The sequence below is a fragment of the Eleutherodactylus coqui genome, chromosome 7, assembly GCF_035609145.1.
Source record: "Eleutherodactylus coqui strain aEleCoq1 chromosome 7, aEleCoq1.hap1, whole genome shotgun sequence".
In the NCBI taxonomy this organism is placed as follows: Eukaryota; Metazoa; Chordata; class Amphibia; order Anura; family Eleutherodactylidae; genus Eleutherodactylus; species Eleutherodactylus coqui.
Window position 1 is genome coordinate 154217429 of NC_089843.1, and position 144179 is coordinate 154361607.

General features: G+C 43.3%; 1 protein-coding gene across 1 annotated transcript; it reads right to left on the bottom strand.

The window, feature by feature from the left end:
• Positions 1–28583: 28583 nt before the first annotated feature.
• ENPEP (glutamyl aminopeptidase) lies at positions 28584–78909 on the bottom strand. Its single transcript, XM_066573829.1, has 20 exons — positions 78182–78909; positions 68531–68672; positions 65664–65795; positions 64856–64976; positions 61305–61459; positions 60071–60184; positions 57763–57897; positions 56417–56482; positions 54431–54496; positions 51548–51699; positions 50019–50098; positions 45936–46075; positions 44094–44149; positions 41598–41748; positions 38507–38580; positions 38319–38423; positions 37102–37272; positions 35703–35846; positions 35537–35618; positions 28584–30146 (listed from the first exon to the last, which is right to left on the bottom strand). Exons 1-20 carry the CDS (start codon positions 78865–78867, stop codon positions 30003–30005), a joined length of 2916 nt encoding a protein of 971 aa, XP_066429926.1. The 5' UTR covers positions 78868–78909; the 3' UTR covers positions 28584–30002.
• Positions 78910–144179: the final 65270 nt, after the last annotated feature.

A 144179-nucleotide genomic window follows, 5' to 3' on the forward strand; every position in this document is an offset into this window, starting at 1 on the left:
TAGCTAAGTGCCGGCTGAATATGCACATTAATTGTAATGGATGAGAAACGAAGTACTGATAGGATTGGAATGATCCAAACCACCAAACTATAATATACTTGGACAACCCTCTTCTGAGAATATCAGGGATTGTTCTACCTCCTTGCTAATATTTCCCAGGGACCTTGGGTTATAGCGATAGACAGTGCTAAAGTAGCAGCCACATCCTTGATCCTGTTCACTAAGGCAAACATGTATATGGGGGAGCAATTGCACAGATGCAAGGCACTAATGAATAGCCACTCACACACCCTCATTATATTAGGGTGACAGCTGCTTAATGCTATTCTTGCACAACAAGAGGGCATATACAGGGTGTCAGGCCTGTTAGTACGTGTAGTGCACCATGCAGGCTTACAACCTATTAATGACACTGTATCTTAATCTAGCGGGTTGCCCTGCGCCTTACAGGTGAACCACACTGGCAGCCTGGGCTCCCCGAGCATTCAAGGCCGCACTGCATGTTACTGATAAATACGAGGTATTGGTTAATATTCTGGCCAAAATACACAAGCTCACAACCCACGTCAAGGGTCCTCGTTTCCTTGTTAGTCCCTATACTAACATCAATCAAAATCACAGAAAAAGGAAAAATAAACAGAAAAAAGAAAGAAAATCATAGAAACTGGCCATATACTTACTGATCTACCGATACAGGATGGCAGGTAAAAAGACCACATTCCAAACATGTTACTCTATGTGGGGAGACATAAAACAGTTGCATTCCAAGATCACTAAAGTTCGCAGTTATACAACAAATAGCGGAAATACAATTGCAAACAGGAATACTAATAGAACATAACAGGCTATCTCCAGTAATCCCACTTATGTGAATGGAGTGGTAATTGTACATATCCGCTCTTTTCTCACTGTGGACACGTTAAAAACGCTTATTGTTGCCCTCATTTACTCTCAGCTCGATTATTGCAACTCGTTGCTGATCGGCCTCCCCTGCACCAGACTCTACCCTCTCCAATCCATCCTAAATGCGGCAGCCAGGCTCATCTTCCTGTCCAGCCGCTACTCGGACGCCTCTGCCCTGCGCCGGTCACTGCACTGGCTGCCCGTTAAATACAGAATTAAATTTAAACTCGCTACCTTCATCCACAAAGCCCTCCACAGCACAGCGCCCCCCCCCATATTGCCTCTCTCATCTCAATCCATCACCCAGCCCGGGCTCTTCACTCTGCTAACGAAACCTAACTTAGCGCCCCTTTAATTTGAACTTCTCACTCCTGCCTCCAAGACTTCTCCAGAGCAGCACCGGTCCTCTGGAACGCACTACAAAAGGCTACCCGGGCAATCCAGGACTTGCAATCCAGGACTTGCAGAACTTCAGACGTGCTCTAAAAATGCACCTCTTCAGGCAGGCATATCGCATTCCCTAAACAAACCCCTCTGTACTCCGCCTGATAACATGCTCCCTGACCTACTGACTGCAATCCCTGCTAGCCATCATAAACCACTCCTGCAGTCATACTGCTTCTGCCGTCACACGGCTAAATGTTTGACCATTGTCTATGTGTATAACATCGCTCACTCTTCCACTTCGCCATACCATGCACATCTCCAGCCCCTTTACCTTCTGTATCCCCCCATTACCTGTAGTATGTAAGCTCGTTGGAGCAGGACCCTCACCCCAATTGTTTCCATCAACTGATTACTATGTAACTGTGGTTCTGTAATGTTTCTATAGTCTTTCTGTATCCCCCTGTCTATGTAAGCGCTGCGGAATATGTTGGCGCTATACAAATAAAGATTATTATTATTATAACACTGCGAAAAATAATGTGAGCCTGTTACTTACGACGCCATCTACATGGCATACCCCTTACAAGACAGCAGCATTACACATGGCATATGATGGTGGGGACCCGATTACAGATTTTACATTGGGACCTGGGACTTTGACGTTAGGGCAAGGACTGACAAGCAAGGACTGACAGAGAGTAAATCTGTTGTCACTCAGCAAGGCTCCCAAGCTTCACCAAATCCAACATTTCAAGATCCAAAATGGACAGGTTCACTGTATCACCTTTGTGGCATTCTAGCATTTTTACAATAGGTACGAGGTGATCCAGTGTAAGGGTTCAAATTTTAAAAATATCCAATTTACATGCAGGAAAAGAATGCACGGTGCTGTGGCACATTGGAGAAGATCTGTTAAGTAAGGCTGCCTTCACATCTGCCGTGGGTTTTCCATTTTTATGCACTGTTCAGGTAGCAGGAAAGGGAAAACGGGTCCGTTTTATGACGGAATCAGAAAGTGCTGAACAGGCCCCATTGACTATAATGGGGTCCGTTCAGTTTCCACTCAGCTGTCCAGCATTTTACTGGAAGAAAGTGTTGCATGCAGAATTATTCCTTTTGGTATTTTGTGCCGGATCTGTGATGGAACCTCCAAACCGAACTTCCAGCGCAGATGTGAAAGTGGCCTAAAATGTTTTACAATTTTGTCTCAGATTGCATGACATACACTGCATTTATTATGTCTTATAGACACTTTTACACCTACCATAAACATAAAAATGGCATAAATATACTGTACACTAGCCATGAGATGCAAGAAAAAGAGAAAAGCGTCTAACATGCCTATTGAGTGATGCCAAATATATTAGGTCACATTTGCCGATTTCATAAATTTGGTGCAATTTTCACAAACTGGCATATTCAATGAATCCTACAACTGCATTAGTAATTTCTATATATGTTGTATTTGTGGTGGTTTTCCCTCTTTTGGCCTGAAGAAAAATTTACACGCAATACCATAAGCGAGGTTTTTACTGCGTTGTAACTATACGATATATGGTAGATTCAGTTACCTTTCAAACTAAAGGAAAAAAAGTTGAACTCTGGCCCCTATTTCATCAGACAGGGCTTAGCTTAAGGTGACATTTTTATCTTCAAACTATATATTTTTGTCTACTCACCACACTGAGACGTGTACTAAACAATTCCAAGGCCAGTCACTCTCAATGAATATATCAATTAGACAGGAGCTTTTTGGCACAATGAGGATCTTTACTCAGCTGGAAGTCTGGATGCTGTAACTGATATAAATACTTCAGACATCTTTTTCTTACACACAAATGGTATTCAAATTATCATGACCGACTCATCCATCATACGAACGCACTATTTTTAACCAATATTTATAGCATTAGCATTTGTACCATTATGTGCCGCAAAAGTAGAAGGGCCATAATCCCATCCACATCTCAAATCCATTTTTTGCAGCTGGTATGTCTATAGATGAATAGCGATTCAGGCAGTAGAACCCAATGTTTTATCACAGATTATAGGTAAAAGGAAAAAACAAAGGCCTGTTCATAACAAGGTCTTCTAGCAATCACTTGTACTAATATATTAGAGAAAACATATGTTAAAGGGATTATGTTGGAAAGTGGACCTATGATGTTTCCACCTTTGGGAGTTGCAGCATACAGAGGATGCGCCTGTTTCCAGATGGCCCTAGAGTTTGAAATGCCATTTGCATTTGTTTTAACCATTAATATTAAAGAGGATTTGTCAGCGCTATGGACATGCTGGGTTTAGTAAATACTTACATTCCCCTTGAATTAACAATTCTGGAGCTTCTTCTTGCATTGTGCCGTTCCTCTGTTATTCCTCCTAGAAATTTATGAGTAAATTGACAGCTGAGTGTTACTATTCCCCTTGTTAGAGGGGTCCATCCCTACATAGTCAGCACTGATTGGACAATGTAAGTATATGTAGGCATATACCCAGAGGCGTAACTTGAATCTCCTGGGCCCCAATGCAAAACCTGTAACGGGGCCCCCAACTATAATGTTTTATTCATTGTACTAGGCTCCCTATATGGATAAGAAAGGCCTTATGGGCCCCATAAGGCTCCTTGGCCCCGGTGCAACCGCATCCCCTGCATCCTCTATAGTTACGCCCCTGGATATACCGCTAACTGGTAACACCCTGCTGTCAATTTATTAATGAATCTCAATGCAGAGTTCTAAGAAATTATATTATTTCTGGGGGACACAAGTATTTACTACAAGAGATAAGTCAGAAGAGCTGACTGATCCTCTTTAAAAGGGTTTTCTGAGGATTTACTATTGATGACCTATCCTAAGGATAGGTCATCAATAATTGATTGGCAGGTGTCCGCCACTCAGGATCCCCGCTGAGCATCGGACTGCTAGCAGTGCACACTAGGGTTAGAGCTGGATGGGTAATAGATGGCTTTGCCTCCACTGAAATCAATGGGAGCAATGCCTTCTATTATACTTCCGATCCCAATGAGGAACCAGAAGTGTAACAGAAGGCATTGCTCCTTTATTACACTTCCAGCTCCCACCCCAAGGTAGTCTTCAGGCTTGGCTGTGCTGACAGTGGCCCAAGGATCAGCTGATCAGTGGGATCCCGAGTGGCATACTCCTGCTGATCAACTATTGATAATCTATCTTGGGGCTATGTAATCCATAGTAAATGTTCAGAAAAACCCTTTAAGCGTGCCAGTTCTGTATACTTCTGCTAAGGCCTTTTTTTGTAACTAGTTTTCAACTCATTGGGCTCTACATTTCAGGACTTTAAAGCAACTCTCCAGTCCTGGACAATCAAATATTACCATGCTGCTTCAAAATTAGGGTTATTTAGTTTAGAAAAAAGACGGCTGAGGGGGCGACCTAATAACTATGTATAAATATATCAGGGCACAATACAGAGATCTCTCCAATCATCTGCTTATGCCCAGGACTGTGACTTTAACAAGGGGGTGCCCTCTATATCTAGAGCAGTGTTTCTCAACTCCAGTCCTCAGGACGCCCAACAGGTCATGTTTTCAGGATGTCCTATAGTAAGATGACCTGTAGCAATGTCTGAGGCACCGACAATAATTACATAATCTATGCAATACTGAGAAAATCCTGAAGACCTGACTAGAGATGAATGAGCATACTCGCTAAGGGCAATTACTCGATAGAGCATTGCCCTTAGTGAGTACCTGCACGCTCGGAAGAAAAGATTCCGCTGCCTGCGGCGGGGGAGAGCGGGGAGGAACGGAGGGGAGATCTCTCTCTCCCTCTCTCCCCCCTGCTCATTGCCGCAACTTACCTCTCACCCACGCCGGCAGCCGAACATCCGAGCGGGCAGGTACTCGCTAAGGACAATGCTCGATCAAGCAATTGTCCTTAGCGAGTATGCTCACTCATCTCTGTTCCCGGCACCGGTGCACTCCCAACCCCGCTGTAACTGTCGTCCCCAGGTGCATTCCCAACCATGCTGCCAGCACCACTGCCGATAGCACACCACTGTCACGTCCCCCCCCACCTGCCGCCACTGCTGCTGCTTGTGCTGCGCTGTTTTTGAATGCTGCCGCTATAACCGCTGTGATGGATGTCCAGCTCATAGCTCTGTTTCCCTGCTGGGTCTAAGGCACTGTCGTCAGCTGCAGTGCATTCCCCTCCCACCGATGTCTTCTGGTGCTGGTCGTGAAGGTAGCCAACTGGCAGCTGTGGGCGTTCCCATGTTCCCACCCATAGTTCCGTTGGAGACAAGATGCACCAGTACTCTCTGCCCGAGGACATGGTGATGGTGAACTCAATAAAAGAGTTTAAGAGGGGCCTGGACGCCTTTCTGGAGTGATACATTATTACATGTTATAATCCCTAATTACTTTAAAAGAGTCGGTGATCCGGGAATTATACCAATTGCCAGATTGGAGTCAGGAAGCAATTTTTTCCTTAAATGGGCAATGTTAAGGTCTATAAGGACTAGCACCCTCTAGCAGGCGGGGCTGGTATTTATGTGCACAGACCCCAGGTGATTGGCTGGCTGCAGCAATTCCACAATCAGCCAGCCAGATCAGCCCCACCTGCAGAGATGTAATCCTGGAAGTACATAGTACTACAAGTCCCAGTAGCACAAACTATCAAGACGTGACAAGGAGTAGTCAACTGACCTTTAATCGATGCAATACACCATAAGCTTTCAAAGCAAAGTCAAATCAAAGTGAGCCAACATGGAAGGTCAAAAAATTTATTATTATTTGAGCATAAAGAATAAAAAAAAGTAGACCAGCAACAAAACAGCAAAAATAGAATATTCAGAAATTCATAAATCCAGGAAAAAAACGTTTTTTTGAGGCTTTTCAGAGGAGATAGTCTTTAGGCTACATTCACAGAACAAAAATCTCTTGAGTTTTGTGCGTTGCGAGAAGCACAAAACTTGTGCGATTATGAACTCCATTCCTTTGAATGGACTTATTCACATGGATGTTTTTCTCCCTCACAGCGGTGCTGCAATTGAAAAAAAAACACAGCGCGCTCTGTCTTTGGACGTTCCCTCGGAATGCCCCGCCCATTGTTTTCAACAGGACGTTTAAAGACATCGTATGGCAATCGCATGCCGTGCGATGTGATGTTTCCCATTGAAGTCAATGGGAAACAATTGCAATCCTCTGAGGCCTGTAAAACACGTGTCTGAGGATCGCAATTTCACAGAAGTGATGCGAGGCGTTTTTGAATGAAAAAAAACCCCGCCTCCCTCTGTGGGTAAAACGCACGTTGGCAAGCGTGATATTGGGAAAAGTTCCTCAGCCCGATAATGCGCTTACCTGTGTGAATGCAGCCTTAGGGCCAGGTCACACGAGCATATGCATAAAACACTGCTGTGTGAGCCGGTGGTGAGTAGGGATATTGCTGCGTAGGGCAGCGGTTTTGCACTGTGCATGACAGCGTTTCTCACGCACGCTGTCCTGCGCAGTCTGACTTGTTTCTTTTTTTATTTTCCGCTCTGTCGCTTGTGTAAAAACGCTGCGCAATGTAATTGCATATGTACAGCATTTACTGTGTGCCCATAGAGAACAATTGGGCTCTATTGTGAATAATATGTGGTAAAATAGAAAATGCCGTGTTCTTATTTAAGCGTGTATTACACGCAACAAAAAAACCCTAGTGTGAGTAGGTCAATGAAAATCAATGTACTTCCATTTACTCCAGTCACCCCATATTACGGACGTGTACAAAGCAGAAAATGAAAAATGGATTACTCTCCATTGTAATCCGTCTCACTACAACGCAAGAAAAAAACAGCCATTTTTGTAACTGGAAGCAAAAGTGCAGCAGTCTAAAAATCGCAGCAGTTCCAGCGTGAAAAACAGAATGAGATGGAAAATAGTGAAACAGATGGATACTGAAGGTCTTCTGTTTTAATACATTTCTATGGGCTGCAAAATTGAAGTTTCCTTAATGGCGCCCACCCACTAGCGATATGTTTTCTTGCAATGCAAGAGCAAGTGAAAACGCATGATTATAAAACCAAGGATTTTCAATGGTTTCATGCTCATTTGCGATTTTTCACTCAAGCCTCGCAATGCAGAGAAAAATCTGCGATATCGCTCATTCTTTTAAATGGGGCCAGCCGCAGCAGCATCATCCCCATTGAAAACATAGGGAGTACATCGCAGACTTCTGCCACAGCTGTGACAACTATGGCAGGGGATTCCTTCATCCCTGTGGGAAGTCCTCTGCCACAGCTGTCACAGAAGTCCGTGATGCTATCTTATTGCTTTCAATGAGGCCGGCACTGCTCCAGCCCCATTGAAAGCAATGGGTTGCAGGCAACCCCTGCAGCAACAATTTTCGGAGAAAGGTTTGAAATATAAGCCCTTCTCTTAAAATCAGCCCTAGCTGTAAAAAAAAGTAAAAAATAAATAAATTTGACTCACCTAGAAGAGCAGTCCGGCTCTTCTCTCTGGCCCTGGCAGTTGTCTTCTGTCTTCTGAATTGAAAAATCCCCACCCCCAGAAGACAGATGGTCTCATTGGCTGAGCGCTCAGCCAATCACAGGCAGCGCTCAGCCATTGAATAACAGCTGAGCCCTGCCTGTGTTTGGTCACTGCGCTCAGCCAATCACAGGCAGCACTCAGCCATTCGTTGAATTATGCCACCCAAATCGTGACCGAAAATCGCAGAGCGGGCGCCCTCAGTGAAAGTATTATTATTCAAATCATGGAATGAAACCTAGTGCTTATTCCAATGATGCGTGAATTTAGAATTACATAAATTAAAATCGATATAATCAAAATCCAAAGCGACATTTTGGTATTGTAGTTTCTAAGTTGATTAAGCGGCCGTAGGATTTTTCCACAAAACAGCCGCTTCACATCCAAACCCATGTGGCTGATTGTAACAGTTTTGCAGATGAAATAGCTGATTTAAGGGAAAAATCACACGGCCACTAAATTTAAACATCGCACTGGCTGCACATCGCTGTGGGTTTGGGCTGCACTGTGGATGTGTCATCGCTGCTCTACATGACCTCACTGTAATAAATGATAGTAAAGTGACTTCAGTGATTTGGGTTGGGAGGGGTATCATCTCTCCTTAGGCTGGCTGCACCCAACCGGATCAGATTCCACATGCGGGAGCCCGTAGTGGTATCCGACCCTGTGCCCGACCGGTGTCCGTGCGTACCTGTCATTAGGTCTTCTCTTCTGTACTGTGGATGGTCCACACGGCGAGTAGTCGGATATGCACAGTACAGATTCTTTTTTAAACCTCTGCTTTTCCCGCATCATCGCCTAGGAATGTAAGCTGCCCACTCAAAAATAGAGCATGCTGCAACTTTTCCTCCGAGAGCGTAAAATTGAAATTGATTTCTGCTGATGTGCAGGAAAAAGGGCTTTTCCATAGCATGTTATGGAAGGTATGCTCCTCTGGGAAATATATGCAAATAAGGAAGATAGAATAATATCTCTACAGCGCCACCTATTGGATGCAGCATTCAGTGATGTATCAGGGCATAGATGTTTTTTTATATGCAGTCCATGTATTACCATAATACGCAATGAACACATCTCACACCAGAGGGCGCTCACTAAATGTTTATGAGAAAACAATCCAATGCGTCTATTTTCCTGCACAGCGTGCCATAAGGTTAGCATTCTAAGAAGTTTATTGCAAAGAAGAGAGATAAACTGATAATAGCAGATATATGTGAACATTAGCCCAATGACTCACAAAAAGACAGTGGAAGAAATAGGAAACAGCACCTTAATGTTCAATTCACATTTTCAGCTCTGAATAGCAGTCAGGTTAAGAAATAGTAAAATTTCTCCTATACTGTATGCCCGTGACACATAATATATGCTATAGGCCTGTAGAATCTCTCATATGTTATACAGAGACACACAAAGGCTTTTTTTGATGTAGGATGTGTCTATAGTTTCGGACTCGGTCGGGGAGCGTTGCAAAAACATGAAAGTTTTACAATTAAAATAATTTGTAGCCAATACATCCAACGAAAGTGTTAAATATCTCATTGTAAACAGGAAGGACCAATGTACCTAGCAACAAGAGTCTGAGCTTGGCATGACGCTACTGGGGGTTGCAATAACGCCGCCATCTTGAGGTACTAAAATCACTATGCAAAGCAGCTACAACTTTGTGTGACGCTGGCATGCTATCACGTCGTCTTAGGTATTCCTTTGATTTATCTCAGTGAGTGATACAAGTATAAAAAAGCAAATCGTGAACATTTGAGAAAATCGTGGTGCGAAAACTTTACTTCGAAAAAATGTCACTACATATGGCTAATAAATGGCTTAAAATGATTGAAAGCACATTCAAGAGGAGAGAGCTGCTTGTGAGAATTACAAAAGGTCTAAAATCACTAATGCCGAACATCAAAAAACTTAACGGGAGTGTCTCAAAGTTAAGGCAGCCGAGCGTCAAAAACTGAGTTCTGCGCTACTGTAGCCCCAGCTGAGTACATCTAGTGCCCCAGGGGTGTGGCGGAGTTGGAAAATGATTTGGAACTCATGGATGTAGTTAGTAATCACCCTGGTGATGATGAAGAGGCTCCGGTGCAGTTATCACGAACATACAAGAGAAGCAGCAATTACAGTAGGATTTGCGACTTTGTTTGGAAGACGTGTAAATTTGTTTAGAATTAAAAAATGAAATGTCAAACCTAGACTGACCAGATAATTTATTACTACAATCCCTATCACGTGGTTCGTATTCTACGCCCCTAAAAACTTGTGGCTATGAGCCCAACACAGCCCTATATTTTCAGCTGAGCTTCCTAGCCTTTCTAATACACTAATTTTAGAAGAATGATAATGTATGGTGATATTATATTTAAAAAAAAAAAAAATCACACATGTGGTATTGCTGCATTCATAATCACCCCCCTAAAAAGTTAGTACATTATTTGACCTGCAGAGTGCACGTCATGAAAAAAAATATAAAAACCATGGCAAAAATAGCTAATTTTGCCTATTTTGTCTTCTAAAAACGAAAGACAAAATGGTCAAAATGTGGCATTGATCAACAGATGGTACTATTAAAAAGAATGACTCATCCCACACAAAAAACCCAAAAACTTTTACAGCACCATTGACATAAAAAGAAAAATGTTTGGGGTCTTTGAATGCAGCGATTTAAAAAAAAAAAAAATATATATATAGTTTTAAAAAAAAGCTATATCAGTTTGGTATTAAATAATCGTACTAGCCGGCTCTTATATTATTTATACTGCACGGGGAATGATGTAAAAAATAAAAAACAAGGGGACTTGCCTCTAGAAAAACTGGAATATGTTCAATATGAAATTGGATAAATGAAAACTAGGATTCATCCCGCAGAAAACAAATGCACATAGAGTTTCATTGATGGAAAAATGCCATGGCTCCTGGAATACAGCAGCACCAAAGCGACTCTAGGCATTTATCCTACCGTTAATTATGAGGCATGCTGACAGCATACACATGGAGGTTGTCCGCTGGACCCCTGTTGGGACAGAAAGCGGAAAGTATAAAGGTGACTCCCCTCCACCAGTACACCAGTGTGTACCAAATGACTACATTGACCCAGTTCTTCACTCAAGGAATACTTATTTATTGTACATAACCATACAGAATAACATGCTACTTCACGTGAAAACTTCAGAAAGGAAACAGGGAAGGAAAGCCTGTACGCTGTCAGGATGACTCAAGAAAGGAAATCAACGGTAGGATAAATTCCCATATTACCCTCGTCATCCTGACAGCATACACATGGAGGAATGCCAACCTAACCACGGGCTTTAGAGAGGGACCTGAGCCAGTAAGTCCTTACGACCTAAGGCCATATCCCTGTTGGCTTCTAAATCCAGCCGATAATGTTTCGTAAAGGTATGGGTACTGGACCAAGTGGTAGTCTTGCAGATGTGGTCTGTTGTTGCCTGAGCTCTCTCCCTCCCTCTCAGGAACAAGGAACTGCCCTCATGGAATGGGCTTTTAGACCCCCTGGGAGGGAGGCCCCCTGGAACTCATAGGCCTCCTGGATGGCCCATCTGACCCATCTTGCAATGGAGTCCTTAGTAGCATCCCCTCCTTTGGCCAGTCCCTGAAATTGAACAAAAAGATTGTTAGCTTTCCTAAAGGGTTTAGTAGCATCCAGATATGCTAAAACTGCTCTTCTGATGTCTAGACTATGGAATCTTTGCTCTTTAATATTTCAAGGATCTTGACAAAAGGAGGGGAGGACTATAGATTGTTCTCAATGGAAATTTGTGAGGACTTCGTGTTGAAAGAAGGGGTCAGATTTAAACACTATTTTGTCAGGAAAAATAAACATGTAGGGTGTTTAAATAGAAAGAGACTGGATCTCCCCTACTTGTCTGGTAGATGTAATCGCTACCAGAAAGGCCACCTTATAGGAGAGGGTACTAATGGGAAGAACCTCCAAAGGTTTAAAGGGGGCCTCGTAGAGCAACTATAAGACTAAATTAAGGTCCCAAGGGGGGGCTGTATCTCTAACAAAGGGATGAGGCCTGACTACCCCTTTTAGGTATTTCTTTATTAACCTGTGGTCACCCAGGGGAAAATCATAAAATGCCCTCAAGGTGGCCACCTAGACTTTGAGAGTGCTAAGGCTTGGCCCTTTATCTAAGCCATCCTGTAAAAAGTCCAAGATCTGACGAATATCTGTCTGGTGGAGATCCTGGATACTACGACCATGCCACCTTGAGAATGTATCCCAAACCCTGGCATATATTTTCCTTGTTGACATCTTGTTGACATCTTTAAACTCTCACAGAGGGTTGATACAACTCTACCCGTCAGACGCTTGTCCAGAAGCTTTACCGTCTCAGCATCCAGGCCACCAGCTTGAATCTCTGACATACTAGAGGACCTTGCTGTAAAAGGTGCGCTCTCAAGGGTAAATGGATTGGGTCTGGGACAGAGAGGGCGGAAAGAAGTTGAAACCAGGGCCTCTTGGGCCAGAAGGGGGTAATCAGTATCACGGTGCCTCGAGACTTCTGGGTTTTCCTTAGTACCATATGAATTAAAGGTATGGGAGGGAAACCATATTATAGCTCCCAGTTCCAAATCTTAGAGCCCTTCACAGAAAAGACTTATATTAAAATATTAAACTTTATTAAATATCTCTTAAAAAACATTCACACAACGGGCACAGTAGCCACAGTAACGGATAACGTGTGATTGATCCTAAACTGGGCTAGAACAAATATGACATACCACACATGTTCCAGAATTATCGGCCAATAAGATAGTGTGTCAACGATGAACATCTTAGATAAATCTCTGGTATGTCAAGACCAGGTACTGTCGCATGGCATGTGGTATGGGCTCATTAATAGTGTATAATAACCCATGTGCTCTGATAAATACACCATTCAGAAGCTCAGAATGGTGTGTTTATCAGAGCACATAGGCTATTATAGCCCTCCAGGCGCAAGGCCCATGGATTAGATGTCACTTCTTCCCATTGGGAGGCAAACCTGGAAAATCTACCCCCTACTTCCTGAACTTGGGCCCCCAATGGCCCCGCAGGGAGAAGCTCACCCTTTTCTCCCTTAGGATAGGACCAACATCCAGATTTTTCTTTTCCCCTATATCCTTGGGAAGCAGGGTAGAATGGGAGGTAAGCTGGAGGGTGAGACAGGGGTGTATCTCTAAACGGCCTCTCTTCCAGCTCTTGTCAGATGCTTTCTCCAATAAGGAATCCAGGGATATGGTGGCCTTGAAAGGGCAGTGCATGGAGCCTGTATTAGATGGACTATCTCGGGACCACACCTTACCCAGATGACTCTTCTAGAGGTATTGAAAAGGCGCCACACAGCAGGCTCCAAACCTAATGGACTCCATTGAGGTATCCGCTAGAAACCCCGTCGCCTGCTGGAGAAGGGTCAAACAGCTGGCAATGTCTTCTCTGGAGGCCTTCTGGGAGATTAGAGTCTGGAGCTGATCCAACCAGATCAAGGTGGACCTTGTGACAGATGTTGCTGCAATGTTGAATTTAATTGTGAGGGCAGAGACCTCCCATGCTTTTTTCATCTAGTGGATCCTGCAGATGAGACACGTCCTCAAATGGCAAGGCCATTTTCCTAGACACCCTGGCAACCGCCGGGTCCACCTTAGGGGTAATCTCGAGTTATCTTCAGGAGAAAATAGCAAGCAGTCTCTGAACTCTTTAGGCAGAGGGAATTTATGCTCAGCATGACTCCATTTCGACAGGATCAACTGCTTTAGGATTTTATTTTATTCACGGGAAACATGAGGCCTACACTGAGGCTGTAGACCCCAGAACATAATATCCAGGAAAGAATGCTGCTGTGGAACCTCCTCCTCCACCTGCACGGTGCTGCATACTGCGCCCAGCAGTTGTTCCATATCAGAGACCGAGAATAAGTACTTTTTTCCCCCAAACTGATAAAGGCATTATTGCCGACGGAGAATCCTCAAGGAGACCTTCCTCCAAATCCGAGTCTTTCTTGATTACCCGTCTCGCCCTCTTAGCTGCTGGCTGAAGAGGGAAGCTAAATAAGGAGGCTTCTATTTCCTCCCAAATAACGGAAGGTATGTCCGACATGACAGAGGTGCCTTCATCCCGAATGACTTTAGCTGTGCAATCTGCGCAGAGCGACTTGGTGTAGGAATCTTCAGGTCATCTCAGGCAATTTTCTAACACGGTTTTTCACTTCCTTACTCTTCTGCGTATCCCTGTCCTGCAAGAAATGGAAATAGGCAGAGTCCCATTTAAATCAATGCATACCACGCTTGGATTTCTCACCAGGTCAGGGGTTACTCACGAGTAGGACGCTCTCACAGTCCTCTCTGGTCGACATCTTGTTGTCCTGAGCTACATTTTGCTGAGAGGGGATTCTGCTATTTAAAAATTTCAAATTTTGCGCTGATTCCTTGCTTCCCTGGGACGTAGCCCCACCCCACGTGATGCCTGACGTCATGCTGCCCGCGTCAGACCCCGGGGACACACTTACTAGCTCCAGGATGGCTCCTTCCTACCAGATATTGTGCCACTCTGCCGCTGACATCAGAGGCCCAACCGCCACTCTGGCGGGGAGATTCCGGACCTACTGCAGAATATACAGGTGCGCCTGCTGCTGCCTCCCTCGTCCCGGCAGGTGAGAGTCCCACACAGAGAGTCTCACCTGCACAGTCCCTGCCAGCCCAAAAGGAGAGGAGACCCCCCCCCCCCCCCTGGGTGGACGGGGTGCAACTTGCAAGGAGGTCCTTATCATCCAGCATACACATGGAGGCTTTATCCGCTAGGACTGTCCTATAGAGACAGGAAGACACTGGTGAACTGGTGGAGGGGAGTTACCTTTATACTTTCCGCTTCCTGTCCCAACAGGGGTCCAGTGGACAACCTCCATATGTATGCTGTCAGAATGATGAGGGAAAAAGTGTTTCCCCCCAATCCCCCTAAAAAATAAATAAATAAAAGTTATACAATACATTATATGTACACAAAAATGATGCCATTAGAAAATACGAGTTGTCCTGCAAAAAACAAGCCCTCATGTGGCTATGTCAATGGAAAAATTAAAAAGTTATGGCTTCTGGAATGTGACGATGAAAAAAAAAGCAGAAATATTAGTTGGTCATTAAGGTGCAAACAGGTGTCGCCACTAAGGGGTTAATAACATTTATTTTCTTCATTCATTAATTATGGACATTTATTTATGGGCTTTTTCTGACCTGTACGGCCATATTTATCGCCCTATGTTCCTTTAAACTACAGTTACAGGAGTGTGAATCTTGCATAAGTTTTGTGCATTGCTAGATGCACAAAACTTGGAGGAATATAATCTTCATTCTTTTGAATGGGGTCATACACATGAGCGATGCTGCGAAATAAAACCTCACTGCATGTCCTATTTTTTTCATGTCCCTCAGAACACATCGCCCATTGCGTTCAATGCGGCAGTCAAACACATCACATGCCATGCGATGTGCTTGTGGGTGCGATATGATGTTCCCCATTGACATCAATGGAAAACACTTGCCGATCCCCCGACAGCCGTGAAACAAGCGCATGAGGATAGGAATTTCAGAGAAGTGATGGGAGTTATTTTTGTACAAAAACGCCTCGCATCCATGGGTAAAACGCACATTAAAAAGCGCGGTACAGGGACGGCTTTCTCAGCCCTGCACAAGGGATTGCACAAATCTCGCGCATTTTTCTCAACTGTGTGAAAACGACCTTAGGGTGACATTTTTTAGGTTTTTTGAGAAATACAACTCTTCTTTAAAACACAAGAAGTCATAGAGCTATGTCTACAGAATAGTTATGGCTTTCTGAATGCGATGACACAAAAATAATAAAAATCTACCAAAATGCTCTTCGTTAATAAGGGGGACATTAAGGCACACAAAATGTGTGTAGTGTTATCCGTATGTCCACTAGGTGGCAGCATAGAACTAAATACTGTACTGACGTTTGGCAGAAGTTTTTAGTGTTGAATGCAATGAATTCTTAATAATCTAAAAGTTTCCCTGGAACAGACTTTATAACCAATTACTAGGACGCAGGTTTAGGAATAATTGTCCAATATAATAATCATTTTATAATAAATCTAATGTTTTACCATACATTCACTACCGACATCTGAAATAAGGCATGCCTCAGTAGCAGAGCCATCTATAGATACAAAGGCGCAGATTTCTAAATCCTGTATAATAGTCAGGGTATACTTAGATTGGGCAGTCTAAAAATATGTTATATCTAATTTATTAAAGTGTCTCCTCAGGATAATAAATTTGGCCCATCCTGAGACATTTGTATCTAATAGAGATGAGCGAGCACCAAAATGCTCGGGTGCTCGTTACTCGGAACGAACTTTTTGCGATGCTCGAGGGTTCGTTTCGAATAACGAACCCCATTGAAGTCAATGGGCGACCCGAGCATTTTTGTATTTCGCCGATGCTCGCTAAGGTTTCCTTGTGTGAAAATCTGGGCAATTCAAGAAAGTGATGGGAACGACACAGCAATGGACAGGGCAGGCGAGGGGCTACATGTTGGGCTGCATCTCAAGTTCACAGGTCCCACTATTAAGCCACAATAGCGGCAAGAGTGGGCCCCCCCCTCCCAAAAACGTTTACTTCTGAAAAGCCCTCATTAGCAATGCATACCTTTGCTAAGCACCACACTACCTCCAACAAAGCACAATCACTGCCTGCATGACACTCCACTGCCACTTCTCCTGGGTTACATGCTGCCCAACCGCCCCCCCTCCCCCCCACAGCGCACACCAAAGTGTCCCTGCGCAGCCTTCAGCTGCCCTCATGCCACGCCACACTCATGTCTATTTAGAAGTGCGTCTGCCATGAGGAGGAACCGCAGGCACACACTGCAGAGGGTTGGCACGGCTAGGCAGCGACCCTCTTTAAAAGGGGCGGGGCGATAGCCCACAATGCTGTACAGAAGCAATGAGAAATAGAATCCTGTGCCACCGCCATCAGGAGCTGCACACGTGGGCATAGCAATGGGGAACCTATGTGCCACACACTATTCATTCTGTCAAGGTGTCTGCATGCCCCAGTCAGACCGCGGTTTTTAATTCATAGACACAGGCAGGTACAACTCCCTATTGTGAAGTCCCTGTGGACCCACAGCATGGGTGGCTCCCTGGAACCCACCGGCGGTACATAGAAATATCCCATTGCATTGCCCATCACAGCTGAGGTAGTAATGTCATGTTTAATGCAGGTGGGCTTCGGCCCACACTGCATGCCCCAGTCAGACTGGGGTTCTTTACAAGTGGAAACAGATGCATTTATAATTCCCTGTGGACCCACAGCATGGGTGGGTGCCAGGAAGCCACCAGCGGTACATAGAAATATCCCATTGCATTGCCCAACACAGCTGAGGTAGTAATGTCGTGCTTAATGCAGGTGGGCTTCGGCCCACACTGCATGCCCCAGTCTGACTGGGGTTCTTTACAAGTGGACAGATGTAGGTTAAACTCCGTGTGCACCTACAGCATGGGTGGCTCCCTGGAACCCACCGGCGGTACATAAAAATATCCCATTGCAGTGCCCATCACAGCTGAGGTAGTAATGTCATGTTTAATGCAGGTGGGCTTCAGCCCACACTGCATGCCCCAGTCAGACTGGGGTTCTTTACAAGTGGAAACAGATGCATTTATAATTCCCTGTGTGGACCCACAGCATGGGTGGGTGCCAGGAAGCCACCGGCGGTACATAGAAATATCCCATTGCATTGCCCAACACAGCTGAGGTATTAATGTCGTGCTTAATACAGGTGGGCTTCGGCCCACACTGCATGCCCCAGTCAGACTGGGGTTCTTTACAAGTGGACAGATGTAGGTTAAACTCCGTGTGCACCTACAGCATGGGTGGCTCCCTGGAACCCACCGGCGGTACATAAAAATATCCCATTGCATTGCCCAACACAGCGGATGTAACATCAGCTGTAATGCAGGTGGGCTAAAAATTCATTTGATTACACTGTAGGCGAGGGCCCACAAAAATTGCTGTATCAACAGTACTAATGTACATCCCAAAAACTGGCCATGGCCAACCAAGAGGGCAGGTGAAACCCATTAATCGCTTTGGTTAATGTGGCTTAAAGGGGTTGTCCCGCGGCAGCAAGTGGGTCTATACACTTCTGTATGGCCATAATAATGCACTTTGTAATATACATTGTGCATTAATTATGAGCCATACAGAAGTTATAAAAAGTTTTTTACTTACCTGCTCCGTTGCTAGCGTCCTCGTCTCCATGGTTGCCGACTAATTTTCGCCCTCCGATGGCCAAATTAGCCGCGCTTGCGCAGTCCGGGTCTTCTGCAGTCTTCTATGGAGCCGCTCGTGCCAGAGAGCGGCTCCGTGTAGCTCCGCCCCGTCACGTGCCGATTCCAGCCAATCAGGAGGCTGGAATCGGCAATGGACCGCACAGAAGAGCTGCGGTCCACGGAGACAGAGGATCCCGGCGGCCATCTTCAGCGGTAAGTATTGAAGTCACCGGAGCGCGGGGATTAAGGTAAGCGCTCCGGTAAACTTTCTTTACTTCCCTGCATCGGGGTTGTCTCGCGCCGAACGGGGGGGGGGGGGTTGAAAAAAAAAAAAACCCGTTTCGGCGCGGGACAACCCCTTTAAGTGGTAACTAGGCCTGGAGGCAGCCCAGTTTAACGAAAAATTGGTTCAAGTTAAAGTTTCAACGCTTTTAAGAGCATTGAAACATATAAAAATTGTTTAGAAAAACTATATGAGTGAGCCTTGTGGCCCTAAGAAAAATTGCCCGTTCAGCGTGATTACGTGAGGTTTCAGGAGGAGGAGCAGGAGGAGGAATATTAGACACAGATTGATGAAGCAGAAATGTCCCCGTTTTGGATGGTGAGAGAGAACGTAGCTTCCATCCGCGGGTGCAGCCTACGTATTGCTTACGTATCGCTGCTGTCCGCTGGTGGAGAAGAGAAGTCTGGGGAAATCCAGGCTTTGTTCATCTTGATGAGTGTAAGCCTGTCGGCACTGTCGGTTGACAGGCGGGTACGCTTATCCGTGATGATTCCCCCAGCCACACTAAACACACTCTCTGACAAGACGCTAGCCGCAGGACAAGCAAGCACCTCCAGGGCATACAGCGCGAGTTCAGGCCACGTGTCCAGCTTCGACACCCAGTAGTTGTAGGGGGCAGAGGCGTCACGGAGGACGGTCGTGCGATCGGCTACGTACTCCCTCACCATCCTTTTACAGTGCTCCCGCCGACTCAGCCTTGACTGGGGAGCGGTGACACAGTCTTGCTGGGGAGCCATAATGCTGGCAAAGGCCTTGGAGAATGTTCCCCTGCCTGCGCTGTACATGCTGCCTGATCTCTGCGCCTCCCCTGCTACCTGGCCCTCGGAACTGCGCCTTCTGCCACTAGCGCTGTCGGATGGGAAGTTTACCATCAGTTTGTCCACCAGCGCCCTGTGGTATAGCATCACTCTCGAACCCCTTTCCTCTTCGGGAATCAGAGTGGAAAAGTTCTCCTTATACCGTGGGTCGAGCAATGTGTACACCCAGTAATCTGTAGTGGCCAGAATGCGTGTAACGCGAGGGTCACGAGAAAGGCATCCTAACATGAAGTCAGCCATGTGTGCCAGAGTACCTGTACGCAACACATGGCTGTCCTCACTAGGAAGATCACTTTCAGGATCCTCCTCCTCCTCCTCTTCCTCCTCCTCAGGCCATACACGCTGAAAGGATGACAGCCCAGCAGCATCTGTACCCTCAGCAGTGGGCCAAGCTGTCTCTTCCCCCTCCTCCTCATCCTCCTCATGCTCCTACTCCTCCTGCTCAACGCGCTGAGATATAGACAGGCGGATGCTCTGACTATCCAGCGACATACTGTCTTCCCCCGGCTCTGTTTCCGAGCGCAAAGCGTCTGCCTTTATGCTTTGCAGGGAACTTCTCAAGATGCATAGCAGAGGAATGGTGACGCTAATGATTGCAGCATCGCCGCTCACCACCTGGGTAGACTCCTCAAATGTTCCAAGGACCTGACAGATGGCTGCCAACCAGGGCCACTCTTCTGTAAATAATTGAGGAGGCTGACTCCCACTGCGCCGCGCAAGTTGGAGTTGGTATTCCACTATAGCTCTACGCTGCTCATAGAGTCTGGCCAACATGTGGAGCGTAGAGTTCCACTGTGTGGGCACGTCGCACAGCAGTCGGTGCACTGGCAGATTAAACCTATGTTGCAGTGTCCGCAGGGTGGCAGCGTGCGTGTGGGATTTGCGGAAATGTGCGCAGAGCTGGCGCACCTTTCCGAGCAGGTATGACAAGTGGGGGTAGCTTTTCAGAAAGCGCTGAACCACCAAATTAAAGACATGGGCCAGGCATGGCACGTGCGTGAGGCTGCCGAGCTGCAGAGTCGCCACCAGCTTACGGCCGTTGTCACACACGACCATGCCCGGTTGGAGGCTCAGCGGCGCAAGCCAGCGGTCGGTCTGCTCTGTCAGACCCTGCAGCAGTTCGTGGGCCGTGTGACTCTTCTCTCCTAAGCTGAGTAGTTTCAGCACGGCCTGCTGACGCTTGCCCACCGCTGTGCTGCCACGCCGCGTGACACCGACTGCTGGCGATGTACTGCTGACACATCTTGATTGCGAGACAGAGGTTGCGTTGGAGGAGGAGGAGGAGGAAGGTGCTTTAGTGGAGGAAGCATACACCGCCGCAGATACCACCACCGAGCTGTGGCCCGCAATTCTGGGGGTAGGTAGGACGTGAGCGGTCCCAGGCTCTGACTCTGCCCAGCCTCCACTAAATTCACCCAATGTGCCGTCAGGGAGATATAGTGGCACTGCCCGCCTGTGCTTGTCCACGTGTCCGTTGTTAAGTGGACCTTGGCAGTAACCGCGTTGGTGAGGGCGCGTACAATGTTGCGGGAGACGTGGTCGTGCAGGGCTGGGATGGCACATCGGGAAAAGTAGTGGCGACTGGGAACCGAGTAGCGCGGGGCAGCCGCCGCCATCATGCTTTTGAAAGCCTCCGTTTCCACAAGCCTATACGGCAGCATCTGTAGGCTGATCAATTTTGCAATGTGCACGTTTAACGCTTGAGCGTGCGGGTGCATGGCGTCGTACTTGCGCTTGCGCTCAAACTGTGGCACTAGCGACGTCTGGACGCTGCGCTGAGAGCCATTGCTGGATGGGGCCGAGGACAGCGGAGGTGATGGTGTGGGTGCAGGCCAGGAGACGGTAGTGCCTGTGTCCTCAGAGGGGGGTTGGATCTCAGTGGCAGGTTGGGGCACAGGGGGAGAGGCAGTGGTGCAAACCGGAGGCGGTGAACGGGCATCGTCCCACCTTGTGGGGTGCTTGGCCATCATATGCCTGCGCATGCTGTTGGTGGTGCCTCCCCAGCTGATCTTGGCGCGACAAAGGTTGCACACCACTGTTCGTCGGTCGTCAGGCGTCTCTGTGAAAAACTGCCACACCGTAGAGCACCTTGACCTGTGCAGGGTGGCATGGCGCGAGGGGGCGCTTTGGGAAACAGTTGGTGGATTATTCGGTCTGGCCCTGCCTCTACCCCTGGCCACCGCACTGGCTCGGCCTGTGCCCACACCCTCACTTGGCCCTCCGCGTCCTCGGCCGCGTCCACATCCTCTAGGCCTACCCCTACCCCTCAGCATGGTGTATTACCAGTGATTTGATTTCCCAGGCTGGAAAGAAATTGGCGCAAGGCTGCACTCAACCGTAGCTGGTTGCGTCTGATTTTTGTACGTTCTCCACGCAGCACAGACGTACACGGAGACCTTAGGACTGACACAGGCAGGCCAAATATAAGTAATTGAATTCGCTTTTTTGCAAAGGGAGGGCCCCACTGCGGATATTCAATGAACAATACGTTTAATAACTGTGGTGTGGCCCTGAAAAAGTGTCACACAACTTTAGTGTAGCAGAGTTATTAACTCTGGCAGAGCAGGTATTTGCCAGTCAGGAAAGACAATGGCGCAAGCCTGCACTCAACCGTAGCTGGTTTGCGTCTGATTTTTGTACGTTGTCCACGCAGCACACACGTACACGGAGACCTTAGGACTGACACAGGCAGGCCAAATACAATTTCTTTTCCTTTTTTGCAAAGGGAAGGACCCACTGCGTATATTCAATGAACAATAACTTTTAGAACTGTAGTGTGGCCCTGAAAAAGTGACACACAACTTTAGTGTAGCAGAGTTATTAACTCTAGCAGAGCAGGTATTTGCCAGTCAGGAAAGACAATGGCGCAAGCCTGCAGTAAACCGTAGCTGGTTGCGTCTGATTTTTGTACGTTCTCCACGCTGCACACACGTACACGGAGACCTTAGGACTGACACAGGCAGGCCAAATATAATTTCTTTTCCTTTTTTGCAAAGGGAAGGACCCACTGCGTATATTCAATGAACAATAACTGTGTTGTGGCCCTGCCTACACAATTCTGTCCCTGTAGTATCAATGGAGGGTGCAATGCTCTGCACAGACGATTTTTAGAAAAAAAAAAATATGCAACACTGCTAACAGCAGCCAGCACAGTACTGCACACGCTTAAATTTGGCCCTAGAAAGGACCGTTGAGGTTCTTGAAGGCTACACTCACTCCTAACACTCTCCCTGCCTATGCACCACTTCTGTCCCTAATACCGGGTGCAATGCTCTGCACTGCCGATTTTGAGAAAAAAAAAAAAAAACACTGCTAGCAGCAGCCTGCACACAGGTAGATGTGGCCCTAAGAAGGACCTTTGGGGTTCTTGAAGCCTACACTGACTCCTAACGCTCTCCCTACAGCAGCACCAGCACGATAGTACTTTCCCTCAGCTAACTCACAAGGCATGTGTGGCGAGCCGCGGGAGGGGCCGACTTTTATACTCGGGTGACATCTGATCGCCCCAGCCACTCACAGCAGGGGGGTGGTGTAGGGCTTGAACGTCACAGGGGGAAGTTGTAATGCCTTCCCTGTCTTTCAATTGGCCAGAAAAGCGCGCTAACGTCTCAGAGAGGAAACTGAAAGTAACCGGAACACCGAGTGGTGCTCGTTAAGAGTAACGAGCATCCCGAACACCCTAATATTCGCACGAATATCAAGCTCGGACGAGTACGTTCGCTCATCTCTAGTATCTAACTTTATGTCACATATTGGTTAGCTTAATTTGCTTCAAAATTTAGCAGTAATTCTCGGGCACAATTTTAGTGCATGTTGTCTTATTTAAGCCATGCAATTTTCCACTTAGCTAGGCCCTCTTGTCGGGGGGGGGGGGGGGGGGGGGTAATTTGTTTCATAGGTAGGTCTAAAACTTGGAACAGTGTATCCAATATAATGTTATTTCCCTGCTCAGTTTCTTATGAAGACATCTTGCATTTTCTTACTACAAATTTATTTGTAACACTGATAAATGTAAGGTTCTGCACATGGGAAGGAAATACATGTCACCATTACACACTAAATGGGAAACTACTGGGGAACACTGACCTGGAAAAGGACTAGAGAGTTTTAGTCAACTGTACAATGTCAGGCAGCTGCTGCCAAGGCAAGTAGGGTCATGGGGTGCAACAAAAGAGGTCATGGGGCAGATAATGAGAACATTGTTCCTCCTCTCTACAAGTCACTGGTCAGACCACACATGGAATATTGTGGACAGTTTTGGGCAGCGGTACTCAAGAAGGACATATCAGAGCTTGAGTGGGTTTAACCCCTTAGTGACGGAGCTTTTTTGCTTTTTTCCATTTTTGTTTTTTTCTACTCCCTTTTAAAAAATCGTAGCTCCTTAATTTATCCATTGACGTCGCTGTATGTGGGCTTGTTTTTTGCGGGATGAGTTGTATTTTTCAATGGCACTATTTATTGTACCATATAATTTACTGAAAAACTTTTTAAAAATTCTTAGCGGAGAGAAATGGAAAAAAAACGACATTCCAGCATCTTTCGGTGCGTCCTGTTTCTACAGCACACAAATTGCAACAAAAACGACCTGATATTTTTATTCTATGAGTCAGTACGATTGCTACGATACCAAACTTGTATAGTATTTTTTTTGCTGTAGTACTTTTATTTTTTTTTTAAAGATATTTAATTTTTTTCAATTATTTTCTGCGGTCATTTTGTGCGCGCAATACCTTTTTTACTTTTTCGTCAACGTAGTTGGGCAAGGGCTCATTTTTTGCGGGATGTCCTGAAGTTTCCGATAGTATCAATTTGGAATACATACGACTTTTTGTTCGCTTTTTATTGCGTTTTTTCTGGGAGACAAGGTAACTAAAAAAGTGTATTTCTGGCGTTCTTTATTTTTTTTTTCAGACGACGTTCACCATGCGGGAAAAATAATGCACTACTTTGATAGATCGTACTTTTACGGACGCGGCGATATCAAATACATATTTTTATTATTGAGTTTGATTTTTTAATAATGTATATGGCAAAAGGGGAGTGATTTAAACTTTTATAACTTTTTTTTTTTTAACAATTAAAAAAACTTTATTGATTATTTTTTTTACATTACTTCGATGTCCCCCTGGGGGACTTTAACATGCGATGCTTTGATCGCTCCTGCAGTATCACGTAATGCTATAGCATTACGTCATACTGCTTTTTTACAGGCAGTCTTTCAAGTCACCCTGTGTGGATGGCTTGATAGGCAGTCTGCTAAGGCAGCCCTGGGGCCATTCATGACACCTGCACGGCTCCCCCGATCTCACCGCGGGGGGGGCCGTGCGGGGGATTTAAATGCCGCTGTCAGAATTGACAGCGGCATTTAAAGGGTTAATAGCCGCGATCAGCCGAACGGCTGAGCGCAGCTATTGCCCACGGGTGTCAGCTGTAATAAACAGCTGATGCCCGCGCTGTATGGAGGGAGATAGCGGCGCTACCTCCCTCCATACACGTCCTGCAACAGCAGGACGTAGTTTTACGATAGGGCCGTCACTAAGGGGTTAAAGGTGGGCAACTAAAGTAATAAATGGAATGGGCGGACTACAATACTCAGAGAGGTTATCAATATTGGTGTTATTTAGTTTAGAAAAAAGATGGCTGATGGGTGACCGAATAACTATGTATAAATATATCAGGGGACAATACAGAGATCTCTGCCGTCATCTGTTTATACCCAGGAATGTAACAAGGTGGCGCTCTAATAACTATGTATAAATATATCAGGGGACAATACAGAGATCTCTGCCGTCATCTGTTTATACCCAGGAATGTAACAAGGTGGCGCTCTAATAACTATGTATAAATATATCAGGGGACAATACAGAGATCTCTGCCATCATTTATTTATATCCAATACTGTGACTGTAACAAGGGGCGCCCTCTATGTCTAAAGGAAAGAAGGTTTCTACACCAACATAGAAGGGGGTTCTTTACTGTAAGAGCAGTGAGACTGTGGAACTCTCTGCCTGAGGATGTGGTGATGGTGAACTCCATAAAAGAGTTTAAGAGGGGCCTGGATGCCTTTCTTGAGCGACACAACATTATGTGTTATCATTAATAACTTCAGAAGGGTCGGTGATCTGAGAATTATTCCGATTGCCAGATTGGAGTCAGGAAGGAATTTTTTCCCTTGAATGGAGAATATTTACTTCTACCTCATTGTTTTTTTTTTTTTTTTTCCTTTTTCTGGATCAACATTGAGGGGTAATAGGCTGAAATGGATGGATATAGGTCTTTTTTCAGCCTTACATACTATGTTACTATGTTATTCAACAAATCCTTCGCTGCATTTGTTGTGAATGACTAAAGAGGATGTGGGAAATTTTATTATGGGTTTAGCCAAGCTTGAAACAAACATGTATCAAGTAAATGTGTTCTGACTTATTGTGACCATTGTTATTACTAAGATTTGGGAAAATGATGTAATCCCAAGCTTCCAGTAAGTTTTTGAGTTCTTTCAATTTATAAATCAACATATGTGAAAAGTCTGAAAAACAGACCCTGTGTAGGAAAGCCCAAAGAAATAATAAACCCCCCTACACTATGCAATGTTAGTGTATGAGTGCAGAGTGCAAGAAGGCCACTTACATAGAGAGGATTTGTGCATCATTGAGCCTAAAAAACAAGGTTGTAGGTCTTGTGGAAGATCATCTGCATAAGGGCTCCTTCACACTTGCAATCGCGAAATTGGAGCAAGAAAATCGTGCAAAATCGCATATGTGCTCATACGAAGGTTGAGCGTTAGCAATGTTTCTTCCTGAGAGAAGTTGTGCATCGCTGCCTCTTGTGGTTTACTCGCACGATAGACAATAAGAGTTTCTAATGTTAGAAACGCATTGCATCGTATGAACATCACATGCGATAAAACAGAGGCTCCATAGGGAAACATGGGCAATAAAAAAAGCAAAACGCAGAAAGATAGGGCAGGCAGTGATTTTCAAATCTTGCAACATCACAGGACAGAAAACATCACAAATGGGAATGAAACCAGTGAAAAGCATGTTTTTCTGATGAAAACTGAAAACCCCAACAAAATATATCATAGAAGAGGGATTACCATCACTGGCATGACTATAGGGGATGCGGTTGCACCCAGGCCCAGGAACCTTAAGGGAACCATAAGGCCTTTCTTCACCATATAGGGAGCCCAGTACTATGAATAAAGCATTATAGTTGGGGTCCCTGTTACATGTTTTGCATTGGGGCCCAGGAGCTTCAAGTTACGCCTATGCGTTAAGGGGTTAAGAGAAGTTGGGGGTCCCCAAGATAAACTTTTGCACCCGGGCCCATGAGCCTTTAGCTACGCCACTGATTACCACTCAACTTCAAGTTCAGTATGAATACATTCATGGCACCTGCCCAAATATAGATGTGCTTCACATATGTAAGTACATGTTTATTTATTATGGATATCAGTGGCCGACAGATACAAATTATACGGATCTGTTTTCACAGCATATGTCTGGACTTCTCTGAAGACAAAAGGAGACAGAATAGAACTCTCAATTTCCCTTTTTGAAGAATCCATCAAATAGTATACTGGTAGACAGTTGCTTCCCTTTTCTGAAATACTCTATGTATTTATTACATCTGATATTGGGCAAAAATATGTTATGAACTTAGCCTTGTGATAAGAAAAATGCATTAAAACCAGCCACACATGGGAGAATGGTCACCCAAAATGTATGATTCTGGCCATTTAGTGGCTGCACAAATAATGTAAATGATCAAACGATTGTTCGTAATGGCCAGTGACAGACAATATTCTGATGTGTGACAAGATGTGATCTGGTATATTGGAAAATTTCGTCTGACCATAGCTGAAGTGTATGGGACGATCAGCCGAATCTGGCTAATCAAGCCATTTTGTGCAAGCCTTTAAATTAAAGAAATAAGGCGTACTCACTTGACCCAACTCCGCCTGCCGCTCCCAATGCTCCGGCGGCCAATCAAAGTTTTATATGTATGGACTGCTTAATAAGACCTGGATGATTGTTTCAAAACTGTCAGACTCGCTGTGATAGTCAAGCAAGAGGCAACCCAATGCAATGACAGATTGTTCTACTACCGGAGCACAGTAGCATTTCAACGGCACTGCAAGATCTGGAAATGTAACTACGACGGACGCAAGTTGGGATAGCATGAAAAAATAGATGTGTGGCACTTGGTTTTCAAACATTACATATTTCTCAACTTTTTGGATGACCTAAGAGGGAAACATGTTTCCCCGTGTGATAGATTGGTATGCCTGAATAGTCTTAAATTTACACACTGTCATAAAACTCATCTGGATATAGGATTTTTAAAGGTCAAAATAGTATCAGATCTTGAAATAATATACAGAGTGGTGTCTGATATGCAGTTAGGAACAATACAGATCCGATCCTTTCTATGGCAATATTTAGTTAGAAAATAGAGATTTAAAGAGTAGCTACATTTTCAGATAACATTTGCTGTCATAGAGACATGTCAAAAGTAATGATCAGTGGGGTCCTGCTGCTGAGACCCTGTTGATCACTGAAATGAAGGGGCTGCAGCTCCTCCTCAGCTGTCCTCACTGATTTTCACCTCCTTCTGCAGGCTCCTATGGGGTGCTAAGGCAGCACGACCTGAAGGTTGCAGGTTCAATCCCCACTTGATTCAGGTAGCCGGCCCAAGGTTGACTCAGCCTTCCATCCTTCCGAGGTCGGTAATGAGTACCCAGTAAAAATTACCTGAAAGCGCTGTGGAATAAGTTGGCATTATACAAACAACAACTCCCTTCTGGAGCTGAAGATGACCCACATTAATTAATTAGTAAGGTCTATTACGCATTCTGTTGGCAAAGTGGGACAATGGGACACAAAGCTGAAGACTTGTAAGGTAAGCTTTATACTAATTGTCATAAAATGTAATACATTAAAGGTAAATGATTGTTAGACATTCTAGAACATAAGAAAATTATCGTCATCTACAGACTGTGAAGGTGTGAAATATAGTTACAGTAAAAAAACAAATCTGCAAATCAAAAAGAATATATTTCATGTACAAAAAGTGCTTCAAATCGAAACTATGAGTCACACGCTAATAAATTGTACAATAAATGAATTAAGAATTAGTTCTTGTCTGCAAATGATCCCATTTAAAGATGAAGAAATCTGTATTTCCAAACTACTTAGATAACAATATTGTAAAAGTTTCAATCTAAATAGTTCATTGCTTAAAAGGGAATACCAAGTTATAAACTTTTAAAATCCTCACTCGACTATTTTCTAAAGTGTCTAGAAAATGGCATGGAAACATTTTTTTTAAAGGTATCAAAAATTTTGAGCAATCTCACTCCAGTAGCTTGGTGGCAAAAAAAAGAATAAGAACATCTCTAGAGGAATTAAAGATGCAACAAATTTATTAACATTTTGTGAAATTACAAAAAAATTTGGCACATTTTGCACTGGAGACCATAAAAGAGCATGCTAGAAAAGTGACATCAAAATTTTGTCTGATGCTAAACTACCCCCCTTATGGTCTATACAGAGGTGCAAAGTGAAACTGCATCTTATCATTCCTTATGGAGTAACATTTATTTACAAGCCACGTACACCAGAAAGGATTCATATGCAAGGATTTTGAACGGGAAAACTCACATTTCAATTACTTAAAGTTTTCTTCTAATGTTGGACGCCTCAAGACATTAGATGAGAGCCAAAAATAGGGTCTGGTGTTCTTCTAGGAGCAGTGCCTCTTATGGGTGAGCTGTATTGGGCATTACAGCTCAGTAACATTCACATAAAAAGGGCAAATCTGGCATATCGGACAATAGGGCATACCTGACATATCCCATGGACACCAGGGGGGCCTGTTACTAGAAAAAAACAGACCCTATTTTTTTACAAATCTCATATATCCCCTTTTTTTAAAAGATATTTGATGTTTGATCATTCATTACCCAATTATGTATCTTCTTTATTATTATTATATGCGTCATTTATAATGATAATTGAAGGTCACCGCTCCCCATGTCAAAGCAATGTGTAACAGGGATAGCACAACACAGAGTTCTTAGCAAAGATGTTTCAGAATTGTTCCTTCTTAGTGAGCCAGAATAGCTCATTTGGAAGAGGGTTAGACTTAAGATCTAAAGGTTCAATCCTGAATGTTGGCAGGTTGTATTAAGGATATTTAGTATTACATGTTATAATCAATAATTACCTTAGAAGGGTTGTTGATCCAGGGATTAGTCTGATTGACAGATTGGAGTGGGGAACAGGTTTTTCCTCTTAAGTGGGAAAAATTGGCTTCTACCTCATTGTTTTTTTTTGCCTTTCTCTGGATCAACATGGGGGGGGGGGGGGTTAATAGGCTGAATCGGATAGACATATGTCTTTTTTTCGCCCTTATGTGCTATGTTACTATGTTATGGAAAATACAAGGGTTTCCTAAAGCAGACATGTGAAGGGAGTGGTCAGGTGCAATTTACAGCTGTAATACTTCTATTCATATTTTGAGTGACACGAAACTTGTGTAGGACTTTAATGACTCCTTCGAAGCAATTTATGTATGCATATTTCAAATAATAAATAGAAAATAAACACCCTCAAAGCAATGGTCCCAGATACCATTAGGAGTTTCTTGTTGGCTCCAGTGGATTGATTATGAAACAGACCTAGCAAGTACATGGCCTCTAATGTCCAGTTTGTTCCTTTGGGATGGTGGAAGGTAGGTTTTAGCTCTTCTTTGGTTTGCTCATTGACAGTAAATATGTCCATTCAGAATTGTGATGGTAGATCTCTTTGAAATGATCAAGGATTTGCTTCCAGCCAGGCCTTGATACCATCTTTGTTAGCCGCAACCCATTCAATGTTATTTTTAACAGTTTCCAGTGCTTGCTTTCTTGGAGTTGCTCCTGCCCCAGCATTTGGATAGGTCTCAAAGAAATTTTGCATCTAGAAAATGAAGAGTATGAAAAGTGAGCTCTATAGCCATACAGAATTCACTTAAAGGAAATGCATCCACTGTGTTTTTTTTCCATTTTTCTAATCCGTTTTAATTTTCTGATTGCAACATTTTTTTTATCCTATTGTCTATACATAACTATTCGCAGCCGCCATCTTCACTGTGCTGTAGTTAACAGCATTTATATGCTTTACTGCTGAACTCATTGGTCCTTCACACAATAGAGAGGATGGGATCCATTACTTTCTATGAGAGACTGTTAATAATAATAATCTTTATTTGTATAGCGCCAACACATTCCGCAGCGCTTACATAGACAGGGGGAATACAGAAAGACAAAAGTACAAACATTACAGAACCACGGTTACAATTGTAATCAGTTGATAGAAACAGTAGGGGTGCGGGTCCTGCTCCAACGAGCTTACATACTACAAGTAATGGGGTGATACAGAAGGTAAAGGGGCTGGAGATGTTCACGGTATGGTGAGGTGGAGAGTGAGGGATGCTATACACAGACAATGGTCAGACATTTAGCCGTGTGACGGCAGAAACAGTATGACTGCAGGAGTGATTTATGACGGCTAGCAGGGATTGCAGTCAGTAGGTCAGGGAGCATGTTATCAGGCGGCGTATAGAGGAGTTTGTTTAGAGAATGCGGTACGCCTCCCTGAAGAGGTACAATTTTAGAGCACGCCTTAAGTTCTGCGAGTCCTGGATTGCCCGGGTATCTTTTGGTAGTGCATTCCAGAGGACCGATGCTGTTCTGGAGAAGTCTTGGAGGCGGCAGTGAGAAGTTCGAATTAGAGGGGTGCGCAGTCTAGTTTCGTTAGCCAAGCGGAGAGCCCAGGTTGGGTGATGGATTGAGATGAGGGAGGCAATATAGGGGGGCGATGCGCTGTGGAGGGCTTTGTGGATGAAGGTAGTAAGTTTAAATTGAATTCTGTATTTAACGGGCAGCCAATGAAGTGACCGGCACAGGGCAGGGCCGTCTGAGTAGCAGCTGGACGGAAAGATGAGCCTGGCTGCCGCATTCAGGATGGACTGGAGAGGGTAGAGTCTGGTGCAGGGGAGGCCGATCAGCAACGAGTTGCAATAATTGAGCCGTGAGTGGATGAGGGCAACAATAAGCGTTTTCAACTGTTCTAGACATGTTCTGTGATATGTGCAGAGAGAGGGAGGAGGTGTGTTAAGGCCCATTTACACGAGCAGATAATCTCTCAAAGATTGCTCGAAGGACAGTTTGAGCAACAGTTTTGAGCGATTATTTTGCATAAAAAATAATTGAAATTTAAGCAGCTTCTCAGCTACTTAAATACCCATTATGTATGTTAATGAAGACTTCCTTAAGGCAGCTAATAGCCCGAGGCTATTAGCTGCACTCAGATCCATTGTTCTCCATGGGGGAAACAATGCTATCAGCACCCCCCCCCCCTGCTTGATTTTAACGATCAGTGGAAAGTGCCCGAAATGCAGGTGCCCCGCGCCCATTTACACACAATGATTATCGCTAAAACGATCGCCCATGAGCAAATGTTTTGAGATAATCGTCCAGTGTAAGTGTGCCTTTATTTATATATAGGTGTTACTTTTCATTGTATTCCTGCTATGATGATGATGATGAGATGATTGCTGAATAAGAAGTGTCAGACTATTAGTAGGCTTCGTGGTCAGTGTGAAAATTAAAAGATTTTAGGAATTTAGTTGAAATTTAGATCCTGATATCAAAAATTTAAAAAAAATATGAAACTGAATGGAGTTAAATAGAGAAAAACTGAAATATTTCATTTTTTAATGAAAATCCGTTGAAATCAATAGGGAACAAAAACGGAAACATTGCGGTCAGATTCTGCATGCGGAATCAAACCCTGTGCCCAGCCGGCATCCATGTGTACAGATTTTTTTTTTAAACTTCTGCTTCTTCCGTGTCATTGCCTAGTGATGATGCGGAATCCGAAACCTTGCTGCCATGTCATTGTGGAAGGGCCACGGATCAGACAGCTTCCATTGACTTCAATGGAAGCCGTCCTCGCAGAAACCACGCAAAATTAGAACATGCTGCGATTTTTCCTCTGTGAGCAGAAAATTGCAATTGATTTCCACTCATGTAGAGGTAAAAGTAATTTCCAGTAGCATGTTATGGGCTGTATTTGCTGTGGAATCCAGAGGCGGACCCCGATCCGGATCCTGCAATGCAAATCCGCCCGTTTGCAGGCAGCTAAATTCCAATTTTATTTCCATGTCCTGCTGCTCAATTGGAATAAAGAAACAGAAATGCTTAACTGAGCCTAACGCCATTGTGAATAAGCCATAAGCTCTCCTTGCTCCTCTGCCAGTCATCAATAATTTCGTGCACTAGTAAGGGCCAAATTTACACGTAACGTAATCGTTCAAAATTCGTTTGAGCAATAATAGTTCAGTGTGAATGCGAAAAAAATCGGTCAGTTGTTAGCAGCTGTTTAAAGGGGTTGTCCCGCAATGACAAGTTAAGTTAAACACTTCTGTATGGCCATATACATGCACTTTGTAATATACATCGTGCATGAAATATGTGCCATACAGAAGTTATATACTCACCTTCCCTGCGCTGGCGTCCCCGTCTCCATGGTGCCATCTAATTTCAGCGTCTAATCGCCCGATTAGACACGCTTGCGCAGAAGAGTCTTCTCCCTTCTGGTCGGTCCAGGCATGAGCGGCGTTCTGGCTCCGCCCCCTTCTACGCGTCATCGTGAAGCTCCGCCCCATCACGTGTGCCGATTCCAGCCAATCAGGAGGCTGGAATCGGCAATGGACCGCACAGAGCCCACGGTGCACCATGGGAGAAGACCCTCGGTGCATCGTGGGTGAAGATCCCGGTGGCCATCTTGGAGGAAAAGAAGGAAGAAGTGGCAGAGAGGGGATTCGGGTAAGTAATTTTTTTTTTAAATTTCAACACATCCCTTGGGTTTGTCCTGCGCTGAACGGGGGGCCTATGCAAAAAAAAAAAAACGTTTCTGCACGGGACAACCCCCTTAAGTTGACTTTGTTGTCTGGCTGGCTTGTCCTTTCATTTAAATGGCAATTATTCAGTCTTGAACTGACCAACTTGAGGGAGGGTGATTGCTTACCTCGCATAAACACAATGCCTACTTGTTTACTCATGCCCAAGGAAGACAATGGTTTTTCTTCACACTAATAAAAAAGCTGCTGGCAAGAAATTGCTGGCATAAACACACGCCCAGATGAGCAAATAACATGTACAGTGTTTACATGGCTAATGAGAGAAATGGAGAGGATTATCTGCACATTTACATATTATGCAAAAAAGTTGTTAATTCATTCAGTTGTTTCTTCCTTCAAACGATAATCGTGTGTAAATGGGGCTTAACTCTTGTGAAAGGGGACAAACCACAGTAGTATATATTGTTATCACTACTAAGATAACATCTCCACTCTGATGAGTGAGTCAGACGAAAGAAGCTTTGAACTCACATCCTGCATACTAGCACTGTTGCTGCTCCCTGCATGCTGTTAACAGAAAGGTACCCCACAGCAGCCAGTCTCATCAGTGCTCTCTGCCTCTTTGCATGTGAAGTAGAAGCTCCTTCCCAGAGAAAGCTGAGGTCCTATCTCAGCAGTGATAACAATGCATGCTATTGTCATCTGTCCTCCTCTACATGGAATCATTACTAATGGGCAGAGAAGCAAGGAGAGCTTTAGATAGGTGCTCTGCTCTCTGTCCCGATACTGCCTGTCCTAGCGGGATGGACTCTGTGTTTAGTGGTTATTTTCTTTCCCAGTGATGGTCCCCAGAACAAAACGAGCATTTAAAAATAACTAAAGGTATTTAACTGTCTATTCATACTACCGTATACACTGGGTATTTTCACTATTTATTTTTTCTTATTTCCCAGGCAATCCCTTTAAGAGAGCTAAACTGCATGTGGCAGCTGATTACAGATGAATGTTTAACATTTCATCTCTCTGTACTAGAAAGGCAATTTGAAACATGGTTAGACACATGGGATATAGATAGAACTATGAATATCTCTAGAGCCTCAGGTGGCACAGAGTTTTAAGGTAGCAGAAATGCAGTCCTAAGCTCTCGCTCACAACCTGAAGGTTGCATGTTTAATCCCCGTATGGTTCAAGTAGTCGACTCAAGTTGACTCATCCTTTTGAGGTTGGTAAAATGAGTATTCAGTTTGCTAGGGGGTAAAAAGATGACTGGGGAAAGCAATGGCAAATTACCCCACAAAAACAGTCTGCCTAGAACATGTCACAATGTGACATTACTCACAGAGTCAGTCATGACTCGATCCTTGCACCAGGGAACTTTAGTGAATGTTTTTAACCCGAATTTCTTCCCCCTTTATGAGCCTCCTATTCGAGTGGACCTAGCATGTCTGTGCATTATATGGACTGTGATTAATTTAAGTGGCTGCCATGTAAAGCCTTATAGGCAAATGTGGAGTCTTCTTCTTTTAAACAGCTTTCTTCATGAGAGAACCACTTCAGGGCTAAGGCCTCAGGTACACCACCATATTATGGCTCCATATTGCACAAAGCCATGGGTGTATGGGGTCTGCTGTACCTCCACATTCTTCTGTAGCTCTATATCCCTCTGTACTTATATGATAGAAATATTGTGGTATTGTCCACTGAATGTGTTCTAACAGAGCTACTATATTCTCATTTAGAAGCATTACTTCTCTCACATACAGCACCTGGCAAACATCAAACCATGAGTTTCTGCAGCTCCTTATCTCTGCTGCTTGCATTGGGCCTAAGCCTTAGCCCACCACTTTCTGGCTCTCAGGGATTTAAACTTCTCAAAAATGTTTTAGGGTGGTTTCACATCTACGCTTGGGGAGCAAAAAAGGGGAATGGCTTTGTCTTATGATGGAACTGAACAGCCCAGAACGGACCCCATTGACTATAATGGGGCTCATTCACTTTGCACTCAGCTGCCCGGCTTTTAACTGGAAGGAAAAGCGCTGCATGCAGCAGTTTTTCTTGCAGTATTTTGTGCGGTAGCTGTGACGGAACCTCCGATTGGTGGTTCCAACGCAGATGTGAAACCATCCTATGTTATAAAAAGTAGAAGTGGTATGTAAAATATATTTAAACATACACTACATGACTTTTGTCTGGCTACCAACATCTTATAAAACTGCAATGACTTTTTCTGACTCTCGAAATCAAGAGCATTTGTTGGGCTGTGACTCTATAGAGCCATCTCCTCATCACAGAAATACTCAAGTCCTCAACAATCCAGATAAGCATCCTGAGGTGAAATGCCTTATCTAATGCACATAAGCTGATATATATGGCCAAATAGGATATCTTGATAAGTGGTAGGATCTGCCAGCTAATCTGAAACTCAATGCACAGGTGTACTTACCTGCCAGAGCTGGGTCTCTGTGTTAAATGTTGTTGATATTCTCGTAATTATCCGTCCAAGGTTTCGATCATTGATGGTGTATCTGATATTAAAATAAGATGCATGTTGTGATACGGCAAGAGATCGAACACATTTAAAAGTTTGTACAGATAAATTCTAAAGTTACCTGTCTACTAAATAGTTCCAGTTTATCCGTACCCAGTCCCAAGCCATTTGCTTTCCAAGCTTGCTATATGCAGACACGTAATATATAACATTCAGTGCATCTTGGCTCTTAATAAGATTGGTGTCATAAATATATTTTAGATACCTATAGAGATAAAAAAAGAGGCAAGTTTTTATTCACTTCATGTGGTTATCCTCATGCAAACATATTGGAGGGGATTTATGAAGACTGGAAAATCATAAGTTAGTCTTAATATGATTCCTGTGGAGGTGTCTAATGTACTAAGATGCACATTCATTCATTCTGAATATGGTAAAAAGAAAACTACGCCAGCTATTAGTGGAATTGGATTTATGGTAGAATTTATGCCAGCCCCCTCCCAAGCCATACCTTCCTTTTTAGAAACTGCTATGTTTGGTGTAAAATAGGAAAGGTTGCAATATTTTGCATAAGACTGACTTGGACCAAAATTTGCTACTTTTTAAACCACTTTTAAGTTAGGTACAGTGGGTTATATGTAGAAAGGAGACACTCATGCATATAGGTATGTAGAAAACGTTCTCTTGCCAGCCATTGAACCCACCTATAGCTGATTATACTTTCATGCTGAGAACATCAAAATTATATTGGCCCTATATAAAAATTGTTAAGACATCATCCCTATTTATATGCCCATCAATCTCATTTGATGGGCAACAGAGGAAAGCTTTGACCCATTACTTTGAAATGAACAGGAAAAAATATATCTCAGACACACTCCATGACTTAGTGGATCTATCGAGGGTTCGGAGATCTGTGCTAATTAGTCTGGGCCTCTGACTATTAGGCTGGCCATACACTTTAGAGAGAAATACTTTGCTAACTGAACAATCATTGAATGAACGATCATCTGGTGAACATTCAGGGCTCAGTCACACGGGCGCCGATCCACCCGTGTTTCAGGACAGGAAAACGGCCGCACCGAGTGCGAACGAATCTCCGAATGACCAGCTCCATTGCCAGCCATATGTTCTTTCCCATCTGGAAACACGGGAGGATCGGTGCCCGTGTGACTGAGCCCTCATTATGCAGATGCAGCCATACACATTTCAATCCATATCGGCAGTCACAGATATAAAAACTGACCAAGCATCTCCAATGAAACGGGAGATGGATGAAAGATTCTGCATGAAACATCTGTCTTTGAATGAAAGATCATTCATCCAATTATCAAACGAAAATTTCAATTGTGACTGACTTCACCACAGACAATGACAGTCAGTCATTGGTTGACTAAAAAAGTTGTACGTTATTAAATTTCATTTGATGACAGATGATTTTGGTTGAAATTGTTCATTTTTGTCAACTTTAGTCTAATTTGTATGGGCATCTAGAAAAAGGGGAAAACAATCTTAGAGACCTGTCCAGAAGCGAGATACTGTCCACTGATGCCAGTCCCTGTAGTAGCTTTTCTTTTTCTTGAGCTAATGAAGTGTTTAAATACGTCTGAAACATGAAATTCCAGGAGGTTTCATTACTAGACTGTTTCATGCCATAACGATACACCAGCGATCGGAGGTTCACAGGAATCCTGGGAAAAAAACAATGTACAAATAATGTAATCGCTGGAATGCACACCGATGCTATTGCTTATTCTCCCCTTGTATTTGCTCAGCGTAATCATTAAGAGATGAAAGACCTTAGAAGACCCTTTGCAGCAATATTCCAAGCCTTCACTACTGATTTATGATGTCTTTATGCAATGTTACAGAAAAGAAAAAAGTTACTAAATGCACATTTCTGTATACAGATTACACTATTAAGAGCTGTTACTGTCAGGGGTACGATTAGACTTCAAAGGGCCAATCGCAAAGTCAGGTTCCAATCATAAAAGTAAACAAAACCAAACAGTAGTATTATTAGGCTCTGTTCATATTTGCGTTCCTATTTTACCATAGCAACGTACGGCAAATTAGTGAACCCAATTTGTTACTTCCATTGACTTTAATGGGAGTCGGAATCGACCATCCCGATTCACGATGATTTTTGAGAAATCGGCCTGATACCGACACAAACTGATTACTCCACTAAATGCTCTTCACTGTATGTGAGACCCTGACATCTGATTGATACCTTAACTTAAAACATCTATTGTGTCACAGTGGCACACGTGAAATAACAATGCTTTTACATATTTTAGAACTCTATGTTGTTCACGTCTTTTGTTAGTCCTCCTGAATATTTATGAATGAATTGACAAATGGGTGTTGCCATTCTCCTTCTCAAAAAGGGGTGTGTCCATGCATTGTATGAATGTCAGAACTGATTGGACAAGGTTAGTTGTGAAAAGATGCTCCAGAATTGTTATATTATGAAGAGTACTTACTAAGAACGAGATCGATATGATCCTCTTTAGGTCTCAGTATACACACACTATTCTACAGCACCCATGCTGATCAGACCATGTCACCGGTGCTAGAGTTCCCCTAACATCACACCTGAAAACCATTTGGATGTATGAAGAGCTTAGCTACATGAACACTTTTAACAATATTGAGTAAAAACATGTAATTGCACAAATCCCAGTGTTCGGAAAAATATATCTAGAAGGTATGCATTGCAAGCAGTTTTTATTACTTTTCCCCATCTTTTTCCCATTCATTAAACTTAGTTAAGGAACTGTTCAGTGCATCAGGATCTCCAACCCTGCATGCAAGAGCCAGGACGGAAGTTCGGAGAAGCCTGAAACCACAAAAAAAACAAACAGTTATCTTCAGATACTATAAGTAAGAACCTCTTTAGTTTTGATGGTACCATGCACTCACTTCTGTACATCACTGCCATTATCTTCCCATCCAAGCTCAGTAGTAATTGGTTTGACTTTTTTCCGGATATATTCCTGTAAAAAATTATTCAAAATTATTAAAATATGGCCAATTCAGTCTACAAAACTTGGCAAAAGTTTCCCATACTCATTTTTCAAGCTATATAAAAGTCCAAGCTACTTTGACATGTTGCCACAAATCTATGTGTTTCCTGTTGTGCTAATGAATCCAGTGATACAAATTCGAACCCTCCTAATCATGAAACATGAGTGGAATTACCTTGACAGCTCATTTTGCAAACCCAAATCTTTTTATTAAAAGTGTTTCTCCGTTGAGAAATGAAATCTTCAGTGTGCTTAGATCCTCATGTACAGTACGTCTATGGAGCCTTCAAAGCTCAGCCAATAGTGTAGAAGACTTCTTCCTAATCCACTACTGTATTTCCTCCCAAATAAGACCCTGCCTTATGTTAATTTTCCCCCAAAAGAGGCAGTAGGTCTTATTTTTGGGGGATGTCTTATTATACTTACCAAGCAGCCGAGCTTTGGGTGCTTCCCGCTGGTCTCTGGAGCTCTGGCGTGATTGCTTGCAGTTTTCAGCCACTGACAGATGATCACTTCCTGGTTACAGGATTTATATATCCCACCTCCAGGAAGCAATGGGTCTGATTGGTTCTTAAGCGCTGCCAGTCAATCAATGCAGTGCTCGATGAACTAATCACAACCATCACATTGTTTCATCAAGCGCTGTATTGATAGGCTGCAGTGCACGAGAACGAATCACAGCCATCGCTTCCTGGAGGCAGAATTTATGAATCTTCTGTTGGCAGCTGAGGACTGCAAGCAAGTGCGACTGAGCTCCGGAGACCAGCGGAAGGACCTGTACTGTGGCTGCTAGGTAATGTATTACTTTTTTTAATGTAATGCAGATAGGCCTTATTTACAAGGTAGGGATTATACTACCAGCCCCCCATCCAATTTTTTTTTCAAAAAATCAGGATAGGGCTTATTTTGGGGTATATCTTATTTTCGGGGAAACATGGTATCGACTGTTAGAAGCATACTGTAGTAGAGCTGCACTCCGATCCTGATCACTCTGTCTATAAGTTTACAGTGGAACTCTACTTGTGCCTCTACATCCTTCTTCTCCTTATGCAATGAGACTGCCTGCTTAAGTGAATGCTGATATTGCTGTGAGCACACAGCCTTATTACCTAACACATTTTCTCTGCAGACACACAGACAGCTTTTATTTCCCTTTTGGGTGAAATATGAAAATTATTTTAGCTGAATCACTATATCTGTTTCAGCCTAGAAGAAGTAAAGGGATGCAGTAACTCAAGCTTCCTTCTATACTGCTCCATACTGAAATGAATGAAGTGTGTGGCCTGCAAATGAATGAAGATAGTAAAAAACATAGGACATTTATTTTTTATTTTTTAATTCTTGAATATACACACTGAGGTGCATACTGTAAGAGCTTTACATTGAACGATCACTGCATTAGGAACAGCTAGTGCGTGAAATCTTGTGATCAGTGACATGGTACTGCTCTCAGATAATGTACTGCTCTATACTCTGAGCAGCAGAAGGCAACATTTGGCAGTCATAGGTAAACATGGTGACTAGAGTGACTTTGAATGTGGGCATATTGTTGGTGCCTGGAGGTATGCTGCCAGTATTTCTGAAACAGCAATATTTGTTGGCTGTTCCAGAGTGTGCTGAGACTGTTTAGACATCTAACAGAAGATCATACAGCCGTAGGTTACGTGTGGTTGATCCTAGAGGCAAGCTTTGGGTGGCAAGTCTAGTATCTCAGCAACGACGTGCCACTGTGGACCAATTAACAGCAGTACAACAGCGGAGAAGATACACAAATTTCCACAATGACCATGTTGAACACCTTGTGTCAACTGGGTTTCAGTAGTCGAAGACTGGCAAGAGTGATTCCTGATGATTCCGCATCATCACCAACAATGCCTTGCATGGGCCAAAGAAAGATGTCAATGGACCATGGATACATGCAAAAGGTTGTCTGAAGTGACAACTCCCATTTCCTGCTAAAACATATGGATGGCTAAATATGTATATGGTGTAATCAGCATTATGCCTTGTCCAATAGGTGCACCGTTGGGATTCAAGAGGCTGGTGGTGGTGCTGTCATGGTCTTGGGAGCATTTTCATGGTAGAGCCTAGGACTGTTGGTTATGATACCACAATCCTTGGATGGTGAACGCTACATGGACCTGTTAGCTGACCATCTGCACCCATATCTTTCAAGAAGTCTTCTCTGACCATAGTGCCATCTTTCAGCAAGACAAAACTCTGTGTCATCACACTTGGAATGGTTGGAGTAACTGGATAATGAATTCTCCACACTGCATTGGCCCTCCAAGCTCACCGAATTGTAACTCCATTGATCATGTTTGGGATATGTTGCTTTCACTTATCTGCAAAATATGTACCATGCAGTGGGCATGGGTTGAGTTAAATTTGAAGGATGTTCGCCACTATGTGGAATTCGTCACCTGGTGTCTGAAAGCCATGATCGCCCAAAAAGTGTATATGTGGATCAGTGGAGTTATGCTTACATAAACACTGTAAGAGATTTATCAAAACTATAGCAGAGAAAAGCTATAGGAGCTGACCATAATAATGAATCATACCATATACCCATCAAAACCTTTTGAAATGAAGACCTGATTTGATGCTATAGGCAACTCTTCCAACTCTTATTTGCACCAGTTTTGATAAATCTTACATTTAGTTTTATATATTTCATTATGTTAAATGCCCTCAAAGGAGTTGCCCTGTTAGCAAAAAAAACCCAAACATTTTCATTATATAATAGGGAATTCTGAATTAATGGATGGAGTTTTCATTTCAGGAAACCAGAGACAAAGTGGAGAATGGCTAAGTAGAGCAGCTCAATATGCTGCCTAGATTACAGTTGATCAGTGAAGTACCAGCAGCAAGGCTGTGATCTACTCTTCTTACCCTGAGACACTTCTAACAATAAGAAGGGTTTTCCCAAAGTGGTGCAACACGGTAAAACAATTGTCATTAACACACAAGAATGTTTATCATCGTACCTGAAATTTTGGGTAAATGGTATCGTCATCCTCCAGCATATCATTTATATAGGCGAGAGCAGAGCTCACTCTCACCCAGGGAAGATAGTCTTTCTCTTTATCAAGATATTTTGTTAGGTCAAGAGAAATTGTGTAATCCAGTTTTTCAGCACTGGGAAAAGACAATAATGGAAATAATATTTTGTAATGTGTTGCATATATATATTGATTATTAAGCTGTGTGCGCAGATCATACAATATTATGGCCTAATGAAACAATTGACCACTGTGCCCATTCTGAACTGGTGACTGCGGCGCCATAACATGTGTAATGTAAGATATGCCATAGAACTGTCATGTAATACACAATATCAATATTAACATACAATAGTGGATATTACTTTGTCTTTTAATAGACATTTTTTTCTCAATATACTGGAAGGAGGAAAAGTCACAACTCTTGACATGTCTCTTTAAAAAAAACAAAAAAAAAACCTTGCATTATAGTGAAATAATAATTGTAGAGTATTTTTTTCTTGTAATACTGCATTGTGCTTGAAATTTATGAATAAATTGACGATTGGGCGTTACCAGTTGGGGGGAATCCCTGCACAGTTTGACATTGTCCAATCAGTGCTAACTGTGCTCTTCGAAGGTCACACTACTTTAATTATATGTATGACAGAGGCTAAAGCCCCATTTACACGCAAAGGTGATCACTCAAAATTCATTCAAAAGATAGGGAGAATGACAGTTTGAGCAATCTCTTTGCATAAGAGCCTTGTGTGGTGCAGAGTGTAAGCTCTCGCCTTCAGCCTGAAGGTTGCAAGTTCAATCCCCACGTGATTCCGGTAGCTGGCTAAGGGCTCATGTCCACGGGGAAAAGAAGAATTAAAATCTGCAGCGGATTTTAACTCTTCTCCCGCGTGCGGATCCGCACCCCATAGGGATGCATTGACCACCCGCGGGTAGATAAATACCCGCGGATCGTCAATAAAAGTGATTTTAAAAAAAATGGAGCATGAAAAAATCTGGACCATGCTCCATTTTCATGCGGGTCTCCCGCGGGGTCGGCTCCCGCGGGCTTCTATGGAAGCCGTCCGGATCCGCGGGACACAAAAATCATATTTTACTTACACGCTCCGGTTCTTCTCTTCGGCGCCGCGCCATCTTCTCTCAGCCGCGGCCGGATCATTTTGCTTCGGCCCGGCGCATGCGCGGGGCACGTCACCGACGTCATCGTGCACATCCGCCGAGCCGAAGAATGAAGATCCGGCCGCGACGAGAGAAGATGACGCCGCCGCGAAGAGAAGAAACGGAGCGGATCGGAGGTGAGTTTATTCTCATTTATTTGTATTTTCAGCGCTCATGTCCGCGGGGCAGGAGGGACCCGCTGCAGATTCTACATATAGAATCCGTAGCGGGCCCGATTTTCCCCGTGGACATGAGGCCTTAAGGTTCCTTCCGAGGTTGTTGGGGGGGTAATACTTACCTGAAAGTGCTGTGGAATAAGTTGGCGCTATACAAATACCAAGATTTATTATTTAATTTTATTTATAAGCTGCTAATGGGCATTAATGCCCATTAGTAGCTTATTAGCTTCATTTGCATGTAAATGAGGCTCCCCTCGCTGTATGCAGATAACAGCAGGTGGTCTTCCATCTGCATACAGCCCCATTGTTCTGCTGCGGGACAGCAGCTGAAAACAATGTTATCAGCGCTCCCGTGGAGAATCACAGCATGCAGTTCCTGTTATCAGATGCCTGGCCAAATGATATATTTTAAACTCAGCATAACATCAGCATTCGGACGAAAAGAAAACGATGGTAGCATTTACACGCAACAATTATTGCTCAAAAGACATTGAGCAAATGTTAAGTGATAACCGGCCCGTGTGAATGGGGCTTAAGGGATGCAGAAGCTGTAATCTGGATGAGGGGCTCTAAAATAGATCTACAATTGGACTGCTAAAAGACAGATATTGAAAGCAAATAGATGTTTGGTCTATTAGGTATGTGCATGCAGACAGTGGAAGCTAATTTTATGGTAAGTCATGTCTGATGGCGGGCTGCCGCAGTGGTTTAAACAATGAAGGTGTACAAACCATTTCTAAACATAAATGGTGACAATCAGTCTGCTTTCCTATTTTTCAATTATCAGAAGTGTAGATGGAAATGCCAGGCTGTGCTCTGCATTTTGTAACTTCTGACATGCCATTGTGGGGGTAATGACTCATTCTGATTCCCTGAGGCTTTTAGCCAAATGTTGTCTTTGGCAGTTAACAGTTGTTATGCCTGTCTTCTGAGACATCTGAGAACTTTATTGTTGTTAGAGATAATTCCCAGTGAAAGTGGTAAATGCATCATACACATACGCTGTAAGGCATGGCAATAAACAATACACCCCCTATAAATGTAGGCATTCAGATCTGCACTTAATAGCTAGATTTTAGCATACACTATATGAAGAACTTTGTCCCCTTCCACATATAACACATCAATACAACATTATATTCACCTTGCTAAAGCAAAGACATCATCAATTAATCCAGCTCTGTCTCCTTCTGAAAAGACCTAAAACAGCAGAAAGTCAAATTGTGAAAATTATACTGTATTTAGAAGGTAACGTTCCTATTTTTATATTTGATAAATAGATATAGACATATTGATGATGATAATGATGATGATGAAAATAGATATTGATGATGATGATAAATAGAGATAGATATTGATAATGATGATGATAATGAAAATAGATATTGATGATGATGATGTTAGATAGATAAGATATAGAACTAGTGATAGATAGATAGATAGATAGATATGAGATAGATAGATAGATAGATAGAGAGAGAGACATATATGAGATAGACAGATAGATATATAGATATGAAATAGATAGATATGAGAGAGATAGTAGAGATGAGTGAGCATACTCGTTAAGGTGATTTACTCGAGAGAGCATCGCCTTTTTCGAGTACTTGCTGGCTCGTCCCTGAAGATTCGGGGGGGGGGGGGGGTTGAGAGTGAGAGAGATCTCTCTCTCCCTCCTGATCCGCTCTGCAACCCCCTGCGGCCCCCCGAATCTTCAAGGACGAGCCAGCAGATCCTCGAAAAAGGCGATGCTCTCTCGAGTAAATCACCTTAACAAGTATGCTTGTTCATCTCTAATAGATAGATAGCAGTAGACGACTTCCATTAAATAGATGGGGTTCAAGTTATATATATAATTTGTATATAAATCTGTATTTAAAGTGCAGATAAAGAAATATTGATGATAGGGATTAAAATAGGTAGATACTTTATGGCTTAAAGGCGTTGCTCGGTATCAAATTAACTTTTTAAAATTAGAGCCAAATAGGTACATTCTTCTGGCATCAGTATTCACATCCCGGGCACCATGATTCCAGGAGTTCCAAATATTGTCACTGCGGCCTCTGATTGGCAGGCAGCAGTCAACTAGCTTCCCCTGTCAACAGAGACCAGTAGAACTGTGGGGCTGCAGTGCTGGATCGCCAGGACTGCAGACAGGTAAGTACTGTTTATTTTATTGTTTTAACTCTTTTGGCTCTAATTTTGAAAAGTTAATTGTAACCTGCCAACCCCTTTAAAACGAATCACAGAAATGATGAGAGGAGTGGAATCACAGAGCCACATCATCAGTTCTTGGAGTTTTATTACAATTTCCAGCAAAACTGCAGAAATACACCAATCTACCACTTTTATTTCAATAAGAGTGCCGGAGATATTGCCTAGCAGAATTCACCAATTAACAATAGGTGATGATAACAGTTTACCTCCTCCCCCTCCCTGCACAATGACCTCTGCACCTCACAGAACATGACTAGAACAATCTCCCATAGAAGTCAATGGCCCATGAATTCTGCTGTAAAGCATATATATCTCTACATGCTGTTAAAAGCAACTGAGGCAAGATAGCAGTCTCCATAGTTAAATACAGACAATAGAATAAAAAATATCTACAATCAGAAAATAGAAACAGATTATAACAATATAATGTGTTTCACTGTGTGGTTTTAACCTTTTCCAATCCACTGTCTGACGTGTGAAGACATTCTGATTGAAGCCTGTACAGCTCCTATGTCGGAAGATGTTCGGCAGGGTATTCTTACTGTATATTACTGGCCGCTCTGTTGTCGGGGGCCTCTCCAGCATGTCCCATACTGCAGTGCTGGGCTTAGCAGCAGATGGCGCCATTGTATAATGGCAGAAAGAGAAAGCCCCTTAGGAAACCCTGAATCCAAAATTGGATTGCAAAGGGTTAATTAGTAACCAAAAACGAATAATGATACATCCCCATTAAGAAAATAATGTGCCTCTGTTATATGATAATACATACCTCATGGTTTCTTTCCAACAAGGTCGCTAAATTGTTCCATACTGGAATTTCATAATTTACCCGGAAAAATCCAAAGTGCATGTTGTTAATCTTAAGGAACTCCACGGTATTATCATATGGATCCAAGGTGAGGGAAGTTTCTAAAGCATTGAATACATGTAAGATGATTGGATTATGAACATGAATAGAAACTTATAAAACGTTAATTTTCATGAAAGATTCAACATTTGTTAGATTCAACTCATAGTGGAATAAGATGTAATACTATGGACTAATAGTAGCAACGACCATCAGATAAAGTCATAGAGCTTAGGAATTGCACAGTATAGAAGAAGAAGTGGTCTGATGGCAGACCAGTCTGACCTTATATTACATGCTCAGTAGAGATGCGCGAGTATACTCGCTAAGGCACATTACTCGAACGAGTAGTGCCTTAGCCGAGTATCTCCCCGCTCATCTCTAAAGATTCAGGGGCTGGCGCGGGTGACAGGTGAGTTGCGGGGGGGAGCGGGGGGGAGAGAGAGATCTCCCCTTCGTTCCTCCCCGCTCTCCCCTGCCGCTCCCCCGAATCTTTAGAGACGAGCGGGGAGATACTCGGCTAAGGCACTACTCACTCGAGTAATGTGCCTTAGCGAGTATACTCGCTCATCTCTAGTGCTCATTCATAAATCTGAACAGCTAGAATGTAATAACACTAGCATATCTTTGCAGCAGGAAATATCCACTGATCTGTAGCGATTTATAACACCAGATCCACTGGGATCATATCCCAGATACAGTAAGTAGGAACCAGCAGCGCTCACCAATATATACCTGGTGGAATGGATTTACGTAGGATGCTCGCCCAGCTGAGACCGGATCCTGGTTCCCAAACGTCATTCCAATCTATTCATATAAGAGGCGCATTCAAATAGTGCATATTTAAGAGGATAAAAGACGTTTTTCCCTATGGTCATGTCAGCATCTTTGTGTGATGACCCGTTTAGGGTTGGAACGTTGCTGAGATGACCATAGAGAATAAACGTCTTTTATCCTCTTAAATATGCACTATTTGGATGCTGCCTCTTATATGAATATATTGGAGTGACACATACCCCAGACTGAACTATTTGCTCTGTTAAAAAAATTGAACCTTAACAAAATGGAATCCAATTGAAAGCACTCCATTTGTTTTTGAAAACCCATTGAAATCAATTGGGAAAAAAATAGAGAAGCTTAATTCTGTTTGAACCCCGCTTTCTGCTCCAAAAACTATACAGAGAGATGGAATTCACATGGAAATCTCTAAAAATTGATAATGAGGAAACTGAAGCGGTTGAACATTTCCTCTTCTCTGGATCAAAGATTGACAGCAATGGAGAATCAGAACCAGAAATCAAACAATACAAAAATGGCAAGGATATGGAAGAGCAAAGATATTAGTGTTGCTACAAAGATCCGAATGATAAATGCAATTGTGTTTCCGATATATGCATGTGAAAGTTGGACACTCAGGAAGGCAGATAGAAGGAAAATTGATGATTTTGAACTCTGGTGCTGGAGAAGAATGCTGCATGTACCAGGGAAGGCAATGGTCACCAACAAGATGCTGCTACAGCGTATCAAACCAAAAATATCGCTAGAGGGCAAAATCACCAAACAGCGGCTCTCATACTTTGGGCTTATCTTGCGATCCAATTCTCTGGAAACAACATTGATGCTCGGCACAGTTAGTGGGTCACGAAGAAGAGAATGACAAAGAACACGCTGGCTGGATGCAATCAAGGCGGATGCAACCACGCACATGGAAGAACTAAAAGAAGCGGTCAAGGATAGGAATACATGGAGAACAATAATCCATAAAGTGACTAAACGTCGGCCTGGACTGAATGGTTGATTCATCATCAATGCAGACGTGAACAAGCCTTTAAAGCGATTGTCCAACAATTTAAAAGAAAAAAAGCAGCAAATTTGAGCGGGCACATGCCATGCTACTAGCATCGCTAGTAGAGATGAGCGAGTATACTCGCTAAGGCACATTACTCGAGCAAGTAGTGCCTTAGCCGAATATCTCCCCGCTCGTCTCTAAAGATTCGGGGACCGGCGCGGTTGACAGGTGAGTTGCGGCGGGGAGCGGGGGTTAACCGGGGGGGGGGGGGAGGGAGAGAGAGATGTCCCCTCCATTCCTCCCCGCTCTCCCCTGCCGCTCTCCGCCCCGCGAATCTTTAGAGACGAGCAGGGAGATACTCGACTGAGGCACTACTCGCTCGAGTAATGTTCCTTAGCGAGTATACTCGCTCATCTCTAATCACTACCCAACAGTAGCCCATAAACAAAGACTGGCAAGTTTTGGTGGGGAATTGGAGCAGTTAGTACTGTTCTTTCTGGTATTTTACAGAACATGCGCTCCCTCTACTTTTTGCAAGGAGTCAGCATCAAATGTTGTTTCATCCTCTGCATTTAAACAAATCATGTTCCCATGCCGTGCGCCCGCAGAGGGCTTTAAAAAGGTAAATATTTGAATTAATAATGAGAAGATGCTTAGAATGTTCTGTAAATTTTCAGCATACTGTACAATGATTGCTTTACATAATCCTGATCAATCCGCTACGGCTTCATTCACACAGTTTTTGTAGCTTGTTAAAAAGGCCATGGATTTCATGTGTTATTTACAAACATGGGTGGCATTTTTTTTTTTTCAGACATTTTTTATATAATTTTTTTTTTCATGCATTTTTTTAAGTCCTATAGAGAAGTCTATTGAAAAAGGCTAGAAAAAGCGCCACACCAATGGCATGCTGCACCTTGGAAGCAAAACAAAAAAATGACTGATCCTTAAGATGCTCTTAGGCCGACTTCACACGGACGTAATCGCATTTGTGCTTGAGTGTTTTACTTTTGCACACCTGTGTGTTTTACTGTAATTTTTGTGCATGCATGTTATGCGTATTTGCACACTCAAGCATGCTCCGTTGGTTGTATGCACATCGGCTTTTTTTTTACTTGGATGAAAAGTTAAGAGTACAAAAAAAATTGCAGAATGTTCCATTCTTCTCCGATTCTTGGATGAAAATAGCGCACAGATGGGATGTTCGTGTGTTTTCCAATGTGAGTAGCGCCCAAGAGTATCGGGTGCAACTTTAAAATCGCCCATGTGCATGTAGTTAAAGTGATTTCACACCGCCCCCCGAATCATTTTCGCCCAATTAGGCAGTTACTCGAAAAAAGCAATACTCACTCGAGTAATTGTTCTAAACAAGCACGTTCACTCATCTCTAATTTTAATACATTTGTCATATTCCTTGGATTGCCCATACAACAAATCTTGAATCTACCCCAGTGCATCGCTGAAGTAGACTTCAGCCATACTTTATGAGAGTCTCTTGCCTAACTTATATTAAATATGACAGACCATGAGGAGCCATGCCCTCGAATGCTAATTCCCACCAAGTTTAAAACAAAAAAACTGTCACAAACTCTCAAAAATCATATTTTTTGGCACTTGCACCAAAATGGTAACTTTTTAATGCAGCAGTGCAGGTGCAAACCAGATAAATGCGCCCCAGCACTCTTCGGGGGGAAAATACTTGAGTTTTTGTAGCAGATTTTCATGATTTTTTTTTTTGCAAAAGCCAGATGTTGACTCAAATTATATTGGAAATACAAAGGACAGATTTTTAATTCTCTTTGCTGCTAGATAGAATTCTGGCTTTGGCTCAAAAATCTTCATAGAAAACTGCATTGGAACTTCAAATGTCTCAAAAACACAGTTTGTGTGAAACCAGGGTGGTTTCAGAGAACCAACATGTTTATAGACACATTTTTAGCATATTTTTAGCACCAAAAACAGCACAGCAGGATGTTACGTATAGGTTAAAAAGGAATTATAAAAAGTGGTTCATTTTTGTGGCTTTTTTAACTTCTGTTTTTGGGGTCAATGACTTTTGACCTCTCTCTGATAGTTTTGCTTAGGCTTCTCTCTAGGACATAAGAAAGCCAAGAAAAAAAAGGTAAAAATTTCAAAATTAAAAAAAATATGCACCCCTTTCATTTTTTGCTCATGAAGAACTCTGTTGCTGAGTATTCTGCTTTCCTCTATTGTACCTGATTTGTTGTAAATCATGATGTGCTCGGCTGCTGAGTCATTAGTGGCATAGAATGTGACTGGAATGTTCCATAGGTACCTGAAATGATTGAAACATCAATCAAGTGTTATCTTCATTGTGTCACAATGTGGCAGATCCTTCTCTGTAAAGCATCAACAATAGCCAAACACAGAACTGGATGGGACTAATGGGGGTCATGTGTTAACCCCTTCAGGATATGGCCTTTTGTCTTCCCTCCTCAAGATCTTCAATAAGCAATCACAACTTTTTTTATATTTTCATCAACTGGGCTGTAAAGGCTTGTTTTTTTCAGGCGGAGTGGTATTTTCCAATGGTACCATTTATTGTACCATATAATGTACTGAAAAACTTAAAAGCATTTAAGAAAAAAATGCAATTGCACTATCTAATGCTGGTTTATTTTTATGGGGTACATGGTGCGGCAAAAATGATATGTTAAGTTTATTCTATGGGTCAGTACAATTATGGCGATACCAAAGCTTAATTCGGTTTTTGTTCTGCTACTTTTAAAAAATAAAAAGTCTTCAAAAATATTACTGTCTCCATTTTCTGGCCACCATAACTTTTTATTCTTCCATCAATGGGGTTGTGTGGAGGCTTGTTTTTTTTATGGGAGAACCTATATTTTCTGTTGTTATTATTTTAGGGTACATATGACTTTATTACGCTTTTCATAAAATGTTTTCTTGAAAATGGGGTCACCAAAAAAAAGTGCAATTCTGAAGTTGTGTATTTTTTTTAAGGCATTCACTATGCGGGATCAATAATGCATTTCTGTAATAGATTGGACTTACAGATGCTGCGATACCAAATTAAATTTTTGCTTTGATTTTTTATGTCAAAAATGGGAAAAGGGGGGTTAAACTTTTAAAATTTTTTGCAGTATCTAAAGAAGACTTTAACTTTATTTTCTTTTGTTATCATTGGGGAATTGAATTAGCAACTTTTTGTTCGCTTATACAATACACTGCAATACTTCACTATTGCAGTATATTGTATTTTTACAGGGGTTAATAAGCAAACAGCCTTGGAAGCCCTGGAGGCGTTCACAAGGTCCCAGGTTGCCATGAAGTATGAATGGCCTGAGGCCATATATACAAGTTTTCAGTCTCTGGATGTAAAGGGGAGTTTTTCCAACATTTTTATGTTTTGCCTAAACTTTTGTCATGCACTCTATTTGACCATCTGTTGCAGGTGGTTTAGTGGTGATATATAGTTAGCTATTTAGCTTTTCCATTCATTTTAGCTGAAAGAGAGGTGTCTATAGACCCAAAGAGAGGTATCTATAGAGCTGGGTACCAATCCATTAAAGTTTGCCTTGATATGGTGGATGGGCTCAAAGAATTTTGATCAAATTGTGCACTAAGAAACTTGCATTTTTATGCAGTTAGTATAAACAACAGTTATGTATTTTTTTGGTGACACTAAGTGTGTACGAGTGGTCAGGCAGCAACCTAAGCTGTATCCTAATCAGAAAATTCTCACACACACTCATTAATCACATACTTGTATGGAGATTCTGGTTCAGATGCATTAGCTTTTGTATCCAAGAGAAACCTTTGTTGTTTAACAATATTTCCAGATTCTACATTTAGCACTGGGTAACCCATCTGTCTGGTCCAGGTATCCATCATGTCTTTGACTGGTTTGTTACTTGCCTAAAGAAAGAAATGACTGTTAAACTGTGTTGGTATTTTCCATTTATTTCCTGTTATTCCTACAGAGGTGAGATATAAGTATAGGATCCAGCAGCACGCACCCATATAGTAAAGTCCAATCAAGGTGGGGAGGAAAAAAGAATGCACAACCAAAGTGGGGTCAATGAACCAAAAAACACCCCAAGATAAATGCAGTAAACATGGGAACAGCGGTAAGATATTCCAAAGCACTGTAGAGTAATGGTCACAAAGGGTTCACAATCTTATTTCCATACCTCAGACTCACTGGGCTTCATTTTAAAGGAAAACAAATAACCTATCAGTATGTTGGGAAGAAACGGCAGGGTCCCCAGCTAGAAAATACAAATTCCGTGCAGATGTTGGCCTTTGTCAGATTTGAACCAGGATCCCAGCCCTGCAAGCAGCAGTGCTAACCAATATTTAATGCTGTCCTTCAAATAATTTTCATATAATTTTATGGCAAATCTCTCATAACATTATTATTAGTGGGGGTCCAACCTCTAGGACCCTTGCTATTTAGAAGAACAAAGGGACAATATTTCTTCTGCACAGTAGCACAATTATTTTTAATACAAGTACATGTATTATCAGTACATGGTGCCAGCTTTTTTGAGAAGATTGTTCAGCCTATACTTGCAAAAAGAAAAACTAAGAATCGGCAAAGCCAAACTTTGCCTTAAAGTGAGCCTCAAGCCTTAAAGGCCTGGAGAAACAAAGATGGCCACATCAGCTTCCCTGACTGTCTGATGCACACTGTTTATTAATATACATAATTAGTCTAGGAAACTACACCTGCTTTGATTAATCAGTACTCCCCCTGTGAGCTGTGCTGGCCAGTGAGATCAGCATGTAGTGTCTCAGCATACCAATGCATACTATGCACAGTGTGTATCAGGTAGTCAGATAAGTAGTTCGGCTATCTTTATTTCTCCAGGTCCGGATGATTGATTTAAATTCAGGAGGTGATAGCTATCTGTGGTCTTTGTAATGCATTATGTGTTTGGCTAAAGCAATACCTTTTTCCCTCCATTTCGCAAAACCATCATTCTGACTCCTAGGAAACTCTGGGTGATCCAATATAGGCATGTACTTGGATATTAAAAAGTGCAGCTCAAAGTGATTATTGTGTTCCTCTGAAGTAACGAGAGTTTGATTACGAAAGTGAATTAGCCAACGGGATATGTAGGCATGCTGTCAAACTCCAAGGAGAAGCCAAGCTAGACTCCAGTAACCTGATTGAAAAGATGGCAGAGTCTTGTAGCTAGTCGATTACATGTTGTATTAAACAAGAGATATTGTAGTTCCTGATGTTAGGGGAATGTACCTACCCCTCTGATTTACCCAGCATCAGTTTCTGTAGAAATAAGTGGGGTTGTTTCTCAGGCCAGAGAAATTTGACAAAGACAGAGTTGATGTGACAGACATCTGTGTGCTTGAGCAATATAGAAATTGTATTGGATACAGCAACTTTGAAAAGCTCAGGATCTTGATAAGATGGCATTTACCCAACAGGGATTAGAGATGTTCCCACCACCTCAACTCGGCCAAGATCTTGTTGATCAACAGTGGGTAATCCAAAGTATACAAGGAGCTAGGGTTCTTGGTGATTTTTATGCCAAGATACATAATGAAGGGTTTAGCAACTTTCCCTTCCCTGCCCAGAGAATTCCAAAAGCTAGTTGAGCAAGGCCATCCGAGTTCCAGGACTTCACTCTTTGTTGATTTGATATGATACCCCAAAACAAACCCAAGTGCTTCAATGGATGATATCAATAATTTCAAATTTGCTTTGAGATTGGCCATGAAGATAAGCATGTCATCAGCAAATAAGACTGATTTAACCTTGCAGGGCCCTATGCATATTGCCCTAAATAAGGAGGACCCCTTCGGAAATCTTACCCAAGGCTACAGAGCTAAATTGAATAATAGGGCTGATAAGGAACATCCTTGTCTGGTGCCCTTGAAGAGCAGGAAGAAGTATGAGAGAAACCCAGAAGTGTGTATCCTGGCAACAGGATTTCTATATAGGCAATTCAGAAATGTTCTAAAGGTGCCTTGGAACCCCATCTTGTCTAGCACCACTGCCAGCCAGTCCCAGAGTACGGTATGTTGTCAGATGGCTTTTTTGGTCTCTGGAGACAACAAAATTGGATTCTTCCCTGGCTGGGAAAGGTGCCTTGAAATGTCCAGAAACCAGAATATAACTTTTTTGATATTCACCACAGCAGAGCAACCTTTAATGAAACACACCTGTGATAAACCTATCAGAGACAGCATGAGAGAGACCATTCATCTGCTAAGATCTTAGAGAGCAGTTGAAAGCCTTGGTTGATTAAGGAGAGGAAGCAACAGAAGCTACGGCATTAAGGATCCTTGTTAGGTTTAGGCAGCAATTTTATGAGTGCCACATTGGAGTGGAACAGGAGATAAAATAATGTATCAAAACTTTGAAGGTCTGATCAACCAGGGCCTTGTAGAGCTCCCTCTGGTGCCTTGACATTATGGAAGGACGTAATGGCACAAATTACTTCCTCCTCTGAAATGTCACTATTAAGAAATTCCCTCTGAGAAGGCGAGGTTGATCAGTAAGTGATGGCATATCCTGGTGATAGGCTGTGACTAACTGTGGTAGGAAAATCCTATTGAAATTTTAGTATAAAGCTGTAGGTATCACAATAATAAGAAAAATAAAACTCCATAGCTTTCTCACCTCAGCGAGAGAACCCCAGAAGTCATCTGTTTTGGCATTCGTGAAATTATACTTCTTTAGGTAATTCTAATGTAGGAATAATATAGTTTATTATATTTTGCCTATGCAAACAAGAAAAACTCATCCAGAATAATACATTTTCTAAAAATTACATTTTCAGATATTTATTTATTGGTACCAGATTAGATATCTCCCGATACTGACATTGAGCAAAAAGTATTTGGCAACAGACTGAGACTTTTTACACAGGACAGAATTATTCTGCAACATGTAGAGGAATTTTCTGTTATGCAGAAATTACGCACAAAATTTTGCATCTCTAACGTGCGGGTTTTTATGCAGAATTGAAAAAGGCTGAATTCTGCTGGAAATTCTACATCCGAATTTGCATTTACACATGCAGACTTTGGTGCGGATTTCCATAGCAGCAAATTCCATTGCGTGTTGCGGAACAATTGCGTCCTGTGTGAAAGGTCTTGTGTGTCCTCAACTTGCCCATTTGATTTGGCTGAGCATGACATTATTTCAATAGACAGAGGTTGGTAAGTTACAAGACACCTCGGATGTCACTTATCACTGAGGAAAACAAAAGATCTCGCCCTCCACTATGCCAAACAAATTTACTTCACCACCCTTGTCTCCTCATTACCCCATAACCCCAGATGACTCTTCAACACTTTTCATTCCATCCTTGGCTCCCCCCAAAAATCGGACCCTGTGATGGTCCTCAGTGCTGGAGAGCTAGCCGCACTTTTTTTTTTTTTACATATTTATGATCTTGGTACAATGCTGTCCTTTGTATTTACACAAGATACCTTATTTTAATTTTTAAAGAAAATCTAACCTCCAAAGCTCTTCATCATTAATTGGCTTACTTTTTTGAGATATTAAAGTGACCCTCCAGCTTTGGAACAAAATTCTGTCCCAGGACAGGAGCGAGAGAAGGTCTATTACCTGCTTTTGTTCTTCTCTGCCAGCCCTCCAATCCACTGATTCTACTGTTTTCAGCTGTTCAAGATGGGCAACACAATCTTATACTACCTAATCCCCAAAGTGCATCAGTAGTATTAGACTACCAATGCACTATACCTGCTCTCTGATTGGCCAGTACAGATCACATGAGCAGCATTGACCAATCAGAGAGCAATGCACAGTGTGCATTAGATAGTTAGAATATTGCAGTAGCCATTTTGGATGGCCAAAAATTGGACCTAGAATTAGTAAATATGTGGGACGGCAGAGAATAACAACTGCAGGTAATATACCTACTTCTCCCTCTGTCCCCCCACCTCCGGGACAGAATTGTATCTTGAAACCTTGCTTTATTTAATGAAACGATTTAAAGGGGTTATCACATGAAAACATTTAACATCTATCTACAGGATAAGTGATAACTGTATGATGCTGGTGGTCTGACTGCTGGACCCCCAGGGATCACAAGACCGAGGCACGCATGTATGTTCTATTTACTTCTACAGGGCTGAGGGCAATAGCTAAGTACTGCGCTCAGCTGTCTCCACAGATAGTGAATGGAGTGGTAGTTACACATGTGCACATATGTTTTTAGTGAGATTTTCCTTTAAAGGGGGTTTACAAGATTTTTTTTGAAAACCCGCTGGTTATTCTGAAAAATGTTAGCGCAACATATCTCATCTGTCCAGGACCCAGCAGTTCTAGAGCCGCTTCTACCGATCACCCCGTTGGCACTCTGTTCATATGCTGCATATGCTGCAGTTAGCCTGTATACTGGAGATGCTGGGGTCAGTGATAGGTGGATACATGTTCCTTTATTATTTTTTCAGGATAGCCAGCAGATGAATAAAAAAATAAAATAATATATATATATATATATATATATATATATATATATATATATATATATATATATATCTTGGAAATCCCCTTCAAGTTTTATAATATGTAAGAAGCATTAAAAACATACCGAATACTATATATAAGTTAACCTAATGTAATATAATACTGTACCTGACATCCTAACTGAAACTTCTCAGGCGTAAGCCAATTTTCAAGCATTCTTAGAATGGATGCTCCCTGCAGACATAATGTACATTTAGTAAGAATTTTTATTCTCTATATTACAGTTATTCAAATTAGGGTAACATTTCTGTGTGAAGTAAAGCTAAATATATTAACCCCTTCAGGACTAGAGATTTTTACTTTTTTGTCCCCACCTTCCAAGATACATAATGATGTAGCTGTATGAGGGCTTCATTTTTGCAGGACAAGTATTTTTAATAGTGCCATTTAATGTACTGAAAAATGTACCTAATACTGAAAATTTTTAAGTGAGGTAAAATTAAAAAATGCAATTGCACCATTTTTTGGAGAGTTTATTATTTTTTTTACCAAGATGCAGCAAAAAAGACGTGAACATTATTTTGCGGGTCAGTACGATTAAAGCAATACCAAATTTTGATATAGTTTTTTTTTTTCATCTCTTACTACTTTTAGAAAGTAAAAAAAAATTTTAGAAAGTAAAAATTGCTTTTTGCCCTCATATTCTAAAATCCATGACTTTTTTTTCTCATCAGTTGGGCTGTGTGAGAGCTATATTTTGCCGGGAGAGCTGTGGTTCTGAGTAGTACCACAGTGAGATAATACATGTTTTTGATCACTTTTTATTCCTTTTTTTGGGGGGCCTGGGGTAAAAATAACCTCCACAATTCAGGCATTCTGGTTTTTTTTTGGTGTATACCGTGTGGGTTAAATAGTGCGATATTTTAATGGTTAAGAGTTTTGCGAACATGGCAATACTTAATCTGAAGCCTTGCCCAATCTTTACAACATTCAGAGGTTCAGAAAATTGAGTATTATGGCATTTAATGCAAATATTGTAATTGTGGATACATTTCTGCCAGAAAACTGGTGTAAATATATACTAGTGTAAATCTACATCATTATGCCCCTCTACATATTTCAGTAGATATGCTAGTGTCTTCAGGGGCTAGTGGGGCAAACCTGGTGATAATGGCATCTAAAAGGCATTGAATTTGTTTTTCTGGCAACCCTCCAGTTTTATTATTTGTATTGCTCCTGCTTGTAAAGGGATTGGTTGTATATAAAACATAACATAACACTACGGAATCCACCTAGAAATCTACAAGAAATCTACTACAAGAAATGCTACATAATTCATAAAATAGGGAATGATAAACTAATCTAATGAATAGAAGAAGTAATGCAGTATGCTGACTTTCAGTCATGGGTGAGGTGGAAGAAAATCACATATACTTTCCCACCTTAGTCACTAGATTTACTTTTGGAATTAATGAAAAAAAAAAGGCCAAATGCATAGTTCTTGTATTTCCAACCTTGTTGTATGAAATGGCGTCGAAGACCGATGTAATCTCTGCTGGGGTGGAGACGTCAACGATAATTGGGTGGGAAGACAGTAATGCATCATCTCTCATTACAGGTAATAGGTCATCAATTAAAATTTGGTCAAGCTGTAAAAAAATGTTTGTAGTTCTGACATGAAGAACTTATTGTAGTAAATGAAAACAAAAGTTAGACAGTTCTGTAAAAAGAGCAAACACAAGACATTGACACTTGTTGAACAATCTGGGCAAAACTGATATTCTGTGTTATGCCAAGTTTTGCCGAGGCTGTGATGCATGACACAGGAAATCAGCTGATGGATGAATGAATAAATCTCTGTGTCATGCACCATTCTTTTTTGCCCTGTACTAGCTATTAGGCCTCATACACATACACACAAGCATTGTGGTTGCGGTTTTCAGCATCTGACATTTTGCACAGCCATTTTTTCATGGTATTTTTGAAGTTTTATAGAGAAACCTATGGAGAAGAACTCCAGAAAAAATACCTTGAGCATGCTGGTAAAAATTGGACTTGCTCTCAAAATGCTACAAAATGGCAAAAAAAACCTAAATGCTGTGTATGTACACATTTTCATGTTTTACTGTACATTTTAAACTAATATCTGGAGAAGAAACACTATAGAAAATGTATCAAACCAACCTAATTCCAACCTAACACATTAGGGAAGATTTACTGAGCTAAGACTTGGCGCAAAATATGCCAACAAATAGGCGGTGTAAAATTAGAGATTGTATTATCCCTTTTTAAAGATTTGAATAAGTGTGTCATATGTTTGCTGCAAGGAGCTGTGTTGGGCCAAACATTTTTGCTGAATTGGCAGCTGCAGAGAAAATGTAGTATTACATGTTCGTCATGTACACTGAATGGCCATTTCATTAGAAACAACCAACTAGTAGCACGATGGAAAGCCTTCGGCATGAAGAACCACAGCAATGTGTCATGACATAGATTCTACAAGGTGCTGAAAGGACTATTGGCGCATGGGAATAGGAGAGCTTCTTGCAGTTGCCGCCAATTAGATGGAGGTGCTGACATAGTCTGAACAGCTGACAGGATGGGTTTATTGATTCGTACTACTTTTGACCTTCCCATCTGCACGGTGCAACAGAAATTAGGATTCATGTGACCAGTCGATATTTTTTCACTGCTCAGTCATCCAAGTTTTGCACTGTTTTTTTCCACTGTAGTCTTGCCTTTCTTTTCCAATGAAACAGCAATAGTACTCAAACTGGTCATCTGCCCATCTATGCTAAGGAACACATTTGTTGGAGCACCAGTGTTAAATTCAGTATTGCCTGTTCATCAGAATGATTCTCAACTAGAGATGAGCGAGCGTACTCGGCCACGCCCCTTTTTTGCCCGAGCACCGCGATTTTCGAGTACTTCCGTACTCGGGCGAAAAGATTCGGGGGGTGCCATGGGTGAGTGGGGGGTTGCAGCGGGGAGTGGGGGGGAGAGAGAGAGAGGGCTCCCCCCTGTTCCCTGCTGCTACCCCCCGCTCCGCCACGCCTCCCCCACCCCCCGGAGCCACCCGAATCTTTTCACCTGAGTACTGAAGTACTCGAAAATCGCGGTGCTCGATCGAGTAATTACTCGAAACGAGTAGGTTCGCTCATCTCTATTCTCAACATCTTCCTCCGATACTTTTCATCAATTAGCTATTTACATCTACAGGATGGCATTTCGCTGGATGTTTTTCCTTGATCACACCATTGTCAGTATAATCTCAATACTGTTGCACAAGAGAACTCAACAAGGCTGGAAGTTTTTGAAATTCATGCCTTGGCTAGTCTAACATCGATGACCATGCCTAATTGGAAATGACTCAGATTGCTCAATTTTCCCATTTTAATGAGGATTCTGACTGATACTGATCCACAGAAAACTTGCTCATGTGATTTTATGAGTCACTCCAGGGTCACATGTCTAAAATCCATGCAGGGAAGCTCCAATCATGAAAGGGCAGGTATATATTTAATAAAGTGGCCATTCAGTGTATTTGGCCATGTAATACATGGATGGACTGGGTTCTCTAGAGAGCTGCTCTTATTTGTGTCACTCTGCTCTGTTGAATAGTATTGAACTGTTGTAAATGTATTGATAAAGCTGCTATAGTGTGTGTAGAGAACATCTTATTCTTCAATTAAAAAATAGCAAATATCTGGCTTACGTGTGTTTAGCAACCAAAAATGGTTAAAAAACATGTTGCTGAAAATGGCATGGAAATGCTTGTAAATATATATATTTTATATATTCTTTTCTTGAAAATCAACTAACCATGTTCCATGTGGGTTCTGATGAATTTACTCCTAAATACTCGAAGAAGCTGGCAAAGCCCTCATTAAGCCACAAGTCATCCCACCAGTCCATCGTCACTATGTTTCCAAACCACTGCAATAAACAAGCAGGACAATTTTTTATCAATCCTGCATAGAAAAAAGTGATTAGCAGATATCAGGGACTATGGCCACTCTCACACATTCCGCTTTTTACCACCATTAGCGTGGCGTCCCGAGGTACAACGCTCCCATTGATTTTGATTTGCTTCTCAGACCTGCACTCAAATGTGGCATTTGTAACATCGCGATTTTCAAGCACTGTCTGTTCTATTTTTCAGCATTTTTTTATGCATCCCATAACCCATCCCAATGATGGGGTGCGTTAAAAAGCGTTGTCAAATACTGTACCATGTAAATGCAGCTCAAAATCACTGTAAAATGCCACGATTTTGAGCTAGGTTTTCTGAACGCATGTGTGACAGTGGCCTTAGACACAAGTACACAGTAACTGCTCTAAATATCAATATACCTTGTCTTGAAATCAATAGATGCTAAATTATAAAACATATTCTTTATTAGTAAAACCCAAGTAGATAACTAAAATACACATTTTATGGTAAACTTGTAGTCAGTCTGTTGTTTTTCCTAATATATTCTTTTAAGTAATATATTCCACATTCTGTTGTCCTAAACACACCTTCCAGGACCACCAAACCAGCAATTATTGCATTGAGTGGCCTGGTGATCAGCTATTTGCTGGATTGTCAGTTTCTCTATTTCTATCCTTTATCACCAGGGGGAGTCATTTCCAGAAGAAAGCCCTAAATGTTGATGACCTATCCTCAGGATAGGTAAATTAATAGTTGATTGGTTGGAGTCCGCCACTCAAGATTGCCACTAATCAGCTGATTGAAGTGACAATGGGGATGCGTGCTGCTGTCATTTCAGTCCACTACACCGTACATTCTATGGCGGCTGTCCCTAGTATTGCAGCTTGGTCCAATTTACTTGAAAAGAACAGAACTGCTCTCAGCCCATGTGACCAGTGTAAATGATGTCATAGGCCTGAGAAGAGTCCGCAGCACTCTGCTGAGTACCATGTCCTCTTCAATCAGTTGATTGGTGGGGATTTGGAGCAATGGACCTTGTAGATCAACTATTGACGACCTATCCTAAGTCGCAGAAAATCACTTTATTAATGGTCATGAAACCTATGAAGCTCAGTCATATACCTGATGGGTAAGCTCGTGAGCAATTACAGCCGCAACTCTCTGCTTATTAACTGTTGCAGATTCATTAGGATCATAAAGCAAGTTTGCCTCTCTATATGTGACCAGTCCCCAGTTTTCCATGGCTCCAGTGCCAAAATCAGGTATTGCTATTTGATCTAGGTGAGAAGAAAATGAAAAAAAAGCGAAACAATAAAATTACTTTATAGTGAATGCAAAAATTTAGATTTCTCAACAAAACCAATGTTGCAATGACAAAGTTTTCAAGAAATTCTGAAACACATAAAAAACTAAGGCATTTCACCTTAAGAACAAAACTATGAAATTGTTCAGAGCATGATATAAAAATAATGACCTTGCATTAGACCGGTACTCAGACTCGCATAACTCCAGCTTTTCATATAAAAGTTGGAAGGAAACTGACTACTGGCACAACAGATCCTATTGTTTTCAGTTGGAACTAGCTGTACCATTTATTATTGCAAAAATGTCCAGAAGCCGGTAGCAGTCCAGACCATATGTCAATGAAAGTGATATTAGTGTTGTGTGATATACAACCTTGTAAGGTGAGCGCACCAATTATCCTATGCATGCAGTCTCGAACTCGTAAAGTGTCCTTCCCCTACTTTTTTGTTTTGAACATTAATGTAAACTATCAATCCTGATTGACAGTGCAACAGGGAAAAATCTGCTAGATGGGAAGGAGAGACGGCACATATGGGTCCATGGTTCCCATCCAGTACCAGGTATAGGGATTTGAAAAGCGAAAAAGCCCTAAGATAGCACTGTGACCAAAGAAAACACATCTTTAATTCTATGCCAAAAGTGAACAGAATGTACTTCTATTGTTGCAAAATGTTCTTTAAGCCTAAAATCAACTAGTTGATTATCAGAACTCAGAATGTACCTCCTACTGTAGATTTTAGGAGATTTTCATAGAGGAAGTATATTAACGATGGCCCTACACAATAGCTAGATGATCGAACAATCATCAAGCGATTGAATTACAGATGCAGTCATACACATTTTAGACCATATTGGACAGTCATTCAAACCATGATACACGTTCAATGGCACCAGGTGAAGGACAAATGTTCCCTCTGTAATATGCCTTTATTGAAAATCTTTCATCAATGAAAGATCTTTGCTAGAAAATTTCAACCACAGTCAACTTCTTTCCAGATGATGATGGTGTGTCATCCATTGGCTGAAATGATCGTTTGTTGTTAAATTTTGCCCGATGAGATTATGGTTCATTATGGTTGAAATTGTCCATTTTCATTAACTGTAGTCTAATGTGCATGGGCACCTTAAGGTTCTGTTCATACTGGCGTCATGACTTCTTTTTATAATATATGTCATATATGACACAACCAAATGGTGACAACAGACTCCATTGGCTTATAATAGAGCCTGTCATGGTTCCATCAATGGAAAACCTTTGGTCAATGGTATAATCATATATGTTGAGAGGTGTCTTGAATTAGTCCTATAACCTCATATATTATTACTTCTGTGTGAATATGCCATTTATAAATAAAATTGTTGCAAATATAGAGTTCTTTAAAAATATTCAGCTTGAAAATAATTCTAAAACTTGATCTCAAACTATTGATTCTTTCCATCAAAAAGTGAAGGAAACCCAGACGGAGTCTCTTAACTTGAGAGTTTGAAGGTGACATTATCTACTTTACCTGTCATGGACCAAAACAATGTAAAATCTCATCTCAGACAGACCACAAAAGCGAATAGTAAGAGGCATCTACCAACTATTTACTGTTGTTTTGGGAAGGAGAAAGCTGGTAATTGTAAAAGTACGAAGGTATAAAAATGTTTTAGGAATTGTGGGAGATAAATACTAAACACAAACTGAGTGTGACTATATTGTTCACAGATGGTGTTACTAAGCTAGTAACCTTTACAGATACTTAAGAGGTACTAACATGCACATACACGTCCCCACAATATTGGTGTATATATTAATGTCCCACAAGTCGTGCAAGGATCGCGACCTCCCCAAAGCAATGTGCGCAAAATAGGCTGTAAAATTGCCTGTGTGATGTTAACCTTATGCACCTGATTCTATACAGAACTTACAGAAAATAAAGTGATAAATTTATCTGAGCAAATGAACATTGAGTGTTAAAAATGAATGTTGCAATCTGCCAACAAGGAAGTTTAGACCTCCAAAATGGCTGATTGTGCTGACAACTTCCTGTTCTAGTATTTACTATGAAGAGTAGCTCTGGATATATAAACTGTTGCTCTCACAAGTGAAATACTATACATATTAAGGGCTCGTTCACACGAGGGACCTAATCGCGCAACAATTCTGCGCACAAAAAAATAGCGGCTAACTCCACTAAAAATCGCGTGAAGAGATGATTTTCCTACATCCAGTCCCAAGCTTCATTAGCATTTAAATCGCCCATTCAGATGATCTGGAGCGGCATGTTACAGAAAAAATGCGGTGCTGTTTGGAATTCCCTCGGTGGGTAGAAATCCTCCTAATGATTTCTAATGTGTAAAATACAGGCATCTGTCTTTCTGAGTGTTGGACGCAACTAAACCAACCCCCTCCCTTTTTTTCCAGCTCCCATAGGAGTCTATGGACACTTCTGCGCACCAAAGATAGGTCAAGACCCATATTTTTGCACAGCAGAGAATTTCAGTCGCTGATTATTTTAGCTGTGATTTTTTTGCATGGCTAAAATTCCTTCATCTGAACATTTCCATAGGAAACCCTTGGTTCTAATAGACCCAATTTTTCTCGCTTAGAAGTTAGATATGCAAATTCCCTCATGTGAACGATCCCTAAGAGCGCACACATAACTTTTATTACTAGAAACGAATGAACTTTAAAGATGCAGCATAGATCTAACTATCAGAGATGAGCGAGCACGCTTGGAAACAGCAGTTACTCGAGCGAGCATCGCTCATCTCGAGTAACTGCTTACTGGTGTGAGCGTGCTCGGGGGAGGGCGGCGGCGAGCGGGAGGGAGATGGAGAGAGATCTCTCTCTCCCCCCGCTCACCCCTGCTGCCCGCCGCTAACGACCGAGCACGCTCGGACCAGTAGTCAGTTACTCGAGATGAGCGATGCTCGCTCGAGTAACTGCTGTTTCCAAGCGTGCTCGCTCATCTCTACTAACTATACTTTGGATAAACTCCGGATCTGGCTATATTTTGGATAAACTCTATATTTTGGGATATAGAAATATGTGATTAACCCTTGCAATTATTAACATGTCTCAAAAATGATTTCAAACGATGTTAGACAAAAGTAACCATTAGTGATGAGTAAATCATTTCTCCTCATTCCCCGATTTGCTACTGGATAAAATGCAATGATTTGCTGATTATTCTCTTACACTTGTCAAAAGTGAACTTCAAACCAAGATAATTGTTTCACCCAATATAGCCTAATAGCTGACAATGACAAACCAATTTGTAAATCTATTCCCAAAGTTCAAATAGGAAAAACAGTTTGTTTTTTTAAGCAAATCTTTGTGTACTTTGGTGCCCACCCTGCTAATAACAAAGGAACACACATACCATACTTTGGAAGAGAATAGTCCATATTGAAGTACTGTTCGAAAAAGTCAAACACAACTTTTGTAGTGTCGGCTGCGTATACTGCCGTTTCATTTTGTTGTGGCTGCACATAGATTCTTAGCTGCAATTAAAAAATAATAATCATTGGATGAGAGTGAGCCTAATAGTCCCCTGATATAAAAAGTCAGGGAAAACGGACAGGGCAGGGTGGATTTTGATCTGCTCAATCCTTTGCTCCCCAGAGAGATAAGCAATGCATTGGCTGCCTGGCATTCGCTGTTCCCACTATCACTGTAGGGAGTCCTAACTGATTGTTTGACTAGTAGTTATAGACCCTGTATGGACAACTTAAGTGTCTTCAGTATGTTTAGAGCGTTGCCTGCTTTGCACAATTCCTTTACTCTAGAAGAGTCCTCCGAAGGATAAACTCAACACAGAGTGTCTCACTCCTTGTAACCCCAACGATAAACTGTAATCCAGTGGAGAAGCTGACAGCAAGTATTGAATTTCCATTATGCCGCTCTCAGTGAAATCAATGTACTGTATGAGCCGGGTCCTAAGGATGTGCAGCTGATCTCTACTCTGGCTAACAGATAAGGATCCTGGAAGGATGGTGGTGGTGGTAGGGGTGGGGGGAGGGGAGGGGACTAAAATTCCTTAAAGGATAGTTTTTCTAAACTAGATAACCCCCTTCAATCAGGAAGTACATTTAATTATGTAGGAATGATCAATTCCCTAGTAAACTATGAGTAGCTCAGATGACAACGAAGAGTATTTAGCACTTGTTTTCTAAAAGATTACTACTTACAGGAATATTTCTGTTTGAAAATCTTTCCACATATGTGAACTGGTGGACAGCAAAGGCAACCAAGTATGTACTCATAGGCACTGATTTATAGAAATATGTTCGGACCCAACCACTTCCGTCATCATGAATATTCTAATAGAAAAAAAAGAATTAGAGATACTGTTACACCTTGAAATAGGGCTGAAGTATATAGCATTCCTGTTTTATGTAGGACACATACTGTATATGCATATCTTAGGCAAGCTTATAACATTGTCAGTTCATATTATTCTAATACTTGCTTTAAGACTTTCTGCAGTATAATATATATGTGACTATATATTGGTGTTAAAATCTGCAGCTTTTTCTTTTTGTCTGGAACCTCCCATTTTTGCAAACCTGAGTGGACAGATAACTCGTAAACCCACAGGATTTCTACATTTATTTCCTACTGTGGAAATTATGACTTAAAGATGTTGTCATGGAAAGACCGCTTCGGTCCATATACCATATTATGGATGTTTCTAGTGAAATTAATATGACTCCACTTTCCCTACATATTTTACAATATGTTTCTTCCATTTTGTATTTTTCCTTTAACAAGATTTGCAGAAATGTACTAAAAAATAAAGGGGAACTTGGTGGCTAGAACATTCCAATCTCAGAAATTGAGAAAGCAGACTCGATGGGCCGGGTCATAGCGCCCTGTTCTCCATTGATTCTTAAGCATTTTAATGTTTTTAATTCCTATAACCGTGTTCCAAGAAGTCAATCATGTATGTTGGACTGCACCTGGGCGTGTCTGTTTGGCGTTTTAGATGTTAAATTCTTTATCATGCATATTCAGATTTGTGTTAAGTTTTATGAACTAATGGTAATAGGTGAATTATAATAAATTTGAATTATTGTAATTGAGACGTGCCTCTATAAAAACTGCTGCCTGTCAATTAATAAATAGATAACTTTTGTTCACATCCAGTTGTGTGTATGGTTTAGGTTATTTCAGAGCCCGAATATACTTCAAACTAATTTCAAACCCAGAAGCATACCATGTAGCAATAGATTTATTTGCAATGTCATGGGTGTCAAGGTCCCCTCGCTTTGCACCTTCCTCTATGAGTCAGAATGGGGAGCAGCTCTGTAAGAGCAGTTTATAATTTGGTGGATTAGTATTATCTATGTATTACATCGATGATCAACTTTCTGAATGGTGTTGAGATGAACTGTGTTGAGACAAACTCTTTTACCTGGCATCATATGTGAATATTCCTCCTTTATTTGACAAGTAATCCAAATTATATTTTTTATATTAGGATGCTCCTCGGGAAAGGGACATGCATGTAAAGATTTTTGAGATAATCAAAAGGATTTATCCCATATCATTTACTTGTTTTTCTTTTGCTCTAGTAGGATTCTTTCATAGACAATTATAATGCATTCCTTAAAAGTGGTTTTACTGGGGCAGATTGTCTGTTTGTGGTAAGGAGCACCAACCAACAATGACCATGCCAATCAGCACTTATTAATGATTACACAGGCAGATTATCTGTAATATGGGGACGAATGATCAAGCCCTCAATGTTTAAAAAACTGAAATGTCAATTGCGTGGGGAAAGAGAGGGACACAATTGCTTGACCATCCACCTCTGAAATGGCAATTGCAGGGTAGAGAGTAAAGCTCCATCTACACGCAAAGATGATCGCTCAAAATTCATTCAAAAGGTAGTTTGAGTGACAGTTTTGAACGATCATTCTGCATAAGCTACTAATGGGCACTAATTGTCATTAGTAGCTTATTAACTTCATTTGCATGTATTAAGAGAACAGCAGGTGGTCAGTTCTTTAAATACACCTCCTTTGTTCTGCTGTGGGCTGCTTGCTGAATTCAATGTTATCAGCGCTCCCCGTGGAGAACTCAGTGTGTGGTCCCTGCTATCGGGGACAATGGATTTTATGCTGATTTGAAGTCAGTGATGAACAAACAGTGAATGAATAATGCACGATAGGTGCACATTTACACCATTGTTTGGACGAATTTTGAGTGATAATTGTTGCATGTACATGTGGCTTAAGTTAATCAATTTATTTATCATTACCTTCTATATTCACCTAAATAAACTACCCAACATAAGTATCTAGTCAGAGGGACGACTAGATACTTAGAGCTGTGTGACAGTCGTGTCTGTTAGAGATGAGCGAACGTACTCGGTAAGGGCGATTTCGAAATCGAGCACCGCGATTTTCGAGTACTTCACTACTCGGGTGAAAAGTACTCGGGTGCGCTGTGGGTGAGCGGGGGGTTGCAGAGGGGAGTGGGGGGGAGAGGGAGAGAGAGGGCTCCCCCCTGTTCCCCGCTGCTACCCCCCACTCCCCTCTGCAACCCCCGCCCCACAGCGCACCCGAGTACTTTTCACCCAAGTAGTGAAGTACTCGAAAATCGTGGTGCTCGATTGCGAAATCGCCCTTACCGAGTACGTTCGCTCATCTCTAGTGTCTGTGTTTCCCCCTATGCAGTTTCTGTGGTAGATCCATATAATCCGTGTGATCCATGTAATACGGTAGCAAAACACAAAATAATAATTTGACTAGTAAACGAATCCCTAAATTCAAGTAGATCTGAGTTGGCAAGAATGAGATCACATGACCATCTGAGGAAAAAGGGTCTGGGAGATTCTGATAGAAAGGAATAACTAACACAGGTAACACTATCTGAGCTATATGTACTGGGGGATAGCTACATAATGAATAAATAAAAAATATCACTAAGGTGGCCCTTTAAGTGGACACAACTTGTTTGAGAATGATTTTCCTGCCCAAAATGATAATAACATGGCAAGGATGGATTAATATGATTATGGGCAGCTGACAAATAATTATTTCATATTTACCTCAACGGGCATATTGGAGAGAGCATTATATTCTTTTTTGTGCGTAATGGAAATATTGTACGTTGCTTTTTTATTTGGTTCATCAAAACATGGGAATGACTTCCGGGCATCTGTTGGCTCATGATCCGTAGCTGCAATGCTCCTTGGGAAGAAAATTACAATATTCAGTATTTTTTTAACATATAATTTCATCGAATTTTAACAGGGATGTTTAAGTATACTGTCTGATTGTAGGGTTATACAAGGTGATCATTTTGAATCTTAGGGTGGTTTCCCATGTGCGTCGGGACCTTCGGTCAGATGTTCCACTGCAGATCTAACTGTAAATACTGGAAGAAACAGTGCTGCATACAGCGCTTTTTCTTCCAACTAAAATCTGGACAGTTGAGCAAAAATCGAACAAACCGCATTATAGTCAATGGGGTTGGTTCATCGTTGTTTGGTTCCATCCTAATACTGAGCTATTCGGCCATGGAGATTCCCCTTTCTTGCTCCCCTAACGAAGTAGAAAACAGGGATCCCTCGATGCAGATGTGAAACTACCCTAACATATGGCTGTCAATGACTAGAATAATCTCAACATGTTAATTACAGCCTATTAAAACAGAAACCAACAGCATATAAAGAGCAAACAACTCATGTGCCTTCAAAATGCATGCTGATAATTAACATACAAATTTACCAACCCCTCCACAGGATTAATTATCGAGGAATCTTAACTATGTTGAGTTTATTTGTGCTGACAATGACAAGACTTGCTTTCCTCTCTTCAAATGTTATTTGTGAAAACACAATAAATCATGCTGGTAGTCTTCTAAGTATGTGATGAACTACAGACATGCTTAGGATATAAAATACAGCTATCAAGGTTTGTAGTAATACTGATTCTGTAACAGCAGAGCATTCATTTCGAAGCAAATTTCAATATAGATGGTAAGAAACTTGTATATACTAGTAAAAGTATATGCTGCAACGGACCACTAGCGGTCACACCAAGTATGGCAATTAACCCTTTCCAATCCAATTTGTATCCTGGTTTTCCTAAGAGGCTTACTCTTTTTCTGCCATTATACAACGGCGCTATATGCTGGCTAAAGCCAGTACTGCATGAGGTGACATGTTGGATAGGCTCCGACAGCAGAGAGGCTGGCAATATACAGTAAGAGAACCCCGTCGGATGTCTTTCAACATCGGAGCTGTACAGCCTTAAATCATAATGTCTTTAGAGGTCAGACAGTGGATTGGAAAGGGTTAAGTGATACATAATAATTATTGCAAATTGTGTTAATAGCAACAATATAGACCTAATCTTTCAAGATTATAGAAGAGTAGACATGGAGCATCATTGTATTTCACATTATAAGCAGGTCACATTCAATCTGAGGACTATGTGTTTGTCTAGAATGAACATTGGTAGGTCTGTAGACATCCTAAGATCAACCAAAAAGTAAAACAAAATGGAATTAAATCTACTCACGATCCAGGTACCAAAATTACAAATAGTTTGGCTATAGACATAGGTTTTGAAATTAGACAAATCCAGTCATTTTAAATGAGATTAAATGACTAGAGTCTATGGGCTACAACTGACAAGCTTTACCAGAGCTCATAGACGACATTGGTTAAAATGAGTACTATCTAATCATTTCTACATTGTACCGTTTCTCTGTTATTCTTTTTAGGAATGAAGAAATAAATTGACAATTGGCTGTTAACAATCATGTTGTCAATGGTTTTTTTTTCCTATGGATTTCAAACTCAGCTGACTCAGCCAAGACGATGGCTTTCCTAAGATGGCAGATGTCAGGAGAAAGAAGGATTGAGCATGTGGGATTTCAACATTCCTAATCCTTTGTTTTTACCAAAGATAAACCCCTGTCAGAGGTGTATAGCAGTGGCTTATTTCCCTCTCCTGACTGAGAACACATTCATGCATACAAGTGTATGAGAGAGTCGGGGAGACTAGCTATTAGCCAAACCAACTTGTGCCATGATTAAGAACTGAAGATCTATGGCCATCTTTAGAGGTAGACAATTTTTGCTATTTTTCCATATACGTACTAGAATAGTACGGATATGGAAAACTATGTGTAACTTAAACTATGTGTATTGTATTAATCTGATGTCAAGTTCTACCTCTATAATTTGTTTTATCCTATACTGCGAAATCCGATAATTAATGTTTCCACAAAATGGAAATTATTCTAACATTTTGAGTCACTCATTGGCAACTACTATATATTACCAAACCTCCTCATCTCTACCGCCTTAGAAGAATCACTCAAGTGAATGATTCACTGGATCTGTCCATCTGTGACAAGTTTACCTTTGATCTTGTGTTACTGGAAAACTTTGCCAACTCTACTTGCTATCTTAAAATTGCTAATCACTAATCTTATCTTTCTTTTTTAAGGAATAACACTAATCTTATCTTTAACAACCAGGTTGTAAAACTAGGGAATTGGTACCAAAAGTGCAATCATAGTACATACTAAAGATGTTCTGTAAAAGCTAAAATCATCAGAGCCTATGCAGACTCTTGAAATACTTGAACATGTTGACCTTTTCACATTCTCTTCTGCCCAACTTCATACTTTGCCAAAAGGTCAGTGAGGTCAAAAATTTTATCCAGTAAACACAGATGTCAACAGTGGATATATTATGTATCCCATCTCATATGTTGCCTTTAAGCCGGTGTCATTATAAAAAGTCACGTTCCAGAAGAGTTAATAGTGGCATTCAAAAATATATGCTGAAACTTTTTGGAAACATATTAGCATTTCGGATATTGAAAATAAAATCTGTGTCATTTCTTGTAGAATAAGCCTGCTGAGATCTGTGTATTACTTAGAGGTGGAAGAAAACAGCGGAGCAGAACTTGTAACATTTACCAACAATGCTGTCCGTCCATAGATGCAATGCTAATTTTAATAAACTGACTATAAAAATAACTCTTAACAATAATTTCCATCTACGAACTCAAAATGATTGGCTCTTAACGATGCAGAGTCATTCCACTGATGTGTTCTAAATGACTTCTTAGAACAAGTGACTTGTTTCAACTTTTTCTCAGTAGTTCATTGAGTAGTTCACACTATCATAGCATTTAATCAGCTCTTGATTACAATATCCATGCATTGGTGTAGCTTTAAAAAAGGTGAAAAAGTAGCAGACACACCCCAGCTCTGGATCTAAAGGAAGCTCAAAGGATCCTTGATGCATAAGAAGACACCAGCATTATAAGTTGTACATGGTAGGTTTTACTTTGAATCCCATAAGCCAATCTAAACCTTCTCAAGATGGTACGGGTCACTGAGTTCTCAACAGTCTTTGCATAAATCAATTATACCAGTAAGATACATTGTAATATAGGCTTCCCCCACCCCCGTTAATGGCACTGTAGTCTCTTCTAAAATCCATCTTGAAAGACCAGTCTATGGAAAGGGAAGGATAAAGGATGGAGAGAGACGTAGACTTGCTGCTGCAGATAATGTTTTACTGTCTCATAGCTACTGGAATCACATCTACACTGCTCAGTACTTCTCTTTAATGTCTTCCATGCTGTTGCCGCTTCTCTGCATATGGGAGATAATGATTGGAGAGCATAATATCTACTTCTCTGTGTGCAGTTTATGGGAGACATCATAACAGTCATTAGCTTAGGAAACACAGAGAATTAGAGAAAATGGTGATAAATACAGGAGAAAAGTCATATATGGGTCAGAAATAGTGTTATTCCTCATGTACACAGACACAGGTTTTTCTAAAAAGTCACCTTAAGTTTAGGTAAGCTTTAAATTTTGTCATTCTGAACTCCACCATCAATTTAGATATGGACAGGCCAAAGCTGTGATTTCTTATTTCCAAAATGAATGATCCAAAGCATTCTATTCAGCATTTCCCTTCTCTTTTGGTCTTAGGAAGAGGATTTGAGGGTAAATTTTCTCTTTCTGCAAAACCTCCACTTGGATGATGCGTTGTTATTAAAAAAAGTGGCATTTTGCAGTCTGTCGTTATAGAAAAACTGTCAAAGTTTTAAATGCCATGCACACTGGCTTTTATATAAGCAGGAGTTTGAAAAGTTAGTGACCCTTTAAATCTAAACCTCTACAATGAAGCGCTAGTTTGGAGACATTTTATACATTCTACACAGGAAGATCATTTATAGCAATTCCTCTAACCAGAATTGTTTCTTTGCAAGCAGGAATAATCTGATACTAACCCTGCCAGGCTGAGGGAGATATGCTGCTGACAGAAGCAGTCATCATGTGCTAATTGGCATCATTAATTTCTTTGACAGCAGCACATTAATAGAATATAGGTTGACATGAAGGGCTACCCTCATTCTGCCAAAATAGTGGATGGGAATTTGACATTCCCTGTAAAGTTATCATTGGTCCCCCTTCCTTGGTAATTCAATCCAATTATTACAACACCTTTTTTAATCTGATCAGAATGAAAAAAAAATAGGATCGACTGTCGGTAAATTATTTGAAAACTATGTGGTGTAAATTCTGGGTTCAGAGGTTTATTTGGATGGTAGTCATTATATCTTGCTGGTATACCCACGGTACAAAAAAATACAAAAACCATTATGCTCAATGGGATCAGTCATGATTCAAAAAGACTCAAAAAGTCACTGCACAAACTGCTGGATTAAGCATATTGCTACTTTGTGTCCCTTTATGTGATTTGAAATTACCACCTTGTATTTGTATGTGAAAACTAAAGCAGTGCTCTGGTTCTTGAGTAGCTTTGTACAATAGGTTTTAGAAATGATCTGCAATGTCTTCACCAAGCATGTCAGCACAGATTCTGCAGCAGCAATGGATTCCCATTAATGGGTTTCATTGCAAAGATGGACCACATTTTATCAAATTGCTGCCCAAAGCAAACTGAATGTATGAAAACTAAGGGCCCTTTCATACAAGCCAACAAATCATTCAGATTTCTTCAATTAGCTAGAATCTGAATAATTGTCGTTCAGTGTAGAAGCATAAACAGACTGAACGACGAACAATAATTTATTCATTCAGTTTATGAATGCCTAAAAACAGAAGGACAAATTGGCCGGTGTAAACAGGTCGTCGTTCATCTATGAGCGACGGCCTGTTTACTGTGAATGTAGGTGGGTGCCCGGAACAATCTCCGGCCCACTCCACCTCCATTCACTGAGTGATGATCATTCCTGTGCTAGGCTCCTTTTATACAGGGCGATCTGTCAAGTGCAGATGCCCAATAGTTCAGTCCAATGCTTTTACACACCAACAATCATCGTTGAGTGAATGAAGGCGTAGCGGGCCTGACATTGTTCCGGCCGCCTGTCTCCATTCACTTATGAACAACTGCCCATTTTCACGGACCAACTCTTCGCTCTGTTTTCAGGCATGCATAAACTGAACAGCAAAGGAATTATCGTTCGTCGTTCAGTCTGTGTGTACTTCTGTACTGAACAACAATTGTTCTGATTCTTGCTGATTGAGAAAATCTAAACGATTTGTTGGCTGGTATAAAAGGGCCCTAAAAGCACGGGAACAATCATCACGGAATCACCTGTTGGACATCTGCGCCCAACAGGTCATACCGTGTAAAATGTAGTCTCAGACTGTACAAATCTTATCATGAGCAGCAAACTACCCAACGTACATCTCTACTCTCAGGATGCAGCAATTATCTCTAGTGAGGCTTGCGTATCATCTATCTATAACAGAAATGTTCAAGAAAGCGGGTAACACAACTATGACTTTCAAAGCATGTGCCATATTTATATATACATAGTGGAGTGTATCCATAAACTGAAGGTCCACATTACTGCCCCCAACTAGCTAAAACTTTATAGTCTCTAAAACGAGTAAAACACCCAAGTCATCCCAAGATCATCAAGCCACATTCTAAAAGATAATGTACTACACAACCCGTTCTACTAGCAGATGTGCACAAGCCTGTACTGCCACAATACCAAGCAACATCATGAATGCTACTATGCCACCTCTGGTTCTTTCTATACTTTCAGTCTAAGTCAAAATGCAAACCCCATTCATGAAGGAATTTATATAAAGTTGTGACTCAACGAAGATGCCCAATTCCCAGGGTACCGTATCATCACTTTATCACCCCAAATGTTGCAGATTTCAATTCCCAGCAGAAATTCCTCTTCATTAGTTGGCAAGTCATCTTGGAAATTACAGCTGACAACTGGAAGAACTGGTAGAAGCAGAGTTATGCTGCAATTTCCCAGATTTCCTGCCAAGAAATTAAATTGCATTCATAATGCCTCAGCAAATAGAAGTCATACATAGTCATTGAGTGGCAATCACTTAATGTATTCCTGCTTCATTCTGTGCTAGACATACACAAACACTCTCATAGTTCTTCAATTAATCTACCATTATGTTTTTGTAGTGTGGGAAGTAATTCACAAAGACACAAGGAGAACATACAAACATATGCAGATGTTGCCTTATGTCGGATTGTTAACCATGATTTTACAGTGCATACATACATATAATCTACACAAACAGTTGGGTATGTTTGTAAATTGTATGATTTGTTTTATACAAATCCTGGGTATAGTATAGCCTACAGCTGCATTCACCCATCTGCTGGCTGATATTAGAAACAGACAATAAGTTTGTTGTCAGACACCTCTCTAACAAGTTAGCGGAGTTCCTCATGCAAATTCCCAGAGCAAGGTCTGTGCAAATAAGGAACGCTGAGAGATTTCAGCTCTGATTCCTACTGAATTGTAAATGCAGTTATGGATTGTAATATACTTCTGGAGGCAATACACCTGCTTGTTGATTAAAGAGGTATTCCCATTTCAGACTACATTACCGCGATAAGAATATTTCTCCGTGAGTTACGGAAACATATCTATCTACAGAACCAAGCCTGACAACCCCTGGGACGGCTGTATGTGGTAGTAAGAGTTACAGAAACAGACAAGGACTGTGTTACACTGATTCTCCAATTCTCATAATAAAGAATTATTACACCTGGTTGATATAACATATGACTGAAAAGTCCCAAATAGGAATACCCCTTTAAGTACTGAACTGAGACCCAGGACTCTGCTCTACCTAGGGTTCCTTGATACTCAATTTGCAGATGGTAGATATATGAAAAGTTTTGTACTAACCGCTGCCATATACAAACTTAGTCTTTCAGACCAGACTGAGATAAAACAACTATTGATAGTGTACATAGATTGTAGGCAACTTTTACCCGTCTTTGGGCAATTGCTCGCTTCACTGCCTCCGCATGTCCAAAACACTTTGTGCAAGGTCACCAGTACCAAACTAAAGCCCTGGTGACCCAGGTTGTCATAAATGACCTCCTCAGCAGTTTAAAGATGTTGTCCATTTGTAAACTATTTATGGGCTCTCCTTAGAATAGGTCATTAATAGTAGATCAGAGGAAGTCCATCTCCCGGGATCCCCCACTGATCAGCTGTTCTATTCACCACTGAGTTGATTTCTGTAGCAGACAGACAGTCCCACTCACACTGCATTGGCCAGGCTTGGTACTGCAGGATAATTTCCTATTGAAATGAATGCCCTGCAATTCAAAGCCTGGCCAGTGCAGTGGGAATGGAGCTGTCTGCTTCCTGCAAAAATCACCAACCCAAAAAACAGCTGATCGGCAGAGGTCCCTGGTGACAGACCCCCGCCGGTCTACTATCAACAGTTTATAATTGGACAACCCTTTTCAGGTGAATTGATTAGAGTATGGTAAAGTGGCATTTGGGCTCTAAAATAAAGTTGTTGATGATGCCATCCATAGCTAATAGAAGCTATGTACCCTATAATACATAATATCGCCACAAAAGGAGACTGAACATATACAGTTGATATTGTTAGTATTTCTACAGAACTAGAGGAACGCACGTTGTATAAATACCTGCCCAGCAATTATACGGTAACCTGAGCTAAATGCCATCAAACACTTGAACTTTTAGACTTGAAATATAAATGGATGATCTGGCAAAGATGCAGCATGCGGCTCTGTAAAACTGTAATTCAATTATTTACAGTGAATTTTCATTGACAAATTCCCTCCAAATAGAGCAAGTTAAAGTGCCTTCGACATGATGTGCTTCTTAAATAACATTTAGTTAATGACAGAGTGCTAGATGTGTGTGCCAGCTGTAGTGAACAGTACCTTGGACACTTGACAAAACCAAGTTTTAGCAGAGATGGTGTGAGGAATCCGTAGCTCCTACCACAGTTCAATGAGTACGAGTGCAGAATATATACCCCATATGAACTAATTTCACTTATTAAGCTGTGCTGGATTACATACTTCAGAGAGCACCGTCATATGGATACATTTGTATTAAAGTATCCACAATTTCATTATTTTACTGTTATGAATTGATAGTTTATTAGTAAATAAAATGATACAAAGTACAATTAATATCTGTTATCTTTTATCCGTTTTAGACAGCTTGTGCTATATGGCATAATACTGGAGCGTCAATCGGTGCCCCCCTCCTTATAAACTGAGAGCCATCACACTGATTTGTATATATGCAGGCTATTTACACAGACGGGCTTTTGTTACATCCTTTGTAACCCAAATTAATAGAAGCATGGAGTCCCTTTAAGCCTGGGTTTCACACACACCGGTGGAAATCTTGCGATTTGGCCGCGAGATTTCCGCCGGGAGAAGCGCCGCTTCAAAACCCGCGGCACCTAACAGCGGATTTTGAAGCGGCCTGGCAGCTCGCTCTTCCGGCTCTCCCATAGAGGAAAGCGCGGCCGCAGCGGAAGAAGAAAAAAATGTACATGCTGCGGCAGGGGAATCTACGCCACAGCGCCGGCTTCTGCCGGCTTTGCTGCGGCGGATTCGCTGTCCCGTGTGGACGAGATTTCTGAGAAATCTCATTCACATGGCTGGCTAATCCCGGGATCAGTGGCCGCAGGTGGACTTGCCGCGGCAAAATTCCGGACGGAATTTCCGCGGCAAATCCGCCCTGTGTGAACCCAGCCTAACTGTATTACAAAATCTTATTATTAAAGTAATCAGAGCCTACCTGAAATGCAATAAACTTGAATAAAAAGTTTAAACATTTCGCTTTTGCTCTCAAGTTTCTTGTAATTTGGAAACTAGAAATCATGCAGACATATAGGAATTTATGGAGAGATATTATGCTACAACTGGAACAAAAATGGCAGGAAAATTGTTCCAATGACAGGAGAAAAACTTTCTGTTATTGCTATTTACTTTCCTAGTGATAATGATGATCTGCAACAGAGGTATACTACATTGAGGGCCCTCAGCTTTCATATGACATTCATAACGCCACAATGAGGCAAATAGAAAAATAAGAAACCATTACCTAAGGTGTGACTGCATAATCGTCACCACCTACATCTTAGCCACTATACACTTACACAGTAACTGCTGAATCTATGTAATAGCTACTGTCAGGGACCACATGATTGCAAGGAAATGAGATCTTGGAGAAACTTCCCCAGATATTAACTTCTACATTGTAGCATGCCTAATAGTGACTTTGTCCACCAATGCTAGACACAGGTTGGCATTTGCTGGAATCACAATTGTATGCGTGTGTGTGTAGATATATATATATATATATATATATATATATAATCATGTGTATATCTCAGTTGGTCATAGATACATTACTTGGTCTCTCCATTTTCTTGGTAAGTAGTCCTGTAGAAGCCCACTAGGGTGCCATTCAGCTGTCCTGCAAATTGCAGTGTCAGGCGATAGCTGTCGTCTTTATCATTGCCATTGGGCTGCAGATCTTGGTCAGCTTCCAGCACCACATATTCATGGCGCCTAAATTCAAAGCAGTGCTTGATGGGGATTTCTTGGTCATTTCGATCTCTCAGCCTGGGCTGCCCTATGATTCTTGTTTCCCTGATGTGTAGCCACAAATGTTTGATACCTTGGCGAGTCAGATTTAGCCAAATGGTCACAGTACCATTGTATGTATCCTTATCCATCTCAGGCTGGATATGCAGGTCATAGTGCAGGGGGTAAATGTAACTTGGAAGTCGGAACTGACTCCAGTCCCCGTTTTCATTATTTTCCACTGGGCAGGCTTCAGAAGCTTGTGCTGGTATTGTAGTGTGGTGTACTGTAGTAGTGGGCAAAGATGTTGCAGGACTGGGTGCAGGTGATTCAGTGGCATCTCCATTGGTGCTTTTGCATGGGTCTGGATAAGTTAGTCCTACTCCCAGTCCCACAGCTAGTCCCACCACCACCACTGCTGCTACAATAGCAGCTACGTGCTTTCCCCTTATGCAGTACTTCTTAGCACCCCCCTTCTCGTACATGCTCATATCTTCCATATCATGTTCCATAAAGTTTGGAGGACAGTGAGCTGTTCTTGCTCTTCTCTTCCCAGCTGCTGAGCCCAGGCTGATGTGACTCTTTTCACTACTTGAACATACTTCTACCAGCTCCCCCTTCTCCTCCTCCTCCTCCTCCTCCGCATCCCCCTCCCCGCCTCTTACAGGGCAGTGTAGCTGAAAATAACTCAGTCTTAATCAGCAATAGATGATGATGAGATGTTAAATAGAGAGCATCCCTAAACGGAAGACCTAAGAACACCTTGTCAGTGAACTCTGCCCATACGGCTGCAATTAAGTTATTAATGCTGGAATAATGCCCTCAGTTCTCTACAGTTTAGATGATCCCTTTCATCACCTCCTTGAATGATTTATTGAGCCGAATTGGCTAGATATCATATTCTGGGTTTCATGTAATACTTTTCCCACCAAAATTGTCAGATTGTAGGGTTCTCTTCTAAAGGGGTGTTGCAGTTTCAACACATTTAAATGGAATTTGCCACAACGGACATTTTCACCTATACATAGGATAGGGGATACATTTCTGATCGCTGGGGGCCCACCACCGATGGGACTCATACTAATCAATAGAATGGGGATCCAGAGCCCCCAGTTCCTCCTCACTGCACAATTGCAGTAAAGAGTAGTGCAACTTGCAGGAGAAGGGGGGGTTTGAGTAGTAGCCGTAGGTATTATATACATGTCAGACGTCAGAACTTGTAATTCACGGGGACATGAGCCGCTGGACCCGGAGGCTTAGTCCTTGTCACGGTGTAGCCGAGTGGTAACTAGAGGGGGAATGCTTATGGAAGGATATATGTATATCACGTCGTGACGCCACCCTTCCCACACCGTTATTCTATGCGGCTGAGTAATAAACACTAGACAAGTGTATGGTACTTCGGGTCATCAGGAACGGTTGAGGCCAGGTAAAACTTTACTTAGAAAAACTTTGGAAAAGCTGTGCAACATACATACAGAAAATGACATGACAGTTTTGCACAGTGCATCCACATGAGATAATACATGTATGAGAATTATGGAGGCGACCAGGATGTTGTTCTGGGACACTACAGTAGCTTGAATGGAGAGGTGTTTTTCTTATGTGCAGTGCTACTTCATCTGTGGGACTATCAGATATAGCTGAGTACATAGTACAGTTGGAGTACAGTTCCAGAATTCAGTCTTCTAACCAGTAGTCCTCCTCTGTGTCTTTACATAACCAGGACAGATTGGAAGTACGCAATAAAGGTTCCAGGTGAATGACTGCAAGCAGAGATCTTAAAAACCATGAGGAATTGATAAAGTACAGTGCCGTGCAAAAGTTTTGGGCAGGTGTCTTATTGGTTCCAAGTTTATTCTGCCGAGGAACAACGCTCGATAAAACGGTGTAAAAAGCGCCTGTGTGGAAGTGACCTATGGCATGTGTTCTGTGGCAAATTCTGTAGCCTTTCTGCATCCACAACAGAATTATTGCCGAAATCAGCTGCGTACCCACACCTGATTTCAGAAGGTACAGTGTTCACCTCCGAAGTCCTCAGCTGTTATTGCTTCCTTCGCAGGTACGCAGCTGATTTCAAATCAAAATCTATACCAGTGGTGTGAATTTTGACTCTGTATTGGAATGTGGAAATGCTGCGGAATTTCTGCAGCATTTCCCTGCCATATAAACATATCCTTAGGGCTGCCTTCACAGGAGCATTTTATTGTGTCAATTTTGCCCCCCCAAAAAGGCTGGCCAGAAATCGCAACCATCTGATGCAATGGATTCCAATGCATCCATTCAGATGGGCAATTTTTCATCCAGAAAAGATACATACAGAGTGCATTCTGGCCGGCCGCTTTTACACCGTCCGGAAAAGATGGGTCTGGACCTATCTTCCGTCCAAAATATGCTGGCTGGTCCTATAGACTCCTATTGGAGCCTATGAGAGCTAATGGAAAAGGGAGAGAGTTCAGCAGCGTCTCTGCTAAACTCCCTCTCCTTCTTTGCCCCTTGCCGGCAAATGGAGGGGGCGGAACGGGGGGGGGGGGGGGGGGGGAGATTAGCACACTGGCTTTACTAATCTCCTGTCCCGTCCCGCTCCCTCCCATTGCTGGCAGCTGGCAAGAGGCAGAGAGGGAGTGGGGAGTTTAGCAGACTAGCTCCAGACCCCGTCCTGCCCCTTCCCTTTGCCGACAGTCGCATGATGGTATCCCGGGCTGCGGCATATACGCGCTGCAGCCCCGGACGTCTGAATGAGTGACAAAACGGGAGATGCAGCCATGACTTGGTCATGGCTGCCTAATCGTTCACGCAATTTTTGAAGCGCTGCGGCCGTGAGGCAGGCGGCCGAAAAAATTCACAGCGCCCGTGTGAAGGAGCACTAAGGGCCAGTTCACATCAGTGTTGAGGGTTTTGTTCAGAACCTCTGTCTCCGAATTCTGCCTAAAACAGCAATACTTTTCGTGTAAAATGCCAGAAGCCTGGCTGGAAACCAAACGGACCCAAATACAGTCAAGGGATTCACTTGGTACTGTTCCCTAAACAGAACCCCCCAAGTGCTGATGTGACGGGCTCTAAGTAAAATTGAGCAAAATGATGACTATAAATTCTGTGTTTGATCTGATCAATGGTATCACCCTAATAGGAAAGCCCTGAGCTAGGATAGAATTACACTATACACTAATGATAAGTCTTATTTCTAGAATGTTCAGATGCAATCAAATTAATCTCTTTTTATTATCATAATAACTAGAGATGAGCGAACGTACTCGTCCGAGCTTGATATTCGTGCGAATATCAGGGTGTTCGGGATGCTCGTTACTCGTAACGAGTACCACGCGGTGTTCCGGTTACTTTCAGTTTCCTCTCTGAGACGTTAGCGCGCTTTTCTGGCCAATTGAAAGACAGGGAAGGCATTACAACCTTCCCCTGTGACGTTCAAGCCCTATACCACCCCCCTGCTGTGAGTGGCTGGGGCGATCAGATGTCACCCGAGTATAAAAGTCGGCCCCTCCCGCGGCTCGGCTCAGATGCCTTGTGACTCAGTTAGCTGAGGGAAAGTGCTGGTGATGGAGCTGCTGTAGGGAGAGCGTTAGGAGTTACTGTAGGCTTCAAGAACCCCAACGGTCCTTCTCAGGGCCACATCTAATAGTGTGCAGTACTGTGTTAGCACTGTAATTTTTTTTTTTTTTTCAAAATTGGATCTGCAGAGCATTGCGCCCTGCAATAGGGACAGAAGTGGTGGTTAGGCAGGGAGAGTGTTAGCAGTGAGTGTAGGCTTCAAGAACCCCAACGGTCCTTTCTAGGGCCACATCTATCCGTGTGCAGTACTGTCCAGGCTGCTGTTAGCAGTGTTGCATTTTTTTTTTCTTCTCAAAACCGGCTGTGCAGACCATTGCACCCGGCATTAATACTACAGGGATAGAATTGTGTAGGCAGGGCCAGAAGACATACATTATTCATTGAATAGACGCAGTGTGGCTTGTCCTTTGAAAAACAAGGGAAAAAATTCTATTTCGCCTGCCTCTGACAGTCCTCAGGGCTCTGGGTACGTGTGTGCTGCGTGCAGAACGTTAAAAATAATCAGACGCAGCCAGCTACGTTTTACTGCAGGCTTGCGCCAATTTTTTTCCTGCATGGGAAATCCCTGATCTACTGTAGCGAATAACTTTGCATCACTGCAGTTCTCTGACACATTTGCAGGGCCACAACACAGTTATTAAACGTAGTAGTATTCATTGAATACACGCAGTGTGGCTGGTCCTTTTGAAAAACAAGGGAAAAAATTCTATTTTGGCTGCAGGCTTGCGCCAATTTTTTTGCTGCATGGGAAATCCCTGATCTTCTGTAGCGAATAACTTTGCATCACTGCAGTTCTCTGACACATTTGCAGGGCCACAACACAGTTATTAAACGTAGTAGTATTCATTGAATACACGCAGTGTGGCTTGTCCTTTTGAAAAACAAGGGAAAAAATACTATTTTGGCTGCAGGCTTGCGCCAATTTTTTTCCTGGCTTGGAAATCACTGGTAATACAGCATGCTGAGGGGTAGGGGCAGGCCTAGAGGACGTGGACGCGGCCGAGGACGCGTAGGCCCAAGTGAGGGTGTGGGCACAGGCCGAGCTCCTGATCCAGGTGTGTCGCAGCCGACTGCTGCGCGATTAGGAGAGAGGCACGTTTCTGGCGTCCCCACATTCATCGCACAATTAATGGGTCCACGCGGGAGACCTTTATTAGAAAATGAGCAGTGTGAGCAGGTCCTGTCGTGGATGGCAGAAAGTGCTTCGAGCAAGCTATCATCCACCCAGAGTTCTGCGCCGTCCAGTGCTGCAAATCCGAATCCTCTGTCTGCTGCTCCTCCTTCCTCCCAGCCTCCTCACTCCACTACAATGACACATGCTCAGGAGCGGGAACACTCCCAGGAACTGTTCTCGGGCCCCTGCTCAGATTGGGCAGCAGTGGTTCCTCTCCCACCAGAGGAGTTTATCGTCACTGATGCACAACCATTGGAAAGTTCCCGGGGTCCGGGGGATGAGGCTGGGGACTTCCGGCAACTGTCTCAAGACCTTTCAGTGGGTGAGGAGGACGATGACGATGAAACACAGTTGTCTTGCAGTGAGGTAGTAGTAAGGGCAGTAAGTGCGAGGGAGGAGCGCACAGAGGATTCGGAGGAAGAGCAGCAGGACGATGAGGTGACTGACCCCACCTGGTGTGCAATGCCTACTCAGGACAGGTCTTCAGAGGGGGAGGCAAGGGCAGCAGCAGGGCAGGTTGCAAGAGGCAGTGCGGTGTCCAGGGGTAGAGGCAGGGCCAGACCGAATAATCCACCAACTGTTTCCCAAAGCGCACCCTCGCGCCATGCCACCCTGCAGAGGCCGAGGTGCTCTAAGGTCTGGCAGTTTTTCACAGAGACGCCTGACGACCGACGAACATTGGTGTGCAACCTTTGTCGCGCCAAGATCAGCCGGGGAGCCACCACCAACAGCCTCACCACCACCAGCATGTGCAGACATATGATGGCCAAGCACCCCACAAGGTGGGACGAAGGCCGTTCACCGCCTCCGGTTTGCACCGCTGCCTCTCCCCCTGTGCCCCAACCTGCCACTGAGATCCAACCCCCCTCTCAGGACACAGGCACTACCGTCTCCTGGCCTGCACCCACACCCTCACCTCCGCTGTCCTCGGCCCCATCCACCAATGTCTCGCACCGCACAGTCCAGCCGTCGCTAGCGCAAGTGTTGGAGCGCAAGCGCAAGTACGCCGCCACGCACCCGCACGCTCAATCGTTAACCGTCAACATAGCCAAATTTATCAGCCTTGAGATGCTGCCGTATAGGGCTGTGGAAACGGAGGCTTTCAAAGCTATGATGGCGGCGGCGGCCCCGTGCTACTCAGTTCCCAGTCGCCACTACTTTTCCCGATGTGCTGTCCCAGCCCTGCTCGGTGGTGGTATGTTCGGCGGTATATGCTTCCTCCACTAAAGCACCCTCCTCCTCCTCCTCAACCTCTGTCTCGCAATCTAGATGTGTCAGCAGCAGCAGGACGTCGCCAGCAGTCGGTGTCGCGCGGCGTGGCAGCACAGCGGTGGACAAGCGTCAGCAGGCTGTGCTGAAACTACTCAGCTTAGGAGATAGGAGGCACACGGCCCACGAACTGCTGCAGGGTCTGACAGAGCAGACCAACCGTTGGCTTGCGGCGCTGAGCCTCCAACCGGGCATGGTCGAGTGTGACAACGGCCGTAACCTGGTGGCGGCTCTGCAGCTCGGCAGCCTCACGCACGTGCCATGCCTGGCCCACGTCTTTAATTTGGTGGTTCAGCGCTTTCTGAAAAGCTACCCACGCTTGTCAGACCTGCTCGTAAAGGTGCGCCGGCTCTGCGCACATTTCCACATGTCCCACACGGACGCTGCCACCCTGCGCACCCTGCAACATCGGTTTAATCTGCCAGTGCACCGACTGCTGTGCGACGTGCCCACACGGTGGAACTCTACGCTCCACATGTTGGCTAGGCTCTATGAGCAGCGTAGAGCTATAGTGGAATACCAACTCCAACATGGGCGGCGCAGTGGGAGTCAGCCTCCTCAATTATTTTCAGAAGAGTGGCCCTGGTTGGCAGACATCTGCCAGGTCCTTCGAAACTTTGAGCAGTCTACCCAGGTGGTGAGCGGCGATGCTGCAATCATTAGCGTCACCATTCCTCTGCTATGCATCTTGAGAAGTTCCCTGCAAACCATAAAGGCAGCCGCTTTGCGCTCGGAAACAGAGCCGGGGGAAGACAGTATGTTGCTGGATAGTCAGAGCACCCTCCTGTCTATATCTCAGCGCGTTCAGGAGGAGGAGGAGGAGCATGAGGAGGATGAGGAGGAGGGGGAAGAGACAGCTTGGCCCACTGCTGACGGTACCCATGCTGCTTGCCTGTCATCATTTCAGCGTTTATGGCCTGAGGAGGAGGAGGAGGAGGAGGAGGAGGAGGAGGATCCTGAAAGTGATCTTCCTAGTGCTGACAGCCATGTGTTGCGTACAGGTACCCTGGCACACATGGCTGACTTCATGTTAGGATGCCTTTCTCGTGACCCTCGCGTTACACGCATTCTGGCCACTACGGATTACTGGGTGTACACACTGCTCGACCCACGCTATAAGGAGAACCTTCCCACTCTCATTCCCGAAGAGGAAAGGGGTTCGAGAGTGTTGCTATACCACAGGACCCTGGCGGACAAGCTGATGGTAAAATTCCCATCCGACAGCGCTAGTGGCAGAAGGCGCAGTTCCGAGGGCCAGGTAGCAGGGGAGGTGCGGAGATCGAGCAGCATGTACAGCCCAGGCAGTGCAACAGTCTTTAAGGGCCTGGACAGCTTTATGGCTCCCCAGCAAGACTGTGTCACCGCTCCCCAGTCAAGGCTGAGTCGGCGGGAGCACTGTAAAAGGATGGTGAGGGAGTACGTAGCCGATCGCACAACCGTCCTCCGTGACGCCTCTGCCACCTACAACTACTGGGTGTCGAAGCTGGACACGTGGCCTGAACTAGCGCTGTATGCCCTGGAGGTGCTTGCTTGTCCTGCGGCTAGCGTCTTGTCGGAAAGGGTGTTTAGTGCGGCTGGGGGAATCATCACAGATAAGCGTACCCGCCTGTCAACCGACAGTGCCGACAGGCTTACACTCATCAAGATGAACAAAGCCTGGATTTCCCCAGACTTCTCTTCTCCACCAGCGGACAGCAGCGATACGTAAGCAATACGTAGGCTGCACCCGCGGATGGAAGCTACGTTCTCTCTCACCATCCAAAACGGGGACATTTCTGCTTCATCAATATGTGTCTAATATTCCTCCTCCTCCTCCTGCTCCTCCTCCTGAAACCTCACGTAATCACGCTGAACGGGCAATTTTTCTTAGGGCCACAAGGCTCACTCATCTAATTTGTCTAAACAATTTTTATATGTTTCAATGCTCTTAAAAGCGTTGAAACTTTAACTTGAACCAATTTTTAGTTAAACTGGGCTGCCTCCAGGCCTAGTTACCACTTAAGCCACATTAACCAAAGCGATTAATGGGTTTCACCTGCCATCTTGGTTGGGCATGGCCAATTTTTACTGAGGTACATTAGTACTGTTGGTACACCAATGTTTTGGGGCCCTCACCTACAGTGTAATCATAGCAATTTGTATGTTCTTCGCCTGCACTCATGGTACAGAAGTGTGTGTGGGGTTGGCCTACACTTTAGCTACATAAATGTAACTTGGGCCTTGGCTATACTGCAGCTACTGAAATGGAACTAAGACTGCGCTCCCACTATACTGCTGCTTCGGAATTGTTCCTGGGGCCTGTGTAGGCTGCTACAATGACTTAAATGGAACTAAGACTGTGCTCCCCCTATAATGCTGCTAGTGATATGTTAGTGGGGCCTGTCGCTAATGCTACGGCTGAAATGTTACTAATTCTGGGCTCTGCCTATACCGCTGCTAATGGTATGTCTCTGGGGTGTGGAAACAGAGGCTTCCCAAAGACATGATGGCGGCGAGGCCATTTCCCACCAACGCGGTTACTGTTAAGGTACATATTACCAGTCTGACTGGGGCATGCAGTGTTGGCCGGAGCCCACCTGCATTAAGCATGACATTACTACCTCAGCTGTGTTGGGCAATGCAATGGGATATTTCTATGTACCGCCGGTGGGTTCCAGGGAGCCACCCATGCTGTAGGTGCACACTGAGTTTAACCTACATGTGTCCACTTGTAAAGAACCCCAGTCTGACTGGGGCATGCAGTGTGGGCCGAAGCCCACCTGCATTAAGCACGACATTACTACCTCAGCTGTGTTGGGCAATGCAATGGGATATTTCTATGTACCGCCGGTGGCTTCCTGGCACCCACCCATGCTGTGGGTCCACAGGGAATTATAAATGCATCTGTTTCCACTTGTAAAGAACCACAGTCAGACTGGGGCATGCAGTGTGGGCCGAAGCCCACCTGCATTAAGCACGACATTACTACCTCAGCTGTGTTGGGCAATGCAATGGGATATTTCTATGTACCGCCGGTGGCTTCCTGGCACCCACCCATGCTGTGGGTCCACAGGGAATTATAAATGCATCTGTTTCCACTTGTAAAGAACCCCAGTCAGACTGGGGCATGCAGTGTGGGCCGAAGCCCACCTGCATTAAGCACGACATTACTACCTCAGCTGTGTTGGGCAATGCAATGGGATATTTTTATGTACTGCCGGTGGGTTCCAGGCAGCCACCCATGCTGTCGGTCCACAGGGACTTCACAATAGGGAGTTGTACCTGCCTGTGTCTATGAATTAAAAACCGCGGTCTGACTGGGGCATGCAGACACCTTGACAGAATGAATAGTGTGTGGCACATAGGTTCCCCATTGCTATGCCCACGTGTGCAGCTCCTGATGGCGGTGGCACAGGATTCTATTTCTCATTGCTCCTGTACAGCATTGTGGGCTATCGCCCAGCCCCTTTTAAAGAGGGTCGCTGCCTAGCCGTGCCAACCCTCTGCAGTGTGTGCCTGCGGTTCCTCATCATGGCAGACGCACTTCTAAATAGACATGAGGGTGGTGTGGCATGAGGGCAGCTGAAGGCTGCGCAGGGACACTTTGGTGTGCGCTGTGGGGGGGAGGGGGGGGGGCGGTTGGGCAGCATGTAACCCAGGAGAAGTGGCAGTGGAGTGTCATGCAGGCAGTGATTGTGCTTTGTTGGAGGTAGTGTGGTGCTTAGCAAAGGTATGCCATGCTAATGAGGCCTTTTCAGAAGTAAAAGTTTTTGGGAGGGGGGGGCCCCACTCTTGCCGCTATTGTGGCTTAATAGTGGGACCTGTGAACTTGAGATGCAGCCCAACATGTAGCCCCTCGCCTGCCCTATCCGTTGCTGTGTCGTTCCCATCACTTTCTTGAATTGCCCAGATTTTCACACAAGGAAACCTTAGCGAGCATCGGCGAAATACAAAAATGCTCGGGTCGCCTATTGACTTCAATGGGGTTCGTTACTCGAAACGAACCCTCGAGCATCGCGAAAAGTTCGTCCCGAGTAACGAGCACCCGAGCATTTTGGTGCTCGCTCATCTCTAATAATAACTTAATTCTGCTTTTGGCATTCTCAGGACTTTTGATTTACAATATAGCTTTTTTAATAAGCTGGTTGAAGCTTTTCTGTAAAAAATAACATTTTCACAAAATGATTTTCATCTATACAAGTAATACATTTTTGTATATACCGGTACGTCGCTCGGGTTATGTAAGCTGTATTGCAAAAGCAATTGAAGAAATATTGAGTTGTGTATGTATTGCTATTAACATCCACAGCAAAGTAAAGCATCATAGAGTGATGAATGGGAGGTGTGCATGTAAAGCCTTCTGAAAAGAGTAAGGCCTCATGTCCACGGGGAAAATCAGGCCCGCTACGGATTCTCCATGGAGAATCCATAGCGGGTCCCTCCTGCTGAAAATAGAATATACTCACCTGCTGCGGGCCGTGCGTGTCTTCCCTTCTTCCCGGCTGGATCTTCCTTCTTCGGCCCGGTGGATGTGCTCGGCACGCCAGCTGTGTGCCGCGCGCATGCGCCGGGCACATCCGCCAGGCCGAAGCAAGAAGATCCGGCCGGGAAGAAGGGAAGACACGCACGGCCCGCAGCAGGTGAGTATATTTTGATTTTAGGGGAGACCCGCACCTAAATGGAGCATGTCTGGATTTTTTCCTGTACATGGATCCGCGTCTGCAGGGAAAAATGACATCCGCAGGAATTTAACTACCTGCGGGTGTCTAATGCATCCCTATGGGGCGCGGATCCGCGTGCAGGAAAAACGCTGCGGATTTTAAATTACAATTTGTAAGTGGACATGAGGCCTCATGCTTCTGTGCGCATGCCGACTTTGCTGGGGCACATCACAGGAACGGGGGACCAGATGAGTAGGAGACATTGCATCTTGGACTCGCTGTTGCCTTAACTATAAAAACCATACGTTAGTACATACAGTAGTGGTTATAATGGATGACAAATTCCCTTCAGAGATGAAGAGTCATGGGTTTAGGTGGGATTTTCTCGCCCGTGTTAGACAACCCTGATTCTCAAATCAAAAGGTCTTTAAGATGGTTTCACACAGGCGAGATTTTCGCCTGATGCGCTAATCAGTAAAAAAAAGCAATTTAGGAAACCAATGATTTACAATGGTTTCCTTCCCATTAGCAGTGTTTTCACTGATGCGATGCTGAGAGATTCAAAAAATCACAGCATGCTCTATCTTTCTGCAATGTGCGATTTTTTATCTCCCATGTATCCCTATGGAGCCTACGTTTTATCGCATCACAACAAACATTCATTGTGATACAATGCGATTTTAACATTAAAAAGTCCCACTGACTTTTGGCACAAAAAATTGCGCAATTTAATTGCGGGAGGCAGGAATGCGATGCGAGATTATTCTCTAAAAAAAGCATCACTGACGCTCAAAAATCGCCGTGAACAAAGACGAATTTCAGCGATAATTGTGCAGCTTAATGCAAAAAATTTGCTAACTATGTGTTTGCAAGCCGTTATCACTGACTTTCGGTCAGCATAAAAACTGTTGTTGATTTACACTTGATCCGTGTGAATGCTCCCTGGTGAGCGCTTCACATAGAATGTGAGGTGCTGAGCAAGGAGCCCGCGATCCAGCTGCGAACTCTGCCTGTGTGTACACTCTGCACGAGCTCTAAGGACCTTAGCGGTGACGTCAACACTCATGCAGTCATTTAGCCAACCATCGTCCCGTGTAAAAGGGCCATAAGGCTCCCTTTTATATGAGCCAACAAATCATTGAGATTCCCACAATCAGCAAAAATCTGATTGATTGTCATTCAGTGTAAAAGCATGCACAGACTAGAATTTGTTTGTCGTCCAGTTTATGCATACCTAAAAATCAGAGAACCCTTACTTTGTATGTTGTGCAAGGTGGAAGCCCAATATGAAAATCAAAAGTTTCTGCAATCATGAAGATGGGACCAGTTGTCTTCAGGCAGAGAGAGAGTAAACATTTATAGAGACTAAGATAAGGAAGAATCAGCCTTCCTTTATGAGATAACTGCTCCTTCACCCATACTCCACCTTGGTATTAGTGTATCTTGACGCCACCGGAAGCTAGGGGTTTGACAGGAGGAACGCCCCTCTCACACCCCTAGCTCCCAATTGGCTCAAGTATTGAAGTGTCTGTAAGGCAGGCAATGCATGCTGCTAGGAGTTTAACAGGGGTGTAAGTTCATCAGACCTGGAGCATGGAATCCTCCTGGCGGCAAGATGTTCCGAAGCCCTGGCCCCTGCAATCTTTGCCTTTCACCCCTGGAAACGCCTTACCCGCCACCAGAAGCGACTTCCCCGCTGTCCTACCACCGCCAGCAGTGGCTTCACCACTGCTCTCTCCCATTAATGAGCTCTGCCTCAGATTAATGCCACCCGCAGTGTGTGCACTGGAGGACCACTGCACTTCAGCGGAGGACCGGAGGAGCACTGACAGTGATCGCTGACATCTCAGCTGTGACGGCAGGAGCACTGAAACAAATCGCCAGTAGGAGGAGGGAGGGTAGTATTGTGCTCTGCGAGGTCCGTAATTGGGGGGGGGTCTCACTGTGAGCAGCAGCGGTCCGGAGGAGCGGAGCAAAGCAAGTCCTCTGGGACAGCAGTGAGAAGGAGTGAAGTGTGAGCTGTGGACAAAGTCCTGAACATAATCTCGCTGCTGGGGCAGGAAGGGAGGGGGGGGGCACGCTTCTGGGGGCCAGTGTCTGCAGCAATGCACTTCCTTGAAATTGGAAACACTGCTATGAGCATCAGTGGGGAACTTACATCACAGACTACAGTATTGTACAGAGTGCAAGGATCTGCGAGTAAGCAATGCCGTCAGCCAATCAGCAACAGGGGGCGTCAATCTTGGCTCCACCAGGACTTCCTTCTTTGGCCTCTCACAATGGTCCTCCACCGCCATTCATAAAGACATCAAGACATTATTTTCACCTGCCTCTGCTACCCATCTAACCTCTCAAAACTCACCTCTCCTCTTATCTGATCACATACTTACTTACTTTAATTTACTTACATTCTCTTCCATTTATTCTTCAACTTTACCCCATCCAGAAACTAAAAAATAAATCTTGTTATTTGTATAGCACCAATGTATTCAGCAGTGCTTTCAAGTTATTTATTTATTAGCCCCTCACCAAGCTGGGAGGTACTCATTTTATGGACCTCAGAAGGATGGGAGGCTGAGTCAACCTTGAGCCGACTACCTGAACCATGCAGGGATTAAACATGCAACCTTCAGGTCGTGAGCAAGAGCTTAGGACTGCATTTCTACTTCCTTAGCACTCTGAGCGACTCGGGGCTCTTGGCCCAAACTACCACAATCTAATAGGAGCCTCAAACATCTTTGTAGTTACACTCTCTCTGACTCTCGTATTTCTTCGCTTTACAGTTTTCTATAACACAACAAGCACTTAAGCTCTCAATTAAGTCGCTCGCTTCCATACAAAAGAACACAATAAAATCAATAGGCAATCTTGGCACACCAACCTGAAATAAAAAAAAAACCTCAGACAAGGCAAGCTTCCAGGGTTGCAGAGCAATGTTTGAAGAAAACCCACTCAAAGGAATACCTTATTACATACTAAACAAGCAGTTCTCAACTTAAAGTCTGCACTCCTGCAAAACAGGACTATTTCCCTACTTTTATACCCTCTGTAAATCGGAACCCCAGGCAACTATTTAACATTTTTAACTCCCTTCTCCAGATCTCTCATTTTTGCTCAGGACCTTGCAAAATTCAACCTGCAGTCCCAGCAACCTCTCAACAAAACTGCCCAGTGCTCCTCTTCTATAACCTGCATCTCCACCATCACTAAAGAGAAGTTTTCCACCTTACCCTCCAAATCATACCTCACTATCTGTTCACTTGACCCAAACCCACCTCAACTCATTCTCAACCGAAATGGAACAAAGTGGTGTCAAGTGAAGCTGTAGGACTGTGAGGAAAAGGATGAGTGATGCAGGTTACCAAGCTTATGAATTCAGAAAGAAGAAACTTTTGTTTCCACAAATGAAGGCTAAATGCCTTACTTGGGCCAAGCAGTTTAAAAGTTGGAGTCCTGAAGAGTGAGAAAGAGTGTGCTTCTCTGATGAATCAAAAGGTTAAAATAAGGGATGATCATTGCTTGTATACGTTGTCCACAAAGTTAAACATCCAGACAAATTGATGGTCTAGCGTGTCATCTTAGTAAGGGGTCCAGGTCATCTTCTTGCAGTAAAAGGAAGGATAGATCAGTTCCGATATTAGAATGTGATTGAAAATCACCTGTTTAATCAGTTCAAGAAGTGGTTTCCAGATGAAAACTGCCTTTTTATGCTGCTTGGGGGTTTCTTGGCAGGCAGCAAAAATTATGATGCTTGTGTTTAACAAATCCAGTGCTTCCATGGCCGGGCAATAGCCTGGACCAGACCGCAATAGAGAACATTATGGCCGGTTTCACATAAGCGTATACATATTTGTGCTCGCAGTTTCACAGCATTTTTGGAGAATGGGCTGTTACGATCATGTGGACAACTAAGCACGGAGCCCACACAATCGTGACCGAGATAGACGGATACACACGGATTTCAGACAACTGGCCCTGAACTACAAGGAGGGATGACTTGGCCCTACCTAAGCGGAGACATCGCCCCAATAAAGGGCGGCCCAGTGGTCTTCTGATCTGGGCCCTAGCTGCTCCTAGGAACCACACACCAGAACAAGATACACAAAGACATACAGAGCCAGAAAACACAGCATACAGCAGCCAAAATGCAAACACTAATAGCAGATGGTAAAGCTGAATATAAAAGTGAGGTGTTAGTTTGTACATTGGCCAATGAACTTAAGCTGCAAGCCCCGGCAAGGCCCATTGTGTCTTGCAGTCCCTAGACTAGAAAGACACATCTACTAGAGGACCCTAGGGGCCACCCTAGCACAGAAATAGCAAACAAACTCAGCAGAACATACTGACACAAAACTGACAGAAAATAAATGTACAAACAGACATGAACCAGCAAGACACCAAACACACAGCAAGCTGCAATGGACAAGGATTTATGATTGCTCACCCTGAACACCAAACACACAGCAAGCTGTAACGGACATGGATACATGACTGCTCACTCTGGACACTAGTCAGACACTGACAGGGGATGGGTTTATATGTGACTGAGCAAAGACCCAGGGGATTGGCTAACAGGAGATTACCACTCCCAGCCTGCTTAATTATTTAACACCTGTGAGCTGTGCTGCTAGAAACCCTAGTGCTACAGGTCCCAGCAGCACAACATAACATTGGCATTGCATATTTGAATGCACAAGAAAACACACAACAACGCTCTTAGTCATTAAAATGGCCAATTAGTGTAATTAGTTGAAGGCGTGTACCTTCCCTGTGCAAATGCACAGGAAAATAAAGCATGCTGTGTATTTTTTTTCTGCGACAACTGTAGTGGCTCAGAGTTAATAGGGCTTCTCCATAATGTTATATATCTGTCTCGTGCCGTAGTCTTGTCAGTGGAGTGCATTTGATTTATGTGGATTGGATGGTTGCAAGACTGAGAGGGTTAATGTCTGGTATGTTCTCTCCTGTCTGGAAAATGTATTGTATTCAGTGTATCCTTTTGTGGTCACATGAGCATGTTATATGTATGTGTTTGCAAGAATGCAAGAGAGGAGAAGAAGTCTGTCAGTCAGGGAGGAAGAGTAAGGTCTGACAGTGAGTGAGCCACACAGACACCAGACATGGGTCTGTGTGTGGAGAAAATGGAGGAGGCCGAGCGACTTCCTTGTGCTTGACCTGGGCCCTTTCTACCCGGGAGACCTCGGTGCTGCAACTGAGTGCTGGGAGTAGGACAAGCCACTGCACAGCGGGAAGAGGACAACGAGAGTGAGTGTGGACCGGTAGAGAGAGAGTTGCCGGGGCGGGATTACACAGATAACTTGGACTGTGCATTATCCGAATAACCCGAAAATCCCCCCTGTTACACCACTCTGGATTGTTATATCTGTACCAAGACTGTTTGTTTGGATTGGAGTTTACAAGGTTACAGTAAACGGACAGAACCGACCATTCTTGTTCAGAAAGTTACCCTGTGTGTGGACTACTTTATTTTATCTGGAAGATCCGCCGCATAGGACGGAACGGTGGCGTCACGAGTGACAACTGGACCTGAGGCAACCCCCGGTTACTATGCCTGTGATTTCCTCTAGCAGTAACCTGGTCTGGTCCTGAGCTTCCCCCAGGGGAGGAGATGGTAGAGCCCCGTGACAAGGCCTTTCTCTACCCCACTGTTTCCTCAGCTGTGGGCCTGCTTCGAGGAGCCTGCACCAAAATCCATATGCAAAATATGAGCATATGAAAAAATCCATTGAAATTAATGGGTTCTATTTTCTGCGTATTGCATGCGCAAATACGCTTCTGTGAATCCGGCCTTAAAAACAAAAAAAATGCAAAATGAAGGGCCAGTAACCAACTATTTGAGAGACAATTGAAAAACTGGTTCCACAATCCCAAAACAAAGGACATGATTATGAAATCGATTCGAGGAATGCCGGACAGGGTAAAAGCGCAATTGAAAACAAAGGAGCAAGTATTAAAATATGTTATTTGATGTTGCTTGTATGCAGTATTTTGCCAATTAAACTGTTTGTTTTTTTCATAATTCACTTCTGGTAAAATAGCAAGAAAATCATTACAAAATTGCATTTATGCTATTAACCCTTTCTAATCCACTGTCTGACCTCTGAAGACATTATAATTTAAGGCTGTACAGCTCCGATGTTGGAAGACATCCGTTGGGGTTCTCTTACTGTATATTGCCAGCCTCTCTGCTGTCGGAGCCTATCCAACCTGTCACCTCATGCAGTACTGGCTTTAGCCAGCAGATAGTGTGGTTGTATAGCGGCAGAAAAAGAGTAAGCCCTCTAGGAAAACCAGGGTACAAATTGGATTGGAAAGGGTTAAGTTGGCCAGTACTATAGTTATGATCAGTATGACCCATAGCCCAAAAACAGTAATAAAGAGTAGTTGATAAAGACCTGATACAGGGGTGAATGCAGAATGGCAGCAACCTCAACAAGCAAATTGAGAATGTATCCCCAATAATGAAGGTTTTTTTGCATTTAGCAGCATAAGGCGATATTCACAATAGCTCAATTTATCACAGATTTTACGCAGATTCCCCATCAAATCCACTTCATTTTAAGGTCTCATTGATTTAAATGGAGATTTGTGCCATAGTCTATATGGAGTGTATTTTTCTACCTGTGGATTTGAAATATGCGCCACAGACTCGTATTCTGCGTGGAATCCACATAGGGTTTTGCACAAGTGGATTATCCCCATGTGTGGATCCACAGTAGCTGTAGTGTAAATCTATGTCAGAAATCCATCGTTCAGTCCACGGATTTCCACTGAAATCTATATCAGATTTATCCAATGCGGATTATATAATCTGACAATACCCAAGAATCTAGGAAAAAATGACTGTTACGGGGAGACGAAACAGCACTGCAAACATTTTCTTATTAACCATTTTCTAGTTAATTAAGAACAGTTTATTGCAGGGTTGAACTTGACCATTACCCTCTACGTGTCATTACTGCAATAGTAGTTTAGTGTACATTATTAAATCATGTAAAACATCTACACACTGATATGACTTTATAACTTGCCGGTTCGAGAACCTTTCAGTGAATTGTAGATAGCTATCAATTGACTTTGGCTTGATGAATTAAAACATGGAAGAGCACAAGAAAGGATAAACCTCATTAACATGATTCAGTATTCTAATTGCTATAATTTACCATTTAAAGGACACATATTTATTGAAGCAACGCTCTGGTCCTGGACAAACAAAGATGGCCGAACGCCTTCTCTGACTACCTCATGCATATTGTGCATTACAATGTATCATTAGTTTAAGTTATTGCAACTGCTTTGATTGACCAGTGTTGCTCATGTGAGCAGAATTGTAGTATCTTAGACTACTGATGCATACTAACACACAGTAGGGATCAAGTATTCAGAGAAGCAGTTCGGCCATCTTTGTTTGTACATGACAGGAGGGTTACTTTAAGACCAGTGTTTTATGCACCGCTCTAAGTAAAGTTTGTGTTGTAGTGGCCCGAAGTATGGGCCCCCACAGCACTTATGTGACTAATCTCATGAGGTTTGTATTTGTGTGTCTGTGTGTATTGTTACATGTGGCTATCTATGTGTATTGGCCTAGTCAGGTAATTAACAGGTAATTGTCTGGTGTCTGTGTTGTCTAATGTCCATTAACACTTTATCAGCTTCATTTGCATGTAAAAAGGCCTCTGAGAGTTGTTTGTGGATCACAGCATGTGCACAGCTCCATTGTTCTCCCAGGGGCTGTCCACAGAATACAATGTAATTTCTGACTCCAGTGTAGAACACAGCTTGCGCTCCCTGTCATTTCCTTTCATCTCCCTCTCCCTGTTATCCATGAGTTGGGAACTCATGCATGGTCTCTCTTTGTCTTTATCCTCAACAGCATGATCACTTGATGTCATTTTTTTTTGTTAAAATGGCATAACCGTATTGGTTTTGAAGTACCTGACATCATGGGAATCTTATCGTGATTCCCCCCTATACTTGGAATTATTTGACTTGGCCTTATTTGGTATTAGAGTTATACCTTGTCAAGTTGTGCTATACCAGTTTATTATCCCGTTTGGTGTTATCCCCTCCAATTTCTTGATTTGTGTCATCATTCAGGACCTGGTCCTCCCCCCCCCCCACCCCCCATTCTACTCTTTATCTTACATTCTCTGTTATCTTGTGTGTCCTGGGGGTCCACCCTCCCTATTGATGCACCCCATAAGGAGAACGCCTGTCAGACTGATGTCTCTTCTGTGGTCACAGATATCAATAACATGCATCTCTCCTGATATTTCCACTACCATAAAGGATGCATGTCTGGCTAAATGCTTCTGACCCCAGAATTGTTACTCATTAGTGTACTATCCGAAGGACCTCCTGAGCGGGGCGTTTATGCCCAACCCCCACTGTATTCCCTCTTTCAAGCAAAGTAGGTCATTATGTATATAAGAGCGGCACCACCGCTATGCAATTGGCTACTTCGGTATGTAATCTCTACTGCTCACTTAGGGGATCTTCATCTAAGCCCCAATTATTGATCCGTGTGAGGAGGGGTGTCTAGGATTGGTGATTGGTATGGGAATCTCTCTCAGGAACACTCAACAAATGTAGGGTGGCGCGTCACTAAAAAAAAAAAGGGAAGAGGATGCAATAAACAGCGTGACCAACGCTGGTGGGCATGGTTCCATATACACCTCATGAAGGGGGCAGGATGTAATGACAGTCCGAGACCTGCAGCATTATCAACATGGGTAAGGTTATTGGTTGGAGGTTCCATCTCCTTATCATAAGGGATGTGTGTATGGGTTTCTCTCCCACAGTGTGGTTCACTTATTGCTGCTTAGCTTTGCAGGACATTGCAAAGAACACAGTGTCAGCTGTTGGTAGTAGTTGATGGGGGAATGTTTCACCCTAGGGAATACCGCCCTTTACCTCTATATGTATATCCCTGATTGGTTGCATGGGGGTGTGTATTCAGGGTGGGCACTTGATTGTAGGGGCAACCAATAGATGCCTCTGGATGATTGTTGACACTTATCAGTGCTTTCTAGATGCTATAGCAACAGGCTCTGATTGGACCTGTCTCATTAGGAGGCAGGATGATTGGCATCGTGATATCCACCTTTAGGGCTGGACTTTACCTAGCATTGGTTATATAACACCAGATTGACTCTAGCCCTGCATATGACTGCTATTCCACCATCAGGGCTGGCGGTCCTACCATTTTTCTGTTTCTTTTTCTCTTTTTGTTATTTGTTTGGTTAGGGGATTGTTCCCTCGGTAGCAGATTATAACAGAGCCCAGTGATTATTGGGTCCTCTGGGGATCCTATTAGGGGAGCTTAAGATAGCATAGGGTCTTTTTATGTGCTTTTTAGGACATTATCCATCTAAGTGTTAGTCTGTCTCCTTAATTGGACTTAGCATTTTTTAGGAGGAGATTGTGCCTCCTGGTATCACATTCCTTGTTTGGGGTGGGTGATTCTAAACCTTAAACCGCCAGTCTAAAGGGCAGTCTTTTGATATGAACTAGATGATCTTGTAGCACTTGATTCTATTTTTATGAACACAATTAGGTTCCTGATGAGTTGTAGGTCCAACAGAAATGCATCAAACCCACTTGAACCTCCTCATTAATTTTGTCTTTGGCTCAACTCTTTTGAGTCAGGGATTAATTCCCAAACTTCAATCTATCTCTATATAGTGTATCAATTGTGTTAGCTATCTTTTATCATAATAACTATCTCTGCTTGGATGGGGGTGACTCGTTATTCAAGCTGAGTCAATCTACTAAACTGGCATTAATAGGGAATTCGAAAGACCTGATTTACTCCTACATAAACTCTGGATACTGGCACCTTTGCTTTCAGAATTAATCCTAATATATAGCATACAGCCACATTCCAGTAGGACACCTCTCTGGCATGGGGGTTAGAGACAATTCAGCCAGGGAGTTTTTTTGCTTGGGGTTTTTCTCCCATTCCTTGGAGCTAAATAATCCCAATTAGGGGTCCCTCCATAGGGAAGGTTGTGGAGTACAGGTTCTCCAACCTTGAAACTTATATGTTATGTTTAGTCTGTTTTACTTGTTAGTTAGTCTGTAGCCCTTAGTTTTAAATTGATATCAATAAAAGGTTAAATATTATCTTCTTGAAGCGTGAGAGAGGAATAGAGAGTTAAGGAATCAAAGACTCTTGTTATATGACTGTGCAAAGTACTGGTGAAGTTTCTACTGTCTGGAAGAACTGTTCCGTGAATGTTATTTTCATCAATCTACCAGAGATAGTAAAACTGTGTGCCTATGGTTTTGCAAAGATTATTTGGCTTGGACTCTTTATTCTCTAACGACATTACTCTCAGAGGTACTGGCGTCACGTGACAATTGTTGGGCTACCCCTGCCGACTCTAGGCCGCAGCAGTGTATCTGTAAGGGGCTTATCCTAGAAGGTTAAAATATTACTTTGATAGACTGTAAAATGCACCAAATTTTGGCACATTGGAATTAAGCATATTCAGAGGATGATTACAATAGTCTGCAGAGAAGCTGCTGTCTACAAGAGAGTAAGAGAAGAGCAGTAGTAGAGTCCAGAGACTGTGAGATAATGGGCAACTTGGAGAGACAGCAGGTGCTGGACTAAAGAACTTAAGACGGTCTGCTACCTGGAAACATACATGGGGAAAGAGAGTGGTTGTGTTATAGTTCCAATGTGATGGAAGCCACAGAACTGTGACAAGAATTAAGGAGATTAGAGGCAGAGTCCAATCGGATAACAAAATATTCAGAGTGAATAGATGCTTTTCAAAAGAGGCAAAAATAAGAATTAATTAAGTATGAAGCAATAAACATACCATATTTTCCGGCATATAAGACGACAGGGCGTATACTTTTTGTATTATATGCCAGGAATACAGTGTGAAAAAAATAAATCAATACTCACCTCCGGCGTCGCTGCTGCAGGCTGTCGCTCCCCCGTGCACGCTGGCAGAGCATTGCTTTCTGCAAGCGGGGCTTGAATGCCCCACCTCCAGAAAGCTAATGCTCTGATTGGCTAACATAGTCTGGCGTTAGCCAATCACAGCCATTCAATGACGCCATGAATGGCTGTGATTGGCTAACGTCATACTAAGTTAGCCATCCAGATAGTCTGGATTAATGATAAATACTGTTTTAAAATGACTTTAAACCTTCTTGAAAATCAAGACTGTAGCCTATTTCCTGCAGCAGTCTTATCATGCTAACAATATTGGTCACTTAGAGTACCGTATTCTAGAGTAGTACTTATCCGGAGAAATATCCCCTGACCGCTCTATAAATACTAAATAAATATTTAAAACCATTTGAAACAAAAATCTGAGGGATAGATCTCCCATACACACTACGGTTTACGGTATACATCAGATGTCAGCTATCTGATCATATCTTCTGCAGGGTTTTCCAATAACATCAGACTTGGTTATCAGACACACACTAATACTTAAAGGGGTTGTCCCGCAAAACAAAGTGGGGGTATACACTTCTGTATGGCCATATTAATGCACTTTGTAATGTACATTGTGCATTAATTATGAGCCATACAGAAGTTATTCACTTGCCTGTTCCGTTGCTAGCGTCCTCGTCTCCATGGTGCCGTCTAATCTTCAGCGTCTAATCGCCCGATTAGACGCGCTTGCGCAGTCCGGTCTTCTCCCTTCTGATTGGGGCCGCTCGTGCCGGAGAGCGGCTCCTCGTAGCTCCAGCCAATCAGGAGGCTGGAATCGGCAATGGACCTCACAGAAGACCTGCGGTCCACCGAGGGTGAAGATCCCGGCGGCCATCTTCACAAGGTAAGTAAGAAGTCACCGGAGCGCGGGGATTCGGGTAAGTACTACCCGTTTTTTTTTTTTATCCCTGCATCGGGTTTGTCTCGCGCCGAACGGGGGGGGCTATTGAAAAAAAAAAAAAACGTTTCGGCGCGGGACAACCCCTTTAATCTTTATGTTTGTTCGTCTATGTGTATAATAGTGGACTCCACCACTTTTTAATATTATTAATAAAAGTTATATTTTATTATTTCTACCTATCATTTAGGAAGGTTCTCTACAGTGATTGGTTATCCTAGGGAGAACTATTTGTCTCTGTGACTTAGATACGGGGATTAGAATTAATCAAGCAATGTGGCATCAAGAAAAAAACGGACTCAAATTTAAGTTGATGTCTCCCTGAACCGAGAAGGATTTTTCAAAAATAATTTAAGATTTTTTGAGAAAGACCTAATAAATGAATATACACATACATAAATAGATAAAAGAAACATAAGACTGAGTTTGTTAGTTGGAGCTAGCTGGAAATTTGGGACATTTAGTCAAGGAACATGTGACATAACTTTGTTCAGAATCCACCCATTGCAGAGCTGGTTTACTCGATTTATGGACTGTGTGTGGTAAGTCATGATTACCAATCACCAGTTACTATTGTAGTATGTCTTGTTATAACTCAGGTATGTATTACTTTATTGCAAATTAATAATTGTTATTTTACATAACATATAACAACAGTTGTTTTTTTTTACTTTTAGTTAGTAACTAGCTTACCTGTCACGCATTGCTGCAGCCAATCACAGCGCAGCTTTTATTTTATCTCAGTAGTATAAGAAATAGCAACCAATCACAGCGCAGCTTTCATGTGACCTGAGCAGTATAAGAAATAGCAAGCAATCACAGGGCAGCATTCATTTTACCTCAGCTGTATGGTATATAGCAACCAATCACAGCGAAGCTTTCATGTTACCTCAGAAGTATAAGAAATAACAACAAATCACAGCTTTCATGTTACCTCAGCAGTATAAGAAATAGCAACCAATCACAGCACAGCTTTCATAATATCTCAGCAGTATAAGAAATAGCATTTCAGCCAATCACAATCAGCGCTACCAGCAGGCGGGGATCTTAAATCCTGGCTGCTGATAGCTCAGAAGTACAGAGCCGGGGACAGCGCCAGTAGTCGCCGCTGAGCCCTGGCAGCTAAAGGGAGGTGAGTATTGAATTTTTTTTTTTTATGCACTTTTTTAAATGGCTTTTCAGGGAAAGGCTTATGAAGCCCTTCCCTGAAAAGCCATTGACGGGGATGCCGGCAGCAGGATTCTCTACCGCAGCAGTCATGTGTGACAGCTTCGGTTGAGAATCGAAGATTTGGCAGATGTAGCAGCAGGGAATTCTTTTAACTAGTGGGGGTGAAGGAAACATCTGCTGCATGCAGCAGATGTGTTCTTCATGCCCGCGGGGGTCATGGCAGCGGTGGAGAGGAAAGTTTGGGGTTTTTTTGGCACTAAAATGTTTCTTTTGCAGGGAAGGGCTTATATGTAAAGCCCTTCCCTGAAAAATACCGCAGGGGCCGGCAGCTCCATTGACAACAAGCACGCAGCTGTGTTCACGCGTGTTTTTGCTCGTACCTAGGTGCGCACGTATATACGCACCTAAGTACGCAAAAAAACACACTCGTGTGAACGTACCCTAAGCATGTTAAATGTTCATGTCCATGACAAATAGAAAAAGACTGAAGAAGTTATATATATTGTTTGGAAGGGTTGCCAGGAGAACCTCTCTACTTTCTAAAAAGAACATGGCAGCACAGCTAAAGTTTGAACATACCACAAGACTTCTGGAACAATGTCCTTTGGACAGACGAGACCAAGGTAGTCTAGCCATAATGCCCAGAGCCATATTTGGCAAAAACCAAACACAGCATATTAGTACCAACACCTCGTACCAACTGTTAAAAGCACAGTGGTGGACAGGTGATGTTTTGGTCTTTTTTGCAGCCACAGGACCTGGCTATCTTGAGGTCATTGAGTTGGCCTTTACCTCTTCTTTATGCCAAAGTATTCTAGGGTCAAATATGAGGCCATTTATTCAAAAGCTAGAGCTTGGCCGAAACTGGGTCATGCAATGGAACAATGATTCCAAGCACACCAGCAAATCTTCATCAGAATGCTTTATCTCAACCCGATTAAAATGCTGTGGCGGGACCTTAAAAGAGCTGTGCATAAAGGAATGCCTATAACTTCATTGAACTGATGTTGTAAAGATGAGTAGTCCAAACTTCTGCTAGACTGATGAAGTCATACAGAAAATTATTACTTATTGCTACTGACGGTGGCTCTACGAGCTATTGATTTATAAGGTGTGCTTAATAGAGATGAGCGAGCACCAAAATGCTCGGGTGCTCGTTGCTCGAGTCGAACTTTCCGTAATACTTGAGAGCTCGTTTCGAGTAACGAACCCCATTGAAGTCAATGGGCGACTCGAGCATTTTTGTATGGGACCAATGCTCCGCATAGCTGATGACTTGTCAAACACCAGAAAACATCAGAAAGTCATGGAAACACCACAGAAACGGATAGGAAAGGGCAGGGGCAGCATGCATGGCTGCATCTGAGGCTCTCAGGTCCCACTATTAAGCCAAAATGGGGGCAAGAGTCTGGTGTCACCCCCCTAATAATTTTTACTTTGGACAAACCCTCATTAGCAAGGCACACCTTAGCTAAACATCACACTACCTGCAACCAATGACAATCACTGCCTGTGGGTGACACCACTGCTTCTTCTCCTGGGTTACATGCCGCGTCCACAGCGCATCCAAAAGTTATCCTGCGCAGCGTTCAGCTGCCCTCATGCCACACGCTCGCTTCATAGCCACACCACCCTCATGTCTATTTATAAGCGCGTACTGGATGAGGAGGAACCGGAGGCACACACTGCAGAGAGTTGGCAGGGCCAGGCAGCGACCCTTTTTGAAAGTGTGGGCGATAGCCCACAATGCTGTTGAGAATTGATGATAAATTGACGTACGATCATCATTCCAATCCCCTGCCACCTCTGTCACAAAATTCTGGGTGTGAGTAGCACGTGAGCGGTCCCAGGCTCTGACTCGGTCCCAGCCTTCACCAAATTCACCCAATGTGCCGTCAGGGAGATATAGTGGCCCTGCCCGCCTGTACTTGTCCACGTGTCTGTGGTTAGGTGGACCTTCCCAGTAACAACGTTGGTAAGGGCACAATTAATGTTGCGGGAGATGTGCTGGTGTAGGGCTGGGAAAATAGTGGCAACTGGGGAACTGGGGAAAAATAGTGGCGACTGGTGACCGAGTAGTGTGGAACTGCCGCTGCCATCATGTTTTTGAAAGACTCCGTTTCCACAAGCCTGTACGGCAGCATTTCCAGGCTGATTTATTTGGCAATGTGCACGTTTAAAGCTTGTGCATGCGGGTGGGTGGCGGCATATTTACGCTTTTGCTCCAACGCTTGTGTTAGCGACAGCTGAACGCTGCACTGAGAGACATTGCTGGATGGAGTGGAGGACGGTGGAGGTGAGGGTGTGGGTGCAGGAGGTGCTCGTGCCTGTGTCCTGGGAGGGGGATTGGATCTGTGTGGCAGGTTGGGGCACAGGGGGAGAGGCTGTGGTGCAAACCGGAGGCGGTGAACGGCCTTCGTCCCACCTTGTGGGGTGCTTGGCCATCATATGCCTGCGCATGCTGGTGGTGGTGAGGCTGGTGGTGGTGGCTCCCCGGCTGATCTTGGTGCGACACAGGTTGCACACCACTGTTCATCGGTCATCCGCGCTCTCACTAAAAAACATCCACACCGTTGAACACCTAGCCCTCTGCATGGAGGCTTGCCACGAGGGGGTGCTTTGGGAAACAGTTGGGGGATTCTTCGCTCTGGCCCTGCCTCTACCCCTGGCCACTCCACTGCCTCTTCCAACCTGTCCTGCTGCTGCACTTGCCTCCCCCTCTGAAGCCCTGCCCTCAGTAGGCTTAGCAAACCAGGTGGGGTCAGTCACCTCATCGTCCAGCTGCTCTTCCTCCGAATCCTCTGTGCGCTCCTCCCTTGGACTTACTGCCCTTACTACTACCTCACTGACAGACAACTGTGTCTCATCATTATCCTCACCCACAAAAAGCTCTTGAGACAGTTGCCGGAAGTCCCCAGCCTCATCACCCGGACTCCGGGAACTTTCCAAAGGTTGGGCATCGGTCACGACAAACTCCGCAGGTGAGAGAGGAACCATTTTTTCCCACTCATGGCAGGGACCCGAGAACAGTTCCTGGGAGTCTGCCTGCTCATCAGAATATGTCATTTTCATGGAGTGAGAAGGCTGGGAGGAAGGAGGAGCAGCAGCCAGAGGATTCAGAGTGGCAGTCCCTAGGCCGAGAGTAGTGGACTGCGTAGAAGACTGAGTAGTCGATACATTTCTGGACGCATTTTCTGCCATCCACGACAGGACCTGCTCACACTGTTCTGTTTGTAATAAACGTCTAACACGTGGACCCATAAATTGTGATATGAAGCTGGGGACCCCAGAAACTTGCCTCTCTCCTAATCCCGCAGCAGCCGTCTGTGATTCACCACGACCAGGAACTCGGCCTGTGCCTACACCCTCACTTGGACGTCCGCGTCCACGTCCTCGACCCTTACCCCTACTTCTCATCATGGCAGATTAAGAATAGAGCAGGGCCCAAATAAATTACCCCACTGTACAGCACTGACAACTGTGGCTTAATTCAACACACACTGAGACTTGTTAATAGCAGAGGCTCTATGCTGTGACTTAAAAAAATTAACCCGCTGTCTTTCGCTGATACCTAGGGGTAATTTACTACTCGCATAGACTTGTAGATTATAGAGACTGTGTGGAGTGGGAGAAGACTTTAAAGTCAGTGGATAGTGCTGGTAACTGCGGCTATCTCAACGCCACCAAGGAAAGGGTATTATGAGACGCTCTGCACAGCGGCAGAGCTGAAATACTTTGCACTGGCCCAGGAAATATTACAGTACTGTTAAGCGGTGAGACCGCTGTCTAATGCACTGCAGACACAGAACAGTATAAATGAAGTCGTTCGCAGCAGCCTAGGAATTATTTGAGTGCAGTTTCAAGGTGAGAGCTGGTTGTATAGCACTGCAGCCTGAAAAAACTATTACTGAAAGGCTGGGAACAGGCCTAGATGTGTAATACAAAAATGGATGCACTACAACTCCCAGCAAGCCACAAGTATTATGCACACAGTCAGATGTAGCCCAACGAAGGAGCTTTGGGGTTTTTGAAGACAGGATCCTACTCTAACACTTTCCCTATATCAGCAGCAGCTCTTTCCCCAAACTCTGTATAATACACTGCAGACTGAGAACGCTATAGATGAAATGGCCTGCACAGCCCGAGATGAAAAAAAAAATGGTGCACTACTGCTCCCAGCCAGCAACAACAATAATGCACAAGGTCAGATGTAGCCCTAAGAAGCACCGTTGGGGCTCTTGAAGACAGAGCCTACGCTAACACTATCCCTGAATGAGCAGAAGCACTTTCCCTAACCTCTGCCAGCGTGTGTCTGAGGTGAGCCGCGGGCGGGACCACTTTAAGTACTCGGCGGTCACCTGATCTCGCCAGCCATTCACTGCTGTGGGATAGGGCTGGCACGTCACAGCAGGAAGTGGTAATGCCTTTCCCGCATGTCTATTGGCTAGAAAATGGCGCTAAACATGTGGGGAAGGAAATAGATTTGACTCGAGTACCGCGTGGTGTTCAACTTGAGTAACGAACATCTCAAGTACCCTAATGCTCGAACGAGTATCAAGCTCGGACGAGTGTGCTCGCTCATCTCTAGTGCTTAATTTTTCACACACTACTTCTGCATTTTGGACTAATTTTTCTCATGACTATATATCTATAAGTGCAAAAGATCAGTGTCTGAGGCTAGAAAACAGAATTTTGAGCTTAAAGTGGTTGTACCATTTTTTACTATTGACAATCTATCCTTATGATAGGTCACTGTTTCCCAACCGGGGTGCCGCGGCTCCGCGGCTAGTATTCTTGTATTCATTGTATTATGTCGCCACCAGAAGTTGTGGGTGGCGACATAATGCACGCATCATAGTTCTGAAAAGTTAATGCTCCCAGCTTCTGATTGGCTGGGGGCATGTTTCATCCAGAAGGCCGGTGGCAACAGAGCCAGCGCGGGAGAACGGCGGGCGGAATGCTGCGCACACAGCTAAAAGAGGCATTTTCTCACCGGGTGGCCAGCGAGAGGAGAAACTGCAGGGCACCAGCGACAGTGCTGGAGTACTGAGGGGACCACGGTGAGTGCTGAGTAACAGCTCTGGTGCCGACGCAGCGCATACGGGAGCAGGCAGAGGGCTGGGGGGTCAGCGGCGGAGCGCCGACGTGCGCAGGCAGAGAGCCGGGGGTGACTGACAGGTGTCAGGCTGCATTGCTTTTTGCCTTGCTTTTTGGACTCCAGGGCCGCATGTAAAATAAGGGGGGAGGGGAGAGAGAGTAATGGCCACATGTAAAATGGTGGTGGTGGTGGTGGGGTAATGGCCACATGTAAACTGGTGGAGGGAGGTAGGGGAGAGAATGACCGCATGTAAAATGGTGGAGGGAGGGGAGAGAATGACCGCATGTAAAATGGTGGAGGGAGGGAATGGCCACATGTGAAATGGTGGAGGGAGGGCATGGCCGCATGTGAAATGGTGGAGGAGGGAGGGAGGTGGGGTAATGACCGCATGTAAAATAGTGAAGGGAGGGAGGGGAAAGAATGACCGCATGTAAAATGTTGGAGGGGAGAGGGAGGGAATGGCCGCATGTAAAATGGTGGGGGAGGGAATGGTCGCATGTAAAATGGTGGGGGAGGGAATGACCGCATATAAAATGATGGAGGGAGGAGGGAATGGCCGCATTTGTAATGTTGGAGGAGGGAGGGAATGGCTGCATGTAAAATGGTGGAGGGAGGGAGGAAATGGCCGCATGTAGAATGATGGAGGGAGGGAATAGCTAAAAATGATCATTAAGAGGTTGTAAATGACCAGATTTTACTAGATTTTGTATATCATGTAAACATTTTGGGTAGAGGTGCCCCTTTGAAAAAAATCCCAAGTGAAAATTGACATTCAAGGAGGAATATGTAATTTGTCGTAATAAGCCACACCCTAACCATGCCCCTGGCCACACCCTAATCACCTCCCCTCTTTTGGTAGGGGCGCCACGCTGTTAAATTTTTTCCCAGGGGTGCCGGAAGGCTGAAAAGGTTGGGAACCACTGCGATAAGTCATCAATAGCAAATCCCCACACATCAGTTGATCCCCAGGTCGGTTATTGTTGGTATGGAGCTGTCTTTGTTCTGGAATCAGACAGATTTGTAAATTGTGCATTGGCCCAGGTGGTATTGCAGGCTGAGTCCCACTCTTTGCAATGATCAATTCAGCCTAAAGGGTTGGGAAGTCCTTAAATGGAGTCTGTTAGCTCCTGTGAGCCCCATAAGCTAAACTTATGGTCTCATATGGTCTAACAGGCTGAATCCATGAATTCAAATCTCCATGTCCAGATGAATTACATTATAGGATACTGAAGGAAGCAGCAGAGGTAATTGCGGAACCACTTGCCGTAATCTTTGAAAATTCCTGGAGAAGAGGAGAAGTTCCAGAAGATTGGAGAAGGGCAAATTTTGTCCCCATCCTTAAAAAAGGGAAGAAGGTGGACCCAGGAAACTATAGACCTGTGAGCCTGACTTCTAGACCGGCAAAGATCTTTGAAAAAATTATTAAACAGCATGTATGCAAGTTTTCGGATGAGAATGGAGTAATTAACCCCTTAACGACTGCCCCATCGGGAAACTTTGTCCTGCCTAAGTGGGCTTTAATCCTAGAGGACGTAGTTTTATGCATCCTCTTTGGATTAAAGCCCTGCAGGCTCTGGACGTGAAAGCTCCATGCTGTCGGTGCCCGCAGGTAGCCGACAGCATGGAGCTGTCATCCCAGGATGCGGACAGTCCCCCCGGCATTGCAATCGGTGCTATCCAACGGATAGCGCCGATCAGAAAAAAGTAAAAAAAAGATGAAGTTTCAGCTCCCGTCATGGATCGCAACCATGGGGGGTGCTAAAACTGCTCACCGAGGTCCCCGACGGTCCCCTTCTGTCCCCGGCGATGTCGGCGGCCCTCAGTTCCTGCTGCTGGCTCTTCCATCCTTTCCCCCCTGCACACAAGGACACCGTATATTGTGAAAACCGAGCCGATATACGGTCGTGTGAATGCACCCTGATACTGCAGTATGTACACCATAGAAATAACCCCCCCATCTTCGTTTTTTTCTATTTTACTCAACTTAGAATTTTTTAATAGTTGTTTTAGTTAGCCAATAAACGTATCACCTCTATAATACTTTTATCTATATTAGAATTCAGTCTTAAATCTAGCAATAAAAGAATGGTAATATGCAAATCAGTTTTAGTGTTTGATAAAGATATAAAAATTATCACAAATAAGTGACCTTTGCTAGGAGGAAATATATTATCAAATAGTTTACAACCTCGTTTAGTAATAATGAGATATATCTGAATTTCCAGGTTAAGGGTTCATGAGAATTTCTTTCCAAAATCTAACTATTTAAGGAATACCGATCGAGCAGTAAAACCAAGCCAAACATTTGATTTTGTAATATTGTTCCTTGTAAATATAGTTTAGAACCTATTTTGCACGGTGGCATGCCCATTTGCTGAAATGCAGCCACAGATGTGCAAGGACCCTGCACCGTGCTTCACTGTTACCTGCTGGCACTAATTATTGTACCGTTCTCCAGCCCTTCTGGTGAACAAACTGCCTTCTGTTACAAACAAATATTTTACATTTTAACTCATCAGTCCAAAGCATCTGCCAACATTTTTGTAGCCCATTTCCTATGCTTTTGTCACATGGCCTTGTTTCTGTCGAACTTATGGCCTTTTTCCGCAGTTCTTCCATGAAGACGACTTCTGGCCAGACTTTTCTGAAGTAGATGGGTCTGCCTGGGTCCCACTGCTTTCTGCTCATTGTGAGCTGATGGCACTGCTGGACATCCTCCAATTTCGAAGGAAAGTAAGCATGATGTGTCTTTTATCTGCTGTACTGTTTCCTTGACTGATCACTGTGACTATGGCCCTCAACATTGCCCGTTTCTTTCTGCTTCTTTAATTGAGCTTGAACTGCACATCTTAAAACCACAGACTGCTTTCAAATGTTTGCCCGGGAGACACTTTGCTGGTGCTACATTGTGTGTTGTTGCTGTGCTCAGTCTTGCCATGGTATATTGAATATGACTTGTGACATAAAACTATCTTCCACAACTTCACCTTTGAAGGATAGTTTGACTGTTCTTCACCCAGTTTTAAGCCATCTACACAGCTGATTCTGTTGCAGATGAATGTGTTTCAACCTACATACAAAAGTGATGATTATTATACCTTTTTGATATAATTGGTTAATCATACACCTGACTATAATCCTACAAAACCCCTGACTTTATGAAAGTATACCTAAAATATTTGATGCGGCTTCGAAGGCAAAGGGTGGTCACACCAAATATTGATTTGATTTAGATTTCACTTTTGATCATTCAATTAGCATTTTGCTAATTGACACAAATAAACTATTAACATTTCTTTTTTCGAAAGCATTCTCACTTTGCAGCATATTTTCCACACCTGCCTAAAACATTTGCAGAGTACTGATATATACCAACAAGCCAATAGTCTCATCTTCATAATAACATAATGGCAGAGCTTCTTAACCAGAGTTCCTTCAAATCTGCTTAAGAGTCACCACATTTACAGTGGTCACAGAACATTTGTAGGGGTTCTCCAAGACAGCAATTTTTTCAGCAGTTTCCCATATCACAAAGTTTGGGAATTGCTAATCTATGGACATAATTCACTTAACAGTAAAGTTGGCCATGCATATTAAATAACTGTTGACTGAATGCTTGTTCATTTGACAGCTGTTCCTCCCAACTCCCCCATAAACACACTTGCCTTGACTGAGTGTGCAAGTTTATTTAATTAGGGAAAGCCAAATAAGCTGTCGTCAGACACCTCTTGCATTGGCTTATTTCCCACGGGAACAAAGGATTAGGCAAACTTCTTTCTCCTGACATTTGAGGTCAGGGGGAGAGTCGGGTGGCTCCCATATACATTAGATGGGTCTGCCAATTCACACCAAATTTGACAGGCACAGCCAAATTATGTCTTATGTGTATTGGCACCTTAATTTTATTCCACAACTACAGCAGTTAGGTTAATTTGCCATAGAACCACTGGCATAACTATAGGGGATGCGGTTGCTCCCGGGCCCAGGAGCCCTAGGGGGCCCATAAGTCCTCTCTTCTCCATATAGGGAGCCCAGTAGTATGAAAAAAGCATTATAGTTGGAGGCCCTGTTACAAGTTTTGCATTGAGTCCCAGGAGCTTCAAGTTACGCCTCTGCATAGAACACAAAGTGCTGATACTTACTCTGAAGTTCTTTATGTATTAGCTGGTTGGTTAATTAAATTTCAGTGTGGCACAATCTCAAAGTTTTATCTCCTTTCACATATGCATGCGCAGAAGACCTGTGCGGCGCGAGCACGCCGGAGCGGCCCTTTCAGCGCAAGCGCGTCTAATCCAGGGGGAAGGCGGCTTTGGTCGGCGCCATGGAGACGGGGATGCCAGCACCGGAGGGGGTAAGTGTATAACTTCTGTATGGCCAATATTTAATGCACGATGTATATTGCAAAGTGCATTAATATGGCCATATAGAAGTGTATAACCCCAATTGCTATCGCAGGACAACCCCTTTAAGTAAATAATTTTTTCAAAACACAAGTGGAAACGATCCAGTAATTCATAAGAAACCAAACAAGATTTTATTACACTCCACTCTTGGATTATAAGTGGTCCGGGTGTCCACCAGAACACCCTTTCAAGTAAGTACTTGCTTTGTTTATTTGGTCCTTTTACAGACAACGTTTTGAGACGGACTCTTTGAGCACAGGAGTTTATTGTGTTTTTCTTGTTACTTATACATCTGCGTAACCGAGCTGTCTAGAAGCTTCTCTCACTGTGGATGTCCTACTGACAGAGTGTCACGTCCATTTTACCTACTAGGAAGTCAGGCCGCCCACACTAGATGAGTCCTCTCCTGTTTATTTCTTGGAATTTATTCTCTCTTCCAAACTCCTGAGTCGCTGTATTTCTTTTAACTATTTGTTCTCAACATCAACAAGTCTGTGTGGGATTACATAAACAGAAGAATTTGACAAGCCTACATCTACAGAAGATCTGTAGTTAGTTCTCCAAGATGGTAACAAGAGGGAATCCTCTATGTTTAGAAGAAAGCAGGTTTCATCACCAACACAAAAGGGGGTTCTTTACTGTAAGAGCAGTGAGACTGTGGAACCTGAGGACGTGGTGATGGCAAAATCGGTAGAGGAGTTTAAGAGGGGACTAGACGTCTTCTTAGAGGACTATGACATTACAGGATATAGACATTTAATAGCCAGAATGGGTTGTTGAGAATCTTTCGACTGCCGAACTTGGGTATGGAAGGAACCTTCTCTGAAGAGTTTTGATCCAAGGATTATTCTGACTGCCATTATGGAATCAGGAAGGAATTTTTTCCCCCAGGGTGGGGTAAATTAGCTACTGTCTCATTGTTTTTTTTGTTTTGCCTTCTTCTGGATCAACAGGGGGGTGGGCAGAAACAAGCTGTACTGGCTGGACATTTGTCTTTTTTCAGCCTAGCATACTATGTTACTATGTTTGGAACAATCTCCTTGTTGAGTTCCTTCAAAAACTCTTACTTTGTACAAGTGTACTGTTTTGAAGGCAAAGGATGGTCATGCCCAATATTGATCAGATTTACATTTCTCTTTTCTTCATTCACTTTGCATTTTGTTAATTGACAAAAATAAACCACCAACAGCTCTATTTTTGAAAACATTCTTCATTTGCAGCATTTTTTCCTCACCTGCCTAAAACTTTTGAACAATACTGCAAATATTATCTTAAAAATGCTGTAACTTGAAAACTTTGAATTCAGGGGAAAATTCAAAAAGAAAATCCCCTTACATAATTTGTGATGGGAAGGCTAGTTTTTTTTATGAGGGAAGGCCTTGTGTGGCGCAGAGTGTTAAGGTAGCAGAATACAGTCCTAAGCTCTCGCTCGCGAACTGAAGATTGCGAGTTCAGGGCTCAGGTAGCCTGCTCAAGGTTGACTCAGCTTGCTGGGGTGTAATAAATAAATTTCCTGAAAGCGCTGCGGAATACGTTGGCGCTATACAAATAACAAGCCCATTTCCTTTCCCTTTCCCTTATGTCTGCTGAACAGGGTCTTGAGGAAGAAGGGAATATTCCAACAGGAAAAAAGAATTTTGCTTAGCCCCATCTTCTGGATAGCCATCACAAACCATTTTATAATTATTTCCTTCGTCCAGAAATGTCCTATGAAGGCTGAAATGGATTTTAAATGGGTAGTCTGGGACTTTATTACAATAGTTGATCGATGTGGGTCTGATCCCTGATGATCAGCTGTTTACCAGGCCTGCTGTCACTGTAGACAGAGGCAAAAGCAGATAGTTCTGTATTTAGTACAGTGACCAGGCCACTGCACTATGGACAGAGCCATCTACTTCGGGCTCTGTCCAAAATGACAGCTGGCTCAACTTCAGGAGACAAGCAGGGATCCTAAGCAGCAAATCCCCACCAATCCTGAGGATAGTTTATTAATATATATATATATTGTAATCTTTTGAGGCTACCAGTCCTCTTCTTCAAGCTGACACAGACCATTTACATGCTGTTCTGACATCCCAGTGTGTGCCCTGTTGAAGGCTTCATTGTAATGACCTCTCTGGCTGCTGATTCTATACCACTAGATTTGTTAGTGCTAACCCTGATTGCTCCTGACCAGGAATGGTATTCAGCTGGTTCTTCACAGTTCTCCCAATTCCATTGTTAAAATAACAGCCACTTCGTAGAATCGGGATAAGCCAGAATTGGAGATCAGGTCCTCTTTCTCTTCATTCATTTGTATCTATGTTTTTAAGACACAGATACAGTTGACTATGGCAATGAGACTGCGGGAAGCAATTCTCATCTCCCTGTTCTGCTGTCCGGTGCCTTTTCTGGAATTTCATCATGCAGCCTGTGGCATTCCATAGGATCTTGGTCAGAAGAGGCAAAAGTAGCAGATGGAAGACACTATGGGAGAATGGGGGAGATGAGAAAGCATATTTTATGGGAGTCAGTATACCTTAATCATTATTTTGTAGAGGTCAGTGCATCTTATTAATTATTAAAGCAATAACTGTGCCATATTAATTATATTGTGAGGCAAAGTCCAGCTTATCAAAGGGGTATTCCAGCAGATTTAGATTTTTAAGTTTTGCTATTGATGTTTGACAGGTCATCAATAAATGATCAGCAGGGACAACTGAATTCAACGGAAGTACCAACCTGGGTTGCTGCACTATGATCAATGTCTACTACTTCTTCCACTGACCATAGCATCATCTGAGTGGCAAATTTCCACTGACATCTATTGATGACCTGTCAAGAAGAGTTACATCCATGAGAAGTGATCATGGCGGTCTGGGCTGGAAAGAGAAGAACAACTCCAATCAAAAAAGAAATCTCTAAAGGGGATCTATTGACAAAATTCTAATGTATTTGACCTTCTTCATGTACATTGAATGGCTGTGATTGGCTGACACCGCGTGAGTTAGCCAATCACAGCCATTCAATTATGTCATTGAATGGCTGTGATTGGCTGACGGCGCGCGAGTTAGCCAATCACAGCATTAGCTTTCTGGAGGCGGGGATTACAAGCCCCGCATCCAGAAAGCAATGCTCTGTCGGGGACGAGGAGGGAGCGGCAGCCTGCAGCAGCACCACAGAACACCAGGGGAGGTGAGTACAGTTTTTTTTTTTTTACACCATATTCCCGGCGTATAAGGTGACAGTTGGGGGGTCGTCTTATACGCCCAGTCGCCTTATACGCCGGAATATTTAACCCTTTAAGCACTCTTTTTTTTCCTGTAGATGATCTGATGGATCGTCACCTTTGTTATGTAAGCTCTATGACTGCACTTTTCATATGACTGGTTGTAAGTTTGAGAAAATTCATTTTCAGATGCGGTGTTCAGAAATTCTGTTTGAATAGTAGGGGTCCCATTGCTATGGTCAGAGTAAAGAGCCATTACAAAGAACATCTTTGGATCTGGAGGACACAGCGCATCTGTACATACATAGAACACCCACTGATTTCTAAAGGAAGCAGAATGCTTAATACCAGGCTCCCGCAGATACATTACAAATGATCACTGGTGGAACTAGCAGCGGGGCAATCTATGATCAGCTAGATGTTAGGGAACCTTTATTACAAAAAAAGATTGTCCAATGCGGAGAACTTCCTTTAACCCTCGTGTGCTACCAGTTTCAAAGTGCAGTACTGCAATGAATAAGGCTGAGGTCAAATAGACTGCATGGTACTACATAGGGGTTTAATAAAGAGTTATCAACTGTTGTTTGAATGATACTTCAATGTAGAGTTGATATTAAAAAGATCAGATTTTCAAAGGCCACCATAAACACGTGTATAAACTGCACTCATGTTCTCCGGAGTAATAAATAGTTTTCTTCAATTTGATAAACATTTATTACCATCATAAAGTGACATGTGGAAACACATATTAAAAAATATTCTTTTTATGGGGATCATTCACATCTCTTAACCCCTTAATGACACGGCCTATTTTGGCGTTGAGGACCAAGCGACTCCATTTTTCAAAAGCGATAACTTTTTTATTTTTCTGTTGACGCGACCGTATAAGGGCTTGTTTTTTGCGTGGTGAACTGTAGTTTTTATTGGTGCCACTTTTGGGTACATAGACTATATCGTAAAACTTTTATTATTTTTTTTTATGATAACAGGGAGAGAAAGCGCATCAATTCTGCCATAGATTTTTTTTCTTTACAGCGTTAATCATGCAGCATAAATGACACACTAAATTATTTATGCGGGCCGGTACGGTTACAACGATACCAAAATTCTTATATTTTTTTTAGGTTTTTACTAGAGATGAGCGAGCGTACTTGGAAAAGCACTACTCGCTCGAGTAATTTGCTTTATCCGAGTATCGCTGTGCTCGTCCCTGAAGATTCGGGTGCCGCTGCGGCTGACAGGTGAGCCGCAGCGGGGAGCAGGGGAGAGCGGCGGGAGAGAGGGAGAGAGATATCTTACCTCCGTTCCTCCCCGCTCTCCCCTGCAGCTCCCCGCTCCGTGCCGGCACCCGAATCTTCAGGGACGAGCACAGCGATACTCGGATAAAGCAAATTACTCGAGCGAGTAGTGCTTTTCCGAGTACGCTCGCTCATCCCTAGTTTTTACACTTTTTTGCAATAAAACCCCTTTTTTGGAAATCTTTTTTTTTTCTCTATAGCTGCATTCAAAGTCCTGTAACTTTTTTATTTTTTTATGTATGGAGCTCTGTAAGGTCTTATTTTTTTGCGAGACAAGCTGTAGTTTTTATTTGTACCATTTTGGGATACATACGGCTTTTTTGATTACTTTTATTGCATTTTTTGGGAGGCAAAAGCCTAAAAATTAGCATTTTGCCTCTGTTTTTGTACACGTTGTTGCGGACGAGTCAATACTAAATATGTGGGGTTTTAATTTTTTAGAATCTTTTTTTATGCTAATATTAAAAAAAGCACAAAAAAAGGGTTTTTTAAAATTTTTTTTTACATTTTTCTTTTTATTACATTTTTTAAATCTTTTTTTTACACTATTTGAGTCCCTCTGAGGGACTTGCAGCACTGTACCTATGATCGCTGTGATAAGACATGGCAGAGCTACTGCCCTGCCATGCCTTATCACTTATACAGCGATCATAGGCATTGGCAACACAGGACGCCAGTGTCTGGCGTCCTGTTGCCATGGCGACAGGCCGGGCTCTTGCAATAACATCGCGAGAGCCGGCCGGAGACACAGAGGGAGCGCGCTCCTTAGATCGCGGCAGGGAAGGTGTTAACAGCGGGGGAGGGGGGGGGGCGTCGTAGCTATTGCAGCGGGATGCCGGCTGTGACTGACAGCCGGCCCCCGCTGCAGGATAGCGCGAGGTCAGTCATGATCTCGCGCTATCCCGATGACGTACCGGTACGTCATATTGTGGGAAGTACCAGGCTCCCATGACATACCGGTACATCAAGGAGCGGGAAGGGGTTAAAGATACCCTTTAGGAATATTACTAATTCAGTAAAAACCTTGATCAAGTAAAAAAGTACAGCAACAGAGAGCAACATTTGCCCGTAAACCTATTAGGGCTCACTCACAGGGATGTTTGGGGCTGCATAGTACGTATGTATTTTTCATGCATGTAATGCGCAGTCCTAAAAGCCCTCGCATGTTTTTTTTTCATGAATATATTATGCGTCTGAAAAAAAACGCAGCATGTCCTATTTGTGGTGCGTAATTCGCCCATTATATAATATAGAGGTTTAAAACATGCAGTAAATACACGTTATATGCATATTTATTATCTGTATACTGCGTATTAGGGAAAAAACACATGGGTACATCGCTAATGCGCTCGTCACTACGGAGCATATTAGAGCATAAACAAGGGTTTTTTTTATTTGACTATTCAAACTCTACATTATTGGGTGTGAGTTAAAAAAAAATACAAAAAACGGGAAAATATGTCCTGCCCTGTCTGGTGCATAGTATTAATGCACAAGAATCCCAATACTGAGAATGAAACCGTTGAAATCAATGGTTTTCTTTTGTCCCATTATGCGGCTCTGATTTTCATGTGCACATAACAGAAATAAAAGGCGCCCATGAGTTAAAGCGCTTAAACATGTGAAAAACACATATGTAATATACAGCCCCCATACGCTTGTGTGCATGAGCTGAGACATCCCCCTAAGAAGCACTACTCACATCAGTTTGTTGTAACACCAGTACTTTGCCCCTCCTGCTGAAGAAGACACATATTCTGTAGCACTAAATATTTTGAGATTAAATAGCTGTGGTTCATCGAGCGCTGGCTCTGATTGGCTGAACCACGGTGCTGGTGAGCCAATCACAGCCAGCCCTTCCTGGAGGCGGCGATTTTGATCCTCCAATACAGGTAGGGCTGGCAGAAGACTGAAGACAAGTGCGGAGGTGAAGAGGAGACCCTTCGCGGAGATGACAGAGCTTCTTAGGTGTTTTTTTTTGTTTGTTTTTTTCCTGCAGCTAGGGCTTAAGCCCCATTTACACGGGACAGCTGTCAGGCACACAATGCCCGACACTCGTCCCCGCACGTACCCGCTCCCATGCTGCTCACAGCAGGATTTCACTACTCGCTCTCCTCCGACCCTCTCCATTCACTTTAACAGCAGCCATTTGGTACTAAACAGTCGCTGTTAAAGTGAATGGAGAGGGGCAGGGGAGAACGAAGAGTGAGATCTCCTCTAGCTGCTCAACTGTGAGCCAGCGATACTCACTCCTGAGCAACAGCACGGGAGCGAGTACATGCGGGGACGAGCGTCGGGCATCGTTTGCCCGACAGTCGTAACGTGTAAATGGGGCTTTAGTTTATGGCTTTTACAGTAGGATTTTCTACCGCCTTTTCGTGCAATGCAACAGAAAGGAAGGCTCCATAGGGAAACATGGGCTATAAAAAAAAATTGCAAATCGGACTGTATAGAGCATGCCACGATTTTGTAGTCTCTTACAATGTCACGGGCTACAAAACATCACTAGTGTGGCAGAACCCATAGGAAAGCATAGGCTCTACATACATACGATTTGTGGCACTAACGCATTGCAACAAAAATCGCGTGATAAATTCGCCTATGTGGAAGCGGCCTAAAGGCACATTACTAGAATTGAGCATGAGGACAACCTCTTCTTATGAGTATTTGCTTTGATGAAAAAGGAGCGCTTGTTCTCATGTTATATGAAGAAATTTGTCAGAAGTTTATTTAATAAAGACGCACTTTTGTCTTTTTCCACCAGATTACAGCATGTGGTGTTATTCTTTTATTTATGGGAGTTGAGGGCTGAGACGATAGCGCACTGCAGGAATAAAAACTATTCCAGAGGCCGGATTTACACAAACATATTTGTGCAGCGCATTTATTACGCCCAAAAAATTTGAGCACAATACACAGTCAAGCGTATTTTGCACAAGCATTTGGTTTGCGCAAAAAATACACAGCATGCTCTATTTTCCATATTGAACTACTGTAATTACACTAATTTCCCATTTCAATGAATGGTAACATTGTTTTACTGTGCTTTTTGCAGAAACACAACCCACACATACGTGTGCAAATACGTAATGAAACACTATCCCTGAGAACAAGAAGGCAGTAGAGCCCAGAAAAGAATCTAAAGAAGCAAATGGCGGAGTGACCCAAATCAGACAGAAACAGAGAAGAAAAGATTAGACAAAGCACAAACTAGGAAACACAGACTGAAGTAGAGCAAGCACATATCACCGGCCTATTAGTAGTCACTAGAGTGAGCACGCTCGGTAAGGTGAGTTACTCGAGCGAGCCTCGCTCATCTCGAGTAACTGCCTTTTCCTCCGAGCGTGCTAAGGGGGGCGGTGGGGGTGAGCGGCGGGCTGTAGCGGGGGGGGGGGGGGGGAGAGAGATCTCTCTCACTCTCCCCCAGGATCCCCTCCGCGCTCCCCCGCCGCCCCCCCTCCCCCCCCCCCGAGCACGCTCGGAGGAGAAGGCAGTTACTCGAGATGAGCAAGGCTCGCTCGAGTAACTCACCTTACCGAGTGTGCTCGCTCATCTCTAGTAGTCACCAATTCTTAACATATTTACCTCCATCTTGTGTACATAAATTCTGTACCAGAACTAACCTCGGCACAGAAATCAGTTGCAAAATAAGGTAACTCACTGTCATACAAGTTTGTTTTGTGTGTAACTATACCTCTCATGTAACCTTAAGAATGGTAAAGTAAGATGGAAGTTCTTATTTCACAAATACGATTGCTACCACCTATTATCAATTTTCAAACCAGACTACAGAAGTGACTACAGAACTGATCAGACAAAGTCAGTGGTAGAATCAATAATGACATTCAGGGTGCGGGCAGACGAGCGCATAAACGGCGCGTTTTTGCGACCAAACGTATATACGTGACCATCTGAGGCAATGGTTTTGAATGTATTCGTTCACATGGGCGATTTTACGGCGCGTAAAAACGGCAATTCGAAAAAAAACGGAACATATGCGACCGAAATACGCGCCAACGCATATTCGATCGCCGAAAAGACCGTTTGCAAAGTAGGAACAAACGAAAATACGCTTTCTAGCTCTGGTCGTGATCGGTGAAAAACGATCGCTCGGGCGATTATACGTTGCGCTCGTGCGAACGTAAATACGCCTACGCTCGTCTGCCCGCACCCTTAATGACATCATCTCAGATTGATGATGTTCTCTCTTCTTCTCCATCCAACCCAGACTACCCTGACGACTTCTGACCATATATTGTCACCCAGATGTCTTCTACTCCTTGCTTTTGCAGCACATCTTCACACAGTGCCACTGAAAATAACTGTGTCACATGTGGTGTCATATGAATAAAATATGCCTCACATTGTGTTTGTGCCCCACAATAAAAGTATTTCCCACTGTCATGTCTGCTGTGTATGTGTAATAACTGCAAACCAAAATATAACCCCCCCCCCGCGCGCGCTTTCTCATGTACATCCTTCAATGCGGTATACCTGATACAGGTACAAGGTGCCTTGATGAAATCCATATTGGGGAAACAAAACAGAGACTACAGTCCAGGATGAATTTATACAGACATGCAATAATGAAAACGCTTGATACACCTATGGGGAATCATTTTTCTGAACTAAATCACATCATGACAGATTTAAAAGTCTTAAAGGGGTTGTCCCGCGCCGAAACGGCTTTTTTTTTTTTTTAAACCCCCCCCCCGTTCGGCGCGAGACAACCCCGATGCAGGGGTTAAAAAAACAACCCGCACAGCGTTTACCTGAATCCCGGCGGTCCGGCGTCTTCATACTCACCTGCTGAAGATGGCCGCCGGGATCCTCTGTCTCCATGGACCGCAGGGCTTCTGTGCGGTCCATTGCCGATTCCAGCCTCCTGATTGGCTGGAATCGGCATGTGACGGGGCGGAGCTACACGGAGCTACACGGAGCCCCATTCAGAAAAGAAGAAGACCCGGACTGCGCAAGCGCGGCTAATTTGGCCATCGGAGGGCGAAAATTAGTCGGCACCATGGAGACGAGGACGCCAGCAACGGAGCAGGTAAGTATAAAACTTTTTATAACTTCTGTATGGCTCATAATTAATGCACGATGTACATTACAAAGTGCATTATTATGGCCATGCAGAAGTGTATAGACCCACTTGCTGCCTCGGGACAACCCCTTTAATACTCAAAGGCCATTTTAAGAAGGACAGATAGAGGCAGGTCTGGAAATTCAAACTGATAAGAACTTTTCAATCATTGACACAAGGACTAAATCTAATGCCTGGATTTATGACCCATTACATGGGCACTTCATACTCATCAGTGACTCCAGGTTTCTAAACTCCTAAATCATCACCTTTTAGTTTCTCATGCAAAATCCCAACTTTTATTGCTATGGATTACTTAATAATGTTTCACTTCATGTATAACGTCGTGATCTAACTTTTAAATGTTCTTTTTTCTCAGTTCTTAATTTGTTGATGCCTGATGAAGGAGCCTCTGTGTTCTCAAAGCTTGAAAATATAATTTTTCTAGTTAGCCAATTAAGTTATTATCTCTATATTTTTGTGATATTATAATATTTTTTGTATATGAGTATTTAGCATCAGATAGATTTTTCTGGCTAAAACAGTATCACACTATTTATGCTGTATATCACATTTCTATTACAAAAAAAACCTAACTGGGTTCTGTTGCACCATGCTGATGAAAGGATCAGAATTTTGTGCAAGCAGCATGAACTGGTGAACCCTTCCTTCAATATAAACAAAGGCAGTCAGCAGCACTCACCAGTTTCCCAAATATGGGTGGAGTGAAGGCGATGCATGCTTTAAACGGGATCAGACCATAATCCCAGCAATGTCCAATATATTCAAATGGAGAAGCAGCATCAGAGGTGTAACAAAAGAATCTGTGAAATCAGGATTATCCCAACATGGTAAATTTATTCTTCCATGGTCATCTTTATTACCTGAAAAAAGACTGTTCACAAAAATGCACCACATAATGTGTCAGGTAGCTATATATCTATATATTAATTAGAGAAAAATATTTTTTTCCCAAAATTTTTTTTCCGAATCATTCAGTAATGTAAATTTCAAATGCCATCACATGCCATCCATACAGTGCACAATCTACAAGAAAAAGGAAAGAAAATAGAAAACATTAAATGCATAATACATGCTCCCTTAAAGAACATATACAAGGGGCTGCTGATAAGTCTTTGGCTTTACCCAGAAAGAAACGAGATAGGAAGATTAAACTTTATATTTATTCCACATACTCTCCACTGATGCCAACACACTTCTTACATCGGTATTCCAAGTTCTGTAAGCCTTGCAAAAAGAAGGATTTCAGTTGTGCCTCAAACCGGTCATGGTGTGAAATTTGGTACCCTTGAGGTTTTTCTTCAGGTTTGGAAACAGATGATAGTCGGAGGGATCTAGATCTGGTGAATAAGGTGGGTGGTCAACCAGCTGAAAGCCAAGCTCCACCAGTTTTGCCGCGATCGCTTGAGCAGTGTGAGCGGAGGCGTTGCCTTGCAGGAACAAGATTCCTTTGGACAGCTTGCCGTGCCTTTTGGCCTTCAGAGCTGCCTTCAATTGGTCCAAAAGTTCAATGTAATGCCTTAGTTTGAGGTGGAACCATTTTGAAGGAAGTCCACAAGCAGCATGCCCTTCTTATCCCAAAACACAGACACCATCACCTTAGTGGATGATTTTTCCACCCTGAACTTCTTTGGGTGAGGAGAACCACTGTGCCTCCACTCTTTTGACTGCTCCTTGGTTTCATCGTCATACAAATAAATCTAGGTCTCATCCATAGTGACCAGTCAATGCAGGAAGTTCTTATCAGTCGGGAAATGCTGACAAATAGACCGGGAAGTTTTCACTCGCTTGCTTTTCTGATCTGTTGTCAAACATTTGGGGACCCACTTTGCAGATAGCTTCTTCATGTTCAAATGTAATGACACAAACACATTCAGGAGAAATCCCCATGATGTCTGCTATTCCTGCAGCTGAAATTCTCCGATTCTCCAGTATGAGGTTGTGCGCAGCATCGACGATCTCCGGAACAACAACATCTCTCGGTCGTCCAGGACGTTCTTCATAATTGAAACGTGCTAAAGTGGCCCATTTTAAATTTGGCAACCCAGTTCTTAACTGTAGAATATGAAGGGCATTGATGAAGGGCATTGATCCACCAATGTCTGCAACATATCACCATGAATATCCTTTGCGGACTTTCCTTGCAGAAACAAGAATTTTATCACTCCTCTGCTCTCATTTGCTGTGAATATCGCCTTAGACTCCACCATATATTAGACACATAAGGCTTTCATGTGATGTAACATTCGTTACCATAGAAACAAAAAAAGAACACAAAGCCAAAGACTTATCAGCAGCCCCTCTTATAACACTATATAAAAGCAACATTCTGCTGATGATTATCACCAATACCTACAAATATGGCGCAGTGTTGTATTCTATATTCAAACCCAATGGCGAGAGTATCTAGTTTAAAAATCCATTGTAGCTCATTTTTCTTAAGAGCCCTTTCTCTGTCCCCACCTCTTATATTTTCTGAAGCCTGATCAATAACTCTATAATGGAGTTGGCTGACAAAGTGACGTTTTTCCATAAAGTGTCGAGGGATGGGGAGATCACCCTTCTTTGTTCGTATTGTGCTCTTATGACTACCCTAGTAATCCTTGATCTGATTTCCATCGTGGTCTCTCTGACATATAAAAGGCCGCAAGGACATGAGATTAAATATATGACATGGGACGACCAACATGTAAACCGATTTTGGATCTGAAAGGTCTCCCCAGTATAAGAATGGTTAAATTTGTCCCCCTTTAACATGTTACTGCAGCAGGAGCAACCCAGACACAGAAAATTTCCATGCCTGGGTCGCGACAACACTTGTTGACCCTGTCGCCTCTCTGTCCCTTTGTAAGAGCTTACAAGTTCATCCCTAATATTGGGACACCTCCTATATGCCATCATAGGAGGGCTAGCAAACCCAGCTATTTGTGGACAATTTCTGCCTACAATTGACCAATAATGTCTCATAATGTCTGATATCCTCCCAGTTACTAATAGACCAGAATGATTCAGGGCTCTAGCCCTTTCTGATGCTGGCAGGATCAAGATCCGGAGGATACCCTCTGTCTAGGAATTTCTGGCACATTAGGTGTAGATCTACATTCTCCTCCTGTACAATCCTGCGTACTCTCAGCAGCTGGCTCCATGGCAACGATTGTAAGGTATTTCTGGGATGGCAGCTGCTGTAGAGAAGCAGGTTTTTACGATCAGTTGCTTTACAAAATAGACCCGTTTCTAGATTTGTCTCCTTTTTTATTATTAGAACATCAAGGAACTGGATCCTATCCTGTGCATGTGTCATTGTAAATTCCAGTTTGGGTAAAATATGATTCAGCATTCCATGGAATACTTATAATTCCTCTACGGTGCTATTCCACAACATAAAAATGTTGTCTATATAACAACCCCAGTAGAGGACTTTTGATTACCACTCTAGGGTATAGATTTCCGTTCTTTCTATATGGTCCATAAAAATGTTAGCGTACGTGGGGGCCACGTTGGACTCCATCGCGGTATCCTGGAACTGTCAGTAAAACTTCTCCTCAAAAATGAAATAATTATTATGCAAAATAAACTCCAACAGCTCCAGGGTAGACTCCATAGATGAATTAGGCAGATGGTATCCAACATGGCACCCACACACCGCCTTAACTCCCCTAGCATTTGAGATGATGGTATACAATGAAACCACGTTCATTGTTACCAAGATTGCATTAGTGTCTACTCTCAAGCCTTCCAACTTGACCAGAAAGTCACTTGTGTCTTTAATATACAACCATGCCATTACCACAAACTCTCTCAAAATGTGGTCCAAAAATCTAGATGGATTACTGATAAGCGAACCCCTGCTAGAGATTATCAGCCTGCCCAGTGGACTTTCTAACCTCTTATGAATTTTGGGTAAAGTGTAAATACATGGTGTTACTGGATGTTTAATACATAGAAAGTCCGCCAGGGCCTGGTCAACAACCCCCAGTACAAGGGCCTCATCCACCATCATCTTCAGCTGGAATTGGTACTGAGCTGTAGGATCATCTCTCAATAGTTCGTAGACATTTACATCACTCAATTGATTTAGAATCTCTGTCATATATTGTAATGTGTCCATCATGACCATCGCTTCACCCTTATTAGCGGGCTTGATTGTGATGGAACTATCTGCCCGCAGCTCTTAGTGCCAACCTTTCTCCTCTGTTCAAATTTGACGCATAACGTCTGTTCTGCTTTTTTTTTCTTTAATTGACGTATGTCACTCTTGACTAGTTTCATAGAAGTCTCCACTGCGGCATCAACCGCGAGAGGTGAATCCCTCACAGGGGTTAGACTAAGCAGCAACAGTTCCTGATGCCTCTAAGTTTGTCTGCAAAAAGCAATCTTAATTTTAGCTTTCTCTGGAAACTGTGACAATCCAATTCTAACTGAGACCAATCAATGGGCGAAGAGGGGCAAAAGAATAAACCTTTAGACAATACTTTCACTTCGATATCTGTGAGTACTCTATTAGAGATATTTACCACCAGGGAAGAAGAAGAGGTAGTGTTCATTGTGGCATTCGTTTGGACCCAGAACGTGTCGTCATTGGTCCTCTTTATCGACCTGTTGTGCCTGTGGCCTCCCCGATGACTTTTTTTGTTGGATAAGACTGCCCTCTCGATCTCATAGGAGGTCGCCGATCTAAAAAAGATCTTTTAGAGTTAAATTGTAAGTACTCAAAATTTAGAAGTATAATGTTGAATAAAAATGTGTTCCTGATAGCTTCCAATTTAGAACAGAAATCCGTATTGTCCATCATCAATGTCGGGCGAATATTCGTCCACAGACCCCTCGGAATTCGCTTAGCGTTAAAGTACTCCTTTAAGATCACCATGTGTAAGCCGTAAGAAATTATCCGTTTTTTCTCAGTTTCATATTTATGCTGTAAAATATTTACAGATTGAGAGCTCAGGAAGGCACCATACACAGCGACATCTGTAAGTATTCTGGTAGCGTCAGTATACAAAAATTACCAGGAAGGTTCTGGGACACCCCCGCCCAGATCTGCAAATAAATTGTCACACCTTTCAGACGCTCGCTGACTAGGGTCCATCACACAATCTTCAATATAAACAAAGGCAGTCAGCAGCACTCACCAGTTTCCCAAATGCGGGTGGAGTGAAGGCGATGCATGCTTTAAATGGGATCAGACCCGCATCCCAGCAATGTCCAATATATCCAAATAGAAAAGCAGCATCAGAGGTGTAACAAAAGAATCTGTGAAACCAGGATTATCCCAACATGGTAAATTTATTCTTCCATGGTCAGAGTAGCGATGTTTCGACCCACCCTCTGGGTCTTTCTCAAGCTGGTTAAACATATACAGTCATAGCTCACATTCATATACAAAAATATCTGATCATTACACCTCCATCAGTTAAAAACATCCCCACAGGTGTATGGCATACCTTTCCTCACCCTGCTATAAGCTGGCACGTGAATGGCAGTCCCAGGAGCCGATGATTTGGCTGTGGTCCGGCATGTTCTGCCGTCTGACATATTTTCCTACTGTGCATGCGCGGGATCTCATCACCACACAAGAATAGTGGCAGCCATCTTTGTTCAACTAACTCTGATGGCGTGCTCATCATGCATGCGTGAGATATCGTCTAGCCTTTCAATATTTTATCAACTTTTGCGCATGCATAAGCATACAACATTGCTCAATATCCAAATCGTACAGAACACCGTAGTCGTAGTAACATGTTGCAAACCCTTCGTCATCCCGCAATATTTAAATGATGCCACAGAGATTATCCAAGACTGACTTGACTAACTGACTGTTGCTTTTATATAGTATTATATATGTTCTTTGAGGGAGCATGTATTATGTTTTTAATGTTTTCTATTTTCTCTCTTTTTCTTGTAGATTGTGCGCTGTATGGATGGCATTTGAAATCTACATTATTAAATGATTCAGAAAAAAAATTGGGGGGAAAAATATTTTTCTCTAATGAGGAGCCAGATATATAGCCACCTGACACATTATGTGGTGCATTTTTTGTGAAAAGTCTTTTTTCAGGTAATAAAGATGATTTTTGTGAGACAGTTCGTGTTTTGTGTGGTATATAAAGAATTTTTTTAAAGTAATAGTTTTCTCCCTATTCTGGGGAATAGGGAGTGAGTGGAATTAATGTATTAAATCTAATGGAACTAATGTATGGCCTTATAGATCTCATTGTAAAACTAAAGGGGGAGATTTAATGCATGTCTGCCTTCTAGGAAATGTCACAATGAATTGGTGGAGAGTAGAATTATAGTGTTTATTGCAAGTATCCGAGACAGAAGCAAGTTGTGTATAGTTTGCACCTAACTATAAGTAATGAGTGGTTTCTCATGGCACATGCCGAATACCTATGCATGCACAAAGGGTTTGCAACACGTCACTACGACTACAGTGTTCTGCCTGTATGCTTTGGATATTGCGCGATGTTGAATGTTTATGCATGGGCAAACGTTAATAAAATATTGAAAGGCTGGACGATACTCCACCTCGCATGACTAAACAAATCCCGCACATGCACGATGAGCACGCCATCAGAGTTAGTTCAACAAAGATGGCTGCCGCTATTCTAACGTGGTGATGAGATCCCATGCATGCACAGCAGGAGAATATGTCAAACGGCGGAACATGCCGGACCACAGCCAAATCAGTGACTCCTGGGACTGCCATTCATGTGCCAGCCTATAGGAGGGTGAGGAAATTTACGCCATACACCTGTGGGGGAGTTTTTAACTGATGGGGGTGTAATGATTTTGGTATATAAATGTGAGCAATGACTGTATATGTTAAACCAGCTTGCGAAAAACCCAGAGGGTGGGTCAAAACGATGCTACTCTGACCATGGAAGAATAAATTTACCATGTTGGGATAATACTGGTTTCACGGATTCATTTGTTACACCTCTGATGCTGCTTCTCCATTTGGACATATTGGTGAACCTTTCCTATCGGCTGTACAGAGCATGCCAGTATCTCCAGCTAATTTGCAGCAACTGCAAGAAGCTACCCTGTCCACATAGCTTATTTCAACACCTAGTGGAATCTATGCCATGATGCATTGCTGAGGTTCTGAAGGCCGAAAGAAGTTCAACTCTACTAGAAGGGTGTTGCTCATAAAGTGGGCATTCAGTACATAGCTTTTAGCTTTCTCAATTATAATATCTTAGTTGAGCATTGATACCAAAGTATGTTGCTTATACATACGGTGTGATATAACAGTGCCTATATCATTGTTCCTTGGCGTATTAAAAAAAACCCATACAGTAGAATATTAGTTATCTATAAGAATCTGTAGACCTGCGGAACCTAACCCTCAACTCATACATAGTATAAACATAAACCTATATAACATAATGCAGGCAATTTGTGAAATTTTAAATGCAAGCAGAATATTTTCAACTTTTTTCAGGAGTAGAACCTGTGCACCCAAAAACTACATCACAAAGCCATGGCAATTCATGGTAAAATGTGCATAACTGCACAGTAGAAGAACAGTGTTATAAGGATGCCTGTATAGGTTGCATCTGAGCTACAGCAGTTGTATACAGATTACTGCTAATTCCCGCCAAGTAGATTAGAAGTATGGCAATTATAGAATGGCAATTAGAAGTATGGCAATCCGTGTAACAACAAGTGGATTACCGTTGTCGTGCTTCACCAGCAAGTACAGGTAGGGCATGGCACTTAACCAAAACCCTCATGCAGTTCCCGTGACTCAGCCGCAATGTGTTGAGGCTCCCTGATACTTCCAGATTTATAAAAGTGTGTCTTTTAATCACACCCACTCTTCAGACCCGCAAACAGGTCTATCAAATAGAGATTGTAACAGATGGAATATTCATAAATTGTACATTCAAATATATCGCTACAAAATGTCACAGGCTTGGCATTTACATAATGTAGCAGCAATGTGTTCTCTTTCAGACGGTCCTTCCCTTTGTTACATTGCACAGTCTGCAAGGAAGATTTCTAATAGAACTTGGAGCTCCCTCTGCTGTACTTCAGTCTGCAGCAAAGGAACACTGAAATATGATCACAGGGAGCAAAATCCAATGGTCTGTTTCTAAAGGAGCTGTGGTTGCTCATTAAACACATTTTCCTTTACTTAAAGGGGTTAACCAGTCAAGGACTTATTTTCATACCAAAAGATGTGAAAGGCTGTTTTATGTTGTGGTTTCATACATGATTTTTTGTAGCAGTTTTTGATTCAGTTTTTTCAACCAAAAACAGACATAGGCTGGATTCACACGGGGATATATTGGCTGGGTTTTCACGCCCTGGCTGATATACGCTGCCCCTTTGATGCATTGGTTTGCAATGCATCAGCGCACATGCGTGTATTTCCGTGGTGTGAAAGTGCCTGGCTGACCAAGATAGTGCATTTCGTGCGGGAGCTTTTACGCCGCCGCTGGCTGCATAGACTCCTATAGGAGCCTATGACAGCTGCCGGAGAAGGGAGGTGGGAGGGAGTTTAGCAGCGTACCTGCTAAACTCCCACTCCCTTCCCTGTTTCTCTCCGCCCCTTGCCGACTGTTTGCAATGGGAGGGGGTAGCCCCCTCCCATAGCTGGCTGTGACAAGAGGCAGAGAGGGGGCGGGAGCTTAGCACACTAGTCCCGCCCCATCCCACCACCAATCCTTGTAGAGAGACGGTGAGGGGGAGGGAAGGAGGAGAACAGTTTAGCAGAACTAAACTGTCCCAATGGCATTGCGGACTCGGCGTATATGCGCCGGGCCAGGGCCAGGTGAACGGGTGCACAAAGTTAGATTAATGCACCGATTTCCGCTTTTTTCACGTCACCGGTGAAAGAACGTACAAAAGGCCAATGCCCGTGTGAATCCAGCCGTAGATCCAGCAAGAAGAAGTATAAGTCCTTTTGGCGCTGGCTCATAAATTGCATTTAAAATTACTACAAAACAGCTATGAAAACCTGTGGATGACACCACCCTTAGGGCTCCTTCACAGTGGTGATCTCGATATTGTCGTGTTAAAATTGTGGCAAAATTGCAACTTTTTCACCATGATTTCTGAGCGCAAAAGCTGCTTTTTCTCACATAAACATCGCTGCCACTTTGTTTTTTTTCCGCCATTTAATAGGACTTTTTAATGTAAAAAATGCATAAAAAAAGAAGGCTCTATAAGCAAACATAGAGAGATCCGCCCTCTAGCACTGACCCCTCTCTTGGCTAGAGAGGAATTACTAGGAGAACCCACTCTAGCCCCGCCCCCTTTCACTCTCGCTCTCGGGCAAGCTATGAGGCAGCCACCCTCTAGCCACGCCCTCCTATCTCTCTAAATATAGGGGGGAGAGCTTTAGGAGATCCCTGTAGCTCCGCCTTCCTCTCTCCCCGCTATGGGGGATTCCCTCAGCCCCGCAGGGATGCGAGGCTGTTTTCATGTGAAAACGCCTTATATGCAGGGCTTTTCAGAAGCATTACACAGGCGATATTGGGCTGCGAATCACGGCCTGATATTGCTCTCACCAGTGTGCAGGGGCCCTTTGACTAATTCCCGTGGTCATTTGCGATTTTGTTGCGAGAAAATTGCAGCAAAATCTTGTCTGTATTCACTGTGACTTTTGGGCATCAGCAGTGCTTTTTAAAAAAAATAATCTTGCATTGCATTACTACCACCTATGATAAAAATCACGCATTTTTTTATCACATTAGTCAATGGGACTCTCTAATGTTAAAATCGCAACGCATGTTTGTTCCGTTGTGATGCAATAAAACGCAGACTCCATAGAGATACATGAAAGGTAGAACAAGCCACGTCTTTTTATCTCCTGAACATCGCTGTAAATCATTGGTTTCATAATCCGCTTTTTTACTGACTAATGCAGTAGGCGAAAATCGCGCGATTTCTTGCCCGTGTGAAACGATCCTTAGGGCTCCCACACACTTGCGTTTCTTTAACACTGCATTTTTTTCAACACAATTGTTAATCGGTCTTTCTAATGTTAATAAACGCATCGCACAAAAATTGCAAAGCACAAACTTGCGATGCGTTTTTACATTAGAAAGTTCCACTGACATTTGCGTAAAAAAACAACAGCATTAATGCAGCGTTAAAAAAAAATTCAAGTGTGTGGAAGCCCTAAGGCTGGGTTCACACGGGTCAGAATCGCCACAGAATTCCGTGTGGAAAGTCAGCGCGGCAATTCTGCCCATGGCTCCTAATCCTGGGATTAATCAGCAAAGTGAACGGGATTGTGCAAAAATCTCGTCCACACGCTTCGGCCAGTCCGTTGTGGCCAGGCCGCATGAAAACTGACATGCTGCACGGAATTCAATTCCGCAGCATGTCCCTTCTTTTCTCTTTTCCACAGTGGCCTCTTTCCCCTCTGTGGGAAGAGTAAGCCGCAGTGGAATGTCGATGGCAAAACCGCTCCAAAACCTTTGAAGCTGTGCTTTTCCAGCGGAATTCTCACGTTTTTTTGGTGCGGCCATTCCGCGAGAATTCCGCTGAAATTTCATCCCATGTGACCCCAGCCTTAGAGTACGATCACGCATCGCAGAGTAATTCTGTACCAAAATCTGCAATAAAATCCATATGCACACACGGATCTGAGAATCTGTATACGAACTCAGCCTTAGGGCTCAGTCAGACGGGTGTTTTTTGTGCAATTTTTTTTGCCCAAAACGCATGCGTAAAAAAATTTGCGTGACCGAGGCGTGCGTCACGCTGAAAAAAAACACAGGATGCGGCGTGTTCTAAAGAACACAATAGGAAGCAATGGCAAATCCTGCGTTTTTGAGAAAATTCTTTGCAAACGCAGATAGGCGCATTTTAAAATACAGTGTCCTATAATTTGCATTGTGGAGTTTTTGGCGCATGTAAAAATCAGACAAGTGACTACTGCCATTAAAAAGCATTGGTTCTAATAGATACGAATTGCAAACGCAAAAAACATGCGCAGCAAAAAAAGCACCTGTCTGAGGGCTCAGTCAGACGAGCGGAGATCCGCTTGCATCTCCGCGCGGAAAAAAAAAGCACCGCGTGCGGTTCTTTCTTTCTTTGGCGGGTGCGGATTTGCGTCCGCACCTTAGGTGCGTTTTTTTTCCGCGCGGAAATACGCGCAGATCCCCGTTTGTGTGACTGAGCCCTAAAAGGGTTTTTCCAGTACTGCAATATTGATGACCCATCCTTAGGATAGAATTATCAATATCTGATATTAGAGATCCACTGAATGGGATCCTCACCAATCAGCTGTTTGAAGAGGTTATGGTGCAACGAAAGTGCCAACAGTGGTCCCAAATAACTGCCATACATAGTGTTCCCATAGTGCAGCCAATATTAATAGTGCCCACAAAGTGACCTCCAAAATAATTGTGTCAAATCAGAGTTCCTCCACAGTACCATGAACATTAATAGTGCCCCTATTTTCTTTCTGAAGAGCCCCCCAAAGTAGTGGTGTTCCCCAAACACTGAGTGCATAACTATGTGTAACATTAAAGAAAAAAGTAAAAATAGCTGACCCCCTCTTTAAGACTTGGCCTGCAGAATGAGGCAGGCATGTTGATCCAAAAAGGAGAAAAGTGGTGGATCAACTTCTGCTTGGAGTATGAATTAAAGAATTTTTTTCTTCCTTTTCAGGAATATAAGGTGCTAAGGTCCACTATTCGCAACCATGTGTAATGGGGCGTAATAATAATAATCTTTATTTATATAGCGCCAACATAATCCGCAGCACTAATAATTCATCTTGTGGAAAATTATAATACGTGGACCAAAAGCACAACTCTTTTTAGCAAAGAAATCATTGAAACGAGGAAATTAAACTGATTCTTCTTCATTAATTTAGTAAATACTGCCAATATACAGTAAAGTATTTCAGGGATACCGCCCCTTCCTCAGTAACGGTTGTGTAAAGTGTAGAGGATGTGAGGAGCAAATGTTCATGCTACACTATGGAGAAGAATAAGGGGTCAGGCATGTTGATGTCATCGTGCCTGGCTATGCTGGAGACCTGACCTTTTATAGGCTACAGTCCTAAAGTGCCCTATAGACTACAAGTATAAATGATGGAGAATGGAGCCGATGACTCCCAAACTTTGTCCTACTTTTCAACTTCCTGAGTTGAAAGTGATGCCTGGTCTACCAGGGACCTGTCTTGCTCCCCCCGCTGAAGGAGTCTTTTCAGCTACTGTATATTACTATGCTACTATGGAAGTTCCCCTAGAGGCGCCCCTTAGCATGAGGATATTTCCATTGGCTTCTCTGTAGGGAACAGAGGATCACTACGTTGAGACCTGACTCTGGGGAGGGTGATCCAAGCTCTAGTTCAACAGTTTGAACACTAGGTGGTACCACACTATTGAAATAATGGGTCATTTCTTTCTCAGCATGTAAATGGCAAACTGTTCAGTTTTTGCAAAGTTGTAGCAATCCCTAATAGGAACTGGCACTGCTAGCCTGATGGCGTACAGTACAGGATCAGCTCTTCAATTTGGCAATAGTGCTTGTCTGCAGTACAAGCATTCTTCACCCAAATAATTCACATTTCCTATGATGGAACAGAAAACCAGAAATATCTAGCAGAGATGCGAGTCTACCTTATTATGCAGGAGGTATACAAGTCCCATAAAGACCCTTTGCACAAGGATTTGATTTGTTTTACTAATATAAATATTGGTAGATTTCTATTAAAGTGTAACTCAGCCTTTTGATGACTTTTTAGAATAAGCCATCGTGTCTACAAGAGGAAAATAACAGCATTTCTGGCTTGCATCCTGCATTTTCTAGCTGTTCCCTCCTTGATCTCTCTGCAGCACAATCTCAGATGCAGAAGCAGCATGGAGGACATTGTAAAGCAGTACTGAGTGTAGCTGTGAATCCAGCACCAGGATGAGATCAAATACTGTCTGTCTCCTTCCTTCTCCATCTACCCCTCCACCCTCTTCTGTCCATAGACTTCTATGTTTGTGTACTAAGTCCTATGTATAGATTATATTAGTATATTCAAAGTAAATGATCAGTGCAGAATGCAGAGGGAGGATAAGTGTCTGATAAGTGGAGAAATAGGTATTTTCTCTAATAAGATATATTACAAACATTCTTATATTCATTTGTACTGTTACATTTCTGAAAAAAAAGATTAACAGTTTAGTTACTTTCATTGGCCATTATTGTAAGAAGATGACAGGATGTGCAGCCATGTTAATTGTCACTTTTGAATGAGCTTCTAAAGAACTAAAAACTGACAATCTGTTAGTGCTTGCAATCAATAACTGTGAAATGGCTCCACTTCCTGCCATTTTTTATGGTGCTGCATCAGAATACCAATACGGGTCTTCCATGCCGGTCGGTGGTGGAGCTTGCCTGTCTGATCGCAGCCAGGCTCCAGCTCTAATGGCAAGAACTGAGCAAACCTCTGATCCCAGTCACTTAACCCTTTCATGCCACCGTCAATGCAAACATGGCATGTTAACAGATGGAGGCTGTCACCCATCGGACCCCTGTAATGGCCATGGGCTGCTATGGCATCTGGAGGCTTAAAAGCACTGGGTCTATATTATATCAATGATCCCGTGGTGGGACAAATAAAAAAGTTTTTAAAAAGTGTAAGAAAAAATTGCAAAATTTAAAAAAAAAATAAAAACCCAAGCTTTAACCCTGTACGTCCTATAGTGGGAAGAAGTTAAAATCTATACCAAATAGGCCTATTCCAAGGGAAAGCTGTAAAGCTACAGCTGTTTCTTGTGCTTTAGAAAATGTTTGTTTTTAGAGAAGGAAACATGGAAAAAACAGGAAAAGGAGAGCAGCAGCAGTTCCGCCACCAGCAGCAACAGCACCATGAGGGCAGAGTATGCTCCTCGTGGAAACATGAGAGCTGCAGCTCCATATTTCAATATTGGCATATTTTTCATTTGGAGGGAAGTAACAGGAGGAAACATGGCGGAAGCGGGAAAAGGAGAAATATGGCATGGGGTTACAGAAGTCAGGTGAAATGCAAGTTTCGTTCATTTTTATAAACCTCAGGTGATCCACATTGTATGTGGACAGGATGATGCATCTGTCAGTTATCACACCTCCAGCTGTGCTGAACCCTTGTCACATGCGCCTGAACTGCTGACAAAACCATAAGTGATATGGTACCAGAGCAGTCAGAACAGGCATGTATGCTTACTACTAAGGTGGCTAGGCGCAGGAGCAGACCGAACAAAGGGGTACTGGTCAGAGCGAACCACTCTGAACCCCTCCGACAGAACCCGGCCTAAAGCGGAGCACCCATCCCGAGAGGGACGACCCCACTACTTGCACAAAGCCAGGTCTAGAGTCCGAAGGGAACTAGAGTACAAAAACCTGGGAAAAACAGTAACTAACAACAAATAAAAGACGAGAATACACAGAATACAAAACAGACAGGAACTAACCACAAGACAGGAGCCAGACAACAGACAGGAAAACTCAGGTTGCTTACTAGACCATATAGAGATATAGAATCAAAACCAGCAGTTTCAGCCAGGCAGAGATGGATTATATAGGGAATGGGGAGGAGTTGATTGGCTGTCAGAACTTTCAATCAACACAGACAGCACAGTGGATTACATAATTAATGAAACCAACTGGTTGGCTGACAAAGCTGTCAATCTGCAGCCACTACCTCAGCCTAGCAGCAACAGGGATTATTAATAGAGATGAGCGAGCACCAAAATGCTCGGGTGCTCGTTACTCGAGTCGAACTTTCAGTGATGCTCGAGAGTTCGTTTCGAGTAACGAACCCCATTGAAGTCAATGGCGACTCGAGCATTTTTGTATATCGCCGATGCTCGCTAAGGTTTTCATTTGTGAAAATCTGGGCAATTCAAGAAAGTGATGGGAACGACACAGAAACGGATAGGGCAGGCGAGGGGCTACATGTTGGGCTGCATCTCAAGTTCCCAGGTCCCACTATTAAGCCACAATAGTGGCAAGAGTGAGACCCCCCCCCCCCCGCACTGTCAGCATAAAGATCGTTCTCCTCTGCCACAGCTGTTACAGCTGTGGCAGAGAAGAATGATGTTAGCCCATTGAATTCAATGGAGCCGGCAATACAGCCGGCTCCATTGAAAGTAATGGGCTGCTGGCGATCGCAGGATGAATTGTCGGGAAGGGCTTAAATATATAAGCCCTTCCCTGCAATTCATCCAGAAATGTGTAAAAATAAATAAAAAATATACTCACCTTGTCCCGGCAGAACGATGTTAGCCCATTGACTGCTGCCTCTCATTGGCTCAGCGGGACCAATCAGATGAGAGGCAGCAGTCACTCACCCATTCATGAATTCATGAATGGGTGTGTGAGTGAGATCTGCCTCTGATTGGTCAGGCTGTGACCAATTAGAGGCAGCTCATTCAGCAGGCGGGGATTTTAAATCCCCGGCTGCTGAATACTACTCACAGCTGTTCAGAGCAGTTCAGGAGGACTGCCGCTGGCCGCGCTGAACTCCGTCTGCCGGCACCAGGTGAGTATATATTTTTTTTTATTTTTACACATTTCTGGATGAATTGCAGGGAAGGGCTTATATATTTAACCCCTTCCCGACAATTCATCCCGCGATCGCCGGCAGCCCATTGCTTTCAATGGAGCTGGCTGTATTGCCGGCTCCATTGAATTCAATGGGCTAACATCGTTCTGCCGGGACAAGGTGAGTATATATTTTTTTTATTTTTACACATTTCTGGATGAATTGCAGGGAAGGGCTTATATATTTAAGCCCTTCCCGACAATTCATCCCGCGATCGCCGACAGCCCATTGCTTTCAATGGAGCCGGCTGTATTGCCGGCTCCATTGAATTCAATGGTCAGTGCTCATTTAATCGAGACGAGTACCGCGTGGTGCTCGTCTCGAGTAACGAGCATCTCGAGTACCCTAATACTCGAACGAGCATCAAGCTCGGACGAGTATGCTCGCTCATCTCTAATTATTAACCTTCACTAGTCAGAACAGGAGATATTAACCCTAACTAGTCAGGATAGAACAAACTGCAGTAAAGGCGTGCCGTAGTGATGTGACAACCCCCATTCTGATAGCACACTGGCAGCAGAGCAGTAAGCATATCTAAAGCATGTTGTGCAAGCACTGGCTACTCATCCAGCTTAGACACCAAGAAGTCAAAGGGGCAAATGCCTTCTCTGAGTATATCCACGCAGGAGCTGATATTCTCTTGGAACATCAGGGGTAAATCTTGCTTGTGACTGTCAGTCCTACCTTGTGCTGTTGCTGCAGGTCGTGATGGGCTGAAAAAACTGTTAGACTTTCCCTGCCACAGGTGGTGTTGCTGCTACGGCAGCTTCCTGCTCATCTGTCCCGATAGTGCTGCCTTTTGAGGACCCTCTATACTGCCGGAATGAGATTTGTCTTATTGGTCTCCTAACAGAGCTCAAGGAGGGTGGCCACACATTAATGATCTGATGTGGTCTTTCTGCAAGAAGTATACACTGTAGTAGTATAAACTGCAGTATTAAAAGCACTCATGCCTCAAAGGGCCTAAGGGTGATGGCCTACATTCCTTGGGGCCAAGCCTTAGAGTGTCCTCTGGCTTGTTTCACCATCCACGTACAATACCTGGGTTAGTGATGGCTGCAAGGAATATTACATAGCCCCCTACCCTGCCTCTGGACCTATATGATCCCCCTCCTTTTCTTCCTCAATACTTCTCCTATGCATGAAGATATGTGTTGGAGAAGATGCCCCCCTCCTTGCCCAAAGCCACTCTTCCAGCATTGTTGAGTAATGGTGGACTGGCCAGACAATGTAAAGATTGGTATCCCTTTCTCCTTCTCCTCTTGTGACATGCCATTGTCCCTGAGGCCCTGTAGCATCTGTTTTAGCAAGCAACCAACAGAGATGGTCATATTGATCATCATGACTGACCATTTTGGTCGCATCCCCAAAACAGGCTAAAACGGCACACATGTCTTTGATCTGCAGCCACTCCGTAGGCAGCAAGTGACCGACCTCCATACAGAATATGCTAATGGCATACACCATCTGGTTCTCTTTATACGAGATCAGTCACATGTTAGCCTGGGCCTGCAGAGCCATCAATAGCTCTTCAGCTGTGTGGCTGCGCTCCCCAACATATAAGCTTTAGGACAGCATTTTGGCATTTACCATATGCACTGCTGTATGGAGGTCCGATTTTGTCACTCATGGATATGGAGGGCTGGCTGCTGAGCTGAGACACGCTGGAAAATGGGTTAGATGTCTATTCTGACTCAATAACATGGCTGTAAGCATATCCGTTGAGGTAACTTCTCTTGTAGTTATGGACCAGTACTCACAGCAGGTATATGTTGTCAGACAGCATCCAACTCGACTGCAGAGGCATGTCAGAAGATTCCAGGGTTTATTCAGGTAGAAATCTTGTATAATGCACATTCAGCAGTAGGTAAAAAGAATGATGATTAGCCAAAGCACAGAGTAGAGACTTAACAGGTGGGCTATAGACAGGAAACTCCCTAGCAGGAGGAAAGGGAGGGGTTATGCAACACAGGGGGTACAGAGAATCAGAAGGGACAAACTAAAGAAAGCAAACACTTGCAGATACAGTACAGGTTATACATGTCAATGAATAGAGTCAGGTAGATGAGACATGACATTCCCCGTCTGAAATCTTTAGATTTCACTTAATACTGTTTTCACATAATGTGCTTTAAAGTCCAGAAATTCTTGTTCAACCTAAAAGACAAGGAAAACAAATGCAACAGCAATAATAAATGAACAAATCAACTGTTGTGGCAAAGGTAATCCACAGGTGGACTTCTTTGGGTTCTCTCAGTTGCAGTCTGCGGTGATATGCTCCCCGCCATGAACTGTGTAGGATAATCATAGCTTCCTTAGGTGACTTCCTTTCTTGGAAGAAGAAGTACTAGTTCACTGATTGGACGGAAGAAAACTCTTACAGTTCCTCCTTTTGTCACCTTGACTTCCACTTTTCGAATTTTCCCATCGTCGCTAGGGATGACCTTGGTGACGAGACCCATGGGCCATTTGTTCCGTTTAGCCTCTTTGTCTTTCAGAAGAACAAGATCACCAACCTGGAGATTGGGTTTTGGAGTCTGCCACTTCTGATGACTTTGGAGGGTGTGTAGATACTCCATCTTCCAACGGTGCCAGAACACATTGGAGAGATGTTGAACCTGTTTCCACTGACGTCTGTAAATGTCACTACAGTCAAAGTTGCCTGGAGGAATAGTAGCAGTCCCAATCTTCTGGGTGAGGAGCGTGGCTGGAGTAAGAATAAATGGAGAATCTGGGTCTGAAGATACCGGAACTAGTGGTCTTGTGTTGATGATAGCAGAAACCTCAGCAAAAAGGGTGACCAATGTTTCATGAGTGAGTATCGACGACTTGTGATCGATTAACATTGAATCAAGTATTCTTCTTGCAACGCCAATCACGCGCTCCCAAGCTCCTCCCATATGGGATGAATGCGGAGGGTTAAACACCCATGTACATCCATTGTTAAGCAAGAAGTTGTCTAGTTGTAGTTCCTTACAGGCTCCTACGAAGTTAGTCCCACAGTCAGACCTCAGCTGTTTGACTGGTCCACGAATGGAGAAGAATCTTCTAAGAGCATTGATGAAACAGGAAGAATCCATAGACTCAATCACTTCAATATGTACTGCACGAATGCTAAGACAGGTGAACAGCACAGCCCATCTTTTGCTATTTGCGGCGCCACCACGGGTCCTTCGTGTGACTACTGACCATGGACCAAAGACATCCACACCAACGTAAGTAAAAGGGGGATCGGTACTTAACCGGTCTGCTGGTAGGTTCGCCATTTGCTGTTGTAGTTGTCTTCCCATTAGCTTGTGACACTTGAAACATTTATGGAGTACGGAGGAAATGCTTCTCTTCATTCCTACGATCCATAAACCGGCTGACCTGATGGCACCTTCAGTGAACTGTCTGCCTTGGTGATGCACTCGATCATGGTGGTGTCGGATTAGCAAGGTAGCGATATAATGTCCACCTGGTATGATGATGGGGTTCTGTTCTTTATTGCATAGATCTGATTTCTCTATCCGACCGCCCACTCTCAGCAATTTGTGGTAGTCAACTACTGGGTTGAGTTTATAGAGTGCGCTGCTCTTGAGCGGACAGATGTCCTTCGAGATATTGTCTATCTCTGAGTGATACACCTCTTGTTGTGTACACTGGATGATGATTTGTTCAGCAAGTTCAAATTCTGTGACTGTAGGGTGTGCTTTACACATATGTCAACCACTACACTTTGATGCGTTCTTTGCAAAACACTGGGCAATGTGAATTAGTCTGCCAATGGCTTGCACAAGAGATCTCCATGTCGAGAAACGTTCAAAGCGATGTGACTTCAGCTTCACTATAGAAGTTACAGAAGTGTAAAGTGTAGAACTTAGGACTCTGATTTCCTTGTGAGACGCAGCGTCCACCAGATCATAGATGGCATTGGTAGGTAACAAACAAGGATCTTCGTACAGAAAACTTGGAGGTGAAGACCATATGTGGTCTAGCAGATTTGATGTTGGTGCGGCTCTTGTTCCCCGGTCGGCTGGATTAAGTTCTGTGGGGATGTAATGCCACTGGTTAGGGGTGGAGAAACTTCTGATCCTTTCTACTCGGTGTTCTACATACACGTGGAATTGTTTTGTTTGGTTGTGTATATAACCGAGAACAACCTTACTGTCTGTGTAAAAGGTGAATGAATCAAATGTGACGTCCATTTCATCCCTTATCACTTCGACAATCTCTACTGCTAGCACGGCTGCACAGAGTTCAAGTCTTGGTATGGAATGCGCAGGTTTTGGGGTTAGTTTGGCCTTACCTAGTACAAATCCACAGTGTAGCTCATTGTTGGTTCCTGAGATCTTTAGATAGGCCACTGCGGCTATGGCTTCCATTGATGCATCTGAGAAGATGTGTATTTCCCTTTTGACAGCAGCTGAAAGAAAACTGGGAGCATAACAGTGCGGTACTTGGAGTTGTTCTAATACTTTCAAGGACCTTTTCCATTTTTCCCACCTTTGTTGTTTCTCGACAGGTAAGGGAGCGTCCCAATCCATATTCTCAGCAGTAAGCTGTCTCAGAAGTATCTTGCCCTGAATAGTGATGGGGGCTATGAACCCGAGAGGATCATAAAAACTGTTCACGACCGATAAAACTCCACGCTTGGTGAAAGGTTTGTCGCAAGCTAATACTTGAAATATAAATGTATCTTGTTGGATATTCCAGAGCAATCCTAGGCTGTGTTGTATAGGAAGAACCTCTGAGCTGAGGTCAAGGTCCCGCAAGTTGATTGCATGATCTTCAGATGGAAAGGCCTTCATTACTTCCTTGCTGTTGGAGGTAATCTTGTGAAGCCTAAGGTTCGCGACAGAGAGCATTTCCTTGGTTCTGGTGAGGAGATCAATCGCCTCTGCACTTGTGGGTAAGGATTTAAATCCGTCGTCTACGTAGACGTTCTTCTCGACGAATTGCCGAGCATCCGATCCGTACTCCTTCTCTCCTTCTTGGGCTGTCCTTCTCAGTCCATAGATTGCTACAGCAGGTGATACACTGTTGCCAAAGACATGTACCTTCATCTGGTAATCTATGACCTCTTTGCTGACATCATTGTTCTTGTACCATAGGAACCTGAGATAGTTTCTGTCATCTTCCTTAACAATGAAGCAATGGAACATCTGCTGGATGTCGGCCATAATCACAACGGGTTCTTGTCTAAAGTGAATTAGAACGCCCATGAGGCTGTTGTTTAGGTTAGGGCCTGTGAGGAGAAGGTTGTTGAGAGAGACACCTTCATGCTGAGCACTGGAATCGAACACAACTCTGATTTGTTCAGGCTTGTGGGGGTGATACACGCCAAAGGATGGAAGGTACCAGCATTCTTCTCCTTCCCTTACCGGTGGTGCAGGTTCTGCATGGTCTCTATCGAATACCTTCTCCATGAAATGTACGAAATGTTTTTCCATTACTGGTTTTCTCTCAAGAGTGCGTTTCAGAGAGGAGAATCTAGTGGTAGCTTGCTGCCTATTGTTAGGTAGCTTTACTCTTGGAGAACGGAAGGCTAAGGGAGCTACCCAGCTATTGGAGTCATCTTGGGTGAATTCCCGTTCCATGACCTTGAGAAATTCAATGTCTTCTCTAGCAGGTGCCAACTTGTTGTCGTCGCTTGTTGTATTGAACACTGTTGATCCAAGACTGTTGTCCCAGAGTAAAGTGTTTGTACTGTCTTGTTGGTCATGATGCCACTTACTGTTGGTCAGTTTCTCTTTCACCCGATAATGGTGTGGGCATGGATGAAAATAAGTACTGCGACCATTTGGCAAGATGTGTGTTTTAAATGAGGAAATCTTGGTTGGCTTTTTCATCCTGTATATACAGACATTGCCTATGATGACCCATCCTAAGTCAAGGCGCTGGGCAAATGGTGCATCATGAGGTCCATTAATTTGCTGGCGTATTTTGTGCACTCTAAGAATGTCTCTCCCCAGCAGAAGTAGGATCTCTGCGCGCTTGTCAAGGGCTGGTATTTCGTTAGCTATAGCCCTTAGGTGGGGATGACGGAAAGCGGCCTCTGGTGTAGGGATCTCTCCCCTATTGGATGGTATCTGATTACATTCAACAAGTGTGGGCAAGGGTATCTCAAGATTGCCCTTAAGAGAGGCTACTACAAGTCCGCTGGTTCTTCTCCCCGAGACCTCTGTCACTCCACTACATGTACCCAAGGTGTATGGGTAAACATCTCCCTTTATGTTAAACAAATCAAAGAGTTCTGACCTTGCAAGTGATCGGTTGCTCTGGTCATCGAGGATGGTGTACACCTTCATAGTCCTTTCTGGTTGACCCTGGGGGTATACATTGACTAGGCATATCCTTGCACAGGACTGGTCACAAATGCCTTCTCCACAGACTTCTGTGCATGAAGAAGATATAGTGGTAGGACTTGCTGCTTGATCTGTGTTCTCCCCGCCATACGTTGGTGGGGTAGGGAAACTTGTAGCTGGTGCAGTACTAGGTTGAGATGGGTGAAGAGCTTGTACATGATCTTCACAACCACACTCAATTCATTTGATGGCATTTTTACAGTCTTTAGCAATGTGTTCAGTAGAAGCGCAACATCTGAAATATACCCCAAACTTCTTTAGAAGCTCCTTGCGTTCTTGAAGTGGTTTCTTCCTGAAGCCGATGCACTTCTTGAGGGGATGAGGCTTCTTATGGAAGGGACACAGGCGATTAGGGTTTTCAACCTTTTCATCTTGATTGCCTTTGTAACTGACTCCCTGTGAAGCTGACAAAGTAGAGGGAAAAATATCAGTCTTTTTTACTGACACTGGACCTCTGCGGCCTTTGTAGTCGATGCGTGAGTTGTCAGACTTGAATGGATGTGGACCAGGATTGGATTCCTCATAGGAAAAGCTTGGGTCGTTCTTGGATTCTGCAATGTTTTTGATGAACTCACAGAAGTAGGAAAATGGAGGAAAAGTGACTTAATTTTCTCTCTTATATCTTGACCCCAGAGCGGTCCACTTCTCTTGAAGGTTGTATGGCAGCTTTGACACGATTGGGTTTACTCCACGAGCAGTATCCAGGTAACTGAGGCCAGGTAGGTGAGTGTCTCCCTTGGCCAGCTGCAGCTCTAGCAGTAAGTCACAGAGCTCTTGGAATTTCTGATTGTCTTTACCAGATATCCTTGGAAAGGCTTGCAAACGTTTGAACAGAGCATTTTCTATTGCTTCAGGACTACCATAGGTTCTCTCCAGTTTCTCCCAAGCGGCTGCAAGGCCTGCTGCTGGATTTTCAATGTGGACAGACCTGAGTCTCTTTATTTGTTCTGTAGACTGTGGGCCAAGCCACCGGATCAGTAGATCTAGTTCTTCCGAAGCAGTAATGCTGAGATCGTGAGTTGCGGTTCTGAAGGCACATTTCCAGCCTCTGTAATTCTCAGGCTGGTCGTCGAACCTTATCAGTCCTGTCTTAGTGAGCTCCGGACGTATCATATATCTTGCA

What these genes read in the sequence shown, in the direction of transcription:
- ENPEP (XM_066573829.1), bottom strand. Translation starts at nt 78,867, where the DNA reads ATGGAACATGATATGGAAGATATGAGCATGTACGAGAAGGGGGGTGCT. An exon ending in TGGAACTATTTAGTAGACAG is followed by an intron (nt 35,619 to 35,702) that starts GTAACTTTAGAA and finishes TTTTAATATCAG; the next exon opens with ATACACCATCAATGATCGAA. An exon ending in CAGAGACCCAGCTCTGGCAG is followed by an intron (nt 30,147 to 35,536) that starts GTAAGTACACCT and finishes TTCATTTTCTAG; the next exon opens with ATGCAAAATTTCTTTGAGAC.